The sequence below is a fragment of the Phascolarctos cinereus genome, unplaced genomic scaffold, assembly GCF_003287225.1.
Source record: "Phascolarctos cinereus isolate Bilbo 61053 unplaced genomic scaffold, phaCin_HiC Scaffold_5;HRSCAF=322, whole genome shotgun sequence".
Taxonomy (NCBI): Eukaryota; Metazoa; Chordata; class Mammalia; order Diprotodontia; family Phascolarctidae; genus Phascolarctos; species Phascolarctos cinereus.
In genome coordinates, this window is record NW_027555958.1 from 232851924 (window position 1) to 232996102 (window position 144179).

The 144179-nt window shown below is 42.4% G+C and overlaps 2 long non-coding RNA genes across 4 annotated transcripts; one reads left to right on the forward strand and one right to left on the reverse strand.

Moving 5' to 3' along the window:
- Nucleotides 1-16984: 16984 nt before the first annotated feature.
- LOC110217291 (uncharacterized) lies at nt 16985-88356 on the forward strand. Of its 2 annotated transcripts, XR_013487024.1 has the most exons (4): nt 16985-17164; nt 62391-62521; nt 87111-87168; nt 87381-88356. It is a non-coding gene; the product is annotated as an uncharacterized LOC110217291 (long non-coding RNA). The 2 variants fall into 2 exon arrangements; XR_013487025.1 differs by lacking the exons at nt 16985-17164; nt 62391-62521 and adding an exon at nt 75113-75296.
- On the reverse strand, nt 80923-91322 carry LOC110217289 (uncharacterized). Of its 2 annotated transcripts, none has more exons than XR_002327012.2 (3): nt 91235-91322; nt 82032-82143; nt 80923-81499 (listed from the first exon to the last, which is right to left on the reverse strand). It is a non-coding gene; the product is annotated as an uncharacterized LOC110217289 (long non-coding RNA). The 2 variants fall into 2 exon arrangements; XR_002327013.2 differs by lacking the exon at nt 91235-91322 and adding an exon at nt 83083-83358.
- Between the last annotated feature and the right edge of the window lie 52857 nt (nt 91323-144179).

A 144179-nucleotide genomic window follows, 5' to 3' on the forward strand; every position in this document is an offset into this window, starting at 1 on the left:
AATGGAGGCAAAAAGGATTAAGTGACTTGCCTAGGGTCACACAGCTAGGAAGTGTTTGAGGACAGATTTGAACTCAGGGAGATGAGACTCCCTGACTCCAAGCCCCACACTTTATCTGCTGTGCCACCTAACTGTCCCTCAAAGATAGGTAGGATCTCTATAGTCAGAAGTTGGGTGATGTTGCTGTTGTTCAGTCGAGTCCAACACTTTGTGACCATTGCATGCCAGGCCCTTTTATCCTCCACTATCTCTTGAAGTCTAAGTTCATGTTTGTTGTTTCCATGACACCATCTATCCATCTCATCTCTGCCGTCCCCTTTTCCTTTTGCCTTCAATCTTTCCCAACATCGGGATCTCTTCCAATGAATCCTGTCTTAGATGATCATTAATTGAAGGGGTGGGAAGAGTATTGTCTTTAGGGGACCTGAGTTCAAGTCCTTCCTCCAATGTTTACACTTGGCAAGTCACTTGATTTTCCTTGGCGTCATCTTCCTCCTCTGTATAAAAGGGAATTGGACTAGATGACTTTTGAGGCCCCTTCCAGCTTTAAAATACATGGTCCTATGACAAAAGAAGGAAGGGATAGAATCACAGAACCTTGGAGTTGGAAGACACCTCAAAGCTAGTCTAAGAAGGGGTTCTCTACACAGCCCCAACAAGTTGTCACCCACTCTTTGCTTTCAAGATCTTTAGAGACATGGAATTTGCCACCTCCCCCCACTTCTGGTTCATCCTAACCCACCTTCATTGTACTATAATTTGTACCTCTTCTTATTTAGGAGAACAAACATTGTTCTTTGCACATAGACAATTAATGTTTATTGAATTGAATTACACTGAATTATGGACAGTAATGAGATATCAGCCTAACTGAAAGTAAAGGACAAGGAGCAATGGGAAATAAGAACTCTGTTCCTCTTGACCCTCCAACATTGATTATTTTCCTTTTCTGTCATATTGGCTAAGGTGGGAGGTGGTACTTCACAGTTTTTCTAATGTGCATTTCTCTAATCAAAAGTGATTTAGAGCATTTTTAAATATGATTATAGATGCCTTTAATTTCTCCATCTGAAAACTTCCTGTTCATATATTTTGACCATTTATCACTTGGGGAATAACTCATATTCTTATACATTTGACTCAGTTCTGTATATATTTGAGAAATGAGGCCTTTATCAGAGAAATGCTGTAAATTTTTTCCCCTCAATTTCCAATTTTCCTTCTAATCTTGGCTACATTGGTTTTTATTTATGCAAAACCTTTTTAATTTAATGAAATAAAAATTATTCCTTTTGTATCCCATAATGCTCTCTATCTCTTTCTTGGTCATAAATTTTTCCCTTATCCATAGCTCTGACAGCTAGAATTTTCTATGCTTCTCTAATTTGCTTATGATATCTCCCTTTACGTGTAAATCATACACCCATTTTGACCTATATTTTGGTATATGGTGTGAGATGTTAGTCTATACCTAGTGTCTGGGCTCCTAGGACTAATTCTTTTTTGAATTCCTAGTCAGTTTCTATTCTCTGCTGCCACAGGTTACTCTACGAAGCTACTTCTTGCCCCTCTCTCTATCTCTCTGCTCCCCACTGAATGTGGTATCTCTAGTGGGAAAGTGTGTCATAGTTGATGGGAGGAGGAAAGAAAATCCCCTCTCCCCTCTGCCGACCTCTGGTAGAAACACTCTACCAGCTGCTTCTGGCTTTGGCTTGATCATCAGGGTTGGTAGCTTTGTCTTTGAAGGGCCATCAGAGGTGTGGCCAGTCTCTGGCTAGCCGATGAAAAGCTTCTCCTAGAATTCCATCAGAGAACTTCTTCCATTTCCTAAAGGGATAACAAGGCATGCACACATTTTTGTGTTGGTGTTGAGTTGTTTCTGTCATGTCTGATTCTTCATGATCCCATCTGGAGTTTTCTTGGAGTGGTTTGCCATTTCCTTTTCCAGCTCATTTTACAAATGAGGAACTGAGGCAAACAGGGTTGTTACTTACCCAGGGTCACAAAGCTTGGAAATGTCTGAGGCCAGATTTGAACTTGGGTCTTCCTGACTCCAAGGCAGGGACTCTGTCTGTGCCATCTAGCTGCCCCCAGACGCATTTTTTTTTCACTTAGTTTAACACATTAATACCAAGTCACCTCTGATATCTGTTTCTTACTTTCTCTGGTTACATCCCCTAAGCTGGATGTGGTAAGGTAGGGGGAAACAACTCTCTACCTCTACATAGATGTTCTATATATACTTATACATGTACATGTGAAGCAGCTAGGTGACACTAAGCTAAGAATTGAGTTCAAATGTGAGTGTCAGAGACTTACTAGCTATGTGACCAAGTTATTTAACTTCTATTTACCTTAATTCCTCATTTGTAAAATGAGGGTCCACTGGAGAAGGAAATAGGAAACCATTCCATATCTTTGCCAAGAAAACCTCATGGACAAAAGTCCATGGGGTCATGTAGAGTTGGACATGACCGAATAGCCAAACAACAAAAATGCACATGTGGTCTTGCAGGAGGCTGTAAGGTATAGTGGAATGAGCTGATCTAAGGCCATGGTTCTTAACTTCTGACCTCTTTGCTAGTGTGGTGAAGCCTATGAACCTCTTCTCAGAATTATGTTTTTAAATGAATAAAATAAAATACAAAAGATTACAAAGGAAGCCAATTATATTGAAGTAGTTGCATATATATATATTATATATATATATATATATATATATATATACATACAGTTATAGAGATACATTTTTTCAAGTTTACTGACCCTGATAAAGTCATAACAATAGGATATAAGCTCCTTGAAGGCAGAGATTGTTTCACTTTTGTCTTTGTACCCCCTGAATTTAGTGCAATGCCTACCATAAAGTAGATGTTTAATAAATGACTGCCAATTGATTGCTCTGTACAACATACTGTGCTGGGGGCTGAGAAAGAATGGCTGCATGCCCATCTGGCCTGCCTTCCACAGTCACTACTCCCTCCCCAGCTTCAGCCTATAGGCATCATTCAGGACTATCCCAGAGACCCTAGTTCAGAGGGCACGCTTCTCCCTCTACTTGAGTTAAGACTGTCACATGATTCTATTGCTCCAGTCTAACACCTTCTTGACTCCTGACCCTGTTCCACTCCCAGTGAAAGAGACACTTTAAGAAGGTCTTTGTGTCTAAGTGTGTCATTTGACAGCCAGATTCAGAGTAGCTTTCAGGGCCTTTCTGTAATAACTAAGGAGTGCTGTCTGTGTGTGAGGTATTGAGCTTAGCTATTACCTTGCCTCAGCTCTACCCAAGAGTGTGCTGGAGCCATCCTGAAGCAGAGATTTGAATGTTAGATTTCTAGAGTGAGCACTGATACTTATTAGCCTTGGACAAGTCACTTGATCTGTTTGCCTCAGTTTCCTCAACTGTAAAATTGAGATAATAATAGCACCTAACTTGCAGGTTTGTTGTGAGGATAAAATGAGATTGTATTTATTTTAAAAAAAAAAGCACTTAGCTCTGGCACATAGTAGATGCTGTATAAATGCTTATTCCCTTCCCATTCCCCCTATTCCACAATCTGAAAAGAAGAGAGGAAGGAAGGACATTTTCTCAACACTCTTCCAGGGCCAAGCTTGGTCACGATAATGGCACAGTGTTTAATTTTGGTTTCTCATTCTTTCCATTTACATTCTTGTCCTTACATATATTATTTTTCTGGTTCTGCTTCCTTCACTCTGTATCAGTTCCTAGTCTTCCTATGTTTCACTGAATTCTTCATGCTTATGGTTTCTTAGGGCAACACTTCCCCCCAAAAGCTTAGCATGATTAGTTCCATTACTAGGACTCAAATCTCTCTCTTAACCTCTCCCTTATCTTCTCTCCTTCTTATCCTAATAAATGAGGCCGGGCAAGAGATACTAGAGGAATGCTCATATCTGTGTGCTTTGTATCTAGGTGCTAAGGATTCTTATCACCACTTTCTAAATAGTACCTTTATGTGTTAAAAGTATTTGGAGGCTTCTAGACCACCAGGGAAGGAGAAATGTATAATAGGGGAAAACATAATTTGTTCTGAGGCTCAATGTTCACCTCCTCAGACAAGTCTTCCTGTGATTATTCTCAACACTTCACAACTTAGAGGATCTGTGGCTTCCTAGTGTTTTCACTGTCTCTACCACTCACCGTAGTTCCAAAACCCTCTGGGCTCATTCATCTTCAATCCAAACTACCCTCTGATGCCATATTAATCTTCCTAAAGCACAGTTTTTGATTATATTATTTCCTGATCAAAAACTACCAGTTCCTTATTGCTAATTAGACTAATTCATACTCTTTAGTCAGATATTCAGGGTCCTCTATAGTGTGGACCGAAGCCTACTTTTTGCAGACATTTCTTCCACTACTACTTCATCCCAGCCCCTTCTCTCCAGCCAGACCAATTTCTCACCGTCTTCTCAAATATACTATCTTTGGACCTTTGTATCATCCCTCCTGCCTAGAATGCCCTCTTTCCTTCTCTCTTTTCTAAATCCAACACATTTACCGAATCCCAGAACCTCTGAGTTGGAAGGGACCTCACTCAGGAGTCCAGTTCATATCTGAATACCCTTCTCTTCTGTTTTCAAGACTTCCACAGTGTGCCTCCTTCTTCTCCTCTCCGGAGAGAACAGCCTCTCACATTTTACTGAGAAAATTCAAGTAATTCCAGATGAATTCTTCTCAACCCCCCTTATCATAATTCCTCTACATTGTCTCTACATTTACCATAGTCTCTAAACAAGAGGTAGCCTTTTACCATTCACTTTGCCAAAGCCACCTCTGCTACTTGCATCCCTGCTGAGTCTTTATGACTGCAGACCCAGCACTCTATCCCCTATGCCACCTACCTGCCCCCTTATCAGTTCTACGTAAGGAGAAAAAAGTCTCACATTCATCCCCTCGTCTCTACACACATAGTACCTTAGTTGGCACCCTCACCCACCTCTCACATAGCTCTTTCCTCGCAGTTTCATCCTCCACACAGTGGCCAAAGTGACATTCTTGAAGCATTCCCCTGTCCAGAAATCTTTAGGAGCTTCCTATTCTCTCTAAGATAATATACAAACTCCTGTTTCACAACGAAGTCAGGATCTGACTCAAGGCTTATTGTACATTATTCCCCTTTACACACTCCAGGTCCAATCAGATGGTCCTGTTTACTCTTCTTATACATGACATTTCCTTTCGTTTTTCCATGCTTTTGCATAGGTTGTCCCCTGTGCCTAGAACGTGTTCTCTCCTTATTGCTGATTCTTAGAATGCTGACTCAGACTTCCTTCAAAGTCTAGTTCACATACTACCTCCTATGGGATACATTTCTTGACTCCTCATCTACCGATGTTACCCCTAATTACTTTGTATATATTTTTTGTCCTCTTATATGCACATATGTTGTTTTGATTTTAACTTTGTATCCTTAGCACTACTTAGCACATATTAGCCATTTGATGCATGTTTATTGATTGAATAAGAATCCTTTCTACAACACAGGTAACAAATGGTCATTCAGCTTTTGTTTAAAATTCTCACTAATCAAGCTAGAACTTTAGCCTTTGCTAAAGAACTCTAGTCTGGGCGAATCCACCACCTCTAAAGGCAGCTCATTCCAATTTCGGATAGCTTTAATTAGAAGGAAGTTTTCCTTTGCATTAAACCAATATTTGTCTACTTGCAACTCCCATCTACCCTTCCTGGTTTTGCCTTTCTTAGCTAATTAGGATAAGGTTAATTACTTTCCCTTGGACAGCCCTTCAAGTACTTGAAGACAGCTATCATGTCCCTCCTAAGTCTTCTTTTCTCTAGGCTAAACATCCCTGGTTCTTCACCCAGTCTACATATGGCATGAACTGGAAGCCCTTCACAATCCTAGCAACTTGCTTGAAATCCCACAGCTGTTAATGGCAGAAACAGATCTAGGGTCCAGTTCTCTTGACTCCCAGTCCAGTGATCTTCCAGCTACACTGGGCTGAGACAAAAACAAAGCAAGAAAGACAAACAAAAAAAAAAAAACAAAAAAAACCCCCAAACCCAACTCCCTTGGTTTGGCTTAGAATTGGCTAGGGATTTGGGCCTTCGTGAATGGGGAGAGGAGAATTCTAATCCAAGATTCCTGGATGTAGGTGTGGCTTCTAGCATAGAGCCAAAGATGGCTCTTTTCTTTTCCAGGCTAAACATTTTTGGTTCCTCTTGCTGTTCCTTTTGGAGTAAAGGAGTGAATCAAAGAGATGAATGGACTGAACAACACCACTATGGGCTACTTATTCTGCCTAGGGCTTTGATTTAAGAGACTGGACCTGGGACAGCCCAGGCTAAGGGTAGTCTTCCTCAAGAGGAACAGGCAGTGTCCTCCTTCCTCCTCTCTCCCCTTCAAAAAAAAGGCATTTCTTTGTCTGGGGAAGAAGAGGGTTGTAGAAGGTAAGTGATGGATCTCTGTCTATTTTTCTATATGGAGGTCAAACAAGCTCTTTTACTATCTCCTTTTTTTTTTTCCAGCTTGCCTCCCTGAAGACTTTGGGGAATTTCCAGTGAGGTGTAGAGTATAGTATGATGGGGCCAGAGTCAGGAAGACCTGAGTTCAAATCCAGCTTCAGACACTTACTAGCTGTGTGATCTTGGGCAAGCTATTTAATCTCCATCTACCCCAATTCCCTCAACTGTAAAATGTGGTTAATAATTGCACCTATTTCCAGGGTTATTGTGAGGATCAAATGAGATTTTAAAATTTTTAAAAATTTTATTTTTTCTGATTACATTAAAAAATATTTTTTAGCATCATTTTTAAAAAATTGAGTCCCAAATTCTTTCCCTCCTCCTTCTCTCCCTTTCTTCCTCATTAAGAAGGCAGACAATTTGATACGTGTGCAGTCAAGTAAAACATATTTCTATATTAGTCATGTTGTGAAAGAAAACACAGAGCAAAAAAAAAGGAAAAAAAAAGTAAAAAGAGTATGCTTTGATCTGCATTCAGACTCCATCAGTTCTTTCTCTGGAAGTGGATAGCATTTTTCATCAAAAGTCCTTCAGAATTGTATTGGATTTTGTATTGCTGAGAATAGTGAAGTCTTTCACAGATGATTATCTTACAATATTGCTATTACTGTGTACAATGTTCTCCTGGTTCTGCTCATTTCACTCTGCATCAGTTCATATAAGTCTTTCCAAGTTTGTCTGAAACCATCCTGCTCATCATTTCTTATAGTACAATACTATTCCATTATAATCATATACCACAACTTGTTTAGTCATTCCCCAGTTGATGGGCATCCCCTCAATTTTCAATTCTTTGCCACCACACATAGACCTGCTATAAATATTTTTGTACATATAGGTCCTTATCCTTATTTTTTAAAATCTCTTTAGGATGCAGACCTAGTAGTAATATTGCTGGGTGAAAAGGTATGCACAATCTTATAGCCCTCTGGGCATAGTTCCAAATTGCTGTCCAGAATGGTTAGGTTAGTTTACAAGTCCACTGATAGTGCATTAGTGGCTTGATTTTCCCATATCTTCTCCAATATTGGTCATTTTCCTTTTCTATCATATTAGCCAATCTGATAGGTATGAGGTGGTGCCTCAGGTTGTTTTAATTTTTATTTCTCTAATCAATAGGGTTATATGACTATTGAGAGATTTGATTTCTTCTTCTGAAAACTTCCTGTTCATATCCTTTGATCATTTCTTAATCGGGGAATGACTCATATTCTTATAAATGTGACTCAATTCTTTATGTATTTGAGAAATGAGGCCTTTATCAGAGAAACTTGCTGTAAATTTTTTTTTCCAGTTTCCTGCTTTCCTTCTAATCTTGGCTCCATTGGTTTTGTTTGTGCAATCCCTTTTTTAATTTGATGAAATAAAAATTATCCATTTTACTCCCATAAACTCTTTTTCTCTTGTTTGGTTTTAATTTCTTCCCTTATCCATAGATCTGACAGACAAATTATTGCTTTTGATATCATGCTTTATGCCTAAATCATGTATGCATTTTAGTCTTATCTTGATATATGGTGTGCATTAGTCTATACCAAGTTTTTACCAAACTGCTTTCCAGTTTTCCCAGCACTTGTTGTCAAATAGTGAGTTCTTATCCCCAAAGCTGGGATCTTTGCATTTATCGAGCACTAGATTATTATGGTATATTGTGTACCTAATCTATTCCAGAGATCCATCACTCTGTTTCTTAGCCAGTGCCAGATTGTTTTGATAATTACTGCTTTGTAATAAGGTTGGAGATCTGGTATTACTAGTCCACTTTCCTTCACTTTTTCTTTCCATTAATTCCTTTGATATTCTTAACCTTTTGTTCTTCCAGATGAATTTCATTATTATTTTTTCTAGCCTTATGAAATAAGTTTTTGGGAGTTTGATTGCTATGGCACTAAATAAGTAAATTGATTTAGATAGAATTGTTATTTTTATTGTATTTGCTTGACCTACCCATGGGCAATTAATATTTTCCAATTATTTAGATCTGACTTTTTTTGTGTGAAAGGTGTTTTGTAATTTTGTTCATATGGTTTCTGGATTTGTCTTGGCAAGTAGACTCCCAAGTATTTTATACTGTCTACAGCCATTTTAAATGGAATGTCATTTTCTATGTTTTGCTGCTTGACTTTGTTGGTAAAATATAGAAATGCTAATGATTTATGTGGGTTTATTTTATATCCTGCAACTTTGCTAACGTTAAGTTGTTAATTATTTTGACTATTTTTAAAATTGGTTCTCTAGCATTCTCCATGTATATCATCATATCATTATAAAGAGTGGTAGTCTTGTTTCCTCATTTCCTATTCTATTTCCTTCCATTTCTTCCCCCCCCTTATTGCTACAGCTAGCATTTCTAGCACAATATTGAATAATAATGGTGATAATGGGCCTTGCTTCACCCCTGGTCTTATTGAAAAGGCTTCTAGCTTATCTCTGTTACAGATAATGGTTGCTCATGGTTTTTTATAGATGCTACTTATCATCTCGAGGAAAGCTCCATTGATTCCCATGCTTTCTAGCATTTTTTTTAAATAGGAATGAATGCTGCATTTTGTCAAAAGCTTTTTCTGTGTCCACTGCAATAATCACATAATTTTTGATGGTTTTGTTATTGATGTGGTTAATTATGCTGATAGTTTCCCTAAATCCCATCAGTCATAGTGTATGATTTTTGTGATATATTTTTGTAATCTTCTTCCTAGTATTTTATTTAAAATTTTGCATCAATATTCATTAGGGAAATTGGTCTATAGTTTTCTTTCTCTTTTTGCTCTTCCTGGTTTAGGTATCAGCACCATATTTGTGTTGTAAAAGGAATTTGGTACAACTCCTTCTTTGCCTATTTTTCCAGATAGGTTAAATAGCATTGGAATCAATTGTTCTCTGTATGTTTGGTAGAATTCACTTGTAACTCCATTTGGTTCGGCAGATTTTTTCTTAGGAAGTTCAATGATGCCTTGTTTGATTTCATTGTCTAAAATAAGGTTATTTAAATATTCTGTTTCCTCTTCTGTTAATTTGGATAATTTATATATTTTTTGCAAATATTCGTCCATCTCACTTAGATTGTCAGATTTATTGGCATATCGTTGGGAAAAATAGATCCTAGTAATTGCTTTAATTTCATCTTCATTGGTGCTGAATTCACCCTTTTCATTTTGGTATTGGTATGTGGTTTTCTTTTCTTTTTTAAAATCAAATGGTTTATCTATTTTATTGTTCCCTCCCTCCCCCCATGAAATCAGCTCATAGTTTTATTTATTAGTTCAATAGTTTTCTTACTTTCAATTTTATTAATCGCTCTTTTGATTTTCAAGATTTCTAATATGTTGTTTAATTTGTTCTTTTTCTAGTTTTTTTAAAGTTGTGTATCCAATTCATTGATCTGCTCTTTCTCTACTTTTTTGATATAAGCACTTAGAGATATAATTTCCCCCCTAAGTACTACTTTGGCTGCATCCCATAAATTTTGGTATGTTGTCTCATTGTTGTCATTCTCTTTAGTGAAATTATTGATTGTTTCTATGATTTGTTCTTTGACTCACTCATTCATAAGGATTAGATTATTTAGTTTCCAATTAATTTTTAATCTATATTTCCATGGCCCTTTATTGAATATAATTTTTATTGCATCTTGATCTGAAAAGGATGTACTTAATAATTTTTCTGCACTTCGTTATAAGGTTTTTATGCCTTAATACATGGTCAATTTTTGTGTAGGTACCACGTACTGCTGAGAAAAAAAGATATATTCTTTCCTCTTCCCATTCAGTTTTCTACAGAGGTCTATAATGTGTAACATTTCTAAAATTCTATTCATCTTCTTCTGATTTTTTTGTTAGATTTATCTAGTTCTGAGAAGGGAAAATTGAAACTCCCACTGGTATAGTTTTACTGTCTATTTCCTCCTGTAACTCATTTAACTTTTCTTTTAAGAATTTGGATGCTATACCAGTTGGTGCTTATGTTAAGTATTGATATTACTTTATTGTCAATTGTACATTTTAGCAAGATGTCATTTCCTTGTTTCTCTCTTTTAATTAGATTCATTTTTTGTTTTGCTTTGTCTGAAGTCATGATTGCTAGTCTTGTTTTTTTGTTTTTTGTTGTTACTTTAGCTGAAGCATAATAGGTTCTGTTGCAGCCCCTTATTTTTACTCTGTGTGTCTCTCTTTGTTTCAAGTACATTTCTTTTAAACAACATATTGTAGGATTCAGGTTTTTAATCTACTTTGCTATCCACTGCCATTTTATGGGTAAGTTTATCCCATTCATGTTTACAGTTATAATTGCTAACTGTATATTTCCCTCCATCCTATTTCCCTGCCCCATTTATCCTTCTCTCTGTCTCTCTGTCTGTCTGTCTCTCTCTGTCTGTCTCTCTCTCTGTCTCTGTCTCTCTCCCTCTGTCTCTCTCCTTCTCTCCTTTCACTCCCTCCCTCTGTAAAAGTGTTTTGCTTCTGACTGCTGTCTTCCTCAATACTCCCTACCTTCTATCAGCCCCACCTCCTTTTCTTATTCACTTTTCCTCCTACTTTTCTGCTGGGTAAAATAGATTTCTATATCCAACTAAGTGTGTATGTTATTCCCTCTTTCTGCCAATTCTGATGAGAGAAAGGTTCAAGTGTTCAAGCCTCCCAAATTATCCTCCATTGTAATAGCTCTTTCATGACTCTTTTATGTATTTACCCCATTCTACATTTCTCTTCCCCCTTCTCCTAGTGAATCCCTCTTTCTCACCCCTTAATTTTGTTGTATGTATGGAGGTTTTTTTAATATCATCCCAGCATAGTAAACTTGTACCCATGCCCTCTGTCTACACATACTCCTTCTCACTGTACTAATAATGATAAAGTTCTTAGGAGTTACAAGTATCATCTTCCTGTGTAGGAATGTATGCAGTTCAACCTTATTGAATCCTTTATGGTTTCTCTTTCCTATTTACCTTTTTATGTTTTTCCTGAGTCTTGTATTTGAAAATCAATTTTTTTGCTTAGCTTTGGCCAGGAATGCTTGAAGGTCCTCTATTTCATAAAATATCCATTTCCCCCCTGATGAATTATACTCAGTTTTACTGGGTAGGTGATTCTTGGTTATACTCCTAGCTTCTTTGCCCTCTGGAATATCATATTCCAAGCCCTCTGATTCTTTAATGTGGTAGCTGCTAAATCTTGGGTTATCCTGACTGTGGCTCCCCAATACTTGAATTATTTCTTTCTGTATGCTAGCAATATTTTCTCCTTCACCTAGGAGCTATGGAATTTGGCTATAATATTCCTGGGAGTTTTCCTTTTAGGTTTTCTTTAAGGAGGTGACTGGTAGATTCTTTTGATCTCTGTTTTACCCTCTGGTTCTAGAATATCAGGGCAGTTTTCCTTAATTTTTTGATTTAATGTTTAGATTCTGTTTTTGATTATGGCTTTCAGGTAGTCCAATAATTTTGAAATTCTCTCTCCTGGATCTATTTTCCACGTCACTTGTTTTTCCAATAATATATTTCACATTTTCTTCTACCTTTTTCATTCTTTTGATTTTGTGTTATTGCTTCTTGACGTCTCATGGAGTCATTAGCTTCCACTTGCCCAATTCTACTTTTTAAGGAATTATTTTCTTCAGTGAGCTTTTGTACCTCCTTTTCCACTTGGCCAATTCTACTTTTTAAGGAGTTATTTTCTTTGGTGAATTTTTGTACATCTTTTTCAATTTTTGTGCTTCCTTTACCAAGCTATTGACTTTTTTTCAAAATTCTCTTGCATCACTCTCATTTCTTTTTCCCATTTTTTCCCTCTATCTCTCTTATTTGATTAATAAAATCTTTTTTGAGCTCTTCCAGTAAATTTTTTTTGGGGGGCCTGAGACCAGTTCACATTTGTCTTTGAGGCTATGTGGGTTAATATGTTGACACTGCTGTCTTTTTCTGAGTTTGTATTTTGATTTTCCATGTCAATATAATAACTTTCTATGGTCAAGTTCTTTTTTTTTTTTTTGGTTGCTGTTGCTTGCTTGTTTTTTTCAGCCTATTTCTTGACCTCCAACTTTATGTTAAAGTTTGATTCTGCTCCTGGGGTGGAAGGGTCACTATCCCAAGGTTCAGGTTTTTTGTGTTACTATTTTCCTATCTAGTTATGGAGGGGTCTGTAAGTTTTCAGTTCTTCCAAGGTGGTATGATCTCCTGGTCTGTTCTATGGTCTGTGAGTGACCTCAATCACTGTTTTCCCCTCTGGAATTGTGACCAAGATCCCCTATGGCTGCAAGCTCTCTTATGCTAGTGCTCTTTATTGCCTTAAGATTGCAACCTGGGCTTGCATCTTTGATCCACATATGGACAATGCAACAGAATCCTGCCCCTAGTGCCAGCAAAAGGTCCCCTGTAATCTCCCTCTGGCTAGTTGTCTAACCCCTATACTCTCCATGGGCTGAGAGCTCCATATGTTTTTGTTGCCAATTCAGTCATTCCCAAGGCCTGATACTGGCTAGCTTGCTGGGGCATTCCTGGCTTGCTGGAGTGCAGCCTTCACTGGACTGCACTCCACTCTCATCCCAGTGAGACAGACCTTTATTGTCAACCTTTGAAGGTGTCTTGGGCTGGAAAATTGTTTTATTCCATCCTTTTGTTGATTCTGACACTCCAGAATTCATTTTGAGGCTTTATTTTAAATTTGTTTGGAGGGGAATTTGGGAGAGTTCAGGCAAGTCCCTGCATTTACTGAGCCATCTTGGCTCTACCTCCCATGAGATAATATTTATAAAGAGCTTAGCACAGTGCCTGGAATATAGTAGATGCTTAATAAATATTCCTTTCATTTCTTCTTGGCTAAGTGAGATGATATTCTTTCCATTGAAATAGCTCATATATTTTCTAGTATATTCTGATTGGTATGACTTCTATTTCTGTTTGCTTTCTGTTTAGATAAGTGGATTTAGTTGCTTTCCAGCACCTGTGACCATCTTTTGTGTAATTTAGTGGGAAGGGTTCAAGTTGGTTGGGGTAAGCTTCGGGGTACCTTCTCCACTTACAGGATAGTGGCCAGGGAAGTTATATGTTTTGAACTTTAAAATTGTGTCTCGAGACTGGTAATCTTTATGGGGTAGATAGATATATGTCTAGTCCAGTACTCACCCCCTCCCAGCCTTTCTCAGAGGTGAACAGAGTGGCCAAGCTCATGGTTTCTTCTCCTACTCCCCTCAAGGTGGGCAAGATTCCAGAACTATGTATCTCTGCCTCCCTTTGAGCCTCCGGTCAATATATTTAGATATCCCACATGAGTATACATAACATATGTGGACAAATCACATCTTATAATGAAGATATATAGTGAGGAGAAAGACACAAAACACCTCCCAGGGGTTCTACACAGAATGAAACAATTTCTTTCAGAATTAGCAGACCTGGGCTTGATTCTTGGCTCTAGGTATGACAACTGGAACAAGGGAAACTGCTGCTAACTAGCTGTGTGACCTTGGGCAAATCCCTTCCTCTATATGCCTTAGTTTACTAAGTTCCAGGAGGCTCACAGCCAGATTGGATTCGGGGTGTGAGGTAATGAGGTAATGTATATGAAGTGAATTATAATATAATCCTTGTAATCCAACATCAGACGTTTGCTTCAGGTAGAAACTTGGTTGACTTGCTGTTTTTTAAAAACCTAACCCCTTAGCCCTGTTCGGATTTAAATTTTACTTTTTGTAAACAGTTCTGCTTCTGGTAATTAAGGCAGGTGTCAGCATCCTTTCAAAATCAGTATTCTTTTTGTGTGGAGGGTGGGGCGAGAGAGAAGGAGGCAGTTCAAAAGAGCCAAGGCCCATGTGAACTCCCCACCTCCAAAAATTTTTCTTCCACATCAGTTACATATATTTTGAGATTAACAAAACCTTCTTTGCCAGGTAAATATTCTGAGTATGGTTAAGCCTTCACACCTCAATGTGAACTGCCTTTAATTATATATTCAGATTGTTTTCAAGGAAATAAATGACACTGAAATAGCTGGGTTTTGGGTAAAATATCTTATTTGAATGTCCACAGGCATTATTGTTCCCATTTTACAGGTGAGAAAGTGAGGTTAAGCCAAGTTATGTAACTACTTGCCCAGGGTAAGGACCAAGGTGTTCCTCCCCTCCCCCAACACTCAAATGTCCATGTTGAGTTTTGAATTCAAGTCTTCCTCACCAGGTTCAGTACTATATCCATTGCACCATACCTCTAACGAATATTTGAAAGTGATTTGGATCTAATCTTTCACAAAAGGCAGGCCAGGGTTGGGTGCAAAAGTGAGGGTGGAGGTAAGGGGAGTTTAGGGAGCTAGAAGGCATTGTTCAGTTAGTCAAAGAGCATTTATTAAAGGCCTATTATGTTGCAGGCACTGAGAGAAGCCCTGGGGAAATAAAGAAAGGCAAAAGACAATCCCTTGCCTCAAGGAACTTACAGACTAAGGGAAACAGTACGCAAACAAGATCTATACAGGATGAAGTGGAGATAGCAGAGGTGCCTGAGGGACAGCAGCCAAATGCCACTTGGCAATTCAAAAAGGAGGGCAGCTGGGTGGCACAGTGCATAGAGTGTGGGCCCAGAGTCAGGAAGACCCATCTTCCTGAATTCAAATCTGCCCTCCGACATTTAGTAGTTGTGGGACCCTGGGCAAGTCATTTCACCCTGTTTTCCTCAGTTTCCTCATCTGTAAAATGAGCTGGAGAAGGAAACAGGAAACTACTCCAGTATCCTTGCCAAGTAAACCCCAAATAAGGCCACAAAGAGCCAGGCACAACTGAAAAATGACTCAACAGCAACAAAAATTCAGAAAGGAGGATGGGGGAAAAGTCTATTAAGACAGGCAAGACAGACTTGCCCTTATTACCATTTTGCTTAGACTCAGGGCTGGTTGCAACTGTCCAGCCTCTGAAAACCTTCCACTTTTTGCAAAGTTTAGTTCTTTTGGTAGCTGTGTAATCAGATCATCAATTGCCTGGATTAGGGGTTCAGCAAATTATTGCAGGTAATTGCAGGTTTTGTGCCACATTTTGGTTTCTGAGAAATACCCTAGTTGCAGCCTGAGAGATAAGGAAAAGAGACCAGATGCAAACCACAGAACTGAGGGGCTTCATGCAACTAGAGTGAAGGAATTGGGTGGCCAGGAATCTAGTGACACAGGGACTGGTAAAGCCGATGCAGCTTCTTCAGGCATAGAAGGAGTCTCTTTTTTTGATCAAATTCATGATTGATTAACTGATTGACTTAAATCTAGCCAGCTTGTCCTTCTGATTTCAAAGCACAGAAGGGCCGGGCAGGGCCCAGTGTCAGCTGCGGGAATCAATCTGTAGAGAGAGGAGAGGGGCAGAATTGATACTATCTGCTAGCCATTGATCATGGGTATCTGTAGAGGAGAGTTTCAGGGAGAGAAAAGAAGTGAATAGGGGACTTCTGGCTACATGTTTAGTGGAAGAAATCTGACAATCAGAAGTCCTAGATTTGAGTTCTGGCTCTGATGCTTTCTGACCCTGAGGAATCTTCCAAGCCTCAGGTTCCTTATTTGTAAAACGTCGATATAATCCCATTTTATCATTGAATTTCAAGAGAGCTGGAAAGGAGTTCAGAGGCCACCTGATCCAATCTGAACCCCGGCAAGAGTCCCCAACATCCTTGTCAATTGGTCATGCAGCTCCAAGTCTGTGGACTTCCAGTGAGAGGGAACTAATTTTCTCTCCTTAACCTGCTTCCCTCCTCCCTTCTTCCTTTCCTCTTTCTCTCTTTCTTTTCTTTAAGCAACCTTCTTTCCTTCCCTCTTTCCTTGCTCTTTTTTCTCCTTTTCCCCATTCCCCTTCCTTCCTTTGAGTTCCATTTAAGCAGTCCTTCCTTCCTTCCTTCCTTCCTTCCTTCCTTCCTTCCTTCCTTCCTTCCTTCCTTCCTTCCTTCCTTCCGAAAAGTTGACAGATGAGGACCGCTGGACTAGGGAAGCAGGCCATGCTCACGACCTGGGCCTAAGCTAAGGTAGTCAGGCTGAAAATCTTGGAGAAGGGGAAGGCCTAGAGAAAGAGTAGAGGGGGCGATTAAGGGTCGGAAGAGAGATGATCCGCTTTAAAAGGAAGGATCATGTATGTGTTGTGTACGTGTGTATGTGTGTTGAGGGGGGTGGGGTATTGTGGAGAGAGTTATCCTGTAATGTCTGAGTAAGGGAGGAAAATCTCACTCTCATATCCAACTGAAAGAAGGACAAAAAGCGAGAGAGAAACGCTGAATTACGGAGTCATAACTCCTTCCCATGGACCGAGATGCTGCGCTGGGTCCACTTGAGCCTTCGACCCTTATGGTTTATGTGGCCGCGACGCCTCCGCAGGACCCCATCTCATAACTCATACAGCACCGGCTTATTTATCTCCAGTGCGCAGGCTGGCCGAAGATCGCCTCTGGCACACCGAAAGCCAGGGAACGGGGCGGGGGATCGGGGAGAAGTGGAAAGGTTGGGACGGGGGGGAGGGGATCAGACGTAGCTGTCAGTTATGTCATCAGATCTGCTAGAGATCTAGAGATCACAGCGCTGACTTGAGGGGCTCAGAGACACCTAGATGCCTCCATTGCACAGGAAAGGCCTGGCTACCGTCCTTGCCGCCCCTCGGCGTCCAGCAGACTGACCGACTGGGACTGCAATACAATCCCGCAAACCACAAGTAAGCGAGCCGCCCCTGCCCCCAGCCGCTGCAGGAGGGTCTGTTCTGAGCCGCGAGAGCAGCGCCAAGGGACCAGAGAGGCTATTTTAAGGTTGTTTCCACGCCCTTTATCCCCCCTCCCACAGCTCACCCCCTTACCCGGCCCCCATCCAACAAACAGACAGACAGAAAAACAAACAAGGCCCAAGGCCCACTCTGTTCTCACGCAGAAGCCACAAGGCCCCTCCCTCCGAATTCCTCCGGAGTCTGAGCCACTTGGGCATCGGAAGTGGACCGTTTGGCCAATTGTGTAAAACGGGATTAGCCTGATTTGCTTATTTCGGTTTTTACAAGAGTTGATGGGTAGGGCTTTGGCGGAGGTAGGGGCAGGCAGAGTGGAGATGGACTGACCGGTTTATGGAGGCTAGATTGCTGGTGCTTCTTTCTTCAGAGGTGGACCTTCACAAGGTAGCGAGACCTGGAGGCGTTTAACAACGATAGAATGAAGTGAAAAAAACTGGAGCCGCTGCACCAGAAGGCTTAAGTGGATTTTGTATATGTTATATGCTCTTATTAAATTGTAAATTCCATGAGGACAGTGTCCCAATCTTAGCTAGACTTAAAAATCTCCCCCAATTCTTGGTACAGTGTTTTTGCACAGTGTATGTATTTAATTATTGTTTTTTGAATTGAATTGTGTATGACAATATCTGTGGAACGGGCATTGGACAGTACAGGGTAGGGTGGTTAAAAGCACTAGATTTGGAGACAGCAAACTTTTTTTTTTGGCAGGAGGTTGGGTGTGGGGGTGGGAACCAGCCTCTGCTATTTACAAGCTATGTGACTTTGGCCAAGTCACTTATCTCTCTCAGCTTCAGTTATCTCATTTGAAAAACGAGGGGATTGGAGTAGATAACTCAGGTTTCCTCCAGCTCTGAACCCTATGACTATTACCTGAATTATGCCCCCTCCCCCTTTTTTTGCTTCTATTTAGTCGTGGCTTTCTCAAAGCACTTAAACTCAGTTCTCTGAAAAGAAAATTTGAGTCTTAGGTCTCAGAGCTAAGGTGAATCGGGCTTAACATTGGAGGAAAAACTAGAGAAAGGAAAATGGAGTGGGGAAGAAGATGGTTTAGCAAGGCAAAATCTTAGTCCCATATAAGGAAAGAGTCATTATGGAATCTTAGAGCTGCAAGGCCTGTTGTTAAGTCTAGAACCCTGAGTCTCTACAACATCCCTGACAAGTGGTTGTGAGGGCCTTGCCAAGCACTTACAGTGAGGGGACAGCTCTAATTAATTGATCTGCAGCTTTCCCTTTTATTAATCTGAAAACTCTTTCCTTTCGACTAGCCTTGATTGCTTCTAATTCTAATGTAAGCCACTCTGAGGGCCTGGATGGTTTTTGGTTTTTATACCCCCTCTGTGCCCAGCACACAGTAAGTGCTTAATAAATGCTTGTTGGTTGATTGTTGGGAGTTAAACAGAATGAGTCTACCCTTTCTTCCACACAGCCCCTCAAATATTCCAAAGATAATGAATATTGTCCATCCTCATCTCATTTCTAGGTTAAACATTCACCCCCTAGGTCCAGTTACCTCTTCTTTTCTTTTTCTTTTTTTTTTTTGGCTAGGAAATGGGTTTAAGTGACTTGCCCAGGGTCACACAGCCAGTAAGTGTTACATGTTTGAGGTCACATTTGAACTCAGGTCCTCCTGAATCCAGGGCTGGTGCTTTATCCACTGCACTACCTAGCTGCCCCTCAGTTACCTTTTCATTACACAACACACTTTAGAGACCTCTTCCCCATCCTGGTCCTTCTCATCAAACTAGTCAATATCCCTTCTAAAATACTTAGAACTGGAAACAATATTCCAAATGACTGCCTGACTAAAAAAAAGTACTGCAGTACTGTTGCCTATTTTGTTGGGCAATATTTCTCCTTGCATCAGTTTCTATCACCAAGTATTTGCTGGGTACTTCTTGTGTTCTCAGCTGGGTACTGGTTGCTTGGGGATGTCAGAGAACTTCAATTCATCTAAGGTTTATTGGAAGCCAACTATGTTCCATGCTCCAGCAGGAAGTGAAATGGTGAATATAAAGACCAGGAAGACAGGTACCTTGCCCATAAAGAGTTTACAACCTGATTGACAAGCCTAAATGCATTTCATAAAAAGATTAGCAAACAATACTGATTGTTTTTGGACGATCTTATATGGGCTGGGGTCCCCAGTCAGGAAGAAGGGGCTGTCACCACTGAGGGGCTGCTTACACCTGACATAGATGGAAGGCTATTCCAGCCTCCAACATTTGCTTTTGTCCAGATCACTTAAATCAGAAGGGCCTCAGAGACCAAGCTCTACCATGTTCTCTCTTCCCTTTTTATTCCCTGCCCTGCTGGTCTGCTCCCTCATATTGTTGGAAAATGGGCTTTTCATGTCCTGTGTGGCATGCAGCTTTGCAACCCTTTCTTTCTAGGCTCTCAATTACAATTAGGAATTCCCCTTCCCTCTGGTTCACTAATTTGATCTTTTTTTTTCCCCCTTTGGTCACTAAACCTGGAGAGATTTAGACAAACCCCAAGCAGAGCATCAGGCTGTGCCTCTGAATCCAGGTACAAATCAAAGGAAGATAGTAGAACCTTCTTATGATCTTCTTTTCCCCGGGTTGGTGCTTTTATAGTCCAACAATTAAGTCCCTACTATGTGCTGGGCACTGGAGTTACAAAAATGAACCAAAAAGCCTCTGTCCCCAGAGTTTATATTCTACTGGGGGTGGGCAGAGAGACAGCACATTCATGGATAAATTTGTTGTTTTTGTTTTTTGGTTTGACCTGTGACTTCCACGAAGTTAGAGGAGCTCCCTCTAAGAGTGTAGGGTATAAGAGTTTAGTAGGTATTAGTCGCTTTTTTTTTTTTTTTTTTGGTTAGGCAATGGGGTTAAGTGACTTGCCCAGAGTCACACAGCTAGTGTTATGTGTCTGAGGTTGCATTTGAACTCAGGTCCTCCTGAATTCAGGGCCAGTGCTCTATCCACTGTGCCACCTAGCTGCCCCCCAGATGTTAGTCTTAAGGAGCAATTTGGGAATACCTAGAAATTATACAATTCACTCTATGTAATCTAGCTAGTAGGTGCCAAAGGCACAACTTGAACAGAGGTCTTTCTGCCTTCAAGATCAGCCAGCCCACTATCCACTAGGGCACTCTGCCTCTTACAACAGGAGAAGGAACTTGAGGAAGGAGGCTAGCTGAGGAGATCAAGAAGGGCTTCATGAAGACATGAGCTGAACCTAGAGGGCACAGAGAACTGTGAGAGGTGGAGATGAGAAGGGCAAGGCTGCACCTGGAGCAGTTATTACCTGGGTTTATTTTTTCTGTCATTACCACACTTCTCCCCTCCCCATCCCACCTTTTCAAAGGATCTTTCTTCCTCTTTGACGCTTTTACAATATTGCTCATCTGAGGTCCTCAGCCCAGGGCCCTAGGAGAGAAAGGCTGGAACTGAAAACCTAATTAATTAATCAATCAACAAAAGCAGAAGTTTGACTTCAATAACTCCTAAATACAGCATTCGTGAAAAGGGTTCCAGGTACTGTGGAGTCTATGTGGAAAATCTGTCCTTGGTATCCAGTGAGCAAAGTGATCTCAGTTTCCTCCCTCCAAGGAAAAGGAGTACAGGTAGTGACAGATTTCAACTTGGGTCATCATTGACTGGAAAGCCTCTAGGAGAAGGTGGAGGGATCTGTCTCTGTCTCATCACTAAACCCTTATTCTGTGCTCTGCTCTACTGACATTCTAACCTCGGAGCACCACTCCATCTCAGATGACAAGAGCCTTGTATCAGAGAGGGAGCATCTGCATTTGGGGAAGTTCCCAGGGCCTTTGATGGTGGTGAGTATATAAGGGATGGAGACAGATCATAACTCTGGGTCTGGCTCTAACCACCAGCCTTCCATATCCTTCCTATTGCCATTCTTGCCAGCCTTTCCTCTCCCCACCAGTTGCCTAGAATGGACTGTGTTGTTGTCAGGAAGACTTTGGAACTGAAAATGTGATCCACAAAGCTGGGATTGAGGTCAGAGGTCAGCCAGGCCACTGAGAGTCCAGGAAGTCCAGACAGGTTCAGGCTAATTTTGTCATAGCAGAGATTGAGGGGTTCAGGGGCCCTAGACCTAAGCCTCTTTTAGGACTCACCTCCTTTTCAACAATTGGCCCCATCTCCCATTCTCCCACGACTTCACTACAAAAGCTTTCAGGAGACAGATGGATACTCCCAAAGCCCCACCCCTCCTAAATCTTCAAGTTGCATCCGGTTCCTCCTGCCTTGCTCTCATTCATCTGCACCAATTCTCTTCTCTCATCTTACAGTATATGTCCCCTTCTCCTTTTCTGTCTCTTTCCTGTCTCAAGTTCTGCCAATCCTGGTTTCCTGACTCTGCTTGATTCAGCTCAGCCCCTGTGTGGTTCCGAAGATTGAATGAGTCTGGTCGGTCCTAGTGACCTGGGCCTTGAACTTTGTGCTGCATCTTGCTGACCCTGGCTCCCAACTTCCTCTCTGGGGCTCTAGAGAAGTTAGGCTGGCTGGTAGGAGCCACCGACGTTCCTTATTTGTTCTCTCTGACAGTGGCTGTGGGGCGGAGCATTCCTCTGGCAGGGGCATTGGGGGGAGAAGCCATGACTGCTTTGGGAGTCTTCAGTGCCCAGACGGCACTACCTGCTAGTCTGAGCTCAGAATCTTTATCATGCCCTGTACTCAGACTCCAATAACTGTTTCTTCAATTGAATTTACTGCTCTGTACTGGGGTGAGGGGCTGTCCAAGATGACCACTCCCACCTTGGAAGAAGAAAATGACCGTTCACCTCCAGGAGTCATAGGGCACTTTGTTTTGTGAGTTCTTTAATGCATTTATCATTGAATACGGATATCTGTATTTTTGGCTTATTCTCCTGTTAGAATTTAACCTCCCTGAGGGTAGAAGTCTGGTATATTACCTAAGTATATTAGTCTATGCTGCCTAAGTATATCACCTATGTCTCTTTCTGTGCTCCACAGTGCTCTGCAGACATAAATGTTTGCTCGTCATATTGTAATCTGTAAGGGATCTTAGAAGCCACCTCACCCACTCCCCCTTCCTCATTTAACAAAGAGGTTAAGTGATTTGCCTGAAAGTCACACAGGTAGTAAATGGCCAAAGTGAGATTTGAACTCAGGTACTCTGGCTCTAAGTCCAGCGCTTTTTTCACCATAACAGGAGATAGTTAGGTGGTTCAGTGAATAGAGCACTGGGCCTGGAGTCAGGAAGTTCTTTAGTCATTTCAGTTGTATCCAACTCGTCATGCCCCCATTTGGAGTTTTCTTGGCAAAGATGCTGGGGTGGCTTGTCATTTCCTTCTCTAGTGGAGTCAGGAAGACCTGAGAAATCTGGCCTCCTGACACTTGCTAGTTGTGTGACCCTGGGTGAGTCACTTAACCTCTATTTGCCTTAACCCACTGGAGGAGGAAATAGCAAACCACTCCAGCAGTTTAGGGTAGCTAGGTGGCACAGTGGATAGAGCACTGGGCTTAGAATCAGGAAGACTCTTCTTCCTGAGTTCAAATCTGGCTTCAGACATTAGCTATGTGATCCTGGGCAAGTCACTGAACCCTGTTTGCCTCCGTTTCCTCATCTGTAAAAGTGAATTGGAGAAGGGACCCCACGGATAGTATTATCCACAGGGGTCACAAAGAGTGGGATGTGACTGAACAACAACACTGCTTTGTGGGAATGGGGGGGTGGTAGAGAAGAATTCCTTTTACCCCTTGCTATACCCCCTTCAGTGTATTTTCTGTCTACTTTTATCCGCGTCCCTTTCCTAACTTTCCTCTGCGCATCTATCACCCTCATCTTCGCCCGTCCCAGTTCTCCCCCACTCTCTTTGTCTTTTCCCTGTCTCTGTCTCTGGCTGTCTCCAGGCCTCTCTCCCTGCTCCCTTGTCTCCTACTCTTTTCCCCTCCATCTCTTATTGGAGGTGTTTATTTAATTGTTTTCCTTGATGCTCTGTGGCAGGCGATCCCGCCATTAAACCCTGCCATCCACAGTCTGACTGTGTAATTTAAAGCCATAGTTAAATTATGACTTCTCTGAACCTGTTGTGGCACTGACGCATAAGCCTAATTAAATGATCACATCCATTCTGAAGGCAGCTCTCTTCTTCCCTCCAACGTTAATTACAACATAAGAGGCTTTAATGGCCCGCCTCACCTCCAGCTCCTGGAAAGAAAGGTCAGGCGATTAATTTTCGTCATTAATCTTTTCCCAATGTGGACACTGGGCTGTCACAGGAGCCTATTAAACCCCCTTTGTCCCCCCTTCCAGCCTCCCTGGCCCCCTCACCCCCTCCTCCCCGAGTGACTGGAGAGAACGAAAATATTTAAGAATCACTTTGTCTCTCCGCCTTTTTTTTTCCTTCCTGAGACAGTTTCTCCTTGGGGGTCTACAAGGGAGGTGGGGGAGGTGGCAGTAGGGCACCTGGGTAAATGTACTGAGGCTTTAAACTGGGGCTCCTGAAATGGAGGGGACTGGAAGAGGAGAGGCTCTATCTGTTGTTGGTGTAGGGGTGAAAGAAGCAGCTTAGGGAGGCATTTGGCAGCCTGGGTAGGCATCTCAACCTTTTTGGGTACCCAGAGATAGAAAATGGACACTGCCATTCAGCCTTTCCAGTTGGATCCCAATGTGGTAAAAGGCAAAAAGCGAAATTTGCCAATACCCAAGAACTCCAGAGCCAAAGCAGGCCAGACCCTCTCCCCTGATATTTAGAATCTACCCTGAACCTCCCTCAGCTATCTCTACCCTTCTGTATTCGGCTTCCTCTTTAATCAGCCAATAAACCAAAGACTGATTAACTCCACCCCTTTTCTAAGAGCACAAAGGACAAATGTGGTATATGTGTGACCTTGGTCAAGTTATTTTTTAATTATTATTATAATAATTTTGAATGTAACTCACATTAATAGAGTGCTTTAATGTTTACAAAAAAAAAAGCCTTTCTCGAAGATTATTGTTTACCAATAAGGAGTCTCAGACTCAGAGAGATTAAGTGATTTGCCCAAATCTACACAGCTAGGAGGTAATGAATTAGGCACTTGAACCCAGACCTTTCTTGGTTCAGTAATTTTTCCACTACTGCTTTATAGAGCTTCAGTTATACCCATTTGTAAAATGGGCATCATAATACTTTCAGTACCTACCTCAAGAGACCCATGTCAGGAAAGTGAGTTACAAAGGGACTATATACATATACCAGTATTCTGTTAAGCTCCATATCTATATTTATCTATACATTATATGTAGTGTATATATATACACACTACATATAATATAGATACTATATGTTGTGTGTGTATATATATATATATATATATATATATATATATACATGTACTGTAAATCACTCTGGAATTTATAAAGCACTACCTACTGTAAAATGCTATGTACATGGTAAAGCACGATGTACATGTGATTTATCATCATCCTCATCATCATCATTTTTATGTAACAAAGAGAAAACTGAACGGTTTGGTTCTCTGCAGTGACATCCCCTGGAGGAAGCTATAGAATCATTCCTGCTGAGAAAGGTCTAGGCTTCCAGGGCTGGTGGTGTTAAGAAAGACAATGCCCAGAAGGAGAGGGTTGGGGAGAGGGTAGCAGAGTGGGGCAGGGTGTGGCTGGTAGGAAAGAACAGCCTGGGGAGGGGGTGTGAGGGAAAGAACAGGCTGTCCCAACCTTCCCAATTCTAGCACCATGCCAAGAAGGGAAAGGGAAAGGAGGGGCCTACCAGGCTCTCTGCAGGCAGCTTTATTCCGAGCCCAGAATTTATTTGACTTAAAACTCTAATCCAGAAGAAAGCCCCTAGGAAAAGGAAGGAGAGTGAGGCTTGTTCTAGGGCGAGGTTTGGAACTGGTAGGCTGCCTGGCTGAGACATCCAGCCGGCTTGTCTCAACTCTTACCATGGGCCTGAGCCCCTTAGCCCTCTGTGCAGGGGAGGAAAAATCCTTAAATATACTGGAGGGTGGGGGGTTAGAGTTATTTGGTACATACGTAACGTGAAAAAGATCATCAAATGCCCATAGGGGAGGGAAGTTGACACATATGCTCACTTATAGTCAGACCCACCCACTCACCTGCCCACACTTTCTCATTTACTCATATACACAAGCCTATTTTAACTCATAGAAATCTACTTCCTCCTAGACACACATTTGCACACTCACATGGAAATCTTATTCCTGCACATTTGTGTCCATACTGACACACCTTTGTGTACACTCCTACACATAGAAAACCTGCAATTGCATTCACATTCTCCTGATACACATAAATAATCTTGTAGGAGCAGTGGGAAACTGATCTGCTATCTCTGTTGAGCAACTTTATCTGAGGCATCTGTACCTAGAACTCCCCAAAACCCAGGGCCAGAAGGATTTCTGGAGCTTTTGGAATGCAAGGTAGAAAAAAAAATGGAATGGGTGGAGGGGGACTGACAGAGCCTTGGAGAGCCAGAGGGTGAGGGAGAGAGAAGGGGTGAGGCAAAATCAGCATACCTATACCTTCCCTGGGGGGCAGGACTGGGTATCGAAAGCACAGACTCTACGGGGGAAGACTCTATGGAGTGCCAGTCTCTTTTCTAGGCTTCTCAAGTATAAAAATGGAACTTGGGGAAGGGGCTAAGTGAGGCTGTACCTTCAGCCTGGAGTTCCCAGAGTGAGGTGCTTAAGTCTTTACACAGTTTCCTGCTACTTGGAAAGAGAAGGCTTCTAGGAAAGCTGGAGAACATCTGGCAAGGACCCAGGAGGTTTGGTTCAGACAGGGAGGAGAATTTATTTTCAGGAAAGACCGCCCTCAGGGGTCCCTGTCCCCTCCAAAGTAGGGGCAAATCCACATCTGTCCCAATGACGATGTCCCTAGCCTTCCTTTAACCAGGAGAAAACCCTCTAGGTACAGAGCAAGCCCCCTCCCCTGACACCCCCTCTCCCCCACTGATGCCACCCCAAGGACGTTGGGGGACATCACGTCCACAGAGCCCTGCACAGATGGATAATAATAATTAATAACCATTAGGAACAATAAGGAGAATACCAGTGCCCAGCCGGCCCAATGTGCAGGCTCGGCTCTTTTTTTTTTTTTTACTTTAATGAAAACAATGATTTGACTTTGAAGAAAGTGACTTTTTTTAAGTGAAAGCTAGATCTGGTCTCTCTACTCCCCCCATTCCAATTGCCTGCTGCCCCCCCTTTCCTTTCCTGGGCTCCCCCTCCCATCTTACCCCCCTCCCTCGTTTTTTTTCCTCTCTCTTTTTTCTTTTTCTTTTAATACTCTGCGTTCTATCATGCAAATCCCCTTTCAAATTATGAGAGTATTAGAGCCATCAACGGTAATGTCACCGCCACAAAATGAGAGCAGAGACTTAAGCACCTAACGAACAATGAAATGTGCGAGCCTTGGGACAGGACAATTAAGAACTGGGCTTAGCCAGCCAGGGAAATTTATTGCTATCAAATCCATATTTCTATTTTCCCCCTGAACAGTAACCTATTTGAATATGATTAAAGGGTTTCATTACGGCGGAGAGAAAGGCCCGTGTCCCACCGTTCCCTGTGAGCTCACAAACACACGCCTGGCTCTGGGGCACCCTGAGGGTGGGAGAAGGAGGGAGATACATGAGACAGAAGTGGGGAAAGGGGAGGCAGCAGTGGGGAGATAGAGGTAGTGAGGTCCCAGAGAGTCCAGGAACTGGGCAGCTGGTGGGGGGGGGCTCTTCTGAGATGGGTGGTTGGCCTGGGATAGTACCTAAGAGGTAAAGCAATATATAATAGGGAAAAAAAAGTAGTGGATTTGGAGTCAGAAGACCAGGGTTTGAATCTATGTATATCCTGTATGACCTTCAGGAAGTCATTTCAACTCCATAGGCCTCAGTTTCCTTATTTGTAGAATAACGGACTTAAATGAGATGACCTTCAAGGTCTCTTTTAGCTTGAAATTCCATGATCCTTTACCCCCAGGTGCCTAAATGCTGCTTTGAGGTTCAGTGGTTCTGCAGACAGTGGGGTGCGTGTGACCTGGCCAATCAATCAATCAGTCTGTTATATCCTAGGCTGGTGACTTATTTAAATGATGTTGATTTGAGATTAAATGGGGGGGGGTGAGAAGTCAGAGGACAACAATATAATCAATCTAGAACTGCAATGGACCTCAAAGACCACCAAGTCCAATCCCTTCATTTTATAGCTGATGAACATGAGGCCCAGAGAGGTTAAGTGATTTGCTCAGGGTGACACAGGTTGTAAGTATCAGAGAAGGGATTTGAACCTGGGACCTCTGACTCCAGAGGTGGTGCTCTTTCTAACGTATCCAGGTGGAAATCTATTGAATCCAGACCTGGACACCAGGCCTAAGAATACTTTGGCATAGGTCTGACCTCTCGTGAGGCGTGGAGATCAACCCCTGTGTGGTGGACCTGGAGAAGTTGCTTTCCACAGTGGGTTGTGGTAGAAGAGAAGGGGGGAAAGGATGGGGAGGAAGAATGGAAAAAGAAAAGTCCAGGTATGTATGTGAGTAGGGAATAAATGATCTTAACATAGACCTTCCGCCCTGTTGAAGCCTCAGACATCAAGCCTCAGGGACAAGAGACTTATAGGGGGACTTATCCAACTTCTGAAGTGGAGACAGGAGGGGGGCAGTCACCCCTCAGCTCTCAGTCCTAGGCTTCCAGGCCTTCACAGTCTCATGGAATGTTTTAGCTGGAAAGGACTTTCCAGGTCACTTATTCCAGCTTCTTCATTTACATATGAAGAAACTGAGACCATAGCCAGTCCATTGCAATCCTCTCATCCTCTAGCTTGCAAGCATTTGAATGCTCTAGGCTAGGCTGGAAAATGTTGACCATCTCTCCTTCCAAACACCAATGAAAGTGTGTGTCTGTATGAAAAATAATCCTAGAAAATGCCTTTGGTATCAGCCCCTTTTGTGTTGCACATTAAGGGGCTAGTACGTGGCTTGCCTCAGATTCTAGATCTGCTGAATTTTTGTCAGCTGTGTCAGTTCTTAAGACTTTTGGGGAAAGGGGGTGAATTGAAGATCCACCCCCCTGAGAACCTCTGCCCCTACTAACTCTCTTCACCATTTCTCAAAACTGGAAAATCAACCTTGGGGTTTCTACTATGACTACCCAGCACTGTAGTTCCAGGTGACATCAATCACTACTATGAACTACCATGAGGATTTGCAGAGCATTTTGGATATGCTCCATGCTTGAGAGTGACTGCCATTAGCAATTTTACCCAGTGCCCAGATAATAATAATAGACAGCATCTATATAGTGCTTTCTTGAAGGTTTGCAAAGCATTTTAAAAATATAATTCCATCTTATCCTAACAGAAACCCTGAGAGACAGTTACTATTAATAGTCTCATCTTACAGAAGAGGAAACTGAGGTATACAGAGGTTAAGTGACTTGGCTAAAGTCACACAGCTAGTGAGTATTTGAGGCTGATTTAATAATAATAATAGCTAACATTTATATAGAGCCTACATGTCAGGGACTGTGCTTTTTACAAATATTACCTCATTTGATCCTATCTTCACAATAATCCTGTGAGGTGGGTGCTATTCTTATCCCCATTTTACAGCTGAGGAAACTGAGGCAGACAGAGGCAAAGTGATTTCCCAGGGTGACACAGCTAGTAAGTGTCTGAAGCTGGATCTGAACTCAGGTCTTCCTGATTCCAGGTCTAGCATTCTATGCACTGTGACATCTCGCTGTCTCATGTACTTAGGGAGGTGTAGTTCTCTCCTCTCAGAGGTAGTAGGAGGTGCTAGCTTTGAGAAAAATCAGACAACTAAGATTGAAATCTCGGCTCTGCTACTTACTTCCAGTGGGCAGGTCTCTTACTGTGGGCATCAATTTCAACATCTATAAGATAAGGGAGACAGATTAGATGGAACAAGTTTCCTTCTAACACTAAATCTATAAATGTAACAAAAAGAAGCCTGAGCTCTGAGAAACTAAAAGAACCAATACATAATGGTGGTGGCGCGGAAAGTCCATTGGAATTGCCATCAGGAGATCTGTATTCAAATTCCCTATCTGCTACTTAGTACTGATGTCGGGCAAGCCTCTTGGGGTCTTAGTTCGCTCATCTGTAAAATAAAAACATTAGTCCAGATGACTCCCTAGGTCCCTTCCAGCTGTGGATCTAGATTCTATGATCCCGTGACTTAATTTTCCTGGGCCTCAGTTTCCTCAACTGTAAAGTGAGGAGGTTGGACTAAGTGATGTCTAAGGTCTCTTACAATTCTAAATCCTATTCTCTACAAATGCCCATTGGATGATCTGCCTTAGCTAGGTCTCGTGCCATCTCTCTATAAGGTCATTTCATGCTTTGATGGTAAAACTGATTCCCCCTGCCTCGCGTCACAGAAGAAGGATGTGATAGATGATCAGTTATGTTGAGTATAGTATAGTATGGTATAGTTTAATATTGGGGTACATGGAATGTTCAGGAGGACTAGCACCTCTGGTGTGAGGGCTTGCTGAGTCCGGGCTGCTCATCCACCTTTGATGTCCACCAGTCACCTAGCTCTCACCTGTGTCTCCAAGAAGCTGTAGCACGGGCATTGGCCACACTGTGGTAAAACTGTCTTGGCAGATGGGCTAAACCAGTCACAGTAGACCAGAAACCTATCAGCTTATGAGGCTGTCTACCCCAAGTATGTGAAGACTTCCCCTGGTGGAATGGGCAGATGAGAACAATTTGCTCCAATAGCCATGAAGGTGGCTGAAGCAGGTACTATGGAGCACTTAGAGCTTGGTCAAACATTGAAGATGCCAAGGTCATCTGCTGCATCCTGGGTCATTGGTGGTCATTCTGACCTTTGTCTTGCCACTGGACTTCGATGACTCAGGAAGAGAGAGTGAGACTGACAGCTTTAAAAATTCAGCCTTACTTAAATCCAACTCATGCATAAGCCAAGACCTCACCCATGATATCATTGGTTCTCTTGAAAATGAAGGATGAACCACAATACTTTAGTATTAGTTGTTGCTGTATAATATCATATAGTATTAGTTGTGGCTTATTTGTTGTTACTCCCAACAGTGTGTGTGTGTGTGTGTGTATGTGTGTGTATGTGTGTGTGAGAGAGAGAGAGAGAGAGAGAGAGAGAGAGAGAGAAAGAGAGAGAGATTATTAATAATAATAGCTAGCATTTACATAGCTCTTTAAGGTTTGCAAAGCACAATATTATCTCATTTTATCCTCATAACAACTTTCAGAGGTAGGTGCTATTATTATTCTCATTTTACAGATAAGGAACCAAGACAGACAAGTTAAGTGACTTCCCCAGAGTTACACAGCTAGTAAATGTTTGAGGCTGGATCTGAACTCACTCCACACAATGCTCTATCCAGACACAAATACTTGGGATGTAAAAACAAAAGGTATCAATTAAATTTTTTTTTAAACCGACATACAGGTTGTGATCCTTGAAAAGTTCAAGAGAATGTGGGAGCTGCAACTCTGATTTGAGACTCACTTAGGCCCCATTCCTGGTTTTAATGAGTGCCTAAGCAAGAAAGACCCTAGCATGATCCTCAGTTTACTACTCAGTAAAATGGAAGCAATGCCTTAGGACATGGATTTCGTTCTATGAAGTAGTTTGAATTTAAGGAGCCAGCCAACAAGAATGGAACACACACCTATGGAGAGCTCTACTCTCCAGAAACTTAAGATCTGATTGAGCAAACATAACAGACCACCAGGAACAACTGGAGATCATTCAATGCTAAAGAATATTCCAGAGGCTCCAAGAGCTGTAGAAGGGCCCAGAAAGAGATCAGGGAGGGCTAGAGGAGACGCAAAAGACTTCATGTGAGAGACGGGTCTTGATGGACAAAATCATCCCTAATGTCTCTTCCAACACTGAGATTCTGTGATTTGGGCTGATAGAATTTGGAGAAACAGGGTGGGAGGAGGGAGGGCATACTAAAGGTATATTTGTGGCAAGGCTTGGCATGGATAGTGAGGAGGCCTGATGCCACTAGGAGCAAAGTTGGCTACAGCTACTCAAGGTCTAGAAAAGAAAGTTTTCAGCACCAAAGTCTTTGACTCTGTGCAATGGCTCATTGTCAGAAATGGATATGGTTTTCTTAATGGAAATGGACATGGTTTCATTTATTAATTATTTATTAATTATGGTTTTATTCATTAATGGGCACTGAATAAGATGTTTTACCATCTGCCTTGTTGCCTAGGGATCACCAAGCCTTTCCAATCTGACTTGCAGCCAAAAACTTCCTATATATGTTGTCTCTACTAGAATGTGATTTCTTTGATATTGGAGACTGTCTTAGTTTTCTGTTTGTATCGACAGTGCGTGGCACAGTGCTTTGTACATAGTAAATGTTTAATAAATCCTTTTTTCTTTCATTCATTCATTGGCAAGAGAGGATTCTGCGTAGAGTCCCACAGATGATAAGATTGTAGATTTTGAGCCAGAAGGAACCTCAGAGATTACTGTGGTCCAGCTCTTTCAGGAGTGAAGTCAGTATTTGAACTCCAGAATGGGATCTGTTCCTTACTCCCTTTTCTTCTCATGAGGACATCCCCCTCTTCTAATTTCCTCCCAGGCTCTTAGTCCTTTCTAGAATTGTACTTTTGTACTCGTTCCCTTCTCTCCCATGGGGACAATTCCATCTGCATTTCAAACATGGAAATCCAAAGGGCAGTGACACAAAAAAAGTTGGATTAATTGTGGGATTGTCAAGGGACCTATGCAACCATTGGGAATGAATAAATGGGCAAGGCTCCTAGTCACCTGGACATGCCATATATCATCTAGGCGTGATTCTCTGTCCAAGGGACTGGTAGAAGTGACTGCCAGGGTCACACCTGCTTAGATACTGGCTTCTGGGAGTGTGAACCAGCCAAGAGGTCAAGCTCTACAGGTAGAGGAAACCTGATCTCTTACTGATTTATTTTTGTTCTCATTTAACAAGCATTCATTTTCTGTCTTCTCCAAACCATTGGGGAAAAAAAGGAAAATACTTATAATAAATATGCATGTTCAATCAAAATAAATTCACACGTTGTCTATGTTCAAAAACGTAGGCTTCATTCTTCATCTTCAGTCCATCACTTCTCTGTCAGGAATTGGGTAACATGCTACATCATCAGTCCTCTGGAATCTTAGCTGGTCACTGCATCGATCAGAGTTTCTTCAGAGCTATTTGCCTTTACAGCATTCTTGTTATTGTATGAATGGTTAGACATTCTTTTGTAAAAATTCCAGACTCGAGCCACAGGCCCCACTGACCTGAACTCAACTTCCTGAAATACTAGATTCTTCTGTCCAAGTCATTGCAGGGTACCTTTGCTTTCAGCCTTAGAGATTTTTTTCACCTCCTTCTCTACCTCTGACATTTAACTCTGTGTGACCTTGGATAAGTCTCTTGAGTTCTTTAGGCTTCAGTTTCTTCATCTGTAAAATGACAAGGTTTGGGTTAGATGGTCTGTCTCTAAGGTCCTTCTTCTAGTTCTAAATCTATGACCCCATGATTTACTTTTTAAATTTTTTTTTTTTTTTAATGATGGAACTCCCAACTCAAGGCACAGTCCCTTAGTCTTTTTTCTCCCTGGAATTCATTGACCTGTGCTCATGACCTGTTTATCTGTTCTCCTTCTTCTGTGATTGTCCTTTTTGTTGTGGGAGTTTCTGCCATATGCTTCTCTATCTTCACATACTCTAGACCAGAGGAGTATGGGTTTATTCAAAAGGGAAAAGGCAACATACAAATTTAGAAAATAAACACAAGATTTGGAGCTAGAAGGGACTTATTTAGCACAGTGGATTCATTTTATAGATGAGGAAACTGGTTCAAAGGGAGAGAATCATGACTTGTTCAAGATTGCACAGCAAATGACAGAATCAGTATTCAAATCCAGTTATCCACACTACAAATCTAGTCTCTTTCACTCTATGCCAAATTGTCCAGTCTCCCCACTTTTCACATTTCAGTTGTTCAGTTTTTTTTCAGTCATGTCCCACTCTTCATGATTCCATTTGACATTTTCTTGGCAAAGATACTGGAGTGGTTTGCTATCTCTTTTTCATTTTACAAATGAGGAAACTGAGGCAAATAGGGTTAAGTGACCTGCCCAGGACCACACAGCTAATAAGGGTCTGAGGATGCTTTTAAACTTGCATCTCCCTAACTCCAGGCCCAGTGCTCTATCCACTGAGACACCTAGCTGCCTTCTACATATTAGGGTAAAGTAAATTAGAAGCTCAAAAAGAAGTCTAACCAGTCCCTAATTAGGTGATCGTAAACTGTTCTGTCTAGAGACAGCTTTCCAGGCCTAGCTTGGCTTGTATATTATTGTGTATATTACTCCTGTCTAGCTACCTAGTGGATCCCAGAAGAGAAAGGCCTCTTTCTTACTCAAGCACTCCCAGACATTTTGAGAGTTCATCCACCTGACCTCAGAGGATCAAAATCATTCTCTCCATCCTCCAGCCAAATAGCAAGACCTCTAATTAAATTCTGTGTTTTTGATGCTTCACCTATATTATTTGGTAATCACTTAGCTAACTAGGTATTCCCCCCACTTCCACCCCAATCCAATTTAGGGAAGTGGAGGATAAGTATAATACTCTATTACTTTATTTTTTTTATTTTTGAAGAGGCAATTAGGGGTTAAGTGACTTGCGTCGGGTCATACCGCTACTAAATGTCTAAAGCTGAATTTGAACTCCTGACTCCAGGGCTGGTGCTCTAACCTCTGTACCACCTAGCTGCCCCAGCCTATTACTTTAAAAAAAAATCAGAATAATTCAAGCTATCACACAGGTCACTTCTACTGTTCACAGCAGGCATGCCCTTTCCTTAGACTTTTTATGTACATTATTGCATTGGACAACCCTGTAAGAGAAACAGGGCAGGCATTCTTAACCCTATCTTATGGATGAGGGCAGCTAGGTGTGAAGCCAGTGCCTGGCCTAGAATCAGGAGGACTCATCTTCATGAGTCCTAAGACACTTACTAGCTACGCGATCCTGGGCCAGTTGCTGAACCCTGTTTGCCTCACTTTCCTCATCCGTAAAGTGAACTGGAGAAGGAAATGGCAAACCCCACCAGCATCTTTGCCAAGAAAACCCCAAATGGGGTCAGAAAGAGTCAGACACAGCTGAAAAACACCAACAAAGCTTATGGATGAAGACACTGAGGCCGTAGATGTCAATGATTTGACCAAGGACATATAATTAGTTACTGGCAAAAGTAGAGCTGAGGATGAGACCCAGGTGTCCTGACACTAATGTTTTTTTTTTCTACTGAACCATGATGCTTACCTTACTCTCAATAAATCAAGCAAGCAAGTGATAGAGGAAGGATTTATTGAGTGTCTACTATGTTCCAGTACTGTGCTGGGTGCCAAAGGTACAAAGGTGAAAGCCATATAGCTCTGCCCTCAAGGAGCATATATTTGAGATACCATGGACATCTCCCTCTCTCTAGCATAGGTGATATATACAGCACATATAAATGTTTTATATAAACATGTGTATTAATAGATACTCTATAATATAAATCATATATTCATAGGCCATATAGATACATGCACAAAACATCTACAAATAGACAAATACTTTAAAATCTTTCCTCTTCCTCTTCATGGTTCCATTCTCTCTGTTCTACGGGGGGACCTCAGGATCTCCACCTCTTTCATCTTATCCCCTCCCTCCTTGACTGCACTTGGCACCTCTTTCCTCCAGCTATCACCTAGATTGACCCAATTTCTCTTCATTCCACTCAGTTCTGATATTTGTTAACCAATCATCAAAAACATTTATCAAGCATCTGTTATGTACAAGCATTGTGCTAAGTGCTGTGGGGATGGCCAAAGTCAACGAAATAGCTAGGAGTCATGAAGCTACATTCTAGCATCTGCTTAACTGTGTAAACCTGAACCTCTCTGAGCCTCAGTTTTCTCATTTATAAAAGGAGTGTAATAATACTTTTTAATCTACCTCACAGAAAGGAAAGAAGGAAGAAAAAAAACATTTATTAAGCCTCTACTATGTGCCATGCACTTTACGAATATTATCTCATTTGATCCTCACAACAATCCTGGGAGGTAGGGGCTATCATTATCCCCATTTCACAGTAAAGAAAACTGAGGGAGACAGAGGTTTAAGTGACTTGCAGTTACATGACTATTAAATGTCTAATGCTGGATTTGAACTCAGGTCTTCCTGACTCCGAGGCCAATGTTTTATGTACTGTGCCACATAACTGGGGTAAGTAGGGTGTGAATATGTTGTTTGTGAAGAGTTCATTGTGAATTCTAAAGTGTTTAATGAATTACAGAGTTATAGAGCTAGAAGAGGCCTGAGAAAGCATCCAGTTTAATCCTTATTTTACAGATGAGGAAACTGAGGTACGGAGAGGTTGTGACTTGCTTATGGTCAAACACATAGATTATTATTATTACTATACAAGGAAGAATGAGGCAAGCAGCCCACAACACTCAATAACAGCCAGATTAAAATACAATTAGGGAATATTTAACAAAATAAATACAAATAAAAGATAGATAATATTGTATTTTAAAACCCACCAATATGCTAGCTACAGAGGTCCTTAGGTATAGATTGGTGGCCCCCGTTAGTATTTCATTTTGATACCTTTGGTCTAGGTTCTTACCTGCATTGGTAGAAGGCATTCCCTAAACCATATCTGCCTTCTTGTTTTTGGGTTATTTCAGTTGTGTCTGATTCTCTGTGAACCCATTTGGGATTTTCTTGGCAAGGATACTGGAGTGATTTGCCATTTCTTTCTCCAGTTTCTTTTACAAATGAGGAAACTGAGGCAAACAGGGTTAAGTGACTTGCCTAGGGTCACAAAGCTAGTATCTGAGGCTAGATTTGAACTCAGGTCCTTCTGACTCCAGGGCTGGTACTCTGTCCACTAGCTGCCCTATATCTGTCCTCTAGGAACTTATAATTCAGGTGGGTGGACAGGACAGGCACGCACAAAAAGTGGAATAACACTGCAAGGGATATCAAAAGGCAGTTGGTGGTTACTTGCCCAAAGAGCGATGCAGATAATCTGTCCTCTGGTAGTTCAGAGGAGGGAGAGAACATTTCGTGCTGGAGTGGCAAAGCAAGAAGACAAAAAGCATTTATTAAACACTTACTGTGTGCCAGGCACTTACAATATTAAGTTCTATGCACACAAATACAATAAAAAAGAATGGCATTCCTTGCCTTTAAAGGGCAATTCTAATGGGGGGAGGGGTCAGGGAAGATAATACAAAAAGGAGCTGAAAAGGGGTGGGGAGTGGGATTAGGCTATAGTCTGAGGCATGGTGTTGAAGTCCAGAAAGTCAGAATGAAGGTGGGCCAGCTTGGGTTCTTCCTCAAATGGATCCCCCAAAGGCGGCCGGCATGGCGGCAGGATATTACACTGGAAGAAGGCTACAGAGGTGGTTGGATGGTCCAGGGTAAGAAGGCGCCTGGCTCCGAGGGCAGTTCCAAGGTGAGACTTTAGCAGGGGCGTGGTGTTAAAGTCTATGAAGTCAGAAATGGGGTCTCTGAAGTCTTTCACAGAGAAGCAATGACTTTGAGCTGGGTCTTGAAGGATGAATAAGTTATAGACAGATAGAGAGTAGAGGTGGAGGAACAAAATCACAAAGGAGAAATTTGAAAGCATGTTGAAGGGATGGCGAAGAGCCTAGACCGGAGCTTGCCTGCAGAGGAATAGTGAATGACAGAGCTAGAAAGGGGGTTGGGGCCAGATTGTGCAGGGCCCTTGTCTCAGCCTGTTTCTTTGGCTCTGCCCTCTTCCTCACTTTCTACGGCTTCTCCTCACTGCAGTGCCCCCTCCCCAGGGCTGCATATATGAGGGGCCATTCTAGCCATCCTCCTCTTGGCACTTTGGGCAGGGAAAAGGACCCTGACTAGATATGGGGAAGTCCTCTAAATGACTTTTTACAAAGAATATTTTATTGATGCCTTTTGTTTTTGAATCACATTCATTCCCAAAACATACCCCTTCCTCCCTTACTCTTTGAGCCATCTCTTGTAACAGAGATGAAAGGAGAAAGAGGAAAACATCAAAACCAACCAGCACATCAATCATGTCTGACAATATGCACATTATATCACACTCCCAGTCCCCCATTTTTGCAAAGAAAGGAGGGAGATGCTTTTTCTCAGTTGAGAAAATTTGGTCATTATAATTACACAGAGGTTCAGCTGCATTTTGGTCATTTACACTGTTGCAGAGGTTGTGTGTATTATTTTACTGGTTTTGCTGTGCATCAGTTCTTATGTCTTCCCATGCTTCTTGGAATTCCCCATAGTCACTATTTCTCCCCTAAATGTCCTCTGGCCCCTCAGGGGCTCCCTCTTCCATTAGTACAGCTTCATTCTTTGCTTCTGATTCACAACTTGCTGTATTTATTTGGGCACTAGCTCTTATTGGAGAGGACTTAGATTATCTCCCCTCTCATACCCCCTTAACATACCCATGAAACCATGTCCCAAATCCTGCAGTCTCTGTCTCTTCCAGCCACACTGCCTTCTTTGAGAGCCCAGTGGTAGCACAGCCAGAGCAGAGCTCAGTTCCCAGCCCTCTCCCCCTCCCTTCTTCCTTCCTCTTTCCCTGAAATGTCAGTTTAATGGACAGGTGTTTAATTCCAGCCTGTCAGGCACCTGGAACTGCCAGCATTGCTGCTCATCAGTTTGTTGAGTTTTGCTGTTAAAAGAGCAGTGAGGATCTGAACTCTGATTTCTACAGCTTGGAGCCCTCCCTCCTATCCCTCCCTCCATCCCTTTGTCTCCATCTCTTCAGGCAAATGTGGATGAAGCTCTTTCCCACTGCTATTTTTCTCCAGGGCAGCTGGGTTCAGGGAGATCTAGGAAGCTTGAGAATCCGGCACCCAAGAGTAGGGGTGAGAGTAGGGGGTAGAGCGGGGAAGCAGAGATTCTTGGTCTGGACTTCAACAGGTCCAGGAGGGGACACAGGGAATCAGAGGGAAAGAGACTAATGTTTGACTGTAGCTTTTCAGGCCCCCCACTGAACCCAGGGAGAGAAGCAAACTGGCTGCTGCTTCTGCCCCCAGGCTGCCAGAGATGAGCATTTGGGCTGTTACTTGATTTTAATAGTTAAAAGCCAGGCCAGGCTTGTGCCAGGGACATGATTCTACAGACAGACAGACGTAATTGATGACACTTGGCCCTCAGGTTGCTGCTTGCTATTGGAGGCCCTTGGAGACATTCATCCTCTCCACTCTCCTCTCTTTTGGGCAGTGATGCTGGGGAGGGTGGGTGGGTGTGTGTGTGTGTGTGTGTGTGTGTGTGTGTGTGTGTGTGTGTGTATCTTTGTGGTTACTGTCCAGGGCACTTAGTTTCACAGCCTTCTGTAGGGTCCAGCCCCGTTGATATCAGACATATAACCTCAACTCCTCTTTCAATTTCCAAGGGAGAAAGCCTTCATAGGAGTAGAGACATGGAGACTGGGGACAGATAAGTGGGGAAAGGGGAGCACAAGCCCTGCTTCCAACACTTACTGTGTGACCCTGGGCACAAGATTTGAGATTTGGGTTGCAACATGAACTGGGAGTTTCTTCTGAGATCTCTTGAAATAGCTAGGTGAGAGGGACTGGTGGCAACCCAGAGAGGGGCAGAGTCTACCTATGTGAATGTGAAAGAAGCTAAAAGGACATTTGAAATCATGCCATTTGAACTGAGCACACCAAAGAGGGAGCCCACCAGTTCCTTGCTTATTCCTCTGCCTATTCCAGGTCCACCTTCTTCCTAGTGCCCATTTTCCTCTTCTTGCCATGGCCCCTCCCATTCCACCCCAAATCTCCCCACCCCAATGAAGCATCACAGCTTCTAACAAAACGGAACCACTGCCAGATGAAATATATTACTATTAAATACTTAATTCTTCTAGTGAGCAGAGAGCAGCCAGTATGAATACGATTATTAAAGAAAATTACTTTGGCTGATCAGATATTTCTGCATACTAATTTCTGACCCCTCTTCCCTCACTCCGCTTCTCATCCCTTAGAGACCAGGACAGATAAAATTCCATCACAAATAGCTGATTACTGAGGCTTGCATTAAAATCACATTTTTTCCCCTTCTCTCTCTCTTGCACTAATGTCCTTGCCCAGAGAAGAGGTGGCCGGTGATAGTTTTTGCCATCAGGAAACATCTGGGGAAGATCCCTTGACCTCCTCCCACCTCTTCCCTGATCTTGACACCCTTTCTCCCTTCCTACTTTCTTTATCAGCAAGGCCTATATCTAGAGCAGTACCTTGATGGTTCTTAAGACTCCAAATGGTTGCTAGAGTTCTCCTACTTAACTCTTACAATCATAACAGCAGTCACTCTTAATTCACTGCAAGCCCCAGAACATGGTGGACATAGGGAATGCGCTCTCAAAATGGCCATCATCCCAGCAAGTCGAACTTAATCTGCATGGATAGAGACAGGAAGTGATGTTACCATATCCCTCCCCAAGTGAATGGGACTTCCCATGTGGTATAAATCTATCTGTGACCTGCCAAACCTTAGACCTTTATACCCTTTGGCTAGAGAGTTGGAGAATTACCTTGGTCTCCCATTCTTTCCTCAGTTCTTCTCGGCGACTGATTATAAATGGTTCCCTTCCATTATTCCTACACAGAGAGGGTCTTTACTTGGTCTTCTTTCCAATATGCTTGCTCTGCCCACCTCATCTGTCTGTGCCCCAAAGATCCCATCCCCCATCGCACCTCCCAGCCCCCCAACCCCCTCTATAGGCCACTGGCGCCTGGGTGATTAACTGGGGCACTAGCAATCACAGGGCGGTATGGGGATCTCGCTAAAAATAAACCATTTCTCCACAATCCCATAAGCCTTCAATTTACCTGCTTTTAAAAAAAGATGCTTCTGGAGGTGTCACCCGCAGGAAGGTATAATTACAGCCTGGGAATGTTAATTCCCAGTCCCTGATATGGAGAGCTCAGCTCTGTGGGGATCCTGTCCCCCTTCGTGCTTCCTTGAAGTGGGGTGGGGCAGGTCGGCAGGAGGGATTCTGGGGCTAAGGGCATGTGCCTGGAACAGAAGCAGGCAGGGACTCTTATTAAAGACCCAGAGGAGTCTATACCCCACTCTGGCATTCTCTTTTTGAGCTTCTAACTTGCTGGGCACCCCTGGTTGGATGAGGATCAAGAGTTTTGAGGAGGTCACAGTGTTCTTGTATCTTCTTCCTTACTCTCCTGCCCCTCAGCTCCATGGCCAGATGGAAGAAAAGGTTAGGTCCTAAAATGGAGACCAGAGAACAGAACCCCAGGTGAGAGGTAATAGCTGAAGGCAGTATTGTGGACTTTGAAGGGAAGCCTTCCCAAAAAAGCTCAGAAAGGTGAGAAATGAAGGGTTGGGAGGATGGAGAGGTCTCTTGCCCATAATCAATGGGAAGACCTGGTCCCAGTTACTTTTTTCACACATCTCAGTTACCCCAGGTATAAGGTAGGGGTGGAAAGGTGATGAATTGCGATGGGTAGAGGACTGGCCTTGGAGTCAGGGAGACCTGCGTTCAGGATCTGCCTCTGAGACTTACTGTGTTACCCGAGCAAATCACTTAACATCTCAGTGCCCCAGGCAATACTCTAGTACTATACTGAGGGTCAGAGAATGTAAGTCACTTGTCCAATTCAAATTCCACACTTATTTCTTTAGCGCTTACTATGTACAAAAAGTATATTTTAGATATTGAAGGAAATACAGAGATAAATAAGAGAATGTCCCTGTCCTCAAGAAGCTTTTGTTTCAGTAGAGGAGAGATCATTGACTCAAATAGCTAGACTATGACTTCTGAATATGTAATAAACATATAAGAGAGCAACAAGCAAAATTTTCCTCTGCCTTCTCCTCCTCCTCTTCCTCCTCCAACACATTTGTGTAAATAATCCCACTCCTTCAAGATGCATTTCAAATCTCACTCTCCCTTTCGTAAAGCTGGGTCTATTCTGTCCCACACTAACCTCTCCCTTCTCAAATGGGCTCCTATAGTAGTCTTTATATAACTTAATAGGAATAGAGACTATTAGATCGAGGATAGCCACCTTTTCTGCAATTTATGGTAGTGCAGTGAATAGCAGCTAGATCTCAAGTAAGGAAGACCCTAGTTCAAATGTGACCCCAGATACTTACTAGCTGTGTGACCCTGGACAAGTCACTTTTACTTCTGGGTCTGCTTCAATTTCCTTATCTGTAAAATGTGAATAATGATAGTGTTGAGGTTAGAGTTGGGAGAGCTGGTTCACGTGTGAAAGAATTCACTTAGACCTTTGTAATCACTGGGAGCTTTATTAACACAAAAGTAGCGGGTTGGCCCTGGAAGGAGGACTAGCAACTTACAGAGGGACTAGGGCTTGTTATAGCTCCTACTTCTCAGAGTCATCATGAGGAAGTGCTACCCAGACCTGAAAGTGCCATGTAAATGCTAGCTATTATTATAGTCTTAGAGAATTTCTTAGCTCACTGAAAGTTTAAGTGACTTACCCAGGGTCATGGTTGTATGAGTAAGAAGAAGGACTTGAACTCAGGTCTTCCTGACTTTAAGGCTGGCTCTGGGCTTGCCTGTTCTATCATTTAATTCCCTTTCATATAATTTTTGGTCTTGTGGAATTGTGACAAGAGTATGGATGTACAACTGGATTTGGAATCAGGCATCTTGGGTTTAATCCCCAGCTCTGCCATTTACTACCTGGGTGAGACTTTGGGCAAGGTTACTTTGTCCCTCTGGTTTTCAGGTTCCCATCTTGAAAACAAGGGGTGCCAGACTAAATTCCATCACTAGGTCCTTTGATCCAAAAAGAGCATGTCTGGTGTCTCAACTAGCCTCTCCTTGAGGGCAGGTTCTGTGTTTTCTCTTTCCTTCCAGTCCCCTGGGGCATGTGGGAGGCAGTCCATCAATGTTTGCAGGACTGAACCACATTGAACGTTAGCTGCCAAAAAGGCAAAAAGAACCACCCCTGGTGCCTCAAGAGCGGGAGCCAACTTAAATTGCTTTGGGCTCTGCCTGGGATTGGTCAGGGATTTATTCTCCATGGCATCCCTTTCCATCCACACTCCCCATCCTCAGCTCCCTAAGGACAGTGGGACATGTACCCTGGACCAATGGCAGTGGGGAGGAGGAAGCTTGCCCTGGTTGCCCTTTCCCAAGACTGGGAGGCAGCAGCAGTGGGGTACAAGTTGGACATTCACTGCTCCATGACTTGGCTTCCCGGTGTGGTCCACGGCTGGCTGTAGGTAGAGGGTTGTCCCGCCCCTCCCCCCATCTAGGCTCAGGGTTGGGGGGGAAGTTTGGGATTGTGGGGAGCAAGCCTGAAACCCCTGGGCCCTCTGGGGAACTGGCAGGACTGAGAGGCCTGAGCGGCTTGTGGACCAGTCCCAAGGATCTATATACACAAGGCCGGGAATGTTTATTTTTCCTTATTGACTTTCTCCAAATAAACCCCTGGCCGGCAGAAAGGGGCTCCCGGCAGCAGCTGTTTACCCAATGTTTGTGATAAAGAGGCTTCTCCATAGCAACAGGTGGCAATGTGGACTCTCCAGGAAACACTACAGGGCCCTCAGCAACAGGCTCTGTTTATTTAAAGAGAAAGAGACAGAGACAGAGGGGGAAAGAGAGGGAGGCAGAGACTAGGATACCCGGTTCTGGAAGCTGGGGGGAGGGGAGGTAGAGAAGGCCAGGAAAGGAGGACATTTGGGGGCTTCCCTCTTCAGAGGCCTGGAGCAGACACCGGCTGGGCCTAGGATCCCTCATTCTAATGGCAGTTGAGTTTGATTGTGTACCCTGGGACAGATGCAAATGGGTGGGTCCCCTTGTCTAATTCTGCCTGTACATTTGTGGGTCAGTTACAGTGGTGCGCCTGGATGTGACTCTAAGAAAGTGTGCTCCACAGAACAGCACATGTGTATCTAAATATCTGTGTCTGGGTGAAAGTGTGTGTCAATATGGGAGGTGCCCTAGTGAGAGGATGAATGTATTTGAGTGTGTGAATAATGATGAAGGTGGTGATAATGAGGAATGAACATATCTGAGTGTGTGTGTTGTGTGGGAGTTGCAAGTGTGGGGGATGTGTGTGGTCCTTCATTACAGGGGAGAGCTGTACAGGTGGGAAAGGGGAATGCCAATGAGTATGAATTTTTTGAAATGTATAGTTTTTTGGAGAGGGAGATCAGGACAACATTGGAGTGAGCTTAGAAGGCTGTTATGCCTTGAGCTTGCCACCTTTCTGACCTTTGGTTGGGGGGGCGGGGTGGGGATGAGGGGAGAGAGGGGAAGAGGGAAAGGAAGAAGCTATTTCCTCTTCACCTGAAACCTTGAGATTGACCTCCAAGTGATCTGTCTTGGTGTTAGAAGACAAGAGGAACCCAACTATCAGCATTTTCAATAGAGGAACCCAACTATTGGCATTTTCAGTGGAGGAACAGTTTGCTGCCCCAAGCTAATTGGTTGGGGCCTCTGCCTTAGGCCATACCTATTACTAGAAATGGCACCTTGTGCCCTTGAAGTTGGCCTAACATAGATAGGATGTGAGTGCAGCACTGGTAATGGGGACTTTTCAGTCTAGTTCAAGGATGGCAGTGCAGATAGGATCGTAAAATCCTAGGACAAATAAATTCAAAGCTGGAAGGGACTTCAGAGGTCATTGCGTCCAGCACCCTCATTTTATACCTGTAGAGACTGAGGCCCAGAGAGGTTAAATGATTTGCTCAGGGGCACACAGCTAGTAGATGTTTGAGGCAGGATTCAAACCCAGGCCTTCCTGACTCCCAATTTCACTACTCTATCCACTATCCTAGATAGCTACAGATATGTGGGCTATAGTAGAGACCATACAGTGATGAGGGCTTTGTATATCTGGAGCTCTAAAGAGAACCTGTAAATGCAGAGAGTCCAACTTGCAAAAACATGTAATGTACAACCCCAATCCAGGCTAACTTTGAACACCAAAGAGGCCAACCACTACCTACAGATGCATAAAAGAGGTGCTAAAATCTTTTTGGTATTCAGTGGTTACATTTATGTAATTATCTGTCATTCTATGGCAGGGGGCAGCTAGGTGGTACATTGGATAGAGCTCCACGTAGAGCCCTGGGCCTGCAGTCAGGAAGATGCCTCTTCCTGAGTTCAGCTCTGGCCTCAGACACTTACTAGCTGTGTGACCCTGGGCAAGTCACTTAAATCTTTGTTTGCTTCAGTCTCCTCATCTGTAAAATGAGCTGGAGAAAGAAATGGCAAACCACTCCAATATCTCTGCCAAGAAAACCCTAAATGGGGTCACAAAGAATCTGACATGACAGAAAAATGATTGAACAAAAAACACCCAAACCTTATTTTACAGAGAAGGAGATTGAGGCCCAGATAGAATGAGTTGTCTAGGGTAACATTGAAATGACTGAAAAACAAAAATGGCAGGGGTTCTTAATCTTCTTTGTGATATGCCCTCTTTTGTCAGTCTGTGGACCTGTTCTCAGAATAACTTTTAAAAATTAATTGAAAAATATTTTAGATATATACATTTTATGCTTTTAAATGCATAAAATGAAATACATAGTATTTCAAAGGAAACAAGTTATATTACAATATAGTTATCAAAACCTTTTTAGGAACAAGTTCATGGACCTCAAGTTAAGAATCCCTGATCTCTAGGCACCTTCCTTTCTTCCTCTGATGGAAAGGGTCCTACTATATTATCTCTCTCTCTCTCTCTCTCTCTCTCTCTCTCTCTCTCTCTCTCTCCTCTTTCTTTCTTTCTTTCTGTCAACTTTCAATTTTACAAGTATAAGAAACTCCTCAGTCAATGCAGATTGGCAACTGCTCTGCCACTTTTAGACTTAACAGTTGCCTGAGTCCCCAGGAGAATGAATGGCTTGCCAAGGCTTATTAAAGCTAGTATGTATCAGAGGCAGGATTTGAATTCAGATCTTCTTGACTTTCCTTCCTCACAATGACACTTTAAAATAGACAGTACAGGTCTTTTTACTCTCATTTTACAGACGAGGAACCGGGAATCTCACAAAGTTGAGATGATTAGTCCAAGGTCACATAGGTTCTAAGTGCTAGAATTATATTTGAACCTGGTTCTTCTGATTCCAAGCCCAAAGCTTTCTTCAGAACACTGTTTCCCCTCTGTAGAAAGACTGTTAAGGATAGAACTATGTAACAATCAGAGATAATTGACCATGAAAGTGTACATACACACATTCATTCTCACAATACACACACACACACACACACATACACATGTACATATACACACTGTGACAAACAGAATGGACGTGGCAGTGTGTGCTTCTGCATAAAAAAAAAAAACCACCAAATGGGAGCAGACACCTAAAATACCAGTATAAACAGACAGACAGACAGACCTCTAAGAAACCTGTGTCCCTCCCCCCTTCTCTTCTTAGGTCCACCTAAGCCTGAAATATGGAATGAAATCTCCCACAGCACACACACACACTAAAGGCTTGCCCACATGACAAGCCCTGGACTTTGCAGCTCTCTCCGTTTGGCTGCTGAATTCCCCCCAGGAGGCCTGGAGTCGGACATTTGCCGTGTGAAGATCCCGGGCTGGCTTAATAGGGATCATCATCTGTCACCCTTCCCCAAAGATGCTTTCAGAACAGCAACGAGGCCAGTCAGCAAGCTGGGGTGGGCTCCCTGCTCCTTGGAGATCTGTTGCTCTCTAGCTACAATGTGTCATCCTTCTCGTTACTATTCTAATCCTCATTACGAGGAACCCATCCTCACACTCAAACACAACAACCAGGCAGAGCTGTAATACAGACCCGTGGGGAGACATGGGCATTTTCCCGGAGCTGGCTGAAAGAACAGACAAAAACGCTTCTGGAAGAGCATTTGATGTCTGTTTTTCTTTCTCTCTTTTCTCCCACTTTTCTTTCTTTCTTTCTTTCTTTCTTTCTTTCTTTCTTTCTTTCTTTCTTTCTTTCTTTCTTTCTTTCTTTCTTTCTTTCTTTCTTTCTTTCTTTCTTTCTTTTTGAAAAAAAAAGTGGTGGTTTCTCTTTGTATATCAGAACATCCAGTCTTGGGGGATGGGGGGAAGGGAAGGAGGGGTTAGCTGGGAAAGGTGAGAAAAGAGACAGAGCAGATGTGAACTGCTGAGAAGGTTGAAAGTGTTAGGATAAGGCTTTTGGTTAGAGAACTAGGGTTAGGGAACAAGCAATAGGGCCAGAGTAGGCAGTCATTTACACGATGTGATTTGAAGGATCAATTGAGATGTCCTCTGCCTTTAAATGTCTTCAGCCCTCTTTTGGTTTAAGTCTTGCCCTCTCCCTGTGGCCCTCTTTTAACATCCAAATACTCCTGGGAAGGATAACCATGCTGGTTTCCACATGTATGACTCTGGTCAAGTCACTTACCCTTCTTTGAGGCCTCGTTTTCCTTATCAATAAATATGACCAAATGATCCTTAACGTCTCTCCCAGATCTAAACTCAAGCTGCCTATGATTTGTTGTTCTTGTTGAGTCATTTTTTTTTTCAGTCCTATCCAACTCTCTAAGATCCCATTTGAGGTTTTCTTGGCAAAGATACTAGCCTGGTTTTCTGTTTCCTTCTCCAGGTCATTTTGCAGATCAGGAAACTGAGGCAAACAAGGTTAAGTGACTTGCCCAGGGTCACACAGCTAGTAAGTATCTGAGGCCGGATTTGAACTCAGGAAGATGAGCTTTCCTAATTCCAAGCCCACTGTTCTAACCACTGAGCCACCTAGCTGCCTATGATTTATAGTTCCCCAACATCTTACTGTGAATTAGTTTATCTGTTTTACTCCTTGACAGGAAGAGGCAACATGCTTGGGGGGTGGGGGTGGGGAGAATCAGTTGAAAGAGAGAAAAGAGGTACAGGCAAGAGGAGGTAGTTAACACTGAAAATGGATTTTTTCCTCTGAACAATTTTGCCCAGGACTGGCCCCCAAAAAGGAGCTCTGAGTCGGTCAGAGAGACTAGAACGAGGCAAATGGAGGAGGGCAACAGGAACCTTCTGGAAAGGGAAGGAGCAGAGTGAGAATGTGAGATCTGGAACCAGAGGGACATAGCTTATGGAAAGGACCAGGTTTATTTCCTTCCAGCATCAGAGCGATGAGCACAGAGCAAACAGCCAGAGAACAGAACCCTCAGAAAGTTTCGAGCACATTCCTGCTAAAATTAGGCCCTTCTTGCGTATGAAGCTCTATATTTAAACCACTGGCGGTGTCAGAGTCACCACGGCCTCAGCGCTGGCACACTCTGAAGTGTTTGGGGCCCAGTGCCGACAAAGGGCTGTGCATGGCACCATCACAACCTGGCTCTAAGCTTGGATGTGTGTGCCTGTGAGCATATGAAGATACGCATGTGGAAGATGAGCAAGGTCATGGTCTAATACCACACCTGTGCATGTCTGGTGGCACACAGATGTGTGTGAGAGTTCATATGTCTACAATGAGCTGCCCAGAAAATGTGCGTATGCTTGGACAAATTGGTTAATCGTGGAATAGAGACATAGACTCTGCATTAGAAGGCATCTTCAAGATCTAGGTCAGTTCCCTCATTCCACTGCCAAGAAGACTGAGGCCTAGAGAGATAAAATGATTTGCCCAATGTCACATTGTTAGTCAAAGCTGTAACTAGGAATTATGGTGCCCAGGGCTAATTAAGTTGGGGTGGGGTGGGATGATGCAGTGTAGGGTACAATCCATCATGATCTGGTGCAGTCATCCCGGAAAAGGAAAGTCCAGCTCCAATTACTGAGGTGGAACCAATGTCACCCAAATTCTTAAAGAAACATGTAAAGGGTGGGTAGAGGTTGGGAGGCACAAATGGTGAGAAATGGGGCAGAGCATTCTAGGATGGGGTTTGATATGGGGCAGGTTGACAGAAGAGACAGTGGGCCTGAAGACCACTGCTGGCTGTCTGTGCCCTGGTGCACAGAGCCTTCAGCCCCTCCCTGTGATGGTTCTGCTGTTAGCAGTGGACATGGGACCAGGACTCTTGATTCCCAGCCCAGTGTATTCCTCCTCCTCAGCTCTGTGTGTATGTTGGCATTGGGAAAGGTGGGTGTGGGAAGAGGAGTGTGTCAAAGGAAACAAGATTAGGCACTGATGGTGGGGTTAAGTGGGAGGGTGATTCTGTTGGGCTGGGATTCACAACTGGAACTGAAATTCCCTCTTCACTCATCAGGGAGCCAGTCACTGAGGGCTTCTGGCAGGACAAAAAGATACAGAAACAAAAGATTCACAGAGGGGATAGAAAAGAAAGAATAAAGTGCAAAGGGAGAATGAGAATGAGAGAGAGAGAGAGAGAGAGAGAGAGAGAAGAGAGAGAGAGAGAGAGAGAGAGAGGAGAGAGAGAATCAGAAAAACAGAGAAAGGAAAACTGAGAAAGAGCTAGAGGAATGTTAGATCTGGAAGGCACCTTAGAGACCATTTAATCTAATCCTTTCATTTTACAGATGAAGAAACTGAGGCCCAGACATACCTTGCCCAAAGTCACACAGAAAATTAGTGGGCTAGAGCCTAGGTTTCCTGATTCCCAGGCCTGTGCTCTTTCTATCACGCCAGAGTGCCTTTCATAAAAGACAAAGAGACAGATGGAGAGAACCCTGACAAAGACTTCGTTATAGTATGGTCCTATAGTTTCATAGCTTATTAGGCTGTGTTCCATTAATATTATTAATAATAATAGTAATAGTAATAGCTCACATTTATGTAGCCCTTTAAGGTTTACAAACCTCTTTTCTCACAGCCCATGTCTTTATCATTGTCTAGACCCTCTTCCCCAGTTCCCAGCACAGAACTTTACCTCTTTGAGAGATTTTTGACTCCAGACTTGACTGTTGGCCCCTCCTTTCCCAGGAAAAAAATGAAAAGAGAGAGAGAGAGAGAGAGAGAGAGAGAGAGAGAGAGAGAGAGAGAGAGAGAGAGAGAGAGAAAGAGAGAAGCCACTCCAGTCTCTAATCCCCAGCCCAGACCTCTCCAGGGATAGTTGCTTGCTGATAAGAACCCAGTTTTACCTGAGGCCTGGAACATTAACTTTGACACTGAAAAGGGGATATTTTATTACCCAGGAATATTTCTGCATCTCTTTAGATGGCTTCTCTCTCTCAACCTCCCCGCCTCTACCCCCAATCCCTTTTTGACAATTAAAACCAGTTCCTTTGTTAACCCTTCTAATCCTGGTCTTCCACAAGCTCTAAAGAAGGGATTGGTTTTAGAACCAAGAGAGATCATTATCTGAGAGAGAGAAAGATCCCAGGATCTGGAGTCAGGGGAAATAGATTCAAAACCTAGATCTCACTCATATTTATTGGCTACATGGCCTTACGTCACTTCTGACTTTGAGCCTTACTTTCTTCATCTAGAAATTGTATATGGAAGAGGCAGACCAGATTTTTGGATATCTTTCCATCTCTAAAGTCTGTGATTCTTCACTCAGTGGTATTAGCTTGGGATGACTTTTCAGAAAAGGGAGCCTTGGGAGACAGTCTAATCCTAGAATGTTACAGCTGGAAAGGACCTTAGAGCTCATCTAGTTTAACACTTTAATTTTACAGAGGAGGAAACTAAGTAAGGGAACAATGACTTGTCCAAGGTCACACAGTGCTAGAGAAAAATATGCTTTCCTTTGAATTTTGCAAAGTGCAGAAGAAATCTTTGTATCTGTTAAAAGAATATATGAATGAATAAAAAAAAGCAGTTATTTATTTTATTTTATTTTATCTTATCTTATCTTATTTATTTATTTATTTTTAGGCAGTTGGGGTTAAGTGACTTGCCCAGGGTCACACAGCTAAAAAAAGCAGTTATTAAGCACCCTTTTGAAAAGTTTCAGCTTCTGGCAATGGTGCTCAGCTCCTAACTTCAGCTGCCCATTCTCCTCTAGACTTTGGATACATTAGCCACACCTCCTGCATGTCCTTAAGCTATTGAGATAGCTCCATTCCCCAGAAGCTATAGCCTCATGGACCCTCCTTACGACTTCTGCTGCTGGGGGGCCCTCTCCTCCAGCCAACCCAGCTCCTGTTCGGCTCTAATCCTGTGCAGGGTACTGGTGGTACAATGCTTGCGGTTTATTCTGTTTCCAGAAACCCTTAGTGAAATTACAGCCTTAATTAAGTACAGCTGGATGTACGTTATACTCCGTATAATTATCGTGTTATTATTATTATCACTTAGACAAAAGTTCAAACAAAGTTTATGGTAAATACCACTTGTCGGAAACAACCAGGCAAACTGAGAGCTGTCAGCCCTTGGCTGAGTGATGGAAAAGAGGGGAGAGCTGTGTTCGGGAACTGGTGAGGGACAACGATTTGGGGGGCATGTTGGAAGTGTAAATGGATGCCAGAGGCATCTGGGCAGAATCCAGCTTGGACCTGGAGAAGGAAGAGATTCCTACTAGGGAACCCTACAGGTAGGGATCTCAGAACCTCTGCCCACTGCCCCATGGGGTAGCACCTAAGAGAGAATGTGGGAATGCTCCTAAGGCAAATTCTGAGCCTTTCCTTGAGGGAACAAGCCAGAGACAAGAACTCTGCCTGCTCGGTTCTCTTGAACACCCTGGAACACTAAGAAAAAAATGCTCATTCCAGGTATCAGTTGTTTGCCTCATCCTCCCGACACAAACACCCTCCTTCCATAACACCAGTAACGTCTATTGATCCGATGGAATGTCCTATACTTATAGGGAGTTGTTTGAATGTGTGATGGGAGAAGCTTACTTCCTTGTTACTGCTGTTACAAGCTCTCACAAACACACAGAGGTTCATCAGGATGAGAACCTCCATATACAGTTATCTACAGTAGGCACATGGGTACCTGTTTTATATATTCCTTTTTTCCCCCTTTTTGCCTCTTCCTTTTCTCTCTCCTCCTCTCCTCTCTTTCTTTTCTTTCCTTCCTCTTTCTCTTCTTTTCCTTCCTTCTTTCCTCCCTTTCTCTGTTCCTTCCTCCCTTCCTCCTTTATTCTCTTCCTTCCTTTTTTCCTTCCTCCTTTCCTCTGTTCCTTCCTCCTTCCCTCTCTTCCTTCTTCCCTCCCTCCCTTCCTCCCTCCCTCCCTCCCTTCCTTCTTTCCTTCCTTCTTCCTTCCATCCTTTCTTCCTTCCTCTCTCCCTTCCTCCATTCCTTTCTTTTTCTTTCCCTGCTTTGGACTTTGGTACTTCCATAACCGAGGTGAGGGCAACTTGCAAAATCCGTTTGTCCAGTAATATAATGAAGTGGAAATGCTCAGCTTACTCTTTCTAAAACTATTTTGGTAGATGAGGGAAGGGAGTGGGGCCGGGGTAGGTCTTGGCAAAGAGCCTATGGCTAAGAACCTTGGCACAAACGTTATGGATGGATGCATTGGGATTACTCGAGGAAAGGATGTCAGGCAATAATTTGGCCCTCTCCCTAGATTTAGAAGCAGTGTGGTGCCATGGCAAAGAGTCAGTGAAGAGTCAGAAGAGAAGGCTTTATCACTTGCTTGCTAGACCTCTTAACTCTACTGAGTCCCAGGCTCATCATCTGTAAAATGAGGATAAACATTCTTGCCCTTCTTGCCTCTCAGGGCTGTTTCAAGGATCAAAATTTTTCCTCAATAAAATGAGGTGGTTGTATTAGTTGGCCTCTGAGGTGCCTTCCAGCTTCAGAGCTACAAGTCTATTATATCAGCAAACATATATGAAAGTGCATTAGAACTTACAAATTCTAGAGCCCTATATCAGGGGTGTGAAACCTGTGGCCTCAAGGCCATGTCCCTCTAGGTCCTCAAGTTCAGCCCTTTGACTGAATCCAGAGGATTTGTTCTCTAAGACTTGGACTCAGTCAAAAGGCCAAACCCAAGAACCTAGAAGGCCACATGTGGCCTTGAGGCTGAAGGTTCCCCACCCCTGCCTATGCATTTGTAAGGGTGATCATTATTATCCTGATCTCCTTTTTCATCTTTTTTTTTTTTGGAGTTGAGATAGAAATGATCCTGGGACAAGTCACTATCCTGCTAGTATTCTTTTGTATTCAGCATTATTTATTAATAAATAAAGAACACATTGTAGTTTCTATTTAGTGTAAGGCCATGAAATTTGGATATTAGGGGGAAAATTGAAACTTAAGCAAAAAATCCTACCAGTCTTTGGATAGTGAAGGTGATAGTGGGGAGGATTAGTTAGACTAGCTGATCCTGGTAAGAAATAGGAACTACCTGTATGCCAATTTAATAGGTAGCTGGCAAGGTCAGGGAGGGGATAGGGAAGCACCAAGAATCTTTTTGGCCCAATCCAGGATATTGGGGGGGGCACAGGGGCTTTCCTTCCTCCTTTGGGGAGACCAGCTTCTTGTCTCTGCTGCTTCGGGAGGGAGGCTGGGGAGGAGAAGTGGGGGTGATACGGGCAGCAGGCCTCTCCCCAGAGCCTGCACTCCACAGTTCCGCCTGAGACTTTTCTCCCGTTCCCTCGGCCGCAGCTTCACGGGGTGTCGGTCTCAGCCTATCACCTGGCTCCCCCAGTCGAGCAGATTGTTAACTTATGCTGACACTGGCGGGGGGAGCCGCTCCCAGGCTGATACCTCATGGCAGCAACACTTGCACAAATCTTTAATTGTTTAGTTTAAAGACTTGTGTTTTGACCGCGAGGGGATTTTGGCTGGAGCTCAAGAAGTGATAATGATATTTCGCTGCCAAGACGTCTCCTTGGCTCTCTGTGTGTTAATGTGCACTTTCAAGAAGCTCCAATTAACTGCATCAGCTCTCACTGAGAAGAGAAAGGAGAGAGGAGGGAGAGAGAATAAAAGAAGATGAGAGAAAGAGAGAGAGAGAGAGAGAGAGAGAGAGAGAGAGAGAGAGAGAGAGAGAGAGAGAGAGAGAGAGAGAGAGAGGAGGGGAAGAGAGCCTTCAGTCTTTTTTCCCCCGCTTTCCTTTTCCGTCTTTCTTCCTTCTCTCCCTCCTTCCTTCCTTTTTCTTTCTCTTTCCTTTCCTCTCTCCTTGCCTCCCTCCCTTCTATCTTTCCTTCCTTCCTTCTTTAGTTCCTAAGAGAGGAAGATGATTCTTAAATGACTTGGTCACCTTTGTGCCTTTGGAATGAGGAGACCCAGGAACCAGGATGCTTAAGGAGAGGGTTTGGACTCTCTCTCGGAGCACTACAATCTCTTGTCTGATAGAAAACTCATCCGGGAGACTTTCTATATGTGCCCTTTGGTGTTCTTAGTGAATGAACCCCCTCCCCCAACCACACCTTGCCCACCAGCATTCCTAGTAGGAAGACGGATACCCTAACATCTCTAGACTAACCTTCACCTTCACTCTGGCTACATTTACCCCAAAGCCAGATTTTACTTTTACCTTCATTTTGTCCCCACCAACCCACTTCTTAGAATGTGAGCTTCTTGAGAGTTGGGACTACTCTGTATCTTTGTTTCCCTGGGACTCAACACAGTGTTTGGCATATATTAATATAATAATTAGGTCCCTACTTGTTTGTTGATTAGTCACAGCTCTCGGCTCTATCCTTGACCGAAATTCTATCTCCACCCTCACCTTTAACTTTATCCCCATCCTCAATCTCTCTCCACTTTCTCTACTGTTTCACCCCTAACTGTATCAGTACTATCATCTACAACACCTCTAATTTCTACCCCAATTATGAATCTATCATAACTCATCCAACCCTATTCCTACCTTTACTCACCCTAATTCTATGCTTACTCTCACTTTCAATCCTAAACCTATCATATTCACACTCTCAACCACTAACCCAATCCCTCAGTCCCAAACTTAACCTTATCTCTACCTCTACCTTCATTTACCAATCCTAATATCCCTTGCTTCCTTCAGATAAAATCTGATGCTCTCTTGTGAATTTAGTACCTTGTCAGTCACGTCCCTAGTAAAAGGAAATCAGTTTCTGAACTTGTCTGGCTGCGCTGTCCCCCATACCTATGCATATCTAGGATGACAGGTACACATATATGCACATGTGTTAGCACACACATACATCCTGGCACAGGCTAAATAAAGCCCAATTCTTTTGCCTTTTTGGCCAGATTAGTGGCAAAGGTTGGCTTCCTTCAGGGCTTTCTTGGGGATGGAGTGGAATAAAAAAAGCCCCTCCAGGGGGGTGGGTGGAAGATGTGGAGAGAAGGGGGCAGCTGGATAATGGTAGGGCTGCAAAGACGGTAGAAGATGGGGACGGAACACTAAGAATCCACTTTCCCCCACCCCCTCTTTTCTCTCTCCCCTGCCTTGTCCCCTTCAGCCCTGGGAGAGAGGGTCAACTCCCCAATGGCTCATGTTACAAGAACTTGAAGACAGGAAGATTTAGAGAGGGAGATGCCATACCACTACAGTGCGCTGTTTGTCTGCCTTTGAAACCAGAGGCTGTGAGGGATGGGGGGTGGGGAAAAGGCAGAAGGCAGAAAGACACTTCTGTGAATTATCGCTTCTCTTGGGTTCAGGCTTTCAAGATTTGGAACGACCACCCTCCCCAGCTTTTCCCCCACCCCCAGCTCCTGTTTCTCCAGGTGCTGCGGTGTTTTCCTACGAGTGAATTCCTTCCCCCTCCTTTCCTTTTTTTTTATGCTTCCGTCCTTGGCAACCTGCCCTCACCAGGATACCTCTGCCACCCTGGGCGCTACTCTGTTGGTTTGAGGCAATTCTCCATCCTTCCCAGGGGTACTAGTGGGGGAAGGGGGAAAGGGAGGGCCGTTGTAATGGGGTGGGAGCTGTGGAAGCAAGGAGAACTGGGGTGTATCAGCAGGTGGAGCAAAGACCACACAGTATTACCTTAGGACTTAACCTCCTCCTCACCCTCCCTTCACCCCAAAGCCCCCAGGGAGCTCCCTATAGAGTGTGTACTCATAGTGACCTCTGCTGGCCCCATGCTGCCTGATTAAGCTAAGTACCTAGCGACTCCAGGGAGTTGCCTGGGGCTTCCTACTCCCCTGAGAAAGTAGGTGGGATGGGGATATCAGAGGGAAATTCCTAGGGGGGAGAGGGGAAAGAAAGATGCTTAAAAAATCAATGGGGCCCTCTGGAAATAGGAAAGTCCCTCTGCTAGGTGCCCCTTGATCTCTTCCTGACTAGACTAAGGTGAGAGGTGATGGAGGCCGGCAAAGGAACTCCAGTCAGGGACCTGCACCAGGTGACCCTCCGCTAAAGGGATGCCGCGTCTCCTCTTTCCCGCTGAACATTGCCCTGGGGTCTGCGGGGGGAGGGGAACCCCTTTCAGCGGCCAGAGCCGGAGGTAGGCGGATTAGAGAGAGGCCAGTTCCGGCTGAAGAATCGCTGGGCACAAAGGATCTCCCTGCGGGCGCGGCCCCTCCAGGAGCAACTCCGAAGACTCAGGCCCGAGGGGAGGGCCGAGCCTCTGGTCTGTGCTTCAGCACCTACATCACCCCGAGATGTGTACCTGATCTCTCTCTGTTTGTGTATGTGTCTCTGTCTCTGTCTCTCTGTCTCTGTCTCTCTTTCTCTGTCATATCCCCGATTCCTATGCGCTCTCTCCCAGTCACCTCGATGGCTGCTCCTCTAATGCACCCCTCACCCCTGTCCCCATCCTCAATCATCTTTCGCTTTCGCTTCCACACCCTCAATTTCCTCACCTCACCCCCCACCCCATCCTTCCTCCAATCTTCATCCCCAATGAACCCCCTACATGAGTCATACCTACTGGAGTGTTTCCACTCTTCAACAGACCCTTTCTCTTTTCTGACCTTATCCCATGCTTGGGCTCCACTTCTGCCAGACAATGGACTCCCCTTTACCTTCAGCCAACCAACCTCCAATCACTGTCTGCGGCCCCACCAATCCCCCACTGGTGACCTGCTTCCTTTCTCCACGCCCCTACCCCCAGTCCACTTAAATTCTTTTGCTTTAATGCTAGGCTGGAGGAGAGTGGGGGAAAAGGGGCAAGAGTCATAGGGTCAGGCTACTTCGGCCTCTAAATTTATGCCTTCTTCCCTACCCTGAAAGCCCAGGTCAAAGGTTAAAAGGCGTGTGTGTGTGTGTGTGTGTGTGTGTGTGTGTGTGTGTGTGTGTGTACACTCACTGGAGGCTGGGGGGAGGAGGCTGAGAATTCAGCTAGAGATAAATCTTCCTAGCACATGTGTGAACCAGACTGAGAACTCCTGCCCCACTCCAGGCCTGGGGGAGCTCAGTAATAGGGAAACAGTTTCTTTTCCTCTGAAATCGTCCATCCTTTATACCTCTTGGCTCTTCAATCCTTTTCCTTAACTCTGGAAGGCCTTGCCTCAACAGTTAGTGAGGCTGACTCTGCTTTCCACCGTGTTTTCCTCCGTGCCAGGCTGGCTCTAATGGGATGGGGGAAGTGGATTGTATTTGGGAAATAACTCGGTGTCTGGTTTGGCAGACTAGCCTTAGGGTATTTGGTTAGATAGAAGGGTGTCTGCCCCACTAGAGATGGGGGAATCTGTATGAAGGAGTAGGTATCCATCTTCCCAGAGAACCAGGGAAGCCCCTAAAGGTCCTAAGAAAAGGTAAACCTTTTAACCATTCAATGGCTGCCACTCTTACCCCTACCCAAGATTTGGTCTGACAGAGAGACTCCCCCTGGTGGATAAAGTGGCAATCCTTGAATTGGTTGGAGAGTCCCCTGAATGGAGGTCATCCAGCTGGAATTTGGTAGGGGGTAGGGGCCAGTAAATGCGTAAGTTAAGGGCTGTGTCCTCTGGGTTTAGAGGAATGTTGGTATGGGTTTGGGGTAGAGGACTTTTCTGGGATGTAAAGAGAGTGTGTATGGGCAGCTTTGTGGGGTTCCTATGTTGGGAATAGTAGAAGGGACCACGTCCAAGGATACTGGGTAGAGTGAGAGTAGGCTAGACTAGAGAGTGTGACAGTCTATGTATATACAGAATGAGGACTGTAATGCTGTGTAGCTGTCTTTGATACCCTTTCTTAATTCTTATTCAATCTGTGAACCTCTGGATCTGGGATCTGAGTCCTGGATGCTCCCATATTCTCCTGGTTTGAGGCAAATATGCTGTCACTTTCTCCATTAAGCCTTTTTGGATCCCACAATGTAGAAGTCATCCCTTCCTCCTCCATATTTCATTGTTCTGTCTTTGACCTCTCCTGGGAACTTATTCTGTTCTAACTTGTACTCAAATAGATTTTTGAGTTCCACAATTTTGAATATGCCCTTCAATGAGGCAGACCGCAATCCGTCCATGCCTGTCCCCCCAAAGTGAAAAGAATGTTGGGCTTGAAATTAGGAAGACCTGACTACTGACCTCCCTGGCCTCCTTGAAGTCCCAATCAAAATCTCATGTTCTACAGGAAGCCTTACTCACCCCTCTTAATTCTGGTGCCTTCCTTCTAATTATTTCCTATTTATCCTGCATATAGCTTGTTTGTATGTAGTTATTTGCATGTTTTCTCCCCCATTAGATTATGAGTTCTTTGAGGGCAAGGACTATATTTTACCTCTTTTTCTATCACTAGTGCTTAATACAATGCCTTGTACATAGTAAGTACTTAATAAATGTTCATTGATTTGCTGACTGAAAATATCATTTATTCAAGTTCTTTTTTGTAGTTCCTTATTAATGTCATGGTTATAACCTGCTCACAGAGAAATAGACATTCTTTTAAAAATTTTTTAAAAAGATTTAGATGTTTTTCCAATTACATGTAAAACAATTTTTAACATTAGGGATTTTTTTTGTAGTTTTGAGTTCCAAGTTTTCTCTCTTCCTCACCTCCCTTCTCATTGAGAAGGTAAGCAATTTGATATAGGTTATACATGTTCAGTCATACAAAATATATTTCCACATTAGTCATGCTGTGAAACACAGATCCCCCCCACTCCCCAAAATAAACATCAAGAAAAAAAAAGCATGCTTCAATATGTACTCAGACTCCATTAATTCTTCCTCTGAAGATGGATAACATTGTTCATCATGAAACTTACAGAATTGTCTTAGATCATTTTATTTCCGAGAATAGCTAAAACATGCACAGTTGATGATTGAACGGTATTGTTGTTACTGTGTATGATATTCTCCTGGTTCTGCTACTTCACTTTGCATCAGTTCATGTAAACTTTTCCAGGATTTTCTCTAAGCATCCTGCTCATCTAAATAGGCTTCCTACATTTACTTGATTTTTCTTATATACCGTGGATGCTTAAGCCAAACTCTTCCGAATGTGTGAAAAAGCATTTATTAAGTGTCTATTTTGTGGCAAGCATTATACTAAACATCGAGGATACAGATAGGATAGCAAAGAGTTTCCCTGCTCTCAAAGAGCTTCCATTCTGACGGGAAGAACAATACACGAAAGAAAGTGATGGCCAAAGATGGACATTTTGATCCAGACTCAGTGACAGGATGGTGAGTATCATTGAAACAATGGCAGAGTTCATTTGAACATGGTTCCAGAATTAGAAAGGAAGTAGTAGACCATACACTCCCATAATCTCCAGGGTATGGTCTCAGGTGTGGAGGTAGAAGTTGTGGAGAGGGTAGTCTGAAAGTCAGGAGGCTCTTCATTGTTCCAAGACTTGATACTCACATCTACCACTGCATTCTGAGAGATGGTGAATTTGAATTCTTCCATAGTTGTGAAAGCTATCTCCTCCCTTGCTTCTCTATTTTGTTTATGATATGACATTTATAGTTAATTATTGTTTTTTTTTAACCATTTGGAGTTAATTTAGATATATGGTATGAGATTCTGATCTAAACCTAATTTCTTACAGTTTTTCTGGATTTCTAATTTTCCTAGCAGTTTTTGTCAAATTGCCCAGTAATTGGGGTCTTTGGCTTTATTGAACACAGTGCTTATTTATGTTCATTTGCTTCTCTATGTTGTGTACATATGATCAACTTTTCTATTTTTGCTGTTTTGATGGTTTCTGCTTTGTAGGATTTTTTGAGATCTGGTATTGCTAAACTCCCTACCCATTAAAAAAAAATTCCCTTGAGTTTCTTGACTTTTTGTTCCCCCATGAATTTTGTTATTATATTTTCTGTTTCTGTAATGAAACTCTTTGGTAGTTTGTTAAGCACAGCATTGAATAAGTCAATTCATTTAGATAATATTGTCATTTTCATTAAATTGACATGATCCAACATGAGCAAACTATTCTAGTAGACAGAATATTGAGCTAAGGCAGAAAGATCTGAGTTTGAATCCTGCCTCAGTCACTTACTGTGTGACACTTGGCAAATCACTTAGCTTCTTCTTAACTTCAGAAGTCAGTTTCCTCAATTGTAAAATGAGGGCGCTAAACTCGATGGCATCTGAGGTACCCAAGGAAGCCAGGGAGGCACAGAGGAGCAGGGAGAGTATTGCAGGCCTGGAGGACGTCCGGAGCAAATACATGGACCTGAGAGATGGAGTGTTTTATGTGAGGAACAGCAATGAGGCTAGTGTCCCTGGATCCAAGAGCACATAGCAGGGAATGATGTAGAAGAAAACTGGAAAAGTGGAGGTTTGCTAGGGGGAAGATTAGATTGTAAGGGGCTTTGAATGCTAAACAGAAGATTTTGTCTTTGATCCTGGAAATAATAGGAAGCCCCTGGAGTTTATTGAACTAGGGGGTGGCATTAGGAAAATCACTTTGGCCAGTGAATAGAGGATGGATTGGAGTAGGGAGAGATTTGAGGCAGGCAGACCCTGCTATTGCAGGCTATTGCAATAGTTAAGCATGAGTTTATATGGCCTGCCCCAGGATGGTGCCAGCATCAAAGGAGAGAATGGGGCATATTGAATGGAAGGTTGCAAAGGTGAAATTGACAGGTGTTGGCAACAGATTAAATATGGGGTGTGAGAGATATTGAGGAATCCAGGAAGACTCTTACATTTCAAGCCTGGGAGACTGGATGGTGGTGGTGCCCTTCACAATAATAAGGAAGTTAGGAGGGAGGATGAGTTATGGGGAGAGATAATAGATTCAATTTTGGTCATGTTGAGTTTAATATTTGACATATTTGAAAGGCAGGTAGAGATGCAAGATTGGAGGTTGGCAGAGAGGCTACAGCAGGAGAGGTAGAATTGGGACTCATAAACATTAAGATGGTGATTAAATCCATGGGAGGCCAATTAAATCACCAAGTGAAGTCATATAGAGGGAGAAGAGGACAGAGTCCTGAGATTAATAGACAACAGTCCAACAAAGGAGCTTGCGAAGGAGTGTTCAGATAGATAGGAGGAGAATTAGGAGAGAGTGGTATCTCAAAAATCTAGAGAGAAAAGAGTATCAAGAAGACGGTCCCATGGAAGGGCAGCTAGGTGGTGTTGTGGGTAAAGTGTGGTTGAGTTCAAATTTGACTTGAGACACAAGCTGTGTGATCCTGGGCAAGTCATCTAACCTTAGTTTGCGTCAGTTTCCTCTTCTGTAAAGTGAGGTTAATAATAGCACCCAGCTCCCAGGGTTGTTATGAGGATCAAATGAGATAATAATTGTAAAGCAATTAACACAATGCCTGGCATATGTTGTTGTCCAGTCGTTTCAGTAATGGCAAACTCTTCATGACCCCATTTGGAACTTTCTTGGCAAAGATACCGGAGTGGTTTGCCATTTCCTTAACCAGCTCGTTTTATAGATGAGGAAACTGAGGCAAACAAGGTTAGGTGACTTCCCCAGGGTTACACAGCTGGTAAGTATCTGGGGCTGGATTTGATCTCGGGTCCTCTGGACTCTGGGCCCAGCAGTATCCACTGTGCCACCTAGCTGTCCTTAGCATATAGCAAGTACTGTATAAAGTTTAGCTATTATTATCAACCATGTCAAAGACTACAGAGAGGTTAAGAACAATGAGGATTGAGAAAAGGCCCTTGAATTCGACAATTTGGAGATCACTGGTAACTTCGGAGAGAATAGTTTTGCTGTAATGATGAGATCAGAAGCCAGATTGTAAGAGGCTAAGAAAAGAGTGAGAAGAAAGTGAAGGCAACTATTATAGATAACCTTCTCAAGGAGTTTAGCTACAAAAAGTAGAAGAGATAGAAGATATGTTGGAGTGGATAGAGTGGAGACGAAAGGACCCAGTAAGGGTATTTTGAGGATAGGGGAGACATGGGCATGTTTGTAGGGATTAGGGAAGGAACAGGGAGAGATTGAGAAATTGAAGATAAATGATAGAGTTGGGAGGACAGAGGGGGCAGTCTGTTGGAGGAAATGAGATAGATTAGGATCATTTGTACAGGTGGAGAGATGAGCCTTGCTGAAGAGTAGAGTCTTCTCTTTGTGTGAAACAGGGATGAAGGAGGAGATGCTGGCAGAAGGCATCTGAGTAATATGATATGAGAAACAGGGGAGAAGAGAAGAAAAAGCTCATGGCAAATGGCCCCAGTTTTTTCTATAAAATATGAGGCAAGGTTCTTGGCTGAGAGGTTGAGGGCTGAGGGAGCCATGGGAGGTTTGAGCAGAGATGGAAAGGTTTGAAAGAGCCACTGTGAAGAATGGGATAATGAGTTGATAAATGGGGATATAAAAAGATTGCCTAGCAGCAGTGAAGGCCCATTTGAAGTTGTATAGGAGACCCAGCCAAAAGAGTTGGGTGACTTTTTTCCCCCACCTTTCTTCAGCATGTATGTAAGTGTGAAGATGGAGGATGGTGGGAGTGATCCAAGGCTGAGACTTGGCAGGGTGCAATAGGTGATATGAAAAAGAGACCAGGGACTTAAGAGAAGAGAACAGTGTACAAGCATTCCTCATTTTATTTGTTTTTGTTTTTTTTTTGGCAATTGGGGTTAAGTGACTTGCCCAGGGTCACACAGCTGGTAAGTGTTATGTGTCTGAGGCCGGATTTGAACTCACATCCTCCTGACTCCAAGGCTGGTGCTCTATCCACTGTGCCACTTAGCTGCCCCAGCATTCCTCATTTTATTGCACATTGCAAATATAGGGTTTGCTTGTTAGTTTTTTACAAATTGAAAGTTTGTGACAACCCCATATTGAGCAAGTCTATTGGTGTCATTTTTTCTAACTGCATGTGCTCATATTGTGTTTCTGTGTCACATTTTGGTAATTCTTACAATATTTCAAATTTTTACTTTATTATTATATCTGTTATGGTGACTTATGATTGGTGATCTTTGATGTCACTATTGTAATTGTTTTGGGATGCCACAAATGGTGTCCTTATAAAATGGCAATCTTAATCGATAAATGTGTGTGTTCTGACTGCTCCACCAACCTCTATCTCTCTCTCTCTCTCTTCTCAGGTCTCCCTATTCCATGAGACACAAAAATATGGAAAAATATTACATAATCTTAGTTGATAAAACAGCAGCAGGGTTTGAGAGGACTGGTTCCAGTTTTGAACGAAGTTCTACTCTGGGTAAAATGCTATCAAGTAGGTTTGCATACTGCAAAGAAATCTTTCATAAGAGGAAGAGTAAATCGATGTGGCAAGCTTCATTGTTGTCTCATTTTATGAAATTGCCACATTTACTCTAGCCTTCAACAACCACCACCCTGATCAGTCAGCAGCCATCAACATTGAGACAAGACCCTACAGTAGCTAAAAGATTCCAACTCGATAAAGGCTCAGATGATGGTTAGCATTTTTTAATAGCAAAGAGTTTTTTAATGAAGTGTGTACATTTTTAGGCATAATACTATTGCATACTTAATAGACTAAGTGTAATGTAAACATAACTTTTATATGCACTGGGAAACAAAAAAAATTCATGTGCTTGTTTTATTACAATATTTGCTTTATCATGGTGGTCTGGAACTGAACCTACAATATCTCTGAGGTATGCCTGTAGAGTTGAACTGGTTCACCAAGGTGTCAAGATGGGGAAAAGGAGAAAGAGTGGGTAGTGTAGAGGTGATATTCAGGAAGAGAACTGAGACTGTCAAGGCATAGGTGGAAACAATATGGAAAAAGAGTATAGTTTGGCAAGGAAAAGCAGAGGGGAAGGTGGAAAGCCAATAGATAAAAGGATTTTGGAATTCTTGAACATGGAGTTGATACATTCATAGGTGATGGCAAGATCAAGGAAATGACCATCTGTGTGTGTGACTGAGATTGCCTAGAGGAATAGGTCATGGGAAGTGAGTAAGTTGAGGAAGTAAGTAGTTAGGGTATTTAATGGAGAGTCATTTTGTATGTTCAAGTCCTCTAGAGTGGGGACAAGAGTTGGAGAGAAGAGAAAATTATGATCCAAGTACTGAATTCCTTGAGGAAGGAATGGGAATGACTTGGATGTCTGTGGATACCAGCTACTAGTATTTTGACTGGGTAGTAGATATGAGTCGCCTGAACCTCAGAGGAGGAAAGATTACTGAGTGACAGAAATAGAGAGAGAAGCTAGAAGCAGCATTTGGAAACAAGAAGTATTCCAACTCACCTTGCCTTTAGCCAAGAGGAATGAGTGAAATTGCAGTCAGTCTTGGAAAGGTGTCCATTGGGGCGGAGAGGGGTGAGGGAGGGAGCCGGGTCTCAGTGATTCCTAGAAGATGGAAAGAGTGGTAGAGGAAAAGATTTAGAATGAAGGCAAATTTGTTGCCTATGGAATAGGCATTTCAGAGGGCACAGTGGAAAGGGTGGGTATTGAGGGGGAGGGGAATAAGGAATCAGGTGGTGAGGGGTGGGAAATAAGGTTTGGACGATGATCTACCAGGGTTCAGAATCACGGGGATGTGGCACACTTCATTGTTATCATGTTTTGTGACATTGCCACACCCACTCCAGCCTTCAACAACCACCACCCTGTATGTTCATCACTAAATATGGAAGGTGCCACTTTTCCTCCCAGAGGAGGCTGGAGATCAGGCAAGAGATGGAAAGCACCCAGTCAGATGGGAGGCCTTGTTTCACTTCATCACTTCCTAATGAAGGCTGGAGATTAGGGAGGAGACCATAGAAGATCTGTAGGGGACAGAAAACCAGAGGAGACAGTGGAATATCCAATTTTGAACCTGCACAGCAGGAGATGAAAAAGGACTCCCTTTTTTTTTTTTATTATTATCTTTTTTTGGCTAGGCAATGAGTTTAAGTGACTTGCCCAGGGTCACACAGCTAGTAAGTATTTCCCCTTCCTTTTCCCTCAAGGCAGGAGGTAGAAGTCTAGCATGCCTGAAGAAGTCATGTTGGTCCTGATGCAAGTCAGCTCAGCTACTTGCTCCCTTCCCTGAGAGGACATGCACAGCAGGAGACGGAAGGCCTGTAGTTAGAGGGAGGTTCCTTCCTTTCCTTGTTTGTCATAATCTAGACAATGGGAATTCATCCACTTGATTTTTTCCAGGTTGGATGAGTAGGCCAAACTCTTTAGAGTAGTTAATCAACCCCATCTGGAAGGTTTTACAATGTTGTAAGGTCACATGCAAAAAGGAGGATCTGAAGGGCCTCACTGTATATACAAAGGGAACCCTTCTTCAACTTGAATATTACTCCATGACCACAGTAAACACCTTTGGTGAGCATATGTCCCTTTGTCATATGTCTCGCCTGATATGAATGATCAAAGGATGATCAGATAAGGTTATATCAGGTCTTACAGCTTTCAAGGAACATTATAATGTACATGCAAGGGAACACCTTGTTGGAAGACAACCTTAATGTGCATTTTTCTCTACTGAATCAAAAAGATTTTTTAAAGTAGAATATAGTGAATGAATCAACACGTGAAAAAGTTAGCAAGCACCTAGTGTGCACCAAGTACTGCTGGGCACTGGGGACATACAAATATGAAAGTAAGATAATCTCTGACCTCAAAGCCTTACATTTATTTTTTAAATTAATTTATTTTGAATTATCAACAATCACTTCCATAAGCTTTTGAGTTCAAAATTTTTCTCTCCTTCCCTCCTCACCTCCCTCCCCAAGATGGTGGGCAATCTGACATAGGCTATACATATACATTCCTATTAAACACATTTTCACATTAGTGATGTTGTAAGTAAGAATTAGAGCCAATAGGAGGAACCACCAGAAAGAGGAAACAAAGCACAACAGAAGAAAAAAATTAGCAAATAGTATGCTTCCATATGCATTCAAACTCCATAGTTCTTTCTTCTTTGTGGATAACATTTTCCATCATGAGGCCTTTGGAGATGTCTTAGATCCTTGTATTGCTGAGAAGGGCTAAGTCTATCAATATTAGTCATCGCACAAAGTGGCTGTTACTGTGTACAGTGTTCTCTTGGTTCTGCTCACTTCACTCAGCATCAGACCACACAAGTCTTTCCAGGTTTTTCTGAAGTCGACCTGTTCATCATTTCTTATAGCACATTAGTATTCCAAAAGCCTTACATTTAAATAGAGGGATACAACAGATATTGTGGAGTTGGGGATTTTGAGTGTAATGACGGGTCAATGGATTGTAAAGCATTTTTCAGTAGCAACGATAGGAATGATTTTATTGATTTGATTCATTTTGCCAGAAAAAGAGGTGGAAAACAGGGGGTAGGGAGTATGGATTGGAGAAAGCATACATGAGGAGGCAGGGCAGATGCTAAAATTCCTGTGGTGAGGAGGCCTTGGTTTCCTGGCACATGTCTGGATGAGATATGAGGTATGGTCTGGACCAGGCCTGATAGAATAGGTTAGGTGAGTTTTCACTCATTGCTCAGGATAGTTCTACCCTTCAGTGAGATTTTATATCTCTACACCTTTTAGTCCATTGTGTGATGGTGAAAATGTGGTCTGCTGAGGAATATAATTAGTGAAAGCCTATCTGTCTTTTATGGATAATACATCAAGAAAGCCTTAGTGAGTGTGTATATTATTTTAATGATTTTTACATGGATGGGAAGGTAACCATATAGGTTAGCCATTGATGTCCCCCAGTCACCTGTATTTGGTGTATATAAGGTCTAAAGTTTGTTCTACGTCTTTGATATCTTTCCCTCTTTCCTTTATTTAGTGAATTGAAGCCCTCAGCACCCTCATAGTTTTCTTTCTTTAGCGTGGATCTTCTCTGTGTATCCTTGGTCTAATCCATCTGCTTTCCCCATCTTTGTTTTCTTCAGTGCCATTTCTTTATAAGCACATTAAAGACTGTGATGCTACAGTTCATGTGCAGTGAGAATCTCCTCTTTCTCTGATGGTGAAATGTTATTAAAAAATCTTTTCAGATATTTTCCATCTTACAAAAGTTTATTATCCTCCTTTAGATTTCCACTGTGTCCTTGACACGACTTTGATGAGCTGGGCTTCTAGTCAAGCTTTTTTTTTTTTTAACTTTTGGGTGAGGAATCGGGATCAAGTGACTTGCCCAGGGTCACACAGCTACTAAGTATCATGTGTCTGAGACTGGATTTGAACTCAGGTCTTACTGACTACAAGGCCAGAGCTCTACCCACTGTGTCACCTAGGTACCCCTCAAGTTTTCTTTAAACTGGCTTTTCCCTCCATGAAGATGAGATTGCTCCTAATCTTTCTTTATCCTTCTCCATAAGATTGGACAAATAAGTTAATATTCTGAACTGATGTTGCCATCAGCTGCCATACATACATACATACAAATATATATACATATATATGTATGTATGCATATGAAATATTTATATGGTATGTGAAATGTTTACAGGCTAAGAACTGGAAGCGAAAGGACTACCCATCAATTGGGAAATGGTGGAACAATAATGGTATATGAATGTAATGGAATATGCTTGTACCATACAAAGTGATTAAAGGAATAGTTTCAGAGAAACTTGGGAAGACATATAGAGTGAAGTGAGCAGGACCAAGAGGACAATTTATGTAATAACCACAATATTGTAAAAGTAAACCACTTTGAAAGGCTTAAGACCTTTGACCAAAGTGACTAACACATAGTGACCAAAAATGACTCTAGAGGACCAATGATAAAGTTTGCTACCCATCTCCTTATAGAGGGATGATGGATTTAAGTTGCAGAATAAGGCATATATTTTTGAACACAGCCAATTTGGGAATTTGGTTTCCTTGACTATACAGATTCTTTACAAAGATTTTTTTCTTCTTCCTCAATTTTGGAGAGCAGGAATCTAGGGATAGGTTGCCAAAAAAAAAAAAAAAGAGAAGGGTAAGAGGGCCATTGGAATATATTTTTGAAACGAACAGAATCACATACAAATAGGATAGTGATGAAAGTAACAAGTTGAATTTATTATATACTTAAAAAGAAAAGAAAGCTGTATATCAGAGGTGTCAAACTTGTCCCTTAGTGTCTGCAAAACTCCCCAGTGAGGCTGGGACTAGATTAAAATGTAACTGGTTAAATGTTTAACAAAATAAATGAAAATCCAATACAACATAATGTTAATTGAAGATTTTCAAAGTTAGTAGCTGGATTAATTTTTATTTGAGTTTTCACCACTGCTATACATAATAGAGATTCACAGTTTCATGTACAAACCTTTCTTTCCATTCCACTATGTATATGAAGTACGGGTTTTAGTGGACTTTTGTTAAGTTTAGTATTTTTAAAATGGGGGGGAAAGTGTCTACTAAAGAGTTTTTTAGGCCCCTTTGGTCTTCTTGTTATGGAAATTATTTACATTGTTTAAACTTTTGTATGAAAATATTGAAATTGGTGTTGGTAATAAAGAAGAGGTACTATGAAGAACTCAATAAAACACTTCAGTTGAGTGACTTCAAGGCAAAAGTGGAAATAAGTAAAAATGGTGAAGAACACATTGTGAATTATGGATCTGGAATAAGAACTAAAAAAGGCCAAAGACCTTATGGACTACATTGGTAGACTAGACCTCATATCTCTACGTTACAAATACTTTGTCAAAAGAAACAGCTCTGGAGTGGAGCCAAGATGGTGGAGTAAAAACAGTGACTTGCTTGAGCTCTCCCCCAAATCCCTGCAAATACTGCTAAACAAATTCTAGAGTAGCAGAACCCACAAAAAGACAAATTTCCAGCCCAAGACAACTTGGATGGTTGATTGGAAAGGTCTATTGTGCCAGGCTGGGAGAGGAGTGCAGTTCAGCATGGGCCACACAGGCAAAGACCAGGCCTCAGTGAACCTGGAGCAGTCCTCAGGGGATTGAATCAAGGGGAGCTATGGCAGTTTCCGACTTCTCAACCTACAAACTCCAAAGACAACTTAGAAGGTTAGTAGGAAAGGTCTGTTGGACCTGGGTGAGAGAGGAGTTCGGTCTGGCCACAGGCCCAGCACAGCCCCAGTGTGATGTCTGCTTCCAGAGTTCTTGGCCCACAGACGGAGGGAGAATTGAGTGGCTGATCAGAGAAGGATTGCAAGGATCTCTTTGCTGGTGCTGAGGCAGGATTCTCTTGCTTTGCCCATGCTTGGATCTGGGTCACAGTTCTGGGTGGTGGTCCTGGGGTGAGGAGGAACACTGGCATAGTGGAGCTTGTGGTGGTGGTGAAGGGAAAATCCTCTTCACAGTTCTAAGGCAGAAAAGAGTGCTTGTGATCACTCATAGACCAGAGCCCAGGCCGAGAAAGGAGTAAAAACACCTTGATCATACCACCTTAGAAGAACTGAAAATTTACAGGTCCCTAGAAGTATCTCTGAAAACAGCTGCACAAAACCCCCGAAGTTTGGGACAGTACATTCTCCACACCCCTACCTTAACAAATAGTTTAAAACTCAAGTAATTGGCTGGGATCATGAGCAAATAGTGCAAAAAATGTCAGACCATAGTTTCTTACTTTGGTGACAGAGATCAAAACATACAACCAGAAGAAGACAACAAAGTCAAAGTTCCTACATCCAAAGCCTCCAAGAATAATACGAATCAGTCCCAGGCCATGGAAAAGCTCAAAAAGGATTTTGAGAAACAAGTAAGAGAAGTAGAGGAAAAACTGGGAAGAGAAATGAGAGTGATGCAAGAAAATCATGAAAAACAAGTCAACAGCTTGCTAAAGAAGACCCCAAAAAATACTGAAGAGAAAAAGAAACAGATTACTAGACATGGCAAGCACCAAATGGATGAAAGTTATTGTATAACTGTCTTGGTAGTGGATCATGTTATATATCCTGTCCAGCCATCTAACATGAAACCAAGACTTACCTGAGCATCTTGCCATCTGCCTTATCCACAGGATACTATTCTCTGCTCCTATTCTCCAAACTTCCTCTCCCTCCCCACTCCCCTTCACACCCTTTGCATTTTTTTGCTCTGATAATAGTAATCAAAATAATCCTCCATTGCTACTGGAAAAGATGGGGAATAATGTCTTATGGCTCTGCTCATAAACTGGGAGACTCTTCAGACTAAAACTCCCTTCCATGACCACTACTTCTCCCGCACCCCAAGATATGTTGTTAAAATTTGAACTTCTTGAAGACAGGGGCTGCCTTAATATTGTGGTATGAGCAGCACCTAGCAAAGTGCATGACACAAATTAGGTACTTAATACATGCCTTTTGTTCATTCTTTTATTAACTAATTCATTCATTCAATAATTCATTCCTTCATTCTATTTTAAGACAGGGAACACTTCATTACTGATGTGGGAGTCATTCTTGAATCAGCTATGTACAGTCAGATCCCTGACTTGTAAGAACAAAGATAAAAATTAGTAGAAAGCTATAAGAAAGAATAAAAATGAGAAAAAGATATGGCATGCTATTAAAATAACTCTAGCATGACCTATTTAAACAAGTTATTGGTGCTGAAAATGGGATATGGACAGAAGAAATGACATAGGAATTTTAACATATTTATTTGTGTACATGCCTTCCTCCTGCTGGAATATAACCTCCTTAAAAGGAGGGATTGTAAGAGCATAGAGTTAGAGCTGGAAGGGACCTCAGACGCCATCTAGTCTAACCTCTCTCATTTTACAGAAGAGGAAACTGAGGCCCAGGGAGGTTAAGGGATTTGTCCATGGTTGCATAGGTAGCATCAGGGGTGGGATTTAAATATAGGTTTTCTGATTCCAGAGCTAGTCTTCTTTCCCCAATATACCATGTTGTTTTTGTAGTTATCTTTGGATTTCCTACTATCAAGGGACTATTCACTTCTACCAGTTGCCAACCAACAGCCACATAAGGCAGTCTAGCCAGTTTAGCTGAAGCAGCAAGGAGCCATGAGGGAGCTTTAGGAGGTAACAAGTGCCAGGCTAGTCAGACCACCACCACCACTTTGCCCACCATCTCTCATTAGACCCCTGAGAATCTTTCAGCTGGAGACAGTGTGGGACCCTGAATGCTAGAGCCCCAGGAATGGCAATCCTTCCAGCCCAGCCCCCTCGGTCATCACCCTGGGAAGCAGCCCTGTGGAGATGCAGCCTGTCCACTGCTTCTGAAGGTGCTGCAATCACAGCTACTGAAGATCCAGGAAAGAAAGCTCTTGTCAACAAAGTCCTTGGCACTGTCAGATGGTTCACTTTCAGAAACTGATTCGTTTTTATCAGTGGAAATAATAATAATAATAATACTAGCTAACATTTTCTATAGCAGTACTACATGCCAGGCACTGTGCTTTACAAATATCTCATTTGGTCCTCACAACAACTTTGGAATTTAGATGCTATTATTATCCCCATTTTAGAGATGAAGAAATTGAGACAAACAGAAGTAAAGTGACTTGCATAGGGTCACTCAGCTAGTAAGTATCTGGGGCTAGATTTGAATTGACTCAGACCCGGCGTTCTATCCATTGCCCTACATAGCTGAAATAACTTAAAGAAGATGCACTATCATATGCTTATCCACTGTACCCTAAGAACCTTTCCATTTGACTTGTAGCTGAAACCTTTATGTGTTGTTTCTCCTATTAGAAAGTGGGTTCCTTGAGAGCAGGAACTGTCTTTTTTACATTCTTAAAAAATTTTTTTCCACGTAATAGTATTTTTTCCAATTACATATAAAGATGGTTTTCAACATTCACTTTTATAAGATTTTGTGTCCCACATTTTTTCTGTCTCCTTTCCCTCCCTCCTCCCACAACGGCATGAAATCCGATATAGGCTACACGTGTACAATCATATTAAACGTATTTCCACATTAGTCATGTGAAAGAACAAATGGGAAAACCACAAAAAAAAAATATTACTCTTTGATCTGTATTCAGACTCCATAGTTCTTTCTCTGGATGTGGATAGCATTTTCCATCATGAGCCTTTCAGAATTGTCTTGGATCATCCTTTGCTGAGAAGAGCTAAGTCTATCAAACTAAGTCATCACACAATGTAGCTGTTACTATGTACAATGTCCTCCTGGTTCTGCTCACTTCATTCAGGATCAGTTCATGTAAGTCTTTCCAGGTTTTTCTGAAATCCGCTGAGCAGGAACTATCTTAAAATTTTCTTGTTATATCCCCAGCCTTAGCGCAGTGCTTTGCAGATTAAAAGTACTTAATATTTTTTTTTCATTCATTCACTATCTAATCAAATGTACTGCTCATAGTTGGTTGAACCGAATTGAAGCTTTTGGGAAAGTGTTTTAGGCTCTGGACTGATCTGAACCTAGGTCGGCTACCCTAACCCTCCACAGTAATCCACCTTGGTGTTTCGTTCTTTCTTGGCAGAGGATAGGGTATAGGGGTCTCAAGGGTTTCTACAAGTATCAGGAATTGATATTACCATCTTTGTCCAAATCCCCAAGGGGTCCAGGTCCAAGGAGGGGAAGGCCACTTTCAGAGAACTTCCTAATTTTAAATTATTTGTTCCTATGTTCCCAAGTGTCTTTTGGATACATTGACTGTTGGCCCATATTTCCCAAATGTTGGAGGCATTCACTAAGTGATCAAGCATTCATTCAGGGCTATGTGACAGGAAGGATCAAGAAAATGCAATCCCTCATTTTTTCTTCCTTCCTTCCTTCCTTCCTTCCTAACAATACGTACTTGTTACAATAATGGAAAGAACATAAAGCAATCAAAACTTTATATTGAGAAATTATAAAGAACAAGCTTTCCTGCAAAGAAAAGATATGGAAGGACACCTCCCCCTTCTGCTTTACGGAGAGTGGAAATCCACAGATGTGTATGGTTGAATATAATGTCAGATTCCCTCATTTTTGGAGAGACTGAGCAAGCTCTTTTCACTCTAGCCCCATCCCAAAAGTTGGCGAAAAGGGCATTTGGACTACTGGAAATGTCCCTAGAATGGATTAGGTCATAGAGACATCAAACCAGGACCCTCAGATTACCTGGGGTTGCTTAAAATTTGTGATCATAGTTTAGGAACTAGAAATGACCTTAGGGAGGAGCCCGGCTAGCAATAATTCCTAATGCTGCCCAAACCGGATTAAAATGTAACTGGGAAATATTTAACAAAATAAAAATACAACAGAACATAAATTACGTTATTATAGGGTATTCTAAATCAGTGTGCAGATGTAGGAATTCTCATATACCATTCAATGGTCCCCTTTCTATTTGGATTTGACATCACTGATCTACTCTAACCTCCTCAATCTGCAGATGGAGCAACTGAAGCAAGGCAGAAGAGTCAGGATTGGAACCCAGGTGCTCTGATTCCAGACTCAGCTACCTTTTCACTATGCATAGATTATTCAGCTTTCATTTCCTTTTTCATCTAAATATATAAGTAGATGAACAAGTCTTCATGAAAAGAAATAAAAATTTAGATAGCCAAATAAATCAATGATATAAACACAAATGCAATTTGAATGGGAAGCCACAGTGTCTCTTAACATCAGCTTCTTCATCAGTAAAATGAAGATAATGATACCTATTTCCCTCGTGCTGCTGTGATGGATTAGCAGCTGCAAAAAAGGAGACCCTGTCCTGCTGGTCCTGCTGGCTCTGGTCTTGGAGCAGAGTAAGGCCGGGTGGATACTGGGAAGCTCGCCTTGCCAATGAAACTGGGCGTGTAGGGAGTGGGAGCATAAGGGGACAAAAGGGGAGTCATAGATTTGGTCAAGGAAGGGATACTGGGAGGAGGGCAAGGCCCCTGGGGGCCCCAGAAGGGAAAGGAAAGGGGAACAAGTATTTTTTAAGCACCTACTATGTGCTAGGCACTGTACTAAGTGCTTTGAAAATATTAGTAACTTGCTCAAAGCTGCAATAGGCACTGCCCAGGACACAAACTTAGAGCTAGGGCTCTTTTCATCAGAGCAAGCCTCTTAGTTTCACCTGTGGTGTCTCTCTTCCTCCTCCTTCTCCTCCTCCTCTCCTCCTCCTCCTCCTCCTCCTCCTCCTCCTCCTCCTCCTCCCCTTCCCCCTTGGTGTAATTTTCATTGGTGACCAGTTGCTTTTTAAAGTCAGGTATAATCGAATGAAAAAGCTCTGGATTTGGAGTTGGGGCAACTGCGTTTATCCAAGTGGATCCAAACACAGTTGCCCCAACTCCGCCCTGCCACTTTCTATGTGTAACTTTGGGCATGGTCACTTAATCTCTCTCTGCCTCAGTTTCCTCAACTGTAAAATGGGAATAATAACAGCACTTATTTCACAAGGTTGTTGCAAGGATTAAATGAGAAAATATTTGCTAAGCGCTTAGCATAGTGCCTGATGCATAGTAGATGTTATATAAATGCTAGATATCATTATTATCTCCTACTGTTATTGTGAGTTTCAAATTAGATAACAAACATTAAATTTATAAAGCACAAGGCTATATACAATGTATGGTGACCCCTAAAATCTCTTCCAGGTCTGACATTCTATTTTCCAAGATTTGACATCCTATGTTCTAAGGAACTATTGGGTCCTGGCAGTCTATGTCATGTATCCTAACATTCTGTGTTTTGAGGTCCCTCTGAACTCCAGTATTCTATGGTCTATGACCCCATGGCTCCATAACCTCATTATGCCAGAGTGAGATATGAGAGTAGAGAAGAAGTTACAAATTGGTGATTATTCCAGGTACAAGAAGACAGGGAGCACTCATGGGGTGACTGAGGGCCCAGAATTCTGGGTCAGGGCAAGGTGAGTGACTGGGCTGTGTAGGCATCCAAACCATAAGTGGGGGAGAGGTCAGGAGAGGAGCCAAAACAGCTACTTCATGTTTTGTAACTGGGTAACTTTCTCTGTTCTTTATCTGTCATCTTATTTGGTATACACTTATAGTTCTTCTCTAACCTATTACTAAACCAGTTTAGAAAAAATGTCCATACTTAATTCATCAACATCATAAACTACAATTTTTCACAGTCTTCTGGGTATTTCTTCTTCCTCCCACATCAAAGATGAAGAAATTAATGCTAATTAATGTTAAATGACTCATCTAAGGTCTTAGAAACAGTGATAGAGCTCCTGGAACTGATCCATGGAAATATTAGGTTGAGGGCAAGATGGAGGTGAGATCGATGGGGTTGGGAGGGAAATTGTTGCTTTTGTTGTTTGACTCTTAGTGATCCCATTTGGGGTTTTCTTGCAGAGATACTGGAATGGTTTTCCATTTCCTTCTCCAGCTCATTTTACAGATGAGGAAACTGAGGTAAACAGGGTTAAGTGACTTGCCCAAAGTCACACAGCTGGTAAATGTCTGAAGCTGGATTTGAATTCAGGTCTTCCTGACTCCAGACCTGGCACTCTGTCCAATTATAGAGCGCCCAGCATCACTTTAGGTCTTGTGGGAGATAAAGAACTAAGAGACATAGTCTTTGCCCTCCAAGTGGTCACCATGTAGGTGAGATCATAGATTAGAAATGGAATCTTTAGATTTAGAATCATTTGGACAGAATCTTTAGAACTGCAATGATTTAGGAGCATTCAGAGCAACATCCCTTTTCATGCTCATTTTCTTTCATTTAGCACAGTGAACAGAGTAGGCACTTAATAAATGCTAATTGACTAGTTGACTGAATGATAGAGGAGGAAACCAAGGCTCAGGAAGATTAAGTTTGACCTGCCACTTACTTGCCCTATAACTTTGAATGTCAGTCATTGACTGTCTGAGCCTGTTTTCCTCACCTGTAAAATGGTATGCCCTGTCTAGCTCACTGTAACTATCTCACACTGTCCTTGTGAGGTCACACAGGTGACAAGTGGCAGAGGCAAGGATGTGAACCCCAGCTCCTCTGACTCCAAATGCAGTGTGCTCTTTTTATTACCCCAACAGGTGGCATATATACACCCGCTTCCCTTTAAGCAGCATCCGATCAGTGCTGAGTGAGCAGTACAGACTATTGTGATGTGGCAGTTGAGAGGATAGAGGGCTGAGGTGGTCAGGGACAGCTACAGGGAAGAGCTAATCATTCATCCTAGCCAAGCCTGGAAAGATGAGTAGGATTTGGAAACAGGTAAGGGAGCCAAGGGTGGGGTAGAAGCTGCCTTAACCTTTCTCCAGATTCCCTCTCCCATTCTCACCTCTGGCTTCTTTCCCTTACTCCTCAACTCTACCTCCGTGGAGGAGGAACCATGCCAGAAAAGGGAGAGGCATTTAATCCCAGCTTCCTGCTACCTGAGCAATAGGAAACTGATGCTGACAAAAAACAAGCAGGGCTCACAGGTCCTCTCTGTCTGGTTGCATCCCTCCCCTTTGTCCATACTGACTGGTTCTTTAGGACCTAAAGTAATTGATGGTCCCTGGAACCTGTCCTGGGGCAAATGGCAAGGGGCATTCCATAACTCCATGACCACTGGTCTTAGGAGAGTCTCTAAGGGGAAACATATGCCTCCTTCCACTCCAGTCCAAGAGCTCTAAGATAGAGAGACCAAGAGGTAGAAACTAAGAGACTGAGGCACAAAAGGAAAGGAAAATAAAAGTGAGTGAAGGGGAGAGGGAATAAACATTTGTTAAGGGTCTACCATGTGCCAGGCACTGTGCTAAGTGTTTTACAGATATTCTCATTTGGAATAAAGAAATGTAAAGAGACAGAAAATAGATGGATGATAATACAAGATACAAGTTAGTAAGAGAAAGAAATAGATCTAGGAGGAATGGTCTGAAAAAGGGGAGAGGGAGAGGAAATCTCTGTGAGGAAAAAAAAATGAATGAAATTTAGCATGTACTATGTAATGTCCAGCATTGGGAATACAGATAGAACACTGGGGCTGTTCCTGCTCTCAAGGAGTTCACAGTTTAATTTTCACTTCCTGTCTTCTGATTATTTCTACTACTTCCTGTATTACAGATGAGGAAACTAATGCTAACTAAAGTCAGATGACTTGTCCACGGTGGCACAGTGTAAGAGCTCCATGGAGATGTTAGGTGAGAGTAGGATGGAGGTGGGTCTGAAAGGATGGGGGGGAAAGGAAGAAAGAAAGAAGAAAGAAAGGAAGATGGGAAGGAAGGAAAGATGGAGGGAAGAAAGGAAGGAGGGAAAGAAGGGAAGGGAGGAAAAAGGGAAGGAAGAAATAGAAGAAGGAAGGAGGGAAGAAGAAAAGAAGGAAAGGACTTTTTTGATTCCTGATTTTGGATAACTACCAAAATGCTTCCCTCATTACTTGTCCCCTTTCCTCTCCAATTGCCACCACCATTTTGGGCGTGTTCCCAGCAACCTATTTTCGATCTCTCTTTGACCTACCCAGGCTACAGAAGTGTATTTTCTAGGGGTTATTTTGTAAGGGAATAGATGACATACAAATTTAGAAATAACACGAGAGTAGGGTAATTAGGAGTCTAGAGAAAAGAAAACTACCTAGTTTCATACTCAAGGCATGTAAGCCTCCTTGTTGTTCTATCTAGGGACGGTTGTACAGGCCTAGATTGACCCATGAGCCTCCCTGTCTCTGGGGAAACAAAGGCATCAAATAAAACAATGCCTACTTTCGAGGAGCTTACATTCTATCAAGGAGACAATATGCACAGGGTTCTTGTGAACTAGTTGTGAGGTACTTAGCACAGTGCCTGGCACACAGTAGGTGCTTAATAAATGCTGTTCTCGCCTTCCCTCACTTTATTATTTTTGGTCATTGTTGTTGTTCTTAGTCTTCCTCCTCAGGCTTACTTAGCTCCAACTTATAGTCTTCTCACAGGGCCATGCCATATTTTTGCTTTCATCTCCGATTATTTATCCTTGCTTTCTGTCTTCCGTATGTGTCTTTCTTTCTTTTCTTTTGCTTTTTTTTTTTTTGCAGTCAGGGTTAAGTGACTTGCCCAGAGTCACACAGCTAGTAAGTGTCAAGTATCTGAGGCCGGATTTGAACTCAGGTCCTCCTGACTCCAAGGCTGCAGCTCTATCCACTGAGCCACCTAGCTGCCCCCATCTTTCAAACATTTAAGTGGCTTCATGAATTCCGTGTACATCCACATTTGTCTCTTAAGACAACTCCCCTTTCTTTTCATCATCAGAATTGTTTCTTTTCTTGTCTTCAGAGTTTCATTCTTGAGAAATTTTTGTCCTGGGGGCAGGTAGGTAGTGCAGTACATGGAGCACCAGCCTTGGAGTCAGGAGGACCTGAGTTCAAATTCGGCCTCAGACATTTACTAGCTGTATGACCCTGGGCAAGTCACTTAACTCCAATTGCCTTGCCCCCCCAAAAAGACATTTTTATCCCCCTTGGGAACCCACTAATCTTTTTTTCTCAACCCTTTGAAATCTAGTCCTTCCAAACCTGGAGGGCATGTTAGGCTATATCTGACTTTCCTCTCCTCTATCAGAAATCCTAACATGAAGTGGTCACTCCCTTCCAAAGCTTTCAAAATTTCTTCCCTAGCCATTAGTTCTTCCTTTTGAGTAAAAGTCATAACCAGAATAGAATTTCCCCTCCCCCCTTATTTGCATCTTTTGAAGGATGAAATTATTATTAAGATAAGTCAAGAATTATTAGCAGTTGTGCTTGGGCAGAAAGCAGATGCTTCTGTAATTGGAATCCCCTCTTACTGCTACTTCCACTTCTCTGAGCCAGGCTTGTGATTTATTTCCTGAATTCCTTATGTATTTCCTTCTTCTGTCCAGGTGGTATGTAGTTTACTCTGATGATAATCTCATTTCTATTTATGTTGCCACTGATTTTCACACAAGTGCATTCCATATCTCCCTTCATTGCTTTCTGCATTTTTTCATATGTCTATATCTTTTTTTTTTTTTTGGTAAGGCAATTGGGATTAAATGACTTGCCCAGAGTCACACAGATAGTAAGTGTTATGTGTGTGAGACCAGATTTGAACTCAGGTTCTCCTGACTCCAGGGCTGGTGCTGTATCCACTGCGCCACTTAGCTGCCCCTCTATATCTTCTTAATATACAATACTGCTGCCCCTGTTCTTCTCACACCCCTTCACTTTATCTATCTTGTTCTTTTTGAATATGGTATAATCTTCATGACCATATTCTTGTGTCTCAGTGATATGGATACTTACAAGGTAAAATTTTGCCTTCTTGCACTAAGAGCTCTAGTTCACCTTGCTTCTTATGCATACTTTGTATATTTGTGTATAGATAGTTCACCTTGCTTCTTATGCATACTTTGTATATTTGTGTATAGATATCTGAGGTCATGGGCAGCTAAGTGACTCAGTGGATAGAGTGCTGGCCCTGCAGTCAGGAAGACTCATCTTCCTGAGTTGAAATCTGGCCTCAGACACTAGCTATGTGACCCTGGGCAAGTCACTTAACCCTGTTTGCCTAAGTTTCCTTATCTGTAAAATGAGCTGGAGAAAGAAATGGCAAACTGATTCAGTATCTTTGCCAGGAAAACCCCAAAATGGTGTCATGCAACCTCAGACACAACTTAAAAATGACTGAACAACAACAAAAATCTGGGGTCATAGGTTTTATTACTGGTCTTTTTCTTGGATTTTGTCTTCTGTGAGTTCTGGGTATCTTTATGACTAAATCTTTGAATTATATTTTAGCTACTCTTCATGGTATAAAGTGCGATGGAGTTTTCTCCTTTTCTCTTCCTTTTCAGATTAAATCCCTTTTGATCAGATTTGCAAGACATCTAGTCAGACAGATACATTCTTACCAGCCCTTGTTAAGTGCATTCCATCTTAGATTAATGGTTTGTCGGTCCTATATTATAAACTGTGTTCTATCCTTGGACACCATCATTTTAACTAGCTGTTCACACTTCAAATCTTCCTTTCTCTAAAATCTTTGCCTTTGACTGGTAAAAATGATGAAAAAACTACAGTCCTAAGATTTTCAGGGTCTTTTTGCATAAGACTTTATGACCCTTAGCAGCATTTTCTAGATTCCTTCTGGCAATATTATTTGTAGTCATAAAATCACTGTGAGTGGGTAGTAGGCATCTGCTGTGGAGTCCTGGGAGCTTCTCTGTCATATTCTGGATATATGTCCTCGAAAGAGCAGTCATCTGCTCTTCTCAGATCAACAAATAACTCTATTAGTAACCCTATCAATAGAGATACCAATTACTGCTATTTACCCTGTCTTCTCCTGACCCTAACTGAATGATCTCTTATCTGACATTGCTGTGAGATCCACATCATCACTGACTGAAGTGGAAGCAGCTGCTTCTTCCTCATGGGGTTTAGCTACATCTTCTTCTTCAGGAAGAGCCTCATATCTACCTAACTTTAGGAGTTCAATTTCAGTGGTGCTCATTCTTTCCTTCTCCTCTTGTTCTACTCTCTAATCTTCCAAAAAAAGTTAGATGATCTCTTTGACTTTTCCATCCTTTTTGGGGGAATCCTTCTCTTTCTCTCCTCTTCTCTGTGTTTATCTCTGTATCTCTTTTGTCTCTCTCTTCTTCTCTGTCTCTCTCTTCCCTCTTCTCTGCTTCTCTCTCACTTGCTTTCTCTCTTTCCTCCTTATTCTGTCTCTGTTTCTCTCTTTTTCTGTCTCTCTCTGCTTCTCTCTGTCTCTCTCCTCTCTCTCTCTCCTCTTCTCTCTCTGTGTCTCTCCCCTGTCTCCCCTCTTCTCTTTCTGTCTTTCCTCTTCTCTGTCTCCCCTCTTCTCTCTCTCTTCTGTCTCTCCCTCCTTACTCTCTTCCCCCTTCTCCTTCTTTAAAACAATTATTTGTTCTCCATGGTAATCTGAAGAGTGGAGAGGTATTCTCCAGCCCCTTTTTTTTTTGCCTTCTCTTCTAGGAAGGACACCAGTCTCTACTTTGAACAAAGATAAGTCACTTGGTTTTGACAGAAATATGAAATTTGCATTCTTCATTCAGGTCACTGCAAATTCTAGCTGCGCTCCAAAGGTGCTAGGATCTAGATCCTCGGTTCCTTATCACTCATGATAGCCACACCTATATTGTACTTGCCCTATCTTACCAACTCCCTTCTCTTTCTCCTTTTCCTTCTCCTTTTCCTTCTCCTTCAGCTCTGCCTTTTGCCACTTCCTCTGGTCCTTCTGCGTGAGTTTTTCTCTTTGAATTCACTTTCTCTAAAAATGAAGGCAGTTGGACTAGACAACTCTTTTCCAGCTGTCAGTCTAGAATTCTGTATCTGTGGTCCTTCAGTGCTAGATCCTACTCTTTCAGCTTTGAGGCGGAGTCCACCCCTTCTTTCAATTTTTCCTCAAGCCCTCCCATAGTTTCCTCACTAAATTCAATCTCTGGCCCTCTTTGCAATTCCCAAACTCTCCAAACTTCCTTCATAATTCCTTTTTCTTCAGCTCAAGCCCTTTTCCCATTCCTTCTCCAACCCAGCCTTTCCCTCATCTAAGAGGGAAGCAGACTATTTGCTTAGTTTCCACGTCTGTAAAATGAGGGGATTTGATCATTTAGAACTCTGAAGTACCACCCAGCTTGAAGTCCTGGGATCCTAAGCTATGTGACCTTGGCAAAGTCATAATTACTCTCAATGCTTCAGTGTTTTCATTTGCGAATCACTTTTGCAAATCACTTTAAATGTAAGTCACATGTAATATGCAGATGAAAATATTTATTCTACCAAACCACCTGTGATGACCAAATAATATACAACCTGTTTGTAATCAGCAAGTGTTAAATGCATATAAAATATTATTTTCATCATTTCTATATATGATTAGACACAAAAGAAAGATAAAACATGTTGAATCAAATACTATACTTTATTTTAAGGGGAGTAGAGATAGGAGGAGAAGAAGGCAAAAAGGACTGTTTTTTCTCTCTCCATCTTGGGAACCTGGGACCTAGACATTCAACAGGAGGGTTGTGAACTCTTTGAGGCTTGATCTTAGGGATGGTGAAATGAAAGGGTTGGGGCCAAACAGGCAGTGGGACTAGTTGTCTTATAGGTGGAGGGTTGCCCAGAGTTCGAGATCTCTTCCCAGAAGAAGGAGCTCGGGATCCAGTGTGGGGTGTTGTGTGAAAACTGGATCGAGTTACAGGCCTAGTCAGTGGTTGGGCCAGGGTTGCTGCTGGCTCCTCCTTAGGTGTTGATGGGGGGAGTTTTGAGGTGGTGGCTCCAGAAGTGCCTGAAGGTGGGTGGGAGTGTGGCATAGACTTTGAATCCAGGGCACATCCATAAAAACAGGGAGTAAAGATGGATAGTAGAAAAGAGCCAACATCCTGTGATTTCCCACTTGGATCCAGTCCTGGTGGGTTTATCTAAGGGGATGCCCAGCTCTGTGAGCTCTTGCTGCAAGTCTTCAAGTATCCATCTCCTCCTATGAAATATGAAATGGGGGAGCAGGGAGGAAGAAAGGTGAGATTTGCATTGAGACAAAGGGAGAGAAATAAGAAAAGAATTGGATAAGGATAAGGACTGGATTAGTGATTTTATTAGTATAGTTATCCATCCCTTTCACATTGTGACTCTCCCCATTGCGGTTTCTATATATCATGGTTTTGACATATTACAGGTCAGAAAAAGAAATTAAATAAATGTGAAAGCCATAGATAACACATGAAGGCCAGCAGATGACACAGATAAAGTTTAGAAACTCAGAAATGTAAAAATATATGTATAGTATTATATAATATCAACCCCAATTTTACAGTAAGGTACTGTAAACACCCCACAAAGAAAAGGAAAAAATTCAGACTTCTCTGGTACGAAGGGAGGGCCAAAAAATTTTACACGGGTTTTCCATATCTTAGGGGTGAGGAAATTCTCTTTACCAGTAGAAGCAGACAGAAGGAAAGAGAGTTAGCTGGAGAACGAGCTGTCCATATGTACCTTGAGCTGTCCATACATACCTTGAGCTCTTCCGGGCTAGTGGGACATCTTCCTCCACTAGGAGCCCACAGTCAAGAGGAAGTTGTTGCCTACAATGGTCGCCACTCATTTTCTCTTAAGAGAGAGATTGAGCTGGGAGAGGAGTGCTAATGGTTAGAAGACTGGAAATGGAAAGTAGGGCTAAAAAGGAAGGGTTCCTGACCTATTCTATGTCATCTCCTATTTCTGGGCTTTGCACAGGCTTCTCCATAGAATCTCTTCCTTCAAAATTCATCTCAATTACAACTGTTTACATCAGGGATTCTTTTTTTTTCTTTTGGCAATTGGGGTTAAGTGACTTGCCCAGGGTCACACAGCTAGTAAGTGTCAAGTGTTTGGTCTGAGGTTGGATTTGAACTCAGGTCCTCCTGAATTCAGGGCCGGTGCTCTATCCACTGCACCACCTAGCTGCCTCTACATCAGGGATTCTTTAAACTTTTCTGTGTCATGAACCCCTTTGGCAGGCTAGTAAGGTTCCTGTTATATAAATGCATAAAATAAAATACATAGGATTATAAAGGAATAACATTGAAATAAAGATGTAATTTTTTTCATCCAAGTTTATGGACCTCCTGACATCTCGGGGGGTGGAGGGATTGTTCATAGACCTTAGATTAAGAATCCAGTTTTACATGAAGTCTTCCTGGATCCCCCCACAACTGCTAATACCCTCCCTCTATAATTACCTTGTTTTATAAAACTTGTATTTATTTATTTTTTATATTTATTCTGCACATGCTACATCTGCTTATATATATTCTTGTCAGAAAGTAAGTTCCATCAGACTAGGGATTGTTCCATCATTTGTCTTTTTATCCCTAGTGCCTAACACATAATAGGTGTTTAATAAATGCTTGTTTTGATTGATTGATTGATTTTGAACCCTGGGAAGAAGGAAAAGAGGCCTCTTGATTGGTCCAAAACTCTCCATCTTTCTAGCACCTTCCCCTTTCCCTTGAACCCACCTTCCACCCCTACTACCTCTTGACCAGTTCTCTTTATTCTCCTATTCCGTAGGACTAATCTACTCACCAGATGTATTAACTTTGTTCTTTTCTGTCTTGGTGTTCCTATTCATGCTGTTTTGAATGCCTTTGTTCTATCTCTCTTTGTGAGAAGTTTCAAGGACCTAGATCATCCTAGCCCCATGAAACCTTCCTGGATACCCCCAGCCAGAAAGGTTCTTCCCATCCCCCTAAATTCAGATAGTATTTGTGTGTTTCTTCCTTAGATATAATATTTATGGTTTGCAAAATGATTGCCTCACAACAGCCCTATGAGGTAGGCAGTGCAATGATTGTTATCCCTGCAGAGCAGACAAGGAGGACCACTGAGGCTGAGAGAGGTGAAGGGGCTTACTCAAGGTCACACAGTAAGTCCAGGGGGCTCTTAATCACATATCCAACCACATCCAACCCAATCCAATTTAATCCAATCCAACCCAACCCAACAAACAAACATTTGTTAGGTGCAAAACTACATGTGCCCACTTTGTGCAAAGTTCTGTGCTTGGTGCTGGGCATACAAAGACAAAATGAAAACCACTCCTTGCCGCTGCTAGGCATATGTGCCCCTAAAGAAGTCAAAGACTAAAGGGTCTAAGATATACCAAAATATTCATAGCTGCACTTTTTGTTGGAGCAAAACACTGGAAACAAAACAGATGCCCGTCAAATGGGAAACGGATAAACAAATTGTGGTACATGAATATAATAGAATGCCGTAAGATGTATTGTCATATAAGAAAAGATGAACATGATGGGGACAACTCAGTAGTACAGTGGATAGAGCACCAGCTCTGGAGTCAGGAGGACCTGAGTTCAAATTCAGCCTCAGACACTTAGTAGCTGTGTGACCCTGGTCACTTAAACCCCATTGCCGAGAGAGAGAGAGAGAGAGAGAGAGAGAGAGAGATGAACACGATGAATACAAAGATGCATGGGAAAATTTATGAACTGATACAGAGTAAAGTAAGTAGAACCAGGAAAACAATATATAATTACAATCTGAATGAGATGTTCTTTTTTTTTTGTGGCTAGGCAATGGGGTTAAGTGACTTGCTCAGGGTCACACAGCTAGTAAGTGTCAAGTGTCTGAGACCACATTTGAACTCAGGTCCTCCTGACTCCAGGGCCAGTGCTCTATCCACTGTGCCACCTAGCTGCCCCCTGAATGAGGTATTCTTAACTTGGCATCTGTGAACTTGTTTATAAAAAATATTTTAATAACTCGTTTTCCATGTAATTGTTTTCCTTTGTGATCCTATATGTTTTATGCATTTAAAAACAATATTCAGACAAGGGGTTCGTAGGTTTCACAAGACTGCCAAAGTATATGACACAAAAAAGGTTAAGAACCCCAGGTGTAAATGTAGACCACAGTAACAACAAAGAAAATGAACCCTGTGTAATTAAAGTGACTACGCTTGGCTCTGGAGAAGAGTTGAAAAATTCACCTCCTACCACATCACACCTATCAGATTGGCCAACATGACAAAACAAGAAAATGATAAATGTTGGAGAGGATGTGGGAAAATTGGAACACTAATGCCTTGTTGGTGGAGTTGTGAAATGATCCAACCATTCTGGAGAGCAATTTGGAACCAAGGGGCTATAAAAATGTGCATACCCTTTGACCCAGCAATAGCACTTCTGGGGCTATATCCCAAAGAGATCATACAAATGGGAAAAGGACCCACATATACAAAAATATTTACAGCAGCTCTTTTTGTGGTGGCAAAGAATTGGAAATGGAGAGGATGCCCATTAATTGGGGAATGCCTGAGAAAGCTGTGGTATATGAATGTCATGGAATACTATTGTGCTATAAGAAATGATGAACAGGCTGACTTCAGAAAAACCTGGAAGGACTTGCATGGTCTGATGCTGAGTGAAATGAGCAGAACCAAGAGGACCTTGTACACAATAACAGTCATGTTGTGCGATGACTAATATTGATAAATTTAACCCTTCCCAGCAACACAAGGATCTAAAGCATCTCCAAAGGCCTCGTGATGGAAAATGCTATCCACATCCCAAGAAAGAACTATGGCGTTTGAATGCAGATCAAAGCATACTATTTGCTATTTTTTTTTCTTCTGTTGAGGTCTGTTTCCTCTTTCTGGTGGTTCCTCCTATTGGTTCTAATTCTTACTTACCACATCACTAATGTGAAAATATGTTTAATAGGAATGTGTATATATATATATATATATGTAGCCTATATCAGATCGTGTGCCGTCTTGGGGAGGGTGGTGGGAAGGAATGGGGAGAAAAATTTTCAACTCAAAAGCATATGGAAGTGATTGTTGATAAATCAAAATAAATTAACAAAAAAAGAAAAAAAAAGAAAATTTACCTTCCTCCCTTCTTTGCAGAAGTAGAGGACTATGGGTGCAGAACACTACAGATGTAGTCAGACTTGGTTGATATGGACACACATAGACATACATGTATAAATACAAAAATACATACACATGCATATATAGAAAGAAGTGTATCTATATATTCTTTTTAAATATATGTATGTATGTATGTATGTATGTATACAGGCAGCTAGGTGGCACAGTGCCTAGAGTGCTGGGCCTGAAGTCAGGAAGACTCATCTTCCTGAGTTGAAATCTGGCCTCAGACACTTACTAGCTGTGTGACCTTGGGCAAGTCACTTAAACCTGTTTGACTCAGTTGCCTCATTTGTAAAATGGGCTGGAGAAGGAAATGGCAAACCACTCCATATCTTTGTCAAGAAAACCTCAAGGGGCAGCTAGGTGGTGCAATGGATAAAGCACTGGCTCTGGAGTCAGGAGGACCTGATTTCAAATCCAGCCTCAGGCACATAACACTCACTAGCTGTGTGACTCTGAGCAAATCACTTAACCCCAATTGCCTCAGCAAGAAAAAAAAAAAGAAAGAAAACCTCAAGTGAGGTCACAAAGAATCGGACATGACTAAAATGATTGAACAATAAGAAAAAAATGTATATGTGTATATCTATATACCTATATTTATATTTCTGTCTATCTATGTAGAAATGAAGGTGATGTAAAAACAAAAGATATTAATAAAAAAAATAGTCCTCACCTTCAAAGGAGTCCATAGAAAGGTGGATAAGACACGAATAGATAAATATATACATGACAGTCTGAGGAAGAGGAAGATCGCTAACAACCAGAGGATCAGAAAAGGCTTCTGGAGGGATGAAGCACTGGCATTATCTTTTCAAATAGATTAAAAACTCCCTGAGAGCAGCAGAGACCTTGTCTTAAACAGCCTCAAATATCCTACAGAATTTAGAACTCATTACCGAGCCCACAGCAAATTCTTGGTAAACATTAGCTGGTTGAATAAATGAACAACCCTACACATCTTTGAGGGTGGGATGGGATGGAGGTGATCAAAAAGAGAAGGAAGCAAGAGGAATGAAAAGACAGGAAGGAGGGCAGGTATGGTGGAAAAGGCAATGCATTTGGAGTCAGAGGAGCCAGGTTCAAACTTTTCCTTGGCTTCTTACTACATGTACAATCTTGAGAAAGTCACCTAATGTCTCTGAGCTCCAGTTTCCTTATCTGTAAGATGACAGGCAGCTGGACGAGATATACTCTAAGGTTTCTTGCAATTCAAAATCTATGAGAGAGAGAGAGAGAGAGAGAGAGAGAGAGAGAGAGAGAGAGAGAGAGAGAGAGAGAGAGAGAGGGAGAGAGAGAGGAAGGAGGAAGAGGAGAGAGGAGAGAGAGAGAGAGAGAGAGAGAGAGAGAGAGAGAGAGAGAGAGAGAGAGAGAGAGAGAGAACACACATACTAGGGTATCATGAGAAAGAACTACCCTTATCTTACAAAACTCCCTTAATATTCATTAAAATTAATAGAAATAAGGTTCTGTTTTATTACTCATTGGGATGGACTGTTGTGTCATAGAATTTAGAGCTAGAAGGAACTTTAGAGACCATCTGGCTCAATCTCATCTTTTTGCCAGATGGGGCAAGAATCAGAAAGGGCAAGAATAGGTGGTAAATAGTGCAGTTGGCATTCAAACTCTAAAATCATTTCTCTTTCCATTATCTCAGGTTATCTCATCACATGCAAGTACCAAGATGCATTCTCAAACCAATTATAAACTTCGAGGTAAGCTCTTTGAGGCCAGGGGCTATTTTCCCCCTTTGTATCTCTAGCACTTCTCCTTGTACGCAGCAGATATTTAATAAATGCTCACTAAATAGAACTTTGCTAGATTATGGATGTCTCTAATGCCACTGCATTTGTATAGAACATAAAGAATACGTAGGATCATAGATTTGGAGTTGGAGTCAACCTAGTTCAACTTTCTTGTTTTACAGATAAAGAAGCAGAGGCCCAGAGAGAGGTAAAATAACTTCCATTATTCCACACTCGTCGTTGACTGCATTGGTATTTGTTAGAAGTAAGCTACCTCTAAAATGAACTCATGAAATCCAGGAGTGGGGCTGACAGCCTTGAAGACCCCATTACTGTCTGTTTCACTGATATTCGTGCATGCTCGCTCGCCCGTGTGTGAAGCAGGGAGGGGGTAGGGGGAGGAATTCTCCTGTGCGCATCATTTATCTTGATGGTTTTTTACTTTCTGTAATTTTCAGATTTTGAGAATGTAGGAAGAGAGCAGCCATGACTTCCTCTGAATTCTTTGTCCCATAGCATGATGGGAACTTACTCTTCCTACTCTGGAGAGCTCATCGACACCTCTTGCCTTCATGGGGATGCCCTGAGCTCCTCTCAGCACCTGTTTCTAATCATCATGGTATAGTGGAAAAAGTACTGGATTTGGGAGCCAGAGGATCTGCTTCCAAATCCAGTTTTTCTACTTACTAGCCATGTGATCTTGGGCAAGTCTCAAAACATCTCTGGTCCTTAGATCTGTTTTTGTTTTTGTTTTGCTTTTAAATTGCAAAACGAGGGGACTGGAATTAGATGTTCCCTAAGGTTTGTTCCCTACGATGTTGTCTCATTCAACTCTGACAGTTACCATAGGCCAGCATGTTAGATTTTATATATGCTTTTTTTCCCTTTTAGGCAATTGGGGTTGTGACTTGCCCAGGGTCACACAGCTAGTAAGTGTCAAGTGTTTGGTCTGAGGCTGTATTTGAACTCAGGTCCTCCTGACTTCAGGGCTGATGCGCTATCCACTGCGCCACCTAGCTGCCCCAATATATGCTTTTAAAAAGCTCCAAACTGCACATAACAAAAGCTCACAGCTTCACATGCAATCCTATTTCCTGATCTTCTTTGTATATGAATGTTCATGTTTGTTAGTATTCATATTCATAATAAAAAGGGAAATTGAAAAGAGAAAAAGAAAATACCATAAGCCCTAATATAGTTTGGATTGGGTTTTGAAAATGAGGTTCATGGATTCAAGGAGAGGAGGGGGAAAAGACATCTCAGGTAGGAAGAAGCCTCCATAATGTGACATACTATTTCGCATAGAATTCAGCTGAAGTAGAAACGTTTTTTATTCAGTTACATGACCTAAGATCATATAGCCTAGTCACTAGTGGAGCCAAGACTTGAACCCAGGTCTTCTGGCTCCTGGTGCCCTTTCCATCATACCACACTGGGGTCAGGTGAATAACAAATGGTAGATGGACAGCAAGTGTGTTTGGCTGGGGTACGGGAGTCTGTTGGAAAATATACATGAAAGAGGGTACAATGAGGTACACCATAGGGTGAGAGCAGGAGAAATGGGCCTGGGACACCTCTGATTCAAAGACACTGGACCCCATCCCTAACTAATCCATCAACAGGCATTTATTAATTGCCTACTGTGTGCTAGGCATCAGAATCCTCAAGAAGCTTACATTCTTTTGAGAGAAATGTGTATACATATAAGAAGATATAAGAAAAGAAAATGGAACCAGAGTTCTAGAGCCAGAACAGACCTTAGAAGCTTTTTAATCCAGCCTTCTCACTTCGCATATGAGAAAACTGAGACAGACAGAGGTTAGGTGATATGCATAGGGTGATACAGCTATTGGGTATCTGAGACAAGATTTGAACTCTGATCTTCCTGACTCCAGATCCAGAACCCTATCCACCAGGCCACATGCAGGGGGAGGGGAGGAAAAGTCAGGAAATAAAGGAAGAAAAAGGTTACCGTTCAAAATGATTAGAAAGATAGTGATGCCTTCAGCAGATTTAGGAAAGTTAGCAAAAGGGGGTGGGGTGGGTTTGTAGGAGAACGTAAGTTTTCTTTTGGCTTTGTCAAGTTAGAGATGCGTACAAGACATCTTGTTGGAAGTGTCCCATAGGTGATTGTGTATAAGAGAAGGAACTCAGGACAGAGATAGGGTGAGATGTGTGTGCACTGATGCTTATACATGCAGTCTGAGGGAGTTTGTCAGTGGGGAAGTGGGAGGGGTTCTCTCCTATACCTAAAAATTCTTTATTCTGCCCCCTAACAATTTTTTAGGAATCACAGGATAGTTGTTAGACCATTGGGAGCCTGGGTTTGGGTCAGGCTTTTTGGTGATGAAATTTGGATTAAGTGACTTGCCCAGGGTCACACAGCTGGTAAGTATCATGTGTCTGAGGCAGCATTTGAACTCAGGTCCTCCTGACTCCAAGGCTGGAACTCTATCTACTGTGCCACTAGCTGCCCCTGGGTCAGGCTTTTTGCTTTACTAGTTGTAAGTAAGGGTGGAAGTCAATTTGCTTCTCATGGCCTCAGTTTCCTCCCATGTAAATGTAGACAATAATAGTACCTATTTCACAGGGTTGTTGAATAAGATGTGAAGCAATTCACAAGCTTTATTATTATTCATTTTAAAGTAAGCTGTTATCAAAAGGAGGGGAGTGGACTAGCTCTTCAATATCCCTTCCAGCTGAAAAAATCTATAAATCCTGCCACAGCTTTGCCTGTAAACTCATCTTTCAGAAGGGTCTGAGTTCTCACTAGCCTAGGTTTCCCACTGTTAACTTGAGACAACTGTTGGGTGGAGGAGGGCAGAGAATTAATTTTTCCCTTTTACTCAGGATTTCCCAGATCCTCCCGATTGTCTGACATGTAGACCTACCCTATGGGCCTCTGAAGTCTATTAGGAATGGTCTATAATAAGGGGTGGAGATAAGGATGAAGGAACAAACTTCTTAGGCATTCCAATGCCCAGGCTTAGTTACTTGTGATGCCCCAGTTAAACGAACTGAGTCCTCTGCCTTTTTCATCACAAGCCCTACTGGAAACGGTTTGCCAAAATGAGCTCGGCACCTCCCCATTACTTCTGCTGGGGGAAGTCAACTCAGCTAGAAGAAAAGCAATAGATGAGGAGGGATGGCATGTGGGTGTGGGTTCAGCTAGGATACATCTATAGGTTCACCCTAGAAAGGAACTTGAAAGGCATTTTAGTCTAATGCAGTCTGAAGACTTGAATCTTTGTGTAATCCCTGAGTAATCCTCTAATAATTGCTACCTGAATGAGCCTGGACAAACGATTTGGCCTCTCGACCTCAGTTTTCCTCGTTGGTAAAATGGGTGTGGATGTTTCGCACTACATTCATCGCTAGGCTGTCGTGAGAATAGCGCTTCGTAAGTTTGAAAACGCTACAGAAAAGGGAATTATTAGAGTATTTCGAGCACTGGTATATAGGTAATTGCAGCCCAGCAGACCGGTCTCCTTGTCTCACTGCCACAGCTAACACGCTATTTTCCCCTCCCCTTCGCTCCTAGCTCTTGGCCCCCTCCCGGGGACGCTTAACCCTGTTTACAGGAATGGGAATTTGCATGATGAAAATAACCCGGGCTCGGGCCGCTATTTTACTGCCTTTGGCACAGGGCTCGGAAAAAGCGGCTGCATAGTCAATTACTGGAATTTTTAAACACAAATAATATTTTATGGGATCAGCGGGCTGGCGCAGCTCCTCCGCCCACGAACAAGCCTCATTGTGCTTGCAGGCCCCGACGGCCGCCAGAGCTGGGCCCGGCCTGGGCAGGTGCAGCGGCGGGGCCTTAGCAGGGCTCTGGGCGCCACTCATTCTTCACCCCCCACCCCTGCCTAGGGGAGGGGCGAGGGTTCCTCGGAAAAGCCAGGAGGTCCAGTAACAGCTTAAGGCTGTCGAGCGGACCTAAGATGGGTCAAGTCTCCGAGCAAGAACAGCGTCTTAAAACCAAGATTGTGCGTCTTTCCTCCCCCGCCCCCAACCAACCCCCATCCCTTGGGCTCACCTGCAGTAACTGGGCCCCAGCTCAGCCTGGAAGCTGTTAGCTGGTAAAGAGGGAACGCCCAGTCCGGCCTCTCCCTGACTCCCTCCCCACCACCGCTCCCCCCTTCTCCCCCGCCCGGCCCTGGCGGGCTCCCCACCTCTCTGGCACTGGGGCCAGCCGCGCCGCGCCGCCTCCGGAAGGCCGGCTTCCCGGAACGGCCCGAGGGCGTCGGGGAATCCGCGCTGGGGCGCAAAGCCCAGGACTCTACCCTTCCCTCCCCCCTTCCCCCTCTTCTCCCACTTCCCCCTGCCCTAGGGGACAGTAGCGCGATGCTGTCCCCCTGCCCCGGAGATTGCTTTAGAGGTGAAAGGGAGGCCAAATTCGCAGAGTTAAACTGGGGAGAGATTCCTACAGGGAGCCCAAAGTGCCCAAACAATCCTGGAGACTGGCCAAGGGAACCCCAGAAGCGGCTTAATTAGCTTCTTAAGCTTCCAGTACTCAGGTTGTCAGGACACTTGAGTTTTTGTCCTTTAGAATCACAGAATGTTAGGGCCTGAAGGGACCTCAGGAACCAAGAATGTCAGAAAACAATACATAAAATGTCGAGGCTGGAAGTCTTTCGAATATAGAATGTTGGAACACAGAAAATAGGATATTATTACATAGTACACAGAATGTTGGGACCTTAGAACATGGAACATCAAAATACAGAAGACACAATTTCAGGATCCGAATGGACCCGTTGGAAGACTCGAACAAAGAATGTTAGAGCTGAAAGGGGCCTTAGAACTTGCGAGCCATGGGCCTCGAGTTTCTTCATCTGGAAAATTAAAGTGTGGGACACTAAAGTCCCTTCTCCTTCGAAATTCTATAATTCTACGAAATGTCGAAACCATGGAACGTTGCAGTACAGAACGTAGAACTTCGGAGCTCATTTTGCAAACAAGGAACCTGAGTGGTACAGAGAGGGGATTAGCCCAGGGTCATCCAGCGAATTAGTAGCAGATCCTGGCAGGACCCAGTCCAAGGATCTTTCCATCAAAGAGTCTCTAAGTCTCCGTTTGTCATTCTATCACCAACAACCCAGTTCCAGTGCCAAGATTCCCCTCGTGCCCTCCCACTACTTTCCCCGCCAACCCCCCACCCCGCATACGCAGGGTTAAGCAGGAGCAGGTGTGCAGCCAGATGCGGATGACCACCCTCCTCCCACCACCCCCCACTACCGTCCGCCAGCCCGCCTCCTCCCCCGCCCACCAGCTCTATACCAAACAGACCCAAATAAAAGTGCTATTGTTGCTTGGGCTTTCCCCCACCCCTTTCCCTCCTCCACCACCTGGAGCAAAGCCTGTTTGCGTCTTCACCTGCCCTGGGGTAGGGCGGGGGTAGGGGAAGAGAAGTTGCGGACTCGAGGAGCCACGGGGAGGGGACATCCGCTCCGCTCCCCCCCACCCCCACCCCCACCCCTCTCCTAGACTCCCTTCGTAGGGGCCCGAGAGAAACTCTTCACCCTTTCTGTCCGGCGGTGCAAGAGAGGCTGACCATTGAACTCCTGGTCACCAGGCAGTGCACTGGACAAGGGAGGTTCCATCCCGGGAGTAGCTGCCAAGGGATAACAGCTGAACTCTTAGTGGTTTCCCTTGGTCCCCCTTTCTCCCTCTCTATCAGCCTCCCACCCCCATCTCTGCTCCCCAAGCTGGTCTCATTCATCTTCCGATACACAGCTAATACACAGCAGGGCAATAAAGTAGTGGAAACCCACGGGTGTAAATGAAAGTCTCCCCACCCATGCCTCCATCGTGTGCAATTTGTGTTTTGAGTGAGGAGAGAAACTTTCTCGCATCATCCCCTAACTTCCCTCTGCTTCTCCCCAGCTCTAACTCTTTCCCCCCCTCCCCCCTCCCCCCACGCCGGCGGCTAAGCTGCAAGGTTAAACAAATATCTGACTGCAGCTTAAGGAAACGAGTCAAAAAGAGTTGCAAGAGAAGAAATCCAGATCTCCTCTGGGACCCTTTCCCTGCCTGCCTGCCGGCCTGCCCGCCACGGCTCCTCCCAGCCTCAGATTTACTAAGGGAGACGTCTCCACCCCAAACCCGGGACAACTTGACTACCGCCCAGTGACTCGGCCCATCCAGTCCTCCGGACTTCTCCCCACCCGGGCCCTGACACCTTGAGGGCTTGGAGAGACCTCTCTCTGTCTTGGACTTGGGACCACTGTCCTAACCACAGAGTCTGATCACCATGTTTCCTTGCAGTTCACCTCTTGTTTGCTGCACAAGAGGTGAGGTTTGTAAACTAGTTGAGGGATTCCACTGTTCCCCTGACCTAGAAGGGCTGTACTCCAGCCCTCCTAAGCCCCACGTCTCAGAGCCCTATCTTTATTCTGATGTGGATGGGTAGTTAGGGGGTGGGGAGAGAAAGGGCCGTGTGTAGTGTTTCCTGCATCTGGAGCATACATGCAGATGAGTAACTTGGTGCAATAGAAACTACTGGGCAAGCCAGTCAATAAGTCATTTATTAAGCTCCTTCTATGTACCAGGCACAATGTTAAGTACTGGGGATACAAGCAGAGGTGACAAGAGAGTCACTACTCTCTAACAGCTCACAATCTAATATGAGAGACAACAAGCAAATATGTACCCCCCCAAAAAAAACATTCAGAAAAATAGGAAATAATAGAGGGAAGGTGTTAGAGTTAAGAAAGATTGGGAAAGGCTTCCTGTAGAAGGTGGGATTTTAGTTGAGAGTTGAAGAATGCCAGGAGGCAGGGAAGAGGAAGAAGAACATTGGAGGCGTGAAGGACAGCTAGAGAAAATACATAGATTCAAGAGATGGAGTGGAGTGTCTTGTTTATGAAACAGCAATGAGGCCAGTTTCACTGGATCACAGAGTATATGTAAGGACTGGAAAAGGAGGGATTAGATTATGAAGGGTTTCAAATGTCAAACAGAAGATTTTGTATTTGATTCTGGAGATAGGGAGCCACTGGAGTTCATTGAATTGGGAAGGGTGACGTGGTCAAACCAAATTTTTACAAAGGAAAATCACTTTGGTGGCTGAATGGAGGATGGGTTAGATTGGGGACAGACTTGAGACAGACCCACCAGCAAGTTATTGCTATAGTCCAAGCTTGAAGTGATGAATGCCAGTACCAGAATGGTGGTGGGTGTCAGAAGAGAAAAGGGGGCATATTAAGAGAATTGTTGCAAAGGTGAAATCTATAGGCCTTGGCAACAGATTGGATATGGGGTGTTAGAGATGGTGAGGACTCAAGAAGGACTCCTAGGTTGCAAGGCTGGGGGACTGGGAGGATGGTGGCACCATCAAAAGTAATAGGGAGATTGGGAGGGGTGAGGATTTAGGAGGGAAGATAATGAGCTCAGTTTTGGACATGTTGAGATTAAGATGTCTATAGGATAGCTGGAGATGTCTGAGAGGCAGTTGGAGATGCAAGATTAGAGGTCATCGGGGAATTTATGGCTGGATAGGCAGATTTGAGACCTGTCAGCATGGAGATGGTAATTAAATCCATGGGAGCTGATGAGATCACCAAGTGGAGTAGTATAGAAGGAGAAGAGGACCCAGAACAGAGTCCTGTAGGATACCCAAAGTATCCTGACTTGGATGAGAACCTAGCAAAGGAGACTGAGGAGTGCTCAGACTGGTAGGAGAACCAGGAGAGATGGGTGTCCTGAAAACCTAGAGAGAAGAGAGCATCAAGGAGAAGTGGGTGATCAACAGAGTCAAAGGCTGCAGAGAGGTCAAGAAGAGTGAAGACTGAGAAAAGGCCATTTGATTTGGCAGTTAATGGATCATCGGTAACTTTGGAGAGAGAAATTTTGCTGGAAAGATGAGATAGGAAGCAGGATTATCAACTGGATTGTTGAGAAGAGAGTAAGAGGAGAGGAAGTTGAGGCACCTATTGTAGACAGCCTTTTCTCAAAGAGTTGAGCCAAAAAGGGCAGAAGAGATATAGACCAATAGGGAGGATGGAAGGATCAAGTGAGAGGTTTTTGGTTTGTTTGTTTGTTTTGTTTTGTTTTGTTTTGAGGATAAAGGAGATATAGGCATGTTTGTAGGCAGTAGGGAATGAGCCAATAGAGAGAAATTGAAGATAAGTGACAAAGTGGAAATGATAGAGAGGACCATTTATTGCAGCAGATGGAATGGAATGGGATTGCTTGTGTAGGGAGAGTAATTTGCCTTGGCAAGGAGTAGAACCACGTTTTTATATGAGATGGTTGAAGGAGGAAATTGTGGCAGAGGGCATTTGAGTAATCTGAGATGAGGAAGAGGGGAGAAGAAAGAATTCGTAGTGAAAGACTTCCATTTTTTTCTGTAAAATAGGCAATTTTCTCATCTGAGAGGTTTGAGGAGGGATGAAAAAGTTTGGAAGAGCCACCATGGTGTGGGGCTTAGTGAGTTGATAAGGGAGTATCACTGAGGTGGTGTGACATAACATTCGTAAAAGACCTAGTTAGAACCTTTGTGTGATTTTCTGTACCTTTGTTCACTAGCACATGCCAAGAGACAAATGTCTTAATTTTTGCTGAGAGCAGAAAGTGTCAAGTGGGTATAAATATAATAATACTATATGACAGATGGGTAGGAACCCATATCAAACAGGACTTCTTAACAATTAATGTAGCCGTCTGAGGACATGGGTTACTACTATGCCTTTTGAGCCTTAGGTCATAAACAGTGAAGTGACATCAGTGGTTTTTTTTTTTCTATTGGCTCAGGCCAGTTTTTAATTACAAGGCTAAGTTATTAAGGACAAGATGTTTTTAATGTAGTTATAGGTGTCTTGAAAACAGAGATGACCTTGGGGAGGCTGGGGGGAAATGTCATATTGACTTGGCCTCTCCTCTCCCCTTCTTTTCACCCTGGTACCAAACAGCAAAAGGACAGGGAGAAGGAGATAATTTTATTTTTAAAAAATCTATGTGCACCTACACAGCATGTATGCATTACATGTGTATTATATATTTATATTACAATTTAAGAAACCAAAAAGTTGTTTCCATTTGAATCTGCCTTTTGATAATTAATTATTTTTAAATGTGATTAGGACTATTAGGACTAATATTGTACAGTTATTGTAGGGTGTCAGGAGGGAGAGAGAAAAAAATCTGAAGGTTTTGTTCCTACTCTTTCTTCAGGGTTTTATTTTCAATTGTGTTTATTTTTCTTGTTGACCATCCTTTGTTACCTGGCACCTGTGCCAAATCTCATGGTGACACAAATGATATCTTTACATAGCGGAGATTTTAAAGCAAAGATATTTTTTCCTTTTTTTTTTAAGAGACAAATGTCTTCATTGCACTTCTGCAGCTAGCTAGCCACATAATCTTGATCAGGTGGCTTCCTCTTTGGGGGCCTTAGCTGCCTCCTCTGTAACATGATGAGATAAGACTTGGATGATTTCTTCAGTTCCTCCCAGCTCTTACATTCTATATTCTGTGTTCTACCATTCTCCATTCTAAGGTTCCTTCCAGCCTTCAAATTCTATGCTTCTGGGATTCTAAGTATAGAGCTGGATTAGAGGATGGGGTGTCAGATTATGCCTTGAATTGACTTCTGAGTAGTCCCTTCTTCCATATTCTTTCCAAATCAAGGGCCAAGGCAGAAGACCTTGTCACCTGAATCACAAACACCTGTTACTATTGAAGGCACAGGGCTGAAGGGAGATAGTGAGGACAAGGATCCCAAGGATAGCCAAACTGAATTGGGTGACCTTGGGCAAATCACTGATTCTCCCTAGGTCTCAGTCTCACCTGTAAAATGAAAAGGTGGGATTTGATGACTCTTCCAGCTCTAGAGCTATGGTCCTGTGACATCTGTGGAGCTTGGGGTGGGAGCAAAAGATGATAGAAATTAATCAACAAAAAATGTATTAAGTGGTTATTGTGTGCCAGGCATTGTGCTAAGCACTGAGGAATAAGCAGAATTGGAGGAGGCAGGGATGAGACCACCGGGCAGTGGCTCAGACCCTGTATCCCCAATAAATCATTAAGTCTGATGTTTTAGCTATTTCTTTGCCTGGTGCCCCCAAACTCCCCATTATGGGTAACCCACAGAAAAGAGAGAGATGAGCTACTCCTGGACTTCCTCTGGAATTCAAGAAGGGGTTAGAAGAGGAAGAAACTTTAGAGATTAGCTAGTCCAGTCTCCTTATTTCACAAATGAGGAGGAAACTGAGTATGTCCAAAGGCTTGTTCAAAGCCATTTGTACAATAAGTGTCAGAGGAAAGATTTCAGCACGTCTTCTGCCTCCATGGCCTCTGTGTGTGTATGTGATATACACATATATAATAACATTTGCTTTTTAAATATAGTTTTATTTCATTAAATATTTCCCAATTACGTAATTTTTTTAAACATCCATTTTTTGAAATTTTGAGTTCCAAATTCTCTACCTCTCTCCCTTCTGCCTCTCCTCTACCCCTTGAGAAGGCAAGCAATATATTGATTATACATATGAAATCATGCAAAACATATTTCTATATTAGCCATATTGCAAAAGAAAACAAAAAAAGTTTTTAAAAGCATGTTTTAATCTGCATTCAGAGTTCATCAGTTCTCTCTCTGGAGGTGGATATCATTTTTCATCATGGGTCTTTTGGAATTATCTTGGATCATTGTCTTAGTCAGAGGAGCTAAGTCTTTCACAGTTGATCATCATTACAATATTGCTGTTATGTACGCAATGTTCTCCTGATTCTGCTCATTTAACTTTGCATCAACTCATATAAGAATTCCCAAGTTTTTCGAAACCATCCTGCTCATAATTTCTTATGGAACAATGATATTCCATTACAATCATATACCACAACTTCTTCAGCCATTCCCCAATTAATAGGCATCCCCTTGTTTTCCATTTCTTTACCAAGTGTTTACTATGTGCCAGGAGCTGTACTTAGTGTCTTATAATTATTTATTTAATCCTTACAACAACCCTGCAAGGTGGGTTTTATTATTATTATTCCCCTTTTACAGTGAGGAAACTGAGGCAAATGTAGGTTAAGTGACTTGCCCAGGGTCACACAGCTAGAAAGTATCTGAGATCACATTTGTGTGCAGGTGTATGTTGGTGTCTGATTGTATCAATGTGTCTATCGATATCTAATTGATTCATACATTTATTCAACCATTTCTCAAACTTTTATTTTGTGCTTAGAAAGCTACAAAGATAATTAAGATGTGGTCTTGCCCTCATGGAGCTTAAAATCTTGAAGAAGGGTAGGACATGTAAATTATGCAATACCATGTAATAAATACACAGAGACTATAGGGCAAAATAGAATATAATATGAACATAAGACAAACAAAGCAAAACAAAAAAAGGAATGATTTTAATAAATAGTTCATTTCCTTTCCCTGGGCCTCAGTTTCTTTCTCTGAAAATGAGATAGTTGCACAAGATAATTTCTAAGTCCCTTTCCAGCCCTAAATCCTATGCTCCTCTATCAAAGAGGGCTTCTGGAAGGAGAAAGCATTTAAGCTGGGTCTTGAAAGATGAGTAGAATTTCCTGAAGTGGAATGGGGGTGGCGTATGTCCCAGGCAAAGGCATCGTTTGTGTCTCTAGTTCTTTGAAACGGTACCGGTATCATTGTCTTTATGTGTCTCTGTCTTTATAAGTATGTGATATTGGTGTCTAGTTGTGGCAGTGGTCTATGGGTGTGTTTAACATTGGGTTACGTTTTGTGTATGTGGAATATGTTATCTCTGTGTCTTTGGAAGCATGCTCCAGAGTGGTTGTGTATATTTCTATGTATAGGACTGTGTTAGTGTAAGGTTGTGCCGCTGTGCATCTTTCTCGTCTTTTTCCCTCTCTGTTGACTCTAGAGCAGGATTTCTTAACCTGGGGTCCATGAATTTGTTTTTAAAAAATATTTTCAGTGTAACCAATATGGACATATTTTCAATATAATTGATTTCCTTTGTATGTGACTTTATATATTTAAAAATAATATTCTGATAAGAAGTTCTTAGGTTGTACCAAAATTCATAGGGGACCATGGCACAAAAAAAGGTTAAGCATCTGTTTAAAAAAAAACCCAATTTTTTTTGCCCCATTTGCCCTCCATCCCTTCTTAGATTTCTGAATTGTAGTTTCCCTGTCTAGATGAAGCTCCTGCCTCTCTCTTCTCCTGAGCTCCATTCCAGGCTGAGGAGAGTCATATTTAGGGTTGGGGTGGGGTGGGGTGGGGTGAAGGGAGGTAAGCCCCAGGGTTCTCCAACTCTTCCCCCATATTCCAAACCCAGGCAGAACTTTGGGTAGAGGGATATCTGCTCCCCCTAGTGGCCCTGACCAGAAGAGCAGACCTTTCCATCTTGAGGACCGTATCTGAGGCACAGAAGGGGAGAAAACAACAGAAGGAAGTAGGAAGGAATATCAGGAAGGGGGAGTATAGCCTTAGACAACATTGTGAATTAGGAAAATCCTGGAATGATATGTCAGAACTAGAGCTCTAGTTCAATACATATATTTTTTGTAGTAAACTGAGGCCCAGAGAAAGGAAATGACTTGCCCTAAGGTTGTCCAGCTCATGAGTGGATGAGCTGGATTAAGAGCCCATTTTCCCCTCCCAGTCCAGGGCTACAAGAGTGTTGCTACTTGAACCATTTTGAAAAGTTTTTAATCTGTTGTATAATCCAGTAAAATGTGATGCTTATTACCTGTGTGACCTTGGGCAAGTCCCTCAACCTCTTTAGTTAAGTGACTACAGTTTCTTTTTCTTTTTCTTTTTTTTGGCAGTTGGGGGTTAAGTGACTTGCCCAGGGTCACACAGCTAGTAAGTGTCAAGTGTTTGATCTGAGGTTGGATTTGAACTCAGGGCCTCCTGACTTCAGGGCTGGTGCTCTATCCACTGCACCACCTAGCCGCCCCCTACAGTTTCTTGATGTGCAACAGGAGGAGGTTGAAATAGCTGCCCTTTGAAGTCCCTTCCAGCTCTATGACCCTACGGACAGATTGAAGATGATCAAATTTGGGGAGAGAAGGAGTCAACTCTGTCAATCACACCCTTCCTCAAACTCTTCAGAGGCACTTATCCCTTTTCTGGCCCTGGCTGATCTCAGCATTTAGTAATAATATGAAAAATTGCCTTGGGTCAAGTCAAGTTAACAGATATTTATTAAGTGCTTATTATGTGCCGGGCATTATGCTAATGCCTAAGCTTATAAATGCAAGGAAAAAGGACTCACAGAGCCTGGGGGTTGGGGAAGGTATGGGAGACAGGGGAGAGTCATGAGCAGGACTCGGAAAGGAATGAAAAAGTAAGCAGGGCTGGCCTGGGCATTTCCTTAAAATCACAGCTTTAGGAGGAACTCACCAATATGAGAAAGGCTTTCCAGGGTGAGAAGACTACATGGAATAGTAGAGAAGTTATTTAGAGTCAAAAGGGGAGCTGGTAAGGATTCACTCTTTTCCTTTTAGAACTGAAGAGTATGCAATATGGCACGATGGATAAAGTGCTGAATTTGGAATCAGAAAGACCTGGGCTCGAAATCCTACCTTAGGCTACTTACTATCTAAATACTAAATCCTAACTACTAGCTAGATGATCATGGGTAAATCACTTATCCTCTCTAAGCCTTACTTTTCTCATCTGTAAAATGGGGATGATAATATCTACATCTTCAAGTCCTAAAAGAACTGGCAGACATGATTGCTGAGCTATTGTCAGTGACATTTGAAAGATTATGGAAAATGAGAAGGTTACTCAAGATTCTAGGACAAATGTCTAAATTTTCAAAAATGGAAAAACAGAATCTTCAAACTACAGGTCAATGAATTTGACTTCAATTCCTTGGAAGGTCCTAGAATGAGTCATTAAAGAGTTGGTTGGTAAATGTCTACAAAGGGCAGCAGTGATGATAAAGAGCCAGCATGGCTTCATCAAGAGCAGATTATTCTAGACCAACTTTATTTCCTTTCTTGAGAGCATAAGAGGGCTTGGTTTTGCACATGCCCAGATCACTTAACACGGAGGCACCCTAGTGGGAAATGTCAGGGAACTAATTTTGGGAGAAGACATTTTGCATTCCCCTGTGGGTGGAAGTCACCTTTTCCACTGGCTGTGTAGCTAGAAGAGGCTGTATTTTTAAAACTATCAGCGTTGGACAGTGTCTTTCTTTTCTGTGGGTGACATGGTCAAGATTCAAAAGGATCTTGATAGGTTAGAGCACTGAATATAGTGAGATAGAATATAGTAAGATGAAACTCAGTAATAAAGTCTTATACTTTAGTATTAGAAAAAACAACCTAACAAGTATAATACAGAAGGAGGAAGCATGGTTAATAGCAATTGTCTGAAAGAGTTCTGGTGATTTCAGTGGGCGACTAAACTGAATATGAATTAGCAGTGCGATGAGGCAGCTAACGATCTTGGGTTGCATTAAAAGGGGTACAGCTTTCAGTATCCGAGAGGAAGTAGTCCCTCTTGCTATACATTGTCCTCATCAGACTTCATCTAGAGTAGATGTGGCCTTGAGGCCACATGTGGCCATCTAGGTCCCCAAGTGCAGCCCTTTGACTGAATTCAAACTTCAAGGATTCTGTTAAAGGGCAACACTTGTGGACCTAGAGGGCCATACTTGGCCTCAGAGCTGCAGGTTCCCCACCCCTGATCTAGAGTACTGTGTTTAGTTTTAGGCACCATGGTTTAAGAAGGACATTACTAAACTGGAGAGCATCATGGCAGTGAAGATACTTGAGTCCAGGAAATACGAGGATCCATTGAAGGGACTGAGCACTTTGGGATTGGAGAAGATTCAAGGTCAGGGGAAAAGGGTGGGAATGATTGCTGGCTTCATATGTTTAAAGGACTGTCCAGTGGAGGAGGGAGGAGACTTGCTCTGTTTTGTCCCAGAGGGCAGAACCAGGAAACATGGGTAGAAATTGCAAAGGAGCCAATTTAGACTGGAAAAACTTGTAATAATTTGGAAGTCTAGAAGTGAAATGAAGGGCCTCTGAAAGTGGCTGCTTCCCCACCTTGAAGGTCTTCCATCAGAGGCTGAATGATGAGTTGTGTAGGTTATAGGATGGATTCTGTTTGTGTATGGCTTGGACTACTTGGTCCTGGGGTCCCTTCCAACTCTCAGATTTTGTGATTCTATAGCATTCATCTCACAAGGTTAATGAAGGTAATAGATGTAAAGTATATTGAAAACTTAAGAGTGCTGTGGAATGTTGGCTATTATTATTATAAGCCCATAATGAGCTGGAAAAGATTGGTACCCAACTCCTGTCTTCATTACACAGTGATAGATACAATAGAAATGTACCCAAATTATTTAAGCCATCAGCTACATTTGTTGTTTGTTAGTGAGTTTTTTCAGTTGTACCTGACTCTTTGTGACCCCATTTGAGGTTTTCTTGGCAAAGATACTGGAGTGGTTTGCCATTTCCTTCTCCAGCTCATTTTACAGATTGAGCAACTGAGACAAACAAGGTTAAATGACATACCCAGGGTCACAAAGCTAGTAAGTATCTGAGGCTGAAATTGAACTCAAGTCCTCATGACTCCTGGGTTCAATCTACTTCGTCACTTGGCTGCCCCAATCGCTACATAGCCCTTACCTAAAGTAACCTGAGGGCAGCCAGGTGGTGCGATGGATAGAATGACAGGCTTGGAGTCAGGAAGACTCATCTTCCTGAGTTCAAATCCCCTGCGCAAGTCACTCAATCCTGTTTGCCTCAGTCATGGAGAGTTGGACACAATACAACAACAACAAAGAAAACTGAATTGAAAGATAAAAGGAGCCACATGAAAATGGCTTTAAGACTTACTAAGTGCTCCTCGTTTTACAGATGGGAAGACAGGAGTTCAGAAAGTTTATACTACTCACCTAAGTTCACATAGCTAGTAAGATGCAGCAGAGCTGTGATGCACATCCAGGTCTTTTGGCTCCAAATTCAATTACTCTTTCCACTATACAATGCCATCTCTCAATGAGGGGTGCCAACTTTGGAGCCAAGAGAGAAAAACCTGGGTTAAGGAAGCATGTTGTAGTGGAAAGAATACTAGACTTGGAAACTGAAGACCTATTTTTAAATCCTGACTGCTACCAACTAGTTTTGTGATCTTGGCCAAGATGGTTTTTCTCTCTAGGACTGAGTTTCTTCATCTGTAAAACGAGGGAGGTACTCACGGAATGCTACAGTTCCTAAAGAATTGAGAGGATCACCCAAAGGTCAGTGGAAAGATGCATAGTGAATATTGGGTAGGCTGCAAAATATCACAATTAAGGAATAAGGCAAGAGAAATATTGTGAGAGATGTTACCAATGAACCTTATGGCCAGAGAAAAAAGATGGGCCAATCACATAGTGAGAGCCAATGGAAAGATGATGTGTCTCATTGGTATCATTGCAATGTATAAAGAACAAGAGGAAGACCCTGCCATGTTGGGTGGATCTCCTGGGTTGGATTTCTGGAAAGACATGAACAAGAGTCACACAGTATGAAAAGACAAGAACGTGTGGTGATCTGCATTGTTGAGGGACTTAACTGTCATCGTTGAGAAGTTATTAAGACCATACATTTTATTGGAGCATAAAATGGGTGTTGGATTAGGTGGTTTCTGAGATCTCTTCCAACTCTAACATTGCATTATTCTTGTTCTATGCTAGGGGAGGTCACTAACTCCAACCATGTCTGTAGGGAGAACAGGGGTTGGTGTATAAGAAAAATTGTTGTTGTTCCAGTCATTTTCAGTAGTGTCTGACTCTGAGTTGTGACCCCATTTGGGGGTTTCCTTGGAAAAGATATTGGAGTGGTTTGCCATTTCCTTCTATAAGGAGAACAGACCTTCATAATAGATAGATGGAGGTAGGAAAGGAGTGGGGGAGGAGCCAATGAATTCCACAAACTGATCCTGCCTCTGTAGCCAGTTTAGAGATATGTTAGGACAAGAGGGAGTGTTCTATAACTCATAAACCTATATGATTTCAACTTTTCTCCTTTGCTGTTTGTGTGGCATAGTTTTGAGACTGATGATTCTACATGTAGCCTATGTGGGGTATACATATCCTATGTTAGTTGCCAATTACACCAAACCTCCACCCCCCTCAATCTGATATTTGACTGCCTTCTTAATTCTCATCCAGGTTCTAAGGTAACCAAACTCTATGTTCTGATATCACTGCACAAATGAATAGAAACGTAGAATTTCTCATTGATTACCTCTTGCTTCCCTACCCCGGTTTATCAAATAAACTGGAAAACCCTCTTTTCCCATAAGCTCTTAGTAAACTCTTAGATTCATAAGCTTAATGAATATCAGTGTTAACCAGGTATATAACTTATTAACAGTAACAAATAATAAAACAAAGACATAAATTAGTTATAATGTATCAAAGGCAGATTCACTTCTAACTTCAGCTGCTTACTTCTCCTCAACTCTGGAAATATAGTCCCACCACTTTACTCTCTCAGAATGGTAGCGAAAGTCTCTCAAGAATTCTAGTTAGTATACCTTCTCCACAGCATAAGTGAAATTCCGTTCTCAGGAACTGCCTCTTCGGTCTTTCTCAAAAATGACAGCTAACTCCCTTCTGTCAGTCTCTTAGGAAAGAGGTTGTTTTAGTTCTTTCTCTCTCTAACACAGTATCTTTCCAGTCATGAGAGCTAATTCTCAAGATAACAATTAAGCTTTCTCCCAAGATTCTATTCCCTCTTAAAGCTACAGTAATATTATCCATAGTGTGTATGGGAAGGGCATTATACTAGTAAAATTATTTTTTAAAAATCTCAGCAGGTGTCTTAGCGGAACTAAATGGAGGCATGGCGTGTGTCCACAGCTCAGCCATACATGGGAAGATTTAGGATCTTCAAAGGCTAGAAGATAAAAGGGTAACTGTGGAAAAGAGGGATCTATCATTTTAGCAACTATGGAGTAAATTACTGAATGAAGTATCTGTGTGTGTGTGTGTTAGTGTCTGGTTGTGTGTATGGGTGTTTTGTTATTTGTGTCTTTCTCTGACTGTGAGCATGTGCTGATATTTGGTTGTGTCTCTGTCTTTGTTTCTATCTCTGTGTGTATGTGTTGGTGTCTGTGGACATGTGTTGGTGTCTGGTTATGTCGGTCTGTGTCTCAGTAAGGGTGTATAAATGACTAGTTGTGTCTTTATCATTAGCGATGTGTTGGTTTCTGGTTGTGTTCTGACCATGTCTTTCTTTCTCTGTCTACTTCCCTTAATCTTATCTTTTAAAACTATTTCCCCCCACTTTACTCTCTCAAAATAAATTGTAGTATTGACCTTTTCCTCTGGGCTCTATCCTAGGCAGGGGATTGTCCCATTCTCTGTGGGACAGGTAGGACTGAGGCTGGGGTTGGATTTCAAGTGCCATCCCTCTTCCTGTCCATGGTTCTTTACAGAGCATGCTCAGTAAATGTTCAATAAATGAATGTTGTAGGCATATGGTAAAAATGGTAATACTTTTAGAGTCAGGATTAGGCATGAAACGAGTTGTTTCTCTGTGGTTTGACTTTGCACACTTGGTAGTAGAGATCTAGGGATGGGATGGGAGGCAGGGGAAAGTGGAGGAAATGTTTCCTCTCTCCATTTCCCCCTGTCTATTGCAGTCTCTTTCCATGACTTCTCTTCCATCAGGGATTGTCCTGGCCCAGGAACTGTCTCTGAAGAATATCTTGTTACCTAACAACTTGGCCTATTCTCAGTGGCCCAGTTGAAACCCTACCTGGTAAGACTCTTGGGGCTCAATATACTTTCTTTTGTCCTGGCAGTCCATAGAAGCCAATTACATCCATGTAGTTGGAGAGAAAAAAGGGAGAGAAGAGGGACTGATGGCAGAAAAAAACCATTGGTGAACACTGGGGAAGATAAGATTGTGAGATTTGAAATTCCAGTGGATCTAGTTGTCTAGTCCAAACTCCTCACCTTACCCAGGAGGAAACTGCAGCTCAGTGAGAATGATGAATGCCTTGTCAAAGGGCATATAGTTAGTTAAGTATCAGAACTAGGTTTCTGAAATCCCAGGTCCTCTAACTCGACTCTTCCCACTATGTATCATGGCTATCTAATGGAAATGGATGATTTATAACCTGGTCAAGATTAGCAGAACAAGTAGCCATAGTTACATAGTAACATCTAAATGGTACAGTAAGGCCTAACCTACCTCCAAATTAGGTGTTAATTCTCTTTTACTTTCCCTGAAATTCTTACCTGTAGAGTCATCCAGAAAATTTGATGACAAAGACTTTTTACTTCAGTCTCCCAAAGTCCCTTGCGAAAATAAACTATGGTAAGTGGGAAGGGGAAGGAGAATTTACAAATGCATCATGTAGAAGATTGGTCACTGAATGGGATCATTTGTCTTAGCCTGGGAACATTACCACATCCTCTGAATAAAGTGCTGGACCATGAATCAGGAAGACCTGGGTGTGAATCCTTCCTTTGAAATATTCTAGCTGTGTAACCATGATAGGAGGCAACCAAGTGGCTTGGTGGATAGAACTCTGGACCTGTAGTTAGGAAGACCTGAGTTCAAATTCAGCCTCAGGCACTTACTAGCTATGTGACCCGTCACTTAACCTCTGTTTGCCTAATCCACTGGAGAAGGAAAAGGCAAACCACTCCAGTACCTTTGCCAAGAAAACCCCATGCAGGGTCACAAAGAGTCAGATATGACTGAACAACAATGAACAAACTATGATCAAGTCATGTAAACTCTTTAAGTCTCAGTTTCCCCATTTGTAAAATGGAGATAGTAATAGTTATCTTGCATAGTTATTGTCAAGGTCAAATGAGAGGGAGGGAACAAACATTTATTAAGCACCCACTATGTGCCAGGCATTTTTGCAAATATTATCTCATTTGATCCTCACAACAACCCTGTGAAGTAGATGCTATCATTATCTCCATCTTGCAGTTAAGGAAACTGAGGCAGAATGAGGTGAAGTGACTTAGCCAGGTCACACAGCTAGGTCAGTTTTGAACTCAGGTCCTCTCAGTTCCAGGCCCAGGGCCACTTTGCCACCTAGCAGAGAGAATAATGCTATTATAATTAGCTGTGAGAAGCAAGTATGATGACACAGTGAATACAGGGATGACCTTGGAGTCAAGACCTGGGTTCAGTTCTCCCTTTGACATATAATAGCTGAGAAAGAGGGACAAATCACTGAAATACTCGGACCAGTTCTTAAAGACAGCAAATTAGAATTGTTGGTCTGAATCTGTGGAGGGAGTTCCCCTCTAAGATGAAATCACAGATACAGACATATGCAAACATATATATTTTGAATGAGACTTGCAATGTCTTCAGTATAGGGAGTTCCTGGTGAGGGCTTTCCTCCCTCACTGCAGATCAGCATCTTCTTTGCAACTCATAGCTTGGGCCACTGAAATGTTAAGTGAATTATCCATGATTGAACCCAGGACTTAAACTCCCAAATCAACCTCTAACCCCTATACCATACTGCCTCTCATGTATGTCCTTTTCTTGGGCCTTAGTTTTATCATTTCTAAACTGAAGGAGTTGGTCTAGATCAGAGGTTCTTAACTTTTTTGTGTGTGCCATGTACTCCTTTGGCAGTTGGTGAAGCTTATGGACCCCTTCTCAGAAAAAATATTTTACATGCATAAAATAAAAGCGTAGAATTATAAAGGAAACCAATTATATTGAAATGCAATGATAAAAATACCAAAAATTTAAAAAAAGGTCATAGACCCCATGTTATGAGCTCTGGTTTACATGATTCCTCAGGTCTCTTCCAGCTCTGACATTCTATGATTTTATAATTAGTTTGCCAGATGAGCAGAACTTATCATCTTGCAGGACTCCAAGACCCTAGCCTATAGGAGAATGAGGGTACAGAACAAATGAGTTTTAGTGGAAGGGAGATAACTGAGTATCCAGGAACATATAGCGCTGATACTCTGATGGAGCTCTGGAAATAAATGGGCTTGGCTGTCCATTAACTCTTCCTATTAGTTCTGGTGCACCTGTGGGTCACGGAGTTGGCTTGGAAATCCTCTGGGTCTCCCTCCACTTCCTTAGCCTCCCCTTGGGCAGAGCCTTTTGGTTTTTTTCAGCTTTGGTCCATTCCCCTCCATTTTAGCAGTGGTGTCTGCCCATCACATCCCTTGCATTTACTCCATACAAAGGAATTTTATGTTATCTAGAAATAGGTCCAGGATGGCTTTGACTGGGATTATGGAATTTCCCACGGTGTCTTCTGCAGAAAGAATCTTGGGTGAGTTTAACCAACAGTATTCAACATTTGACCCAGAAGACCTGAACATCTACCTTCTTGCTCCATATCTATAGGTATTTTTTGTTGTTGTTTAGTTGTGTCCCACTCTTTGTGACCCCATTTGGTATTTTTTTTGTTTGATTTTGTTTTCGTTTTTTGTTTTTGCTTTTGGTAAAGATACTGGAGTGGTTTGCCATTTCCTTCTCCAGCTCATTTTACAGATGAGAAAACTGAGGCAAACAGGGTAAAGTGACTTGCCCAGGGTCACACAGCTAGTAAGTGTCTGAGGCCAGATTTGAACTAGGAAGATGAATCTTTCTGACTCCAGGCACAGCATGCTATCCACTGTGTCATTGAGCTGCCTACCAGCTTATCAGCTGGTAAATTTGTTTTCATCCTTTGATTAGCTACAAAACTTCCCTGACCGTTTTCATAGTCACCAGTGGCCACAAAGAAACTCTCTCCTAGTAATTTGGGGGCAATTAGCAGGATCTCTCCAGAGAGATTGTATTTTAATAGGGTCAGGTATTTAAGGAGAGATTTTAAGTAGCCCAACTCTTACTATCTGGGTTAGATTCATAGAATCACAGAGCTAGAAGGTGCCTCAGGGATTACCTCGTGCAAACCCTATCTGAAGTACTGATTTTATGAAAAATGAAAGTTATAAATATCATGACTATAGAAACAGGGCAGATTCTCCCATCTCACTTAAAGAACCTTTGGAAAGAGGCTGGTACATTCCTCAGGACCGATGGGAACAGCAAAGTCATACATGCAGAGTGACATGTTGGAAAGAACACTGAATTTGGTACCAGGGGACCTATGTTCAAATTTTAGTTCTATTGATTAGAACCTATCAGATTTCCTGTATGACCTTAGGCACTTCTGACTTTGTCAACTGTTCTCTAGGCCTATGAATTGTCTGCTATGTAAAATGAGGTTGTCTCTAAGGTTCCTCCACCTCTAAATCCCATGTTCCTATTTCTGCATATTATATCTTCATTAATCCAAGAAACATAATTTCTTCTCAGATATTCCCACGGGCAGGAGAGATATCTATTTTGAAGGAAGGTTGGTGTCAGGGAAGGAATCTCTGGGTAATGGTATGGTAAGGCTAAAGGTGGGAGTGGGGAAAGGAGAGAGGTTAAAATCATGACTCCAGGAGAGACCAATTTGGCCCTCGTTAATAAGGTTTGCTAGTCTCACCATAGTTTTATAGAAAGAGACCTAGATTAGGTATTGGGTGCCTAGCCCAATACCTGGTGCATCAGGAACCCTTAATAAATGCTTCTTGATTGATTGATTGGTATTTGAAGACAGATTCTAGGCCAAGCTCTACAAAAAATAGTATCAGATTTATATGACACAACAATTTACAAAGAACTTTCCTATTTTTTTTTTTTTTTTCTTTTTTTACTTAAATTTTTTAATTTTTTCCATATGCTTTTGAGTTGAAAATTTTTCTCCCTTTTCCTCCCCCCCACCCTCCCCAAAATGGTGCACAATCTGATATAGGCTTTACATTTACATACCCATTAAACATATTTTCACATTAGTGAAGTTGTAAGTGAAAATTAAAACCAATATGAGGAACCATCAGAAAGAGGAAACAAAACTCAACAGAAGGTAAAAATAAGTGATAGCAATTTGACTTCCATAGTTCTTTCTTTGAATGTGAACAGCATTATCCATCCTGAGGCCTCTGGAGATGTCTTAGATCCTCATAATGCTGAGAAAGGTTTAGTTTAACAATCTCAGTCATTGCATAACGTGGCTATTATTGTGTACAAAGTCCTCTTGGTTCTGCTCACTTCACTCAGCATCAGACCATATAAGTCTTTCCAGGTTTTTCTGAAGTCAGCCTGAAGAACTTTCCTCTTAACAGTCTTGTGAAGTAAAATGCATTCAGTTATTTTGTATTTATTGTATTTATATTTATTCTGTATATATTTACACAGGGTGTCCCAAAATTCTTAGTGCCATTTTCATTTTAAAAAACCGTATTTATTTCTCCGTTCATTCATTAATTTATCTATCTATTCATTCATTCATTTATTGATGGGAGGAGAGTATGGATTTTATCGTATGTTGTTACAGGTCTGGAAGGCACGCTTCCCACCTCCTTGAAGAAATATCCCATTTCTAGGGTTTGTTTGTTTTCTTATTTTTTCCTTTCAGAGCAAAGTACACTGAGAAATGCATCACAGTTTTAATACTTTCCTATAAGCTCAACTGAGGCAGAGTGGGAAAAAAATGGCCCCCAAATGAAAGAAAAAGATACCCCTTTTCCCTTCAAAACCACATCTCCTAGCTGCCCCTTACCCCTACAGCTCCTGTATGAAAAATAATACAAATTCTTTTTGAAAAATATACTACTGGGCAAACAGTAGCATAAAGACCCCTTTGCTCCTCCACCTCCCATTGGTCCATCCTTGAAAATGCACTAAGAATTTTGGGACATACTATATATGTCTTTGTTGTCTCCTTTCATTAGAATACAAGATCCTCGTGAGTATGGATTGTTTCATTCATCATCTTTGTATTCCCAGTGGCTGGCCTTGTTGTTGTTGTATAGGCCAGCACTTAATAAAAGCTTGTTGGTTGATTAATTGATAATCTCATTTTAAAAATGAGGAAACTGAGGCTCAGACCTTGCCTAAGGCCACACACCTAGTAAGTATATTAGGTAGGGTCCTGTAGAAGGAAGTTCATTGCCCCTTCCCCTCCAACATCCCACCTCTCGGTAATAACCTTTGCGACCCTGGGAAAGTTACTTCCCCTCTGTTTGTTTCTTCATCTGCAAAATGGGAGCAACAATCTCTGCTCAGCCTCCCTCCCGGGGGTGTTGAGAGGATCAGATGAGCGTCTGGATGTGAAAAGCCCTTGGTGAATTGTAAAGCTGATATAAACGAGAGGAGTCATTGGCTAATGTCTTATGGGGATGGGCAGCAGCGCAGAAGAAGGAGAACCACTGGGGGAGAGGAGGAAAGACAAGGGAAAACTCCATGCCCATCGTATTTACTGAACTGCGCTGAATTATGACTAAAAGCCAAGATCTGGCTTCAGGCAATTGCCTAAATCATTTATGGCCTGACAAGATAGGGAGGGGGGAGGGGGTGGTGAGGCGATAGGGGGAATGTTCTTGTAATTCTTCAGTCTGAGGTACATTAAGGAGCCATAAGCCATGTCGAGAGCTTGAATTACATTAGAGAGATTATCCTGTTACAGTTCATAATCCTGGATAATATACCGTCCTACAGCACACCTGCCCATGATAAATCTCACCCTGTAATGGGGTAGTCATGACCCTGGGGACCCAGGGAAGCCTGGGCAGCTGGGTGGGCAAAAGAGGCCACGTAAAGGTAGGACTGCTTGGCAGAGGATCTGAACCCCTCCCCCACTCCCACCACACCCCCATTTCTCCCAGACTCACCTTCCTGATTGCTGAAGGGCTTCTGCTTTGCTCAGGGACATCTTGGACAAGCCAGAAGGACTAGGGGTTCCAAACTCCTTCACTTGGCAATCAAAGCAGGCTAAGACACAGCCTTAATTTACCTTTCTAGGCTTATTTCCCACCACCTGCCCACAGTGAAACCTTTGGCCCTGCAAGAATGGTCTACTCCTTGTCCTTAAAACTATTCATTTAGAGATAGCTAGGGGGTGTAGTGGATAGCATGGTAGACTTGGAGTCTGGAAGAACTTAGTTCAAATCTTGCCTCAGATAACTTAGTAGCAATGTGATCCTAGGCAAGTCATTTCACTTACCTTAGCCTCGTTTTCCTCAGCTGTAAAATGGGGGTGTGAATTACATATATTATGTACACCTTGCTATTCCAGATGCTATCTGCATCCAGAGAAAGAATTAATACATAAAGTATTTATAGAATCATTTTACATATATATATATGTATGCACGTACATACACACACACACACACACACACACACACACACACACACATATATATACATATATAATATTTGTATCTAATGGTAGCCATCTTGAGGGTGAGGGGGAAAGGGGAAAAAAAGAAAAAAAAGAAAGTTACATGATAACTTTATTATATATTTAAAAGGCATAGCAAGTTGTACATAATAGACTTGCAGTTTCATGTACAATCATATTTTTTCTATTCTATATTATAGAAATACTTGTTTTATTTTTTAAGTTCAGAATAAAATAAAACAAATTTAAAAACATTAAAAAACCATATATCTCACAGGGTTGCTGCGAGATACATGCTATTAATTGCTATTGAGGATCAAACGACATGACATATGTAAAGGCCTTTGCATACCATAAGGTGTTATATAAATTAATGTTAGTTGGGCCTAATACAATGGAAAAAGTCCTGGCTCTGGAGTCAGAGGACCTGGGTTCCAGTTGGTACTCTGATGCTTACCAGCTCTGTGACATTGGGTCAATCACTTTGCCTCCATGAACCTCAGTTTCCTCTTTTGCAAAATGAGAAGGCTGTGCTATTTGACCTCTGAGATCTCTTCCAGTTCCAGAGCTAGACGATTATTCTTATTTTAGTCTTAATTTCCATCTCTGAACCTGTCCCCACACCAACTTATCCTTGACATTTTTTCTATTTGTCTGAATCTTCCTCATGTTTCAAGGCCATTATAGGTATGAAAGCCCTGCTCAAATATCTCTCTTTCTCCATGAAGCCTTGTCTGTCTGCTCCTGTCCACTGGGATCTCACTCCTCCTCACTTTCCGAATGGACTTAATGTGTGTATTATTAATTGGGCACTTAGCATACTTTTTATTGTTCTTTAGTTGTTTTCAGTTTGTTGTCTGACTTTGTGTCTGACTCTGTGATCCCTTTTGGGGTTTTCTTGGCAGGGATACTGAAGTGGTTTGCCATTTCCTTCTCCAGTTCATTTTGTAGATGAGGAAACTGAGGCAAAACAGGGTGAAGTGACTTGCCCAGGGTCACACAGCTAGTAAGTGTCTGAGGCCAGATTTGAATGCAGGTCCTCCTGACTCTAGGCCCATTTCCTGTCTATAAAGATGTAGTCAATTTTGTATTTTTGCATTATTTCTTCCTTTGCTATGTCCAGTCCTTCCCAACTCCTTTATTAAAGAAAAGGGACATAGTATGAAACAGTAGTCCTCAAACTGTGATCCAAGGACCCCAAGGGTCCCTAAGACCCTTTCAGGGACTCTAAGAAGTCAAAAATTTCATCATAGTTCTAAGATGTTATTTGCCTATTAAAATATTCCTCCTTTTTCCAACTACATCTCTGTATGAGGCTGGATTTTCTTCCTATATGTCAATGCAAACAATATATGGAAATGGAATGAATGCAGAAGCGGACAGAAGAGTTCAGTTATCTTCTGTTGTCAGACATTAAAGAGATTTATACAAAAATGTGAAACAATGTTACTTTCCCACTAATTCTTTTTGTATCCACCACTATGGTAGACGTCAGTAGTTATTTGGCAAACATGGGGCAGAGTCATCAATTGTAAAGGTGAATTTAACAGTTCTTTAATGATTCACTCATATTTTTCTAAGCATTACAAAACACCTTACCCACAACAGCCCTGTCAGATGGAAGTGTATTATCCCTACTTTACAGGTGAAAATGTGAAAACTTAAAGAGGGGAAATGACTTACCCAAGGTCATAGAGCTCAGCAAAATATTCTACAACAGAGGATCAGAGATCTGGGGCTGGAAGTTACCTCAGAGGCCATCTAGCTCAATGCTTTAACTTTACAAATGAGTAAACTGATGCCCAGGCAGGTTGAGTGACCATTGAGTTGTTATATTCCTGAAAGAACTGAACCTTATGTGCATCAACATTCACACTATACATGAAAGCAGGAGACATAAGAGAGTTGTGGCTAAATGGAGGGATGGCTCCCTGATTATCTGCAGAGAAGCAAATAAAGGAATTGGTGGAGTTGGTTCCATCATGCATTTGAAGGCAACAAGAAACATCATTTCATGGTCTACTTAAGCATTTGCTTTGCAATGCTCGCAGTGAATATGAGCCAGAAGACTGCTCTGAAGATAACAATGGTCAGCATTTGTTACAGAAAGTGAAAAGGTAGAGGAATTCTATAAAGAACTTAACAAAAATACTTCAAACCAAGTTAAAATGCATACATCAATACATGATGCCTTCTGAGTGAAGGTCGGGACAAGGAGGAACAATGAAAACTTTGTTTAAAATTATGTTTCAAGATGAAGAACAAGAACTGGCCCTGGAGTCAGAAGGACATGAGTTCAAATTTGACTTCAGATGCTAGTGACCTTGGGCAAGTCACTTAACCCCATTGCCTCCAAAAAAAAAAAAGGGAAAAAAAAGATTAAGAACAAGAAGGCAAATCATATGCCTTATCTCTCTCAAATTTTTTTGGTCTCAGAACCCTTTTATATTCTCGAAAATTATTGAGTACCCCAAAGAGCTTTAGATTATGTGGGTTATATTATCAATATTAAAAACTAAAACTGATAAAATTTCCAAATATTAATTAAATAATAATAACAAATCAATCACATTAATATATTTTTATGAAAAATAACTTTTCTAAAACAAAAAGAATTAGTGAGAAAGTTACATTGTTTTACATTTTTGTATAAATCTCTTTAATATCTGACAACAGAAGATAGCTGGATTCTTCTATCTGCTTCTGCATTCAATCCATTTCCATATATTGTTTGGGTTGACATATAGGAAGAGAATCCAGCCTCATACAGATATGTGGTTGGAAAAAGGAGGACTATTTTAATAGGCAAATAACATCTTAGAACTATGATGAAAACAGTTTTGACTTCTTAGAGTCCCTGAAAGGGTCTTGGGGACCCTTGGGATCTTTGGATCATAGTTTGAGGACTGCTGCTCCATACCATGACCCTTTTCTTTAATAAAAGAATTGGGAAGGACTGGACATAGTAAGCAAGGAATAACACAAAAATATGAAATTGACTACATCTTTATAGATAGGAAATGACTATTTACCAATATGAGTATTAAAATCAACATCAAGAGAAGAAAGAAAGAAGATGAAACCATAGGCAATTGCAGTTCCAACTTCACCCATTCAAATAAACTACTAACAAAGAAAAATGAGAAATGGATAAAGGAAAAGATACTAACTCACATTATTACCATTTCCTTGGAAGTTTAACTGATATAAAGCAAATACCCAAAGGAGGAGGTCCAAAGAGCCCAGAAATCACTTCAGCCAACATATACTTGATCTCCTAAGAAGTAGCTAGGTGGCTCAGTGGATGGACCACTGGACCTGGAGTCAGGAAGATCTGAATTTAAATGTGATCTCAGACACTTCTGTGCAAGTCATTTAACCTCTGCCTCAGTTTCCTTAAGTGTAAAATGGGGATAATAATATCAACTAACTCCCAAGGTCATTGTGAGGATCAAATGAGATCATATTTCTAAAGCACTTGGCACAGGGTCTGGTGTAAGTACTGAATAAATGCTTATTCCCTTCCCCTTCTACCCTCCCCACCCTTACCAAGTAGAGATTGATGGCAGCCAAAGCAATGCCAGTTTAGAGAGCAAACCCATTTACAAAATGTTATGGAGGATAGTAATAAATAGTAATAGCAACAATTGCACTGATAACGGTACTTCAAAGTTTGCAAGTGATTGTATAATGTATTATGTTATTTGAGCCATTCAACAAACCTGGGGGATAAGTGCTATAATATCACTTCACAAAATAGCAAAGAAACCGAGTCTTTAGAAAGGCTGGTAAGAGACCTGCCTGAGCCACGTTTAGACAAAACCGCAAGAGGAACCACAAATAAATGAAAAGGGAAACATCTGACAATTTCTGTTCTTGACGTGGAATGTGAGGAAGTCAAAATGGCACTGAAGGAAACAAAGTCAGGAAGAGCAGCTAGAACAGGCAGAATACACACAGAAAAAAATCTGTTCTGGAGACACCACAGTTTGAAAATCTTGAGGGGTCAAAAAATGTTTTTCAAGCTATCAAAAACAGAGGAAGATACTCCCCCAAAAAAAAAACTGGGAAAAGACCAGAAGGTTATTATTGACAAAATAAAAAAGGCAGTCAAGAAGACACCAGCTTTAAATCTGTGATCCTGTGATCAATAACTAATAATGCATATGCCCAGTTCCTCTTCTGTAATATTAAGAGAGTATACGCATATACACATATCCATATAATTGATGAAGATAATAATTGCTAGCATTTACATAGCCCTTTAAGTTTTGCAAAGTGCTTTATATGTAATATTTTACTTGAATCCAACAACAACCCTGGGAGGAACGTGTTATTATTCCCATCTTAAAGATGAAGAAATTGAGGCTGAGAGAGGTGAAAAGACTTGCCTAGGAGTCATATAATTCATTAAATGGCTGAGGCTCACACCCATCACTCAGTCTGTTGCACTAACATGTTATGTGTGTGTTATGTATATGAGTGTAACATATGCACTGACAGCATGAGAAATAGGAGAAGGGAGCAGGCCAACTTTCAGAAATAATTTTCTATAGCAGATCACATCTTCACAGTCACATGATTGACTGAAAGGTGCAAAAAATCCAAGACCCTAATGCATTTGTTTGTTGATTTAAAAAAAAATGTTTGGACAGAATAAAATTCATCCTTAAAAGACTTTCCTCCAACCTGGTGTCACCCATGCAAATGTTAGGATCATAGCAGATCATGATTATTTATCAATATCAGTGAAGGCACAAAACAGAGACTTAGGTATCCTGAAGATGTCCCTTTCTCTTTGAGTAGTAGATGAAGAGGTGGAGGAGTTCTACAATGTGTAAAGTACAAATGGAAAAGAGAATCATTTAAAGTGGTGAAGGCCTTCAAAGACTCCTGTTTGCAAAGACATGCTGATTGCATCAAGCCCCCCAATACTATAGAATCTCTTCAACTATTCATGCTCCCTCAGAAAAGCTTATCTTGATAGTCCAAACAGGAAAGACCAAATGGATGAAGAATGGCCTACCTACGAGATAGTCCATTAATGTGTATATATTAATGTATGTGTATACATACAGTACCTGCATTCATGTATATATAATATACAATTATATTACATAAACAACTATATTACCATATATTATTGTATATTATACATATACACATACATACATACATATATATATATATATATATATAATGCATATGCTGATACTGTACTCTATTGATACTGTAGATGGCCAATGAGCCTTCAAGAAATGGTGTAAAATACATTATCCAGGAAGTGTATGATTGGAAAAGGATATAGATATGTCACGTAGTGAGAATGGGAGTGAGAATGTAAAACAACCTATGTATAGCTTGAATGCTACCCACTGAATTTTTTTTCTCTTAAAATTTTTTAAAAACATTTTTATTTAAAGTTTTGGGTCCCAAATTTTATCCCTCCTCCCCTTCCCTCTCCCTGAGATGTCAAGCAATCAGATTTAGGTTATATATGTGCAATTATGTAAAACATTTAGTTATTAGTCATTTTGTACAACAGGACTTGAATAAAAGAAAAAAAAGAGTGAAAAATAGCACGCCTCAGTCTGTACTCAATCAATATCAGTTCTTTCTCTGGAGGCAGCTAGTATGTTCCATCATCAGTCCTTTGGGATTGTCTTGAATCATTGTATTGCTAAGAATAGATAAGTCATTCACAATTCTTCATTGTTGTTACTGTGCAATAACGTTCTGGTTCTGTTCACTTCACTATGCATCAGTTTGTATAAGCCTTTCCAGACCAAGGCAGAAAAATGGAATAGTTTCCAGACTGGGAGTCTAGAACAGTGGTGTTAAATTCAGTTAGAAACTGATCCCTACAGGTTGCCTGCTTATTGCCTTAGAAAACTACAAATTAACATTATCAAAGTTGTATTGTCAGTGGACCGAGTAGCAGACCTGGAGTCAAGAAGACTCATCTTCCTGAGTTCAAATATGGCCTCAGACACTTATTAGCTATGTGACCCTGGGCAAGTCACTTGAGCCTGTTTACCTCAGTTTCTTCATCTGTAAAATGAGCTGGAGAAGGAAATGGTAAACCACTCCAGTATGTTTGCCAAGAAAACTCTAAATAGGGTCACAAAGAGTCAGACATAACTGAAAAAAATGAGTGGACAACAACACATGTTGTATTGCATTTTTATTTATTTTGTTACGCTTTTCCCAATTACATTTTAATGTGATTCTTGATGAATGAAGGAGTTTCACTGGCCATAGGTGGCTGTGGTCTTGGAGTTTGATACCTCTTGTGTAGAAGAATTGAGTTCAAATCCTGCCTCAGATACTTAATAACTATGTGCCCATGGACAAGTCATTTAACTTCTGAACCTCATTTCTTCATTTGTAGAGTAAGAGAGTTAGACTCAGTGGCTTCTAAGGTCGCTTCTAGATCAAAATCTATGATCTTATGATCTTCTTAACTTACACATTTACCCAAATAGAAAATACATTCAAATTGAATGCAAAGTAATTTCTATTGGGAGAAGGGACAAGCAGCTGGGTCATATAGCAAATGAAAAAATGAATGAAAAAGCATTTATTAATGTCCTTATTGTTTGTGAGTTTCTGGCCAGATTGGATATTGAGAGTGACTAGAGACCAGGATTCTAATGGCAATGATCTAGGCCTTCATTTAAAGTGTATGGGATGCCTGAGAGGTAGGGTTGTAGGGAATGGAATAGAAGGAATGACTGAGAAATAGTAGGGAGGAAAATAACCAGATGAGAGATATTTGCTTTCTTTCCCTCAGTCTCAGTCTTCACATTACCACCCAACATGGCTGTGTGAGCATGGTCCCTTTTACTGGGGAGCCAGTGTATCACCATATTCCAACCCCAGAATGCTGGGTCACACTTTTGAGGTGTAGGTAGGTAGGGTGGCATAGTGATGGCTAGTTCTGAAGTTGCTCTGAGTGGGTTGGTTCAGTGGACCAGAACCACACATGCCTTACCCTCTAGACTACCTGCCTTTCTAGGGAGCCCATCTGCCTCACTCCTTGGATGTGTGTGTGTGTGTGTGTGTGTGTGTGTGTGTGTGTGTGTGTTGAAGAATGGGGAAGAGAGAAAGGAATTTTTTTTCTCTGAAAAGGGAGAGAGAGACCACTGGAGGAGAGTGGGATAAGACAGATCTGGGCCAACTCCACATGAACTAATGAATACTGTGACTTAGAGGGTTTTTTTGCATGAATCATTTTTACTCTCATTTTGTAGATATTAGAGTCATAGGCCTTTCATATGGAAACATGGGACTTTAGAATTGCAAGAAATCTTTGAGGAGGAAACTAGGGCTCAGAGACTCTGATCTTGTGACCCCAAATCCAGTGTGCTTTCTGCTATGTAGCAAAAGTCCCCTTTATCTCTTTCTATTAGAATGCCATCTCTCTCTCTCCCTCCCTCCCTTTCTCCTCTTTCACTCTCCCTCTCTCTTTCCTCTCTCCCCTCTTCTTCTCCCTCTCCCCCCTCTCCTTTTTCTCTCTTCTCTCTCTCTTTCACTTTCTCTCCCCCCTCCTCTTTCTCTCTCTCTCTCTCTCTCTTTTCTCTCTCTCTCTCTCTCTCTCTCTCTCTCTCTCTCTCTCTCTCTCTTTCTCTCTCTCTCTCTCTCACATATACTCACACACACACACACATGCACACACACACGTACACACACTCATCCATCCTTTGGGTGGCACATCTCTCAGACAGTTGGGTATCTCCCACAGCTACTAATCACATATGAAAGAGCTCATCCTGGATTCTAGGAGTTGCTGACCCAGGGAGCCCAGCTTTTCCTTTGAATGAATATAAGGGACCTTTGTCCTTTGGCTTCAGGGTTTTCACCTTTCCCCTACTTTCTAAACTTTCTTTAATTATTGGTTCAGCTCCCAGCAACCAGCCACATGACCTTCCTTACCCCAGAGGCCGCTTGGCTCCTTGGAACCAGACAAACCTTGGCTTGATGGAAGGGGTTAGAGATAGGTTTAAAAGTGCAGTGGGCTGGAGTTTGAATGACCACCTGTCAGGAAGCTTTTTTTGGACTAGATTTGTCGTTTCAGTTATATAGAGCAGACAAGTTGTTAGAGCCCTCTACATTTCAGTTGTCTAGGTTGCCCCCGTTGTTCAGTCATGTTTGACTCTTCCTGACCCAGTGGACCATACTGTCCATGGGGTTTTCTTGGTAAAGATGCTGGAGTGGTTTGCCATTTCCTTCTGCAGTGGATTATGGCAAACAGAGATTAAATGATTTGCCCACGGTTACATAGCTAGTAAATGTCTGAGGCTGGATTTGAACTCAGGTCTTCCTGATTCTAGGCCCAGTGCTCTATCCATTGAGCCATCTATCTCCCCCTTCTGCACCCCCACCCCCCAAAAAAACCCGGCTGGTAATCTTTCCATTCCAAGCTTTTCTGTCTTCACCTATGAGTTCTTCCAGACATGGAGTGAGGCCTCGTGGGCTTCAGAAGAAAATGGCATTCAGCCCTTAGCCCCAACACCGATTTGGATTTCTCCCACCTAGGTAGGCTGGAGCCAGCTCATTAGCCAATTCTACAACTCCTGGTTTATTCTCAGCCAGTCTGGAAGCCTCCTGATTCCTGGTAGGGTTTTAGTGTTCTACCTAGGTCTCTATCTAATCACTTATTTAATTAGGTACTTCTCCCTCCATCCAAGTTTTGAGGCACTTCAGAAATACAATGCCCTGCCATTTCAAAAGTAGAGAGGACACAGAGAAGAGCCCTTCTAGCATAGAGCCTTTCTGGACCATCAAGTCATAGGCTTATAGCTCCAAAGCTGAAAGGAACCTTAGAGTGTATCTAATCCAACTCCCTCATTTTATGGAATAAGGAAAATGAGGCTTAAAGGTCAAATGTCCTACGTCACATAGGTGGCAAGTGGCAGAAGTATGATGAACTCAGATTCTCAGACTCCAAGAGCAGGATTTTTAATGCACCTCACTGCCTCCATAAAGAGAAGTGATGGAGAAGACCTTGAGCAAATCACTAGCCCTCAATTTCCTCATTTGTAAAATTGGAAAAAAAATAATGCTTACACTACCTACTCCACAGAGAAGTGGTAAAGGTCAAATGGAACAAAACAATTAAGTCATAAAGTCTGTATGGATGCCAACTACTAGAGTTATTAATATGTCTGGGCATTGGGGCTACATGGAAGCAGAGGAACTAGGCATAGATGCTAACCCAGGACAAATAGGTGAAGAGCTAAGTTTGACCTCAGAACAGAACCAGGTCTAATGACTGGCTAATGAACATACTTAAGGCAAATCCAATTGGTTAGAGAGAAAAGGGAAAAAGATAAAAACAGGACTTCTAGGGTCATATGATCGAGCTGTTGGAAGGAATCTTCAGGGTCATTTAACCCTATCACTTTATAAACCAGAGATATAAAGTCAAGTCAATAAATATTTATTTATTTTAAAAATATTTTATTTTTTCTCCAATTACATATTACAACAATTTTTTAATATATTTTTTTAAGTTTTGAGTTCCAAATTCTATCCCTCCCTCTTTCCCTTCCCCACTCCCTGAGACAGTAAGCAAACTGATATAGGTTATGCATGTGCAATCATGTAAAAATTTCCATATTAGTTAATTTTTTTTCTTTTTGGTGAGGCAGTTAGGGTTAAGTGACTTGTCCAGGGTCACATAGCTAGTAAGGGTCATGTGTCTGAGACTGGATTTGAACTCAAGTCCTCCTGACTCCAAGGTCGGAGCTCTATCTACTGTACCACCTAGCTGCCCCTGATATTAGTTGTTTTTGACAAGCATTTATGAAGTGCCTACTGTGTGCCAGGCACTGTGCCAAGTGTTGGGAATACAAGGTAATGCAAAAGATGGTCTCTGTTCTGATAGAGCTCATAGTCTAATGGGGGAGACAGTATGCTAAGTGCTATGTACACACAAGATACATATTGGATATATTGGAAAATATCTCAGAGGGAAGGCACTAAGATTAAGTAGGGTGGGCAAAGGCTTCTGGCAGAAAAATAGGATTTTAGCAGAGATTTGAAGAAAGTCAGGGAAGATGGGAAGGAGATGAGGAGGGAGAGAATTACAGGCACGGGGGATAGCCAGTTATCATGCATGGAGTGGGGGTAGACAGAGGAACAAGGCCGGTGTCAAGAAAGCCTATTACTGTACTTGGCACAAATTCAAATGGGGAAGGGGCAGAGAATAGTCCAGGGCGTAGGGTGGGTGAGGGAAGGAGGGAGGGAGGAAGGAAGCACTTGGAAGAGCCACAAGATGAAGTATGAGAATGATGGATGATACCCTCCCATGTCGCTGCTGTAGGGCAAGTCTTCGTTAGCCCGCGTTAGTTGTATCTCTGATGCCAGGGATAGCTTGAAACTCAGGACCAGAATCTTTTGGGTCATCCAGGATCCTTGAGATAAGACTGTGAGGCACAAGAATGACGGACTGGTACCCTTGGAGCCATATGTACAAAGCCTACCTGTAGCTAGCTTGTAGTTACAATAAGACAAAGACTTTGCTCTATAAACTTGTCTGTTTTCACACTTTGTAATCTCCTTTAATTTGATTTTCCAATATTTTACCTAGCAAAGCTCTTGAAACTTTCCAAACCTGCCTGGGCCTGAGTTAAGAGGAAATGGTGTTTATAGGCTAAGAGACAGCTCAGGGGCTCAGTGCCTCCTGGAGGCCAGGTGTGATGGTGGCAACAGCTCAGATTCACTTCCTGGGATGAAACTGGGGGACCTGAAGTGAAACTGTGGGAACTCAGATGAACATGGTCAACTCTGCTTTTCTGGTCCTTACCATGTCTAGGTTTTTCCTCACATCCAGCCCTATCTAGCTAATTTCATGCATGCAAACAGTCCCATGCACAAAACATGCACACACGTAAAGGTCACCACATTGTTCAGGTCTATGTCCTGCTAGAGGTGCTCTCTGAACAGCAGTCCTTCTTTTCTACTACCCATCAGTCCAACTATTCTCCTGCTATATGAACCCTGAGGTTTTGAAGATTAGGGGTAGTCCTCATTCTCTTTTCTGTTGGACGCATCCATGGCTCTCAACCCAATCACACTTATCTCCCCTAAAGGTGGCAAGAGGACCGACAGGGAAAAAGTTTTATTTTTAAGATTGAAGATAAGCAGGAAGAACTGAAATCTCATCTAGGGCCTAATTAACCAGCCAATCAATAGCCAGGTATTGTTCAAGCACTGGGAATACAAGGACAAAAGTGAGGTAGTGTTTAAGGAACTTATGTTCCTACTGGGGAAACATAACAGATTCCCAAATAAGTAAATATGTGAGATACTAAACATCAGCACAGAATGATTTCAGGGATGGTACAAAGAGCTAGTATCTCAAGAAAGGCCTCTTGAAGAAGGTAGCACTTGAATTGAACCCTGAAGGGAACAAGGGATCCTAAGATGAGGAGATGGACAGAGAGAGTATTCCAGACATAGAGGATATCTTATGCAAAGCCACAGGGGTAGAAGGAGGAATGTCTTATGCAGAGAATAGAGAGTAGGCCAGTTTGGCTGGTCTATAGAGTATGTGAGGGGAAGTACTACTACTACTACTACTACTACTACTACTACTACTACTACTACTACTACAACACTACTACCACCGCTACTACTACCAGCACCCCCTAGTATTACTGCTATTACTACTACTCCTACTACTCTTATTCCTACTCCTACTACTACTACCACCACCACCACTACTAGTATTACTACTACTACTACTACCACTATTACTGCTACTGCCACCACCACAACCACCACTATTACTACTATTACTGCTGATACTATTACAACTACATATTTATATTGCACTTTGGGAATTGCAAAGTGCTTTACAGATATTGCCTCATTTGATCCTTATAACAACCCTGGGAGATAAGTGTTAACATCCTCATTTTCCAGAGGAGGAAACTGAGGTAGGCAGCAGTGAGGTGACTTGTCCACAACTAGTAGGTATCTGAGGCTAAATTTGATCTCAGATCGTCCTGACCCTAGGCCCAGCACTCTATCCACATACACAGTAATGTGCAATCAACTTGGACTTCTAAATGTCAAGCAGAGGAGTTTGTATTTTATCCCGAAGGCAATATGCAGCTACTAGAGCTTCTTGAGCAAGTGAGTAACATGGTAAGACTTGTATAGGTCAATGTGGCAGTTCTGTGGAAGATGCATCAGGAAATGGAGAGACTTGGTGTAAGGAGACCATTTAGGAGGGTATCATTATAGTCCAGATGAGACGTCAAGGTAGAATAAACAGACTTGGCAATTGATTGGATAGGTGGGAGTGTGAGTGAGAGTGAAGGATAATTCCTAGGTTTAGAACTTGGATGACTAGAAGAATGGTAATGCCCTTGCTAGAAATAGGGAAGTGAAGAGGAGGGGAAAAGAGACAGGGTCTTGTTTTGGAAAAGTTGAGTTCTGGACAATTCACAGACATCTAGATCATCAGCAGGTATTTGGAGATGTGGAGAAAACAAAATTGAGCTTAGGAAAGAGACGAGGGTTGGATGTACAGATTTGTTTTAGTTGTTTTCATAAAGATGATGGCTGAATCTATGGAATCTGAGGTCATCAAGAAAGAGTGTCAAAAAGAAGAGAAGAAAACCTCGTAGAGCCTTGGGGGCAGCCCTATATATGGGAAACAAGACATGGTTGATGATTCTTCAAAGGAGGCTGAGACGGTTGGTCAAAAAAAGAAGAAGAGAACCATGACTGAGCAGTATCTCAAAAATCCAGGGAGGAGAGGGCATCCAGGAAGAAGGGATGGTCAACTGTGTCAGTGCTATAGAAAAGTCAAGAAGGATGAGAACTGAGAAAAGGTCGTTGGATTTAACAATTAAGAAATCATTGATAATTTGGAGAGGGCAGTTTTAATCTAGGGGTCAGGACAGATGTTAGATCACAGGTTTAGAAACAAGTGGGCAGTGAGAAAATGTAGGCAATGAGTGCAGATGGTTTCTTCTCCCTCTTTTACTCTCTTCCTCCCAGTTGGGATGACAAGATACAGGATAATAGTCTGATGGGATGGTAGGGTCAAATGAAGGGTTTCTGTTGTTGTTTTTAAGGTTAGAAGAGGTTTGGACATACATATAAGAAACAGAAAAGGATCCAGCGAGGGTTGGGGAACCTGCCACATGTGGCCTCAAGGCCACAGGCTTCCTACCCCTGATCCAGTGGAGAAGGAGAGGTTGAAAATCAGGGAGAGAGGGGCAGCTAGGGGATGCAGTGGATAGAGCATCGACCCTGAAGTCAGGAGAACCTGTGTTCAAATATGGCTTCAGACACTTACTAGCTGTGAGCTGTGTGAATCTGGGCAAGTCACTTAACCCTGATTGCCTCCAAAAAAAATCAAGGAGACAGAGGGCATGATGAAAAGGGGCAAAGTGTTGGAGGAGATAGTTCAGTTTCATGAAAAGAGCCCTAGCTCTGGAGTCGGAAACCCTGGGTTCAAATCCTTCCTCTGAGATGTACTACCTGTGTGACCTTGGGCAAGTCATTAATTATCCCTGAGCCTCAGTTTCCTCTCCTGTAAAATGAAGGGGGTTGAACTAGATATCCTCTGAAGCCCTTTCTAGTTCTAACTTTTAACTTTGACCTTTTTTTGTGGCAATTGGGGTTAAGGGTCACATAACTAGTAAGTGTCAAGTGTTTAGTCTGAGGCTGGATTTGAACTCAGGTCCTCCTGACTTCAGGGCCAGTGCTGTAACCACTGCGCCACCTAGCTGCCCCCTTTCTGGTTCTAGATCTATGATTTTATGATTAGATGGGAGAGAATGGGATCAAGAGGACAAATTGAGTGATTAATGTTGACAAGTGGAAGGGCCACCCTTCTGATCCTATAGAAAAGAATGTGGTTGATCTTGAGGGGGTGTGAACTGCGGAATTGGGGAGGAGGGAGCCTCTAATTGATGGCTTCAGTTTTTCAGGTGAAGTATGAAGGGAAGTCCTTTGCTGAGGGAGACAGATGGAGAGATGTAAGTGGCTTAAGGAGAGAAAAGGTTTGGAACAGAAGAGGTTTGCTGGGGCCATGCAAAAGAAAGTCAATCAGAGAAGAGTAAAAGGATTATCGGGCAGCACCAGAGCCCTTTTGAGATTGGATGGCCATAAGAGACCTCATCAGGGTGGTAATGTTACTTCCCCCAGCAGTGTTCTGCAGTACAAGTGTACAGTGACATAGAAGGAAGATGATGAGAGTAAACCAGGGCTGGGATCTGGAAAGTCATGAGCCATGATAGGACAATAGGGCAAGAGATTCAACGGTAGAGGGAACATGTAGTAGCACTGGTTAACTAAAAGGTTAAGATTTGGAAGAGAGAAAAGAGAGGCCAGAGCAGAAGTGACAGCCCAAGAAAGAAGGGAGGGTTAGAACTACTGTAAGCTATGCTTATGGTTAAGGATGAGTCTAGGTTAAGGATAGTGCAGTGGATAGAGCACCGGCCCTGAAGTCAGGAGGCCCTGAGTTCAAATCTGGCCTCAGACCAAACACTTGACACTTACTAGCTGTATGACCCTGGGCAAGTCACTTAACCCCAATTGCCTAACAAAACAAAACAAAGGATGAGTCTAGGAGGGGTACACACAGGGACAGATGGAAGAACAGGAGCTTATTGCCAGATAAAGGAATATCTGGGTTAAAGCTTTCAAAAGTAAAAAAACTGGGACAGCCAGGCGGCACAATGAATAGAGCACTGGCCCTGGATCCAGCAGGAGGATGTGAGACCGGCCTCAGACACTTGACGCTTACTAGCTGTGTGACCCTGGGTAAGTCACTTAACCCCAATTGCCTAAAAAAGAAAAAAAAAAGTGAAACATCCATGAGTGTTGGTAGGACCAAAGGTATGACTATCCCCCTGAAAGGTCGAGGTGGAGTAAAGGTGAAGGTCATAGGAAGTTAGGAGGTTGGTGAACTAGGAAGTAAGGATGTTTGAGAGACATCAACACGGAAACTGAAGTCTCCAAAGTATAAGACAGAGGTTGAGGTGGAAAGCAAAACTATGAACCAGGCACCAAACTCCTTGAGAAAGGAGGAAAAACAACTAGGATCTGCATAGCCCAAGACCTCCCCCCAAACACTGGCTGTCTTCTTTCTTTTTGATTTTCTCTCAGAGCCATGACAAGCACATGGTCAAGGGAGTGCCTTAAATGCTTACTACCTTACTACTGTTGTGAGTTTTGGTAAACCACTTCAGCTCTCTGGGCCTCAATTTCCTCATTTGTCAAATGCAGGTGACTACTAGACAGCTCTCAGTCTAGGACCCTAATTGTTAAGAAATGTTTCCTTACTTTGATGTGAAATTTGTTTCCAAGCAAATCCTACTCATTGTTCCTAGTCCTAGTCTGGGGATGAAACAGAACAAGATTAATCCCCTTTTCACATGACTCTTCAAGTATTTAATACAATTGTAATTTAAAAATCCAAACTCTTCTTTTCTGGGACAAACATCTTCATTTATCTCAACCAGTCCTAAAATGGTGTGGTTTTATGTCCCATCACCATCTCTGTCTCCCTTTCTAGATCGGCTCCACCTTGTCAACCTCTTTCCTAAAAGGTTGTTATCATGGTGGGTAGCACACCTCCTCAGAAGAAGGCTGTCTCTGTACCTCCCTTGTATGTGATACTATTCCTAAGTTCTTATTATGTCACTATAGCACCCCTGTGCTAGGGTCACCTATCGAGGAAAGCTCAAATCCCTTTGCCAGGTATGCAAGGACCTTCCCAATCTGGTTTCACTGGACCTTTCCAGCCTCATCTCAAACTGTGTTATGCTTCAGTCAAATTGGATGACTCTTTATTCCCTTAGTATCACCTTCTTTTTCCCATTTCCTCACTTTTTTTATGCTGTTTTCTATGTCTGATATAGTTGACAGAGTAAGTGATGGACCTTAAGGAGGGAAGGTATAGGTTCAAATCCTACCTCCAACATTTACTATTTTTATGATCATGAGCAAGTCATTAACCTTTTTAAGAGGCAGCTTCTTGGGGCAGCTAGGTGGCTCAGTGGATAGAGCACTGGCCCTGAAGTCCAGAGGACCTGAGTTCAAATCTGGCCTCAGACACATTTACTAGCTGTGTGACCCTGGGCAAGTCACTTAACCCCAATTGCCTAAACATTAAGAAAAAAAAAAGAGTCAGCTTCCTCATCTGGAAAAAGTGGGGTAACTACCTCCATAGTACCTACCTCACAGGTTGCTGTGAGGCTCAGGTGAGACCATCCATTAAAAGCACTTTGAAAATTTTAAAGTGCTATACAAATATCAGCTGTTATTATTATTCACTTATTAGATTCTTCACTATTATTTAAAGCCCATCCCAATATCACCTCCTCCATGAAACCTTCCTGGTAATTGATTTCCTATTTTGCACCTTTCTAATGCACACATCAGGTAATGTTATATTTTAGCTTTCTTTGTATCTGTCCTATCTCATGGCTTGTTTTTATCAGATCCTAGAACTATGCTCTGTGTAAGAGTGGTGCCTAATAGATGTTTGGTGAATTGAATAAAGACACAGATAGCATACTTATTGGATTTTTAGATGACAAGAAGTTAGGAGGGATAACTATATATTTAAATGGCAAAATCAGGATCCAAAAAGATCTCAACAGGTTGGAATCAAGGGTCATATCTAACATGATAAAAATTAACTGGGATAAATGTGAAGTTCCACATATGGGTTCAAAAAATCAGTTGTACAAGGGGAGAGAAGTATCTAGATGTGTGTGAAATACATGGTGTGAAAAATACCGCAAGCACCACTGAAGTCAACAGTTGGTAATGCAATGTGATGGCCATCTTAGTTCATATTGTCCTAGGTCAGGGGTGGGGAACCTGAGGCCTCGAGGTCTCATGTGGCCCTCCAGGTCCTTAAGTGTGGCCTTCTGACTGAATCCAAACTCCAAAACTGTGATTGAGTCAAAAGGCTGCACTTGAGGACCTAGAGGGCCACATGTGGCCTCGAGGCCTCAGGTTCCTACCCCTGTCTAGATTGCATTAAGTGGGGCAGACAGCCCAAAATGAAGGAGGAAATAGTCATTGGTACCTGCTACTTGGTTCACTAGTGGAGTAGTGTGTCCAGTCCTGAGGCTGCTGTTGTTTGTTCTAGGGACCATATTTTAGGGAAAAAGTTGACAAGCTAGAACAGATCTAGAAATGGAGATGGTGATAGGACACAAAACCACATCATCTTAGGACTGTTGAAATAAATGAAGATGTTTGTCCTAGAGAAGAAGAGTTTGAGGTTGGTTTTTTTTAGATTACAATTGTATTATGTACTTGAAGCGTCATGTGAAAGAGGGGTTAATCTTGTTCTGTTTCACCCCCAGAGGTAAGGACTAGGAACAATGAGTAAAATTTGTTTGGAAACAAATTTCACATCAAAATAAGGAAATATTTTTTAACAATTAGGATTGTGGATCTAAAGCTGTCTAGTAGTCACTTGCATTTGACAAACTGAGGCCCAGAGAGTTGAAGTGATTTGCCCAAAATCACAGTGATAGTAAATGATAAGTAAGGTAGAATTTGAACCCAGGCCCTCTGACTCTTTCCATGGTAGCAGACTGCATTTCATTGTCTAGAGCTGTCTGGAAATGGAATAGACTGTTTCAGGAAGAATTTCTCTGTCCCTGGATGCGTTCCAGTACAGGCTGGACAACTTGAGGCTGTTACAAAAAGGATTTGTGCCTCAGATAGTTTTGCTCAGATGATATCCAATTACCCTTTCAATTCTAGGATTTTATGAATCTATCAACAGTACCCAAGGGATTATGTAGGGCATCTAGGTGGCACGATAGATAAAGCACAGGGGCTGGAGTCAGGAAGATTCATCTTCTTGAGTTCAAATCTGGCCTCAGACGGTACTTAGCTGAGTGACCCTGGGCAAATCACTTAGCCCCATTTGCCTCAGTTTCCTCATCTGTAAAATGGAATGGAGTGCCAAGAAAATAACAAAACCCCAAATGGAGTCATGAAGAGTAGGACACAACTGAAAAATGACTCAGCCACAACAAGGGATTATGTATCTTGAAGAAAGGTCCCTGCCCCCTAGCAGCTTAATTTTTTTCCTTTTTTTTGGTGGGGAGGGACCTTCAATTTTAATAGGTAATAAGACGGGTATGCAAATATTGATGATACAAGGTGTGTCAACTAGTCAACTAACATGTATTAAACACTACATGTCAGGCTTTGTGCTAAGAACGGGTGATACAAAGAAAGGCAATAAACAGGCTTTGCCCTTAAGGAGTTTACGATCTAATGGATACATGTCACACAAGGGGTAGCATGGCATAGTGGTTAAAATGCTGAATTTAGCATGAGGAAGTTCTCAATTTGGGTACCATCTCTGACATTTATTTTCTGTGTGACAGGACAGCTAGGTGGCTCAGTGGATACAGCACCAGCCCTGAAGTCAGAAGAACCTGAGTTCAAATCCGGCCTCAGACACATAAAACTCACTAGCTGTACGGCTTTGGGCAAGTCACTTAACCCCAATTTCCTCACAAAAATAATAATAGGGGGCAGCTAGGTGGCTCAGTGGATAGAGCACTGGCCCTGAAGTGAGGAGGACTTGAGTTCAAATCCGGCCTCAGACCAAACACTTGACACTTACTAGCTGTGTGACCCTGGGCAAGTCACTTAACCCCAATTACCTAAAAAGAGTAAAATAAAATAGTAATACTTTCTGTGTGACTCTAGTTTAATCTTAGCCTTTTCGAGACTTAGCTTTCTCATCTGTAAAACGGGGTTACTAATTCACGTTCTATCTACCTCACAAGGTTGTTGTGAGGTTCAAAAGAGAATATATCATGAAGTGCTTTGCAGACTTTAAAAGTGTTATGTAAATGTCCATTATTGTTAATTCCTATGACACTATGGAAAGTGGAGGGATCCTTCATACCAGAATTATCTGGGATAGCTTTATGAAGTCACATCAAGCCAACAAGCACTCCTTATCTGACAGGGAACACAAATACAAGCAGAAAGAAAGATAATCCCTGCCTTCAGGAAGCTCTATTCTAGTGGAGGAAGACAACGCATAAAAGGGAACTGAAGTTGGTGAGGGTGTCCCCTGCATGGGGGAGTTGTAGAGAAAGTACAGAGAAGTCAAGCAGTGCAGGCTGAAGAGGACGGAAAACAAGGCTGGCCTGGGCCTCGTCTTTAAAATGGAGAATCTGAGAGGAACCAGCTGCTCAGAGGGATAGGCCACAGGGCAGAGGATACCTCCAAGAGGTCCAGAGGTAAGTGATGCTTTTAGGAGGAAGACCTGGGACAAAGTTGAGGAAGTCTGGGAAATTCAAGAGTGCAGCCCTGATGGGCCTTGAGGGATAGGTGGTGTGAGAGGTGCTAGAGGGGAAAGTCATGCCAAGCAGAAAAAAGTCCCAAAGGTAGAATAGGGCTTTATGAACCCTGGAAGATGGCTGGGGCATAGAGTACTGGCAGTGGAGTTGTAGGAAATAATGGTAGAAAGGTAGGTGGAGGCCCGACCATGGAGTGTTTTGAATGCTACTGGGGTGGGCATTGAGGCCACATGTGGCCCTCTAGGTCCTCAAGTGTGCCCCTTTGACTGAATTCAAACTTCACAGAACAAATCCGCTTAATAAAAAGATTTGTTTGGTAAAACTCGTACTCAGTCAAAGGGCCAAGCGCAAGGACCTAGAGGGCCACATGTACTGTTGAGGCCGCAGGTTCCCCACCTCTGTGACTAGGCTAAGTAATTTGAATTTCATCTTAGTAGTAACAGGGAGCTATTGATGATTTTTGAGCAAGGGAGTAATTCAATAAGGGTTTTTTTTTTTTAAAAGACAGCTTAATTAGGTGGTAGTTTGTGAGGTATACAGGATGGGTTGGAGTGGGGAGAAATTGGAGGCAGATTCACCAGGAGATTATTTGTAATAGTCTCTCCCTCTCCCCCTCTTTTTCCTTCTTTTTTCCCTCTGTCTCTCTCTTTCCCTTTCCCTCTCCCCTTCCCTCTCCCCCTGCGGCTTGCCAACTGCCAGCAGATGACATCTCCTTTCATGTTTGGGGCTGAGCACGGCTTTGAATGTTCGTTTGATTCCGTTAAGATAATAGCTGGTTCACTGTCAGATGCAGACTGATCAGTTAAAACCTTAATCACTGCCTGTCTCCTCACACGGCACTTAGTTTTTAAGAGATTAATCCCCTCAGCCCTGCTCTAGCTCACATTCAGCTTTCAAAAAGACAAGGTTTGTATTATCATTGTTTGTATTATCATTTTATTGTTATTATTATTATTATTATCTACATTATTTTATACATTTACTATTCCTATCATGTTTTTCTTTCTCTTTACCTCTCCATTTCTTTTTCAGTTGTAGGACTCTGACCTTCATTTCTGCCTCTTCCTCCCCCCATCTCTCTCTCTTCTTTTCCCTTCCTTTCCCTTCCCTTCCCTCTCTTTTTCTCTCTCCTCTCTTCTCTTTGTCTCCTGTCTCTCTCTCTCTTTCTCTCTCCCTTCTTACTCTTATTCTTTTATACACATATGACCATACAAAAATATACCTTAACCACATTCATGAACACACATAAACATGCATGTTCTTGAGCACACACATGTGTAGTAGAAGATATTCATACCCACATACCTAAACACACAAAGACTCTTGCATTCTGGGACACATCTTTGCCTCTGTAAAAGCAGATCTGGAAATCAAGGGAATTTCTTCTTCCCAATCCTAGATGATCGAGTGGAAAGAGCATTGGATTTGAAGTCAGATTGATTACTCAGGTTTAAATCTCAGAAATGCTATTTCCTGTGTGACTTTGGGTAAGTCACTGAACCTCTCTGGGTCTCAGTTTCCTCTTCTGTAAAATAAAGGGGTTGGATGAGATGGACTCTAAGGTCATTTCCAGCTCTCTGTCTATGGTCTTCTGATCCTTCCTGCTCTGTGATTCAGTGGAGGGGCTATCCCCCATGCTTACCCTGACCCACACTTTGGCCATGTATATTGCCTTCAATCCTCTCCAGAGGTGGCTGTATATTTCCAACTGAGCCAAGGTCCTAAGCAAGACCACTCAAAACCAGGCTTCCTCTCATTTAACTGTGACTAGCCTAATCTTCTTGTTTTACAGATGGGGAAACTGAGGCTCAGAGAAAGGAAACAAAGTTGACCAAGGGGCCACCAGCACATTAATGACAAAGCCTACTCCTTCTACTATATTGCTAAAGGAGATTTAATTAATCAAGCAAACAATAAACACTGTAGGGGTCCACTGTGTGCTCAGCACAGTTCTAGGCACTGTAGGGATATAGGATGAAAACAGAGGCAGTCTTTGCCCTCAAGGACCTTACACAGTGTAGTTGGGGAGGCCAGATTAACACACAGGAAGCAATTAGAGAGCAATATGAGACATACATAATTAAGCACTAAATTGTTTAGTGCAAACAATGTGTGTTACTGGAGATCAAAGCTAAGAAGGTTCAGTGTGGGGTGGAATAATCTGGGAAGGCCAACTGGTGGAGGTGTGGTTCGAGCTGGACTTTAACACTAGAAGGACCAAGTGCGTCAGTTTTGCATCAATTGACGTTGAGAATTTTTATAAATAATTTTTATAATTTTATTCTAATCTCTCTAATTTCTGTGCAAATATACTTTAAATGCAAATAATTATGAGCAGATATAATTTGATTTCAAAATAAATTTTTCCCATACTATTTCTATTTTCTTTGCCTTATAGATTAAAAAAAAAACCCTGCTGTGTTAATTGATGTAATTTGCTCCTTCTAGGTAGTCTTAAATTCTGGTCCTCCCTTAAAGGATGGGTAGGATTTGGAAAGGTAGAAAAAGACAGGGCTTCTGAGAGGTGGCAGTGAACATGTGAGGGATGTTTAGATTACTCACTATACTGGGAGTAGCAAATGATTCTATGGAAGGTGAAAACTGCTCTTCAAATGAGGAAGGGAGGGAGAGAGGAATTTTCAGCAGATCAGACTTAAAACAGGCGTCCTCAAGAACGTGAAGAAACAGACACCGAGAGAGGATGTGATTTGCTCAAGGTCACACAGTTAGTTAGCAGTAGAGTCAGAACTCAGACTCAAGTGACCTTAAGGCAAGGAAATAGGTAACTAAGGGAGGTTGGCATTTCTCTCCCTGGGGATTTGCAGGCCAATGATAAAGCCTGTTTGTCTCCGCCTAGGGAGAGGCCGGCTCTGATAAACTTGGTGATTGGGGCAGCCCGAGTTGGGAAGGATATGGGTGAAAGAAGAAGGCTGAGGTGTCCTCCCTGCCCTCCTTACACCTAGAGGCAGAGAGTCTTAGGGACTTGGGGTTAATGGCATGACACCCCGGTGGCAGCCAGGCCTGGCAGGTTTCTGATGCCTTTTCTAATTTGGTGAGAGGCTGAAGATTAGAAGGCGAGAAGAGAGTTTTCCTCCCACAGGTTATTATCCTGCCAACTCCCTGGGCACCCAAGGGAGTGAGGCAGTGTGTTTCAGGAGAAGAGGAAGCTGGGCCTAGTGCTCAGGATTGGGCCCATGTTGCAGCTGGTCCCCCTTGGTGTGGGGAAGGGAGGAGGAGGAGGGAGGCTGAAAGGAACTGGGGAGGGAACAAAACTGATGCTATTAATGGATGTGATGCTGGGGAAATTGGGAGCAGGACTTGGGAGATCTTCCTCACAATCAGGGGTAGCAGAGGCTGATAGCTGAAGCCCCTTGCCCCCTTTCCATCTTAGATTTTTTTTTCCTTCCAAAAACATAGAGACATCCAGGGTAGAAGGATTCCGCCACCCCTTTTCAGGCAAATGTGCACCCCTGCCTTGCATGAGGCCTGGCCATTGTGCTCAGACTGCTCTTGACCTTCCTTGTCCTTCCCCACCCCAGGGAAAGTACACAAACATAGATTAGCTAAACTCTCCAGGGGAGTTCCACCAGGGTAATTTCCCAGCCACAAACCTTCACTCTGCAAGAGCAGGAGGAAGAAAAGCAGGAGAAAGAAGACAGGAAAAGTTAAATCAACAAGAATTTCTTAAGCCCTTACTATGTGCCAGGCATCATGCTAAGCACTTGAGATTAAAACAGTGCTTGGTCTCAAGGAGCTCACATTCTAATGGAGAAGACAGAATGAAAACAGCCACACACGGACAAGATATACAAGGCGTCCCAAAAGTCTCAGTACAGTTAAAATCTTTAATAGCTTTTTTTAAAAAAAGCTTTTACACTATTAAAGTTTAAAACTGTATCAGGACTTTTGGGATACTGTACAAAGTGCAAATGGAACTTAGAAAGCTACTGGAAAAGGCCTCTTGCAGAAGGTAGGATTTAAGCTGCACCTTGAGGGAGCCAGAGAACTCCAGGAGACAGAGGTGAGGAGGGAGAGCATTGTGGGCAAGGGGGTCAGATAGTAAAAAGGGTGGAGTCTGGAGATGGAGTGCTTTGTGCTGGTAACAGCAAAGAGGTCAGGGTCACTGGATAGCAGAGGACGCAGATGGGAGTAAAGTGTCAAAGACAGGGGAGGTAATAGGGAGCCACTGGAGTTTATTGAGTGATTATGGGTTGCAGGGTGGGGGATGGGGGTGACATGGTCAGACCCACACATTAGTAAGATCTCTTTGGCTCTGAGTGGAGGTTGGACTCTGCTAGAGAGAAACTTAGGGCAGAGAGACCAACCAGATAGCTAGTGCAATAGTCCAGGCATGGTGTGATCACTGCTAGCTATGTGAGTGAAGACAAGGGGACTTATATGAGAGGTTGTGAAGGTAGTGTTAAGACTTGACAACAGACTGGATATAGTAGATGAGAGAGAGTGAGTAAGAAAGGGAGGGAGGGAGGAAGGAAGGAAAGAAAGGAGAGAGGAAGGAAGGGGGGAGGAGAGAAGAAGGAAGGAATGAAGAAATGGAGGGGGGAGGGAAGAAAGGAAAGGAGAGAGGGAGGGAGGGAAGGGGGAAGGAGAAAGGAAGGAAGGAAGGAAGGAAGGAAGGAAGGAAGGAAGGAAGGAAGGAAGGAAGGAAGGAAGGGAGGGAGGTAGAGAGGAAGGAAGGAAGGAAGGGAGGGAGGTAGAGAGGAAGGGAGGGAAGGAGGAAGGGAAGGAGGAAAAGAGGGAGGAAGGAAGGGACAGAGGAAAGGAGGAAGGAAGGATTTATTAATCTACTATGTGTGAGTCACTGTGCTAAACACTTTGCAAATTTGATCTTCACAACAACTCTAGGAGGTATACACTATAAACATAGAGGCAGACAGAGGCTAAGTGACAACCTCACACAGCTAATAAGCTAGTAAGTATTTGAGGCCCCATTGGAACTCAGGTCTTTCTGACTGTAGCTCCAGAATGCTCTCTACTACACCATCCAGCTGTGTCCCAGGCTGGGTCATTAGAAAGATGGTAGTGCTCTCAACAGTAATAAGGAAGTTCAGAAAAAGGGAAAAATAATGTGTGTGTGTGTGTGCATACATACATACATGTATATGTATGTATATACACACACAAAACATTTGTGTGTATATATATACATATTTCCATAAGAAACAAAACTCATATACATATGTATACATGTATGCTTGCACAATATACATACATGCACATGCACATGCACACATATATTTGAGCCTGGCCTTCCCTATCTCACCCAGGAAGTGCAATGGTTACTCATGGGTAGGACCTTTCTGCTAATTAGCAAGGAAACTTTGACCTGCTCCCCTTCTAGCCCAGGCTGGGTGGCCTCTCCTTAAACAGCCTGGTTTCTCCACACCACCCTCACCCCCTATGCTCAGGGGCTCATCATAGTTGTACCAGACAGGGCCCTTTTTAAGCCTAGAACTCTCAAGCTCAAGTGATCCATCCGCCTCAGTCTCCCCTGGTAGCGGAGATTACAGGTGAGCATCGCTACCTGGCTCTTTTGGACACATTGAAAGGGGCATAGTAAAAAGTACAGTGAACTAGGATTCAGGAGACCTTGCTGTGTGACCTTGGGTCAGTTACCCCCCTCCTTTCTGGACTTGAATTGCCTCATAAGTAAAACTGGGATTTTTTTTTTTTTAGGCAATTGGGGTGAAGCGACTTGCCCAGGGTCACACAGCTAGTAAGTGTCAAGTGCTTGGTCTGAGGTCAGATTTGAACTCAGGTCCTCCTGACTCCAAGCCAGTGCTCTATCCACCGCGCCACCTACCTGCCCCTAAAACTGGGATTTTTTACCAGATAATTTCAGAGCCCTTCCGACCTCTGATGCACTGCTATTTGGCAGAAATAAAGATATCTGGAGACCTGGACTTGGCTACTCATTGGCAGCTTGTTCTTAATTTCTGAACCTCAGAGATTTCATCTGGAAAAGGGGGCTAGCAATACCCATTGATGTTCTTAGGGCTATTGTGAGGAACGTGCCTGTTATCTCCTCATTTTCTCTAACCCTTCCCCATCTATGTTCCACTACAATTTTGTTCACCCCTTCTACTGTGCCTTCCAGAAAGAAGGAAACAAGAATTTATTAAGCAGTTAATAGGTGCCAGATAAGGCAGATAGATGGTGCAGTGGATAGACCACTAACTTGAAATCAGGAAGACTCATCTCCCTGAGTTCAAATCTGGCCTCAGACACTTACTAGCTGTGTGACCCTGGGCAAGTCACTTCACTGTGTTTGCCTCCATTTTCTCATCTGTAAAATGATCTGGAGAAAGAAATGGCAAACCACTCCAGTATTTAGCCAAGAAAACCCCAGATGGGATCACAAAGAGTTGGACACAGCTGAAAAATGGCTGAACGACGACAAATGTATCAGACACTGTGATAAGTATTGGGGATACAATTGCAAGCAAAAAGATAGTCTCTGACCTGAAAGAGCTTAGATTCCGATAGAAGACAATATGCAAAAGGGAGCCGATAAGTGGAGTGGGGGATGGGACTGTATATATACACACTATGACTCACACATAGTAGATTAATAAATCCTTCCTCCTTTCCTCTGTCCCTTCCTTCCTCCCTCTCTTCCTCCCTCCCTTCCTCCTTCCCTCCCTCCTCTCTACCTCCCTCCCTTCCTTCCTTCCTTCCTTCCTTCCTTCCTTCCTTCCTTCCTTCCTTCCTTCCTCCTTCCCCCTTCCCTCCCTCCCTCTCTCCTTTCCTTTCTTCCCTCCCCCCTCCATTTCTTCATTCCTTCCTTCTTCCCTCCTCCCCCCTTCCTTCCTCTCTCCTTTCTTTCCTTCCTTCCTCCCTCCTCCCTTTCTTACTCACTCTCTCTCATCTACTATATCCTTGTATAGGGGCATGGTTTCAAAATCTAGAGAAATTTAGGAACAGAGCCAGGAAGGTAATGAAGTCAGGTCAGGTTGGGTCATATCACAAAATGGAGGAACACACCAATGGGAGACAATGGGACGATCTCGTATGGGGATATTTCAAGGTTGGAGGGACCCTAAAGTTACCTAGTCAAAAGTCTCAGTTTTACTTATGAGGCAGTTCAGGCCCCCAAGGTCTTACAGCAAGGTCTTCTGAGTCTTAGGTATAGTTTTTACTATGCCCCTTTCAACGTGTCCAAGAGAGCCAGGGGTAGTGATGTTCCCACCTGTAATCCTCACTACCTAGGGAGGCTGAGGCTCATGGATCAATTAAGCTTCAATAGGGCTAAAGTAGATGTTGGCCCCGTCTGGCATAAATATGATGAACTAACCTTAGAGGTAGTAACGTATGGCGGATGAACTGGAATGTTCAGTCTTCTTGGTTTTTGGAGTCCCTAAGGCATGGATCACCATATGCTTTTCTCAGCCCCTCAAGGAACTGACATTTTTTAGCGTGGCTATTGTAACCTATGCAACCATCCAGCCCTGAGCCTTGGATTTGATAGTCAGGTTTCCAGGGCTCCCAACCAGCCACTCTGTTTGGAGTACAAGTCTTTGAGATGAGATGAGCTCAGGGTTTTCACTTTCCTTTCTTTAGTAAGCTTCCCTGATCCCTGAAACACACAGGCTCCTGGATCTTCCCACTCTCTAAGCTGGCGTGGCTCCCTGGGTTCTGTAATCTGTGCCACCCAGTTCCTGGATTTTGCCTAGACTTACGCCCCATACCCTTTCCCAGTACTCACTTCCCTCTTTCTTTTCTGTGCCTTGAGTCCACACATAATAAACCACAAGTCTGTGGGGGCTTTTTGTTTGTTTGTTTGTTTTTTACAGTTTATTCTTAAGGGAAGAGGCAGAAGATTGAAATGGACAGAGGGGTGGCCTTGGTGGCAGGAATACTAGAGTTGGAAGCCCTGGCTGTCACATATTAGTTCTGTGGTCAAGGGCAATCCGTTTTCAGAATCTCTTAGTACCCCAGGCAGCTTCGCAGGCTTGAAGTTATAGAATCATGGCTGATTTGTGTTGATGGAAGTCTCATACATCGATGAGATTACAGGTCAGATCCAGTTCACAAGGGGATGAAAAAAGGTATAAAAATTCTGGATTAATACATCAGAATAAGATCAGTAGCACTATAAATAAAAACAAACAAAAAACCTACTTGCTCCCAGAATTCCCCATAATATCCGAGCAGCAACCAAAGTTTTCCAAGACCAATCTGGCTCATTAACCACAGTGGAATGGAAACTCCAAATAACAGTCCCATCATCTTCATAACTTTAGGCAAGAGTTATCTTCATCATACCTCTAGGGCTAGGCTAATTATGGGATTCTCTCACATGGGAGTCTCTGGACCAAAGTTGCTGGTCCATTCTTTAAAAACAAAACAACTTCTCCTCGCCCAAACCTTTATTGATGCTCTTTTGACACCACTGTCATGTCATTATAATTCTCTGCAACTGTAGAACCCATAGAACAGAAAAAATTACCTGGGCAAAGCAAATCAGCATGTTGGACACATTTGACAACATAGTTCTCATTCGTCACCTGTAGACATTATTTCTCTGAGGCATGCCAGGAAGCCAGGCTTTACTGCTAGTCTCTAAAGTTATCATTGGTCATAACATTGATGAGAATTCTGATGCCTTTCAGTGTTTTCCTTTATATCAGTGTGGTCATTGCATAATTTGTGCTAACGTCACTCTTATCAACTTATAAAAACCTTGCATTGGTTCAGTCCATAGATCCCATATGGACAGATTTCAGGGGATCCATGAATTTGAACAAAGAAAAAGTTACATCTTTATTTTTACCAACCTTTGGTTTCCTTTGTAATATTTAATTTTATGCCTTTTTATTTTATGTTTTTAACATTAATTTTAATTAATTTTCAGTTTTTAAAATTTTAATTTAATAATTTAATTTTATGTTTTTAACATTATTCTGATAAAGCATCTATAGATTTCATCTGATTCTCAAAGGGGTTTATGACCAAAAAAGAGGGTCAGTACCCTTGTCTCAGAGGGTTGCTTGGGGCACTGAGAGCTTGAGCGATTTGTTCCGAGTCCCAATGCTGATATGTGTCAGAGTTGGTTCCTTAACCCAAGTCTTCTTATCTCTGAGGCTAGCTCTCTATCCACCATGCCAAGTGGCCTTTCATCAACACCTTCATTTCTTCTTGCACAGTAATACTCTAGTACATTCATATACCCAAAATTGTACAACTACTCCCCAATCAGTGGGTACCCATTCGGATTCCCGTTTTTCGTTACCAAAAAGTGCTGCTATCAGTAGTTTTTGAATACATGGGACTCTCCCTCTATCTTTGACCTTCTTGGGGTGTGGGATTTCTGGGTCAAAGGGTACATACAGCTTAGTGATTTTTCTAGTATAATTGCTATTGGCCCACTCCTCCAATCTCAGGTTCCCTCACAGCAAGTTTTTAGCTCTAACCATATCACTGCATCCTGCTTAGCCACCTCACATGCCCCACCAACTACCTACTACAAAGGGTAAAAACAATAAAATATAGGAAAGCTTCAAGCCAACAAACATTTGGAATGGAAATTCCAGGGAATTCCACTCCCCTCCAGACCTATTCCTGACTTTGTCTGAATTTCAAAACCATGTCTCCTCTATTGCTTGCTCATCTTGGGACTTCACTCAGTGCCTGGGACCTCCCCATCCTGGGACAGCCTTACCACCCCTCTGGCCCACTCTCCATGAAGTATCCCTCCACAAAGCCCACCCCTTTCTCTCATTGCTGTGTTCCTCCATTTTGTGGTGGGATCCAGGCTCAGCAGGCATTGTAGGATCATGGAAAGAGCGCTAATTTCATAGAATCGTAGATTTAGATCTGGAAGGGACATTAGAGGTCGTTTGGCCTGCCCCACTCATTTTGTTGGTTAAATGAGGCCTGAGGAGGTTGAGTGCTTTGTTTAAGGCCACACACTTCATAAGTGGAAAAGCAAGGATTTGAACCTAGGTCTTCTGATTCCATATCCACCTCTCTTTCCACTGCACTGTGAGTTTAAGGGATAACACCTAAAATCTCAAATATAAAGAGGTTTCTGCCTTGTTTCTCCCTATTGCAGTGACCAGCAGCTGCACAAGAAAAACTCATGCACATGGACAGATACACACAGGCTTACTTTCTGAGTAGGCAGAGAAAGCAGTGTTATTTGCGGGGCATCAACACTTCTGTGTCCCTCCTCTTTCTGTCTCTAAACCTTCCCATTGCCTGGTATACTATTAGAGATTCATTCCTTTAGGTCTTGTAGGTTCTTGTCCTCAGGAGTTTCTCTCAAGATGCTAATACCCCTGGAGAGGATAACAATGACTCACCAAAAGTTAGGGCAGAAATAATCACAATAGCCTATTTTTCATACATTTCGCTTAAGGTTTATTAGGCAGTTTCCTCACAACAATCTTGTGAAGCAGGTAGTATATCATTGTTGTTGTTTTACAGATGACGAAACTGGGACTCAGAAAATTTAAATGGCTAGTCCATGCTCACATAATTTGTAAGCAAGGTCAGAGTTAAGACTCAAACCCAGGCCATTGATCCTAGGATTTAGAGTTAGAAGTAGTGGTGTGCTGGTAAATATTTAACAATCTGCTGATGAAAACATGTAGTCTACACTTTTAATTTTGCAGCATTATTAAATTTCTCTGGGAGGTAGGTGATGCAGTGGATAGAGCACTAGGCTTAGAATTAGGAAGACTAGTCCTCAAGGGTTCAAATCTTGCCTCAGGGACTTACTAGCTGTGTGACCCTGGACAAGTCACTTAACCCTGTTTGTCTCAGTTCCTCATTTCTGAAATGAGCTGGGGAAGGAAATAGCAAACCGCTCCAGTATCTTTTGCCAAGAAAACTCCAAATGGGGTCATGAAGAGTCAGACACTAGTCAACTAAACAACAACCATATGCAACTGGTGGGGATCCTTATGCATGGATTAGTGGCCCCCATTTCTATTTGAGTTTGACACCATTCATCTAGTGCGACCCCCATTTTTTTTTGAGATGAGGAAATGGAATTCCAGAGAGATGAAGTCATTTGCCCCAGATTACACTAATAGTAAATAGTAATAGCTAGCATTTCTATATCATTTCAAGGTTTGTACAGCACTTTACATATGTTGTCTTCTTTGGTTCTCACAGCCGTCTTGGGAGATAGGTGCTGTTATTATCCCCATTTTACAGAAAAGCAAACTGAGACAGGTTGAGTGACTTGTCCAGGGTCACATAATTAAGTAAATATCTGAGGCTGGGTTTGACTCCAATTTCAGTGCTCTATCCCATGCACCACCCAGCTGCCTAGTAGGGCTGGCATTTAACCCAGATCTTCTTATTGGAGAAAACCACTGAACCACATTTCCTCTACACAGTGCTGGAAGAGAAATAAACATCTGAGTGACATCTAATCTGTCCACCTTTATTTTACAGAGCAGGAAATTAAGACCCAAGAAATTGGCTGATTTGCCCACGGTCACAAAGGAAGAGACTCTTCCAGCTACGGACAAATAACATATATATAGGGGATAAATTTGGAGCAGAGGGAAGGTACTAAAATATAGGAGTTCCACCTCTAAACCTAACGCTCCCATGCCATAGTTCACTGATTTAGAGATGCATAGGATTTTAGAAGGGGGGATTCTGTTTGCAAACACCATTTTCCTCACTCTGAAATAAATTAAACATCTGTTTGTGTCCTGACTCTCCTGTCTCTGGCCTGCTTTGTGCGACTCCAGCCACCCACAGGTTAGACGCCAGTTCCCACTGGTTGACACCACTCAATGAAACCTCAGAGGTCACTGAGTCCAATTTGTACCTGAACAAGACTCTTCTCTACAATAACTTCAATGAATGATCATCTAACCTTCTCTAGAATACCTCCAATAATGGGGGACTCATTATCTCAAGGCAGCCCATTGCATTTCTGGACCACTCTAATTCTTAAAAAAGTTGTTCATTATATTGAGCTAAAATTTGCCTCTTGAATCACAACAACTATTTGTGGTAGGGAGTAATCCCATTTGACAGACACAGAAACTAAGAAAATTGTTAGAAATTTTGAATTGCTAAGATTCCAGGTTTGGAGCCTGATTCCAATTCAGACTTCTTGCCTTCAGATTCAACATTCTTCTCCATTGCATCAGATCGCTTCCAACCCACTTGCCATCTTTAAGACACTCAGCATTAGTCTGGCATCTCTGAAATGCACTCATATATTGTGGTGCTTTCTGGTGATGGATGGAAGACTTACCCTTCAGTTAGACTGTAAGCTCCATGGGGGTTTGCACCTTGTCTTAAATTTTGTATTTCAAAATCCTCTTTTCTATCCACATACTCATTCACACCCACAACCCATATCCACACAGTGCTCTGCCTATAATAGACACTTAATACATGTTAATTGAATTTAATCGTAGTCTCAGTGCTGGACACTGGAGGAATTTATCAAAATAGAAAATAATGTCTCCAAAAGCATTGGTTTT